Source organism: Urocitellus parryii, chromosome 16 (assembly GCF_045843805.1).
Source record: "Urocitellus parryii isolate mUroPar1 chromosome 16, mUroPar1.hap1, whole genome shotgun sequence".
In the NCBI taxonomy this organism is placed as follows: Eukaryota; Metazoa; Chordata; class Mammalia; order Rodentia; family Sciuridae; genus Urocitellus; species Urocitellus parryii.
Genome location: NC_135546.1, coordinates 23,968,506 through 24,112,684, shown reverse-complemented (window position 1 = coordinate 24,112,684; position 144,179 = coordinate 23,968,506). Strand labels below are relative to the sequence as shown.

The 144,179-nt window shown below is 40.4% G+C and overlaps 1 protein-coding gene and 3 pseudogenes across 1 annotated transcript; 2 read left to right on the top strand and 2 right to left on the bottom strand.

Annotated features, from left to right (window-relative positions):
• Positions 1-15,357: 15,357 nt before the first annotated feature.
• On the top strand, positions 15,358-17,221 carry LOC144250576 (sodium- and chloride-dependent creatine transporter 1 pseudogene; annotated as a pseudogene).
• Positions 17,222-88,531: 71,310 nt separating this feature from the next.
• Positions 88,532-93,755, top strand: LOC144250645 (arylsulfatase D-like; annotated as a pseudogene).
• Positions 93,756-93,828: 73 nt separating this feature from the next.
• Positions 93,829-103,716, bottom strand: LOC144250644 (olfactory receptor 6C76-like; annotated as a pseudogene).
• A 24,390-nt stretch (positions 103,717-128,106) lies between these two features.
• On the bottom strand, positions 128,107-134,914 carry LOC144250642 (uncharacterized). The gene is given in 4 exon segments (XM_077793536.1): positions 128,107-129,208; positions 129,527-129,568; positions 133,388-133,525; positions 134,901-134,914. Coding segments are annotated over 4 exon segments (1,296 nt in total).
• Between the last annotated feature and the right edge of the window lie 9,265 nt (positions 134,915-144,179).

Sequence of the window (144,179 nt, the reverse complement as noted above, 5' to 3'; positions counted from 1 at the left end):
AAGAATTATCTTTATTTCTCTGAGTTCCAGAATCTGGTCTATAGCAGGGTCACAAAACTCTTCACTTCAAAACTCTTAACTTAAGTTGAAGAATAAACATTATTTTGAAACTGCATTTCTTCAGCAGATAACAGTTTGTTAAGGAATGTAACATATCCTGTCCAGTTAAGCCAGAATTCTCTTGGAAAATAAAGCATGGGGTCAACATGTTGGGCCTATTTATTAATATTACTACATGTTGAAAACAAAACTAGTCTACCACTGAGCTACGTCAGTGTCACCCTTGTCAGAAATAAGGTTGCATGAAGATGCAAATCTCTCAATAAGGCAAAGGCAGTATCTAATTGACATCATATTCTGGAGATAAAAATCATAAAAGAGGGTTCCTTTCAAATGTGCTATGCCACCTTTTCATTAGATGTGGTTTAATTACTATTTTCACTAATTCCAGGAAACCACTTTGAAATCACAAATTTTATTTACCTTCCAGTCTTCAGAGAGTCATGTTCTTCTTGTGTAGATCCTCAGCACCACATAAAAATAAAAAAAATTAAAGCTATTGTGTCCAACTAAAAAAAAAAAAAAAAAAAAAAAAAAAAAAAAAAAAAAAAAAAAACACTAACACCAGAAAACTGGGCACACAGGTGCAAGCCTATAATCCCAGCTGCTCCGGAGAGCCTATAATCCCAGCTGCTCCGGAGACAGAGGCAGTAGAATCATAAGGTCAAGGCCAACTTCAGCAACTGAAACCCTGCCCCAAAATAAAAAGGGCTGGGGATGTAGTTCAGTGGCAGAGCATCCCTGAGTTCAATCCCTGCCACTGCAAAGAAAGCAAAAGAAAGTGACAAAAAAGTAACACTTAGGATTTGCTCTCAGAAATTTTTCCACAGATTTCAACAAAGTAAGGTACCTCAGACATTAGTTTCTCCTAGTTCTTCTTTTTTTAATCTTTATTTATTTTTAATCTTTATTTATTTATTTTTATGTGGTGCTAAGGATCAAACCTAGTGCCTCATATGTGTGAGGAAAGCACTCTACCACTGAGCTACAGCACACTTCTCTGTGCCTCAATATCGTTATGTCTCAGGGAGGAAACAATTTAAATCACAATCTTAAAAGAACCATATTTTATGTATAAAAATTTAAAATATGGCAAAAGAAATAATTAAATCACATGTAGAGAGCAAATGAGGAAGAGAAGTAATGAAGAAAGAGCAGAAAGATCAATAAATATACAATAGAAAAAAATAGAGAAAAATAAACTAATTAAATGCTGGTTCTTGGGCTGGGGTATAACTCAATAGTACAGTGTGTGCTTACCATGTGTAAGGCCCTGTCTTGATCCCAAGCCCACCTAAAATAAATAAATAAATAAATAAATAAATAAACAAACAAACAAAAACCAAAAAACAACCACTGGTTCTTTGAGAAGACAGAAAATAAGTGGAAATCTCCAGTTGGGCTAATGAGAAAAAAAAAAAAAAAAGAGAGAGAGAGAGAGAACATACATATTACTAAAATCAGGAAAGAAAAGATGATATCACCATAGTTTGTAGAGATATGAAAAGAATATATGCCAATAAATCCATCAACCTAAATGAAGAGAACAAATTTTCTAGAAAGATACCACCAAACTCACCTACAATGAAAACCTGAATTGAATAGTCACAGGTTTATATTTAAGAAAATTTGTAGCTTGAAAATCTTAAATTTTTTTTTCAGATCCAGATAGCTTCACTGGAAAATTCCAACAAACATGTAGGAAAAAAAAATTATACAAATTCTATAAGAAAACTGAATAGGAGGAAATACTTCCTAACTTATTCTGAGGCCAGCATTAACCTGCTATCAAAGCCAGAAAATGACATTACAAGAGGTTGGGATACCCCTCATGAACACAGGTGCAAAATCCTACACAAAATTGTGAGGGTGGTGGGTGATTGTAAAAAGGCTTAGAACCCGGGGCTTCACACTTGCTAAGCTAATGTTCTAATGTGGCTAGGCTAATGCCACATCCTCAGTCCTTTTTATTTTGATACAGGATCTCACTGAGTTACCCAGCCTAGGCTTGAACTTGTGACCCTCCTGCCCCAGAGTAGCTGGGATTATAAGTGCATGCCACCACATCCAATTCCCAAGCAAAACTTTAATGAATTAATTATAATAATATATAAAATGAATAATACCTCATGACTAAATGAGATTTATGCTAATATTGCAAAGCTGGTTTGCCATTCAAAACACAATGCACATCATTATATTAGCAAACAAATAATAACAATCCAATACCCATTCTTAGTTCAAAAACAAGAACAATAAAAACTTTAGGAATAGAACAGTCTCATTCTGATAAAAGGAATCCAAAAAAAAAAAAACCTACAGTTAACAGCACACATAATAAAAAAAGATAGAATGTTTTACTTTTAATATAAGGAACAAGACAAGGACAACCACTCCCATCATTTCTATCCAACAATATACCAGAGATTCTGCTTAGATTAAAGAGGCAAGACAAAATTGACATTCAAGTGAGAAAGGAAGAATTAAAACTATATTTTTAGATGATGAGATTATCTATATAGAAAAATCCGATGAAATATGCCCCCAAAAAAGCTACTGCTAGAAGGTGAGTTTGGCAAAGCTGCATGATACAAGAGCTAGATACAAAACTGAATTGTTGCTCTATGTTAGTAATGAAAAATTTTATATTGAATTTTTTAAACATACTATAATAACACCAAAAATGTCAAATATTTAAGACAAATTTGAAAGGGATATGCAAGACTTCTACTTTAAAAGATTGCTGAGAGAAATTAAAGAAAATCTAAACAAATGGGAAGAAGTAACATGTTCATTTGGTGGAAGACTCAATGATGTTAAGAAGTCAATTCTCTCCAAGTTGATTCATAGATTCAATATCTCAGAATCCCAGCAGGCTATTTTGTATAAACAGGTAAGCTGATTATAAACTTCCAATGCATATACAAAGGACCCAGAGCAGTCCAAAAAACTTTGCAAAAGAAAAAATCTGGAATAAAAACACTATTACAAAGGTAAAGTAATTCAGACAATGTCGTACTGATATAAAGATAAACAAGTAGATCATGATACAAAATAGAGGCCAAAATAGACCCATGTACACAGAAAACTGATTTTTGGCAATGGTACAAAGGCAATTCAGCAAAGAGACAATGTCCCTTTTTAACAAATGGTGCTGGAACTAAATACCCATATACAAAAACTTATGAATTTTGACCCCTGCCTCGCACCATATTCAGAAATTAACTCAAAATGGGTCATATACCTAAGTATAAAACCTAAAACAATAATCCTCCTCAAGGAAACAGGAGCTAACTTCTGTGACTTGGGGTCAGGCAAAGAGTTCTTAGATATGATACCAAAAGTGCATTAAAGAACAATTCATAAATTGAATTTCATCAAAATTAAGAACATCTGTTCTTTGAAAGACACTGCTAGGGGAATGTAAAACATGTCAGACTGGGACAAAATATCATAAATCTAATAAGGAATTTGTATCTAGAATATATAAAGAACTCTTAAAACTTAATAAGAAAATCAAATACCTCAATAAATAATAACATATAAGATTTGATTCTTTAAAAAGGAATGGCAAATAAGCACATGAAAATATGCTCAACATCATAATAAGCCAATAGGAAAATGCAAATTAAAATCACAATGAGAGGCTGGGGTTGTGACTCAGTGGCATAGCACTTGCCTTGCACATATAATTTACTGGGTTCAATCCTTAGAACTGCATAAAAATAAATAAATAAACTAAAGGCATTGTGTATATTTCCAACTAAATTTTTTTTTTTAAAAAAATCACATTGACGTAATACTATGTATCTTTTAAAGGACTAAAATTTAAAAAGACTACCATAGTAATATTTAAGATAGAGACTTGGAGCAACTGATTCCTCATTCACTGCTGGTAGGAATGTAAAAGGAAACAACACCTTGGAATACAGTTTGGCAGCTTAAAAAACTAAAAATACGCATTAGGTGGAATCCCGCCAGCCAAGCCCACACGGACCCTTGGGCCAAGCACGGGATCTCAGAAGGGGAAGGAAGGGGTACAGTCCCATCCCCCACAGCGGCCACTCCACCGAGGCAGTCAGCGGCCACCATCCGGGAAAGCTGAAGGATACACCACCACTCTCCTTCAGAGTGCAACATCAAAACAGGTCGGTGTCATTCAGCTCACCCCCCAGACAGCGGGAATTCGCATAAAATCTCTCCTAGGCTTGCCGGGAGAGGGAGTATCAAGCTGAGCCTCCATAAAGACTAGGGGGAAACTAGAGACACCTGACCTCCAAGCCCTCCTCCCAGTAGCAGCCAAAACGAAACCTGGCTAGCCAGCGCTGGGGGAGGGGCAAGCAGAAAAAATCAAAGTGATAGAGTGCCAGGGATCCCAACACCCTGCAGCAGGACCCGGGAGATCCAGGCCAACTGATTCGCGCGGCCTGCCCTGCGGCTACAGAAGGCGTGGCGCCTCAGTGAAGCCATTAATTAGCAAGCAGGGAGGTTAGGGACTGCCATTAGGTGGAATCCCGCCAGCCAAGCCCACACGGACCATTGGGCCGAGCACGGGATCTCAGAAGGGGAAGGAAGCGGTACAGTCCCATCCCCCACAGCGGACACTCCACCGAGGCAGTCAGCGGCCACCATCCGGGAAAGCTGAAGGATACACCGCCACTCTCCTTGTGAGTGCAACATCAAAACAGCGGACACTCCATCCAGGCAGTCAGCGGCCACCATCCGGGAAAGCTGAAGGATACACCACCACTCTCCAACAGCTTGCAACATCAAAACAGCCAGCAGCAGGACCCCGGAGATGCAGGCCAACTGATTCGCGCGGCCTGCCCCGCAGCTACAGAAGGCGTGGCGCCTCAGAGAAGCCATTAATTAGCAAGCAGGGAGGTTAGGGACTGCCATTAGGTGGAATCCGCGCCAGCGAAGCCCACCGCCCACTCCCGGAACAGGCCCAGCGACCTGCCAGCATGGTAGTCACGACACCCCAATTGGAATAGGGACAGAGCAGAGCCGCCTTCCACTCCCGGAACAGGCCCAGAGAGCCGCCAGCGTGGTAGACACGTCACCCCAATTGGAGTAGGGGCACAGCCGCCGCCAGCACCTGCAAGGGAGACTTTTCAACTATACAAGAGCAACATAAATAAATAGGGGGTAAATTTCAAAACACAACAGTTGCACCAAGCAGAAAGAAACGCGAGCAGTATGAAAAGACAAGGAAAGAAAGGACCACAAGCAATGCAGGTCAACTCAACTTTAGAAGAGGTAATAGCTGCAACAGATGGAATATCAGATAAAGAGTTCAGGATATATATATGCTTCAGATAATCTGGAGTCTCAAGGAAGACATGAGACAGCAAAATCAGACAATGAAAGATCACATTGACAAACAAATCCAGGAAGTAAAACATCAATTTCACAGGGAGATAGAGGTAATAAAAAACAAACAAATAGAAATTCTAGAAATGCAGGAAACAATAAACCAACTTAAAAACTCAATTGAGAATACTACCAGCAGAGTAGATCACTTAGAAGAGAGAACATCAGACAATGAAGACAAAGTATTTCAACTGGAAAAGAACATAGACAGCTCAGCAAGTCTGCTAAGAAACCGTGAGCAGAACATCCAAGAATTATGGGACAATATCAAAAGACCAAATTTAAGAGTCATTGGGATACAGGAAGGCACAGAGCTCCATTCCAAAGGAATAAACAGTCTATTCAGTGAAATAATACGAGAAAACTTCCCAGAATTGAAGATTGAGACAGAATCCCAAATCCTAGAAGCCTACAGGACGCCGAATGTGCAAAATCATAAGAGATCCACACCTAGACACATTATAATGAAGATGTCCAACATACAGAATAAGGAGAGAATTTTAAAAGCTGCAAGAGAAAGAAAGCAGATTACATTTAGGGGTAAACCAATCAGGATAACAGCTGATCTCTCAACACAGACTCTGAAAGCTAGAAGATCCTGGAATAACATATTTCAAACACTGAAAGACAATGGGCTCCAACCAAGAATCATGTATCCGGCGAAACTAAGCTTCAGGTTAGAAGATGAAATTAAAACCTTCCACAATAAACAAAAGTTAAAAGAATTCGCAGCTAGAAAACCATCTCTTCAAAAGATCCTTGGCAAAACATTACAGGAAGAGGAAATGGAAAATAACATTGAAAACCAACAATGGGAGGTAGGACAGTAAAGGGGGGAAAGTAGTCAAAGAGGATAACAAATCAGGTTTAGTAACATCAATAAACAAACATGGATAGAAGAACAAACCATATCTCAATAATAACCCTAAATGTTAATGGCTTAAACTCACCAATTAAGAGACCCAGGCTAGTAGAATGGATCAAAAAACAAGACCCAACAATATGCTGTCTACAGGAGACGCATTTGATAGGAAAAGATATACATAGACTGAAGGTGAAAGGTTGGGAAAAATCATATCACTCATATGGACCACGGAAACAAGCAGGAGTGTCCATACTCATATCTAATAAAATAGATTTCAAGCCAAAGCTAATCAAAAGGGACAAAGAAGGACACTTCATACTGCTCAAGGGAACCATACACCAACAAGACATAACAATCATAAATATATATGCCCCAAATAATGGTGCAGCTGTGTTCATCAAGCAAACTCTTCTCAAGTTCAAGAGTCTAATAGACCACCATACAATAATCATGGGAGACTTCAACACACCTCTCTCACCACTGGACAGATCTTCCAAACAAAAGTTAAATAAGGAAACTATAGAACTCAATAACACAATTAACAACCTAGACTTAATTGACATATATAGACTATACCACCCAACATCAAGTAGCTACACTTTTTTCTCAGCAGCACATGGAACCTTCTCAAAAATAGACCATATACTATGTCACAGGGCAACTCTTAGACAATACAAAGGGGTAGAGATAATACCATGCATCTTGTCTGATCATAATGGAATGAAACTGAAAATCAATGATAAAAGAAGAAAGGAAAAATCAAGCATCACCTGGAGAATGAACAATAGGTTGCTGAGTGATCAATGGGTTTTAGAAGACATCAAGGAGGAAATTAAAAAATTCCTAGAGTTAAATGAAAACACAGACACAACATATCGGAATCTATGGGACACATTGAAAGCAGTTCTAAGAGGAAAATTCATTGCTTGGAGTTCATTCCTCAAAAAAAGAAAAAACCAACAAATAAATGATCTCATACTTCATCTCAAAATCCTAGAAAAAGAAGAGCAAAACAACAGCAAAAGAAGTAGAAGGCAAGAAATAATTAAAATCAGAGCTGAAATTAATGAAATTGAAACAAAAGAAACAATTGAAAAAATTGACAAAACTAAAAGCTGGTTCTTTGAAAAAATAAATAAAATTGACAGACCCTTAGCCATGCTAACAAAGAGAAGAAGAGAGAGAACCCAAATTACTAGCATACGGGATGAAAAAGGCAATATCACAACAGACACTTCAGAAATACAGAAGATAATCAGAAATTACTTTGAATCCTTATACTCCAATAAAATAGAAGATAGTGAAGGCATAGATAAATTCCTTCAGTCCTATGATCTGCCCAGATTGAACCAGGAGGATATAGACAACCTAAACAGACCAATAACAATAGAGGAAATAGAAGAAACCATCAAAAGACTACCAACTAAGAAAAGCCCAGGACCGGATGGGTATACAGCAGAGTTTTACAAAACCTTTAAAGAGGAACTAACACCAATACTTTTCAAGCTATTTCAGGAAATAGAAAAAGAGGGAGAACTTCCAAATTCATTGTATGAGGCCAACATCACCCTGATTCCGAAACCAGACAGACACTTCAAAGAAGGAAAACTACAGACCAATATCTCTAATGAAACTTGACGCAAAAATCCTCAATAAAATTCTGGCGAATCGGATTCAAATACATATCAAAAAAATTATACATCATGATCAAGTAGGATTCATCCCTGGGATGCAAGGCCGGTTTAATATACGGAAATCAATAAATGTTATTCACCACATCAATAGACTTAAAAATAAGAACCATATGATCATCTCAATAGATGCAGAAAAAGCATTCGACAAAGTACAGCATCCCTTTATGTTCAAAACGCTAGAAAAATTAGGGATAACAGGATCATACCTCAACATTGTAACAGCAATCTATGATAAGCCACCGGCCAGCATTATTCTGAATGGAGAAAAATTGAAGGCATTCCCTCTAAGATCTGGTACAAGACAGGGATGCCCTCTCTCACCACTTCTGTTCAACATAGTCCTCGAAACACTGGCCAGAGCAATTAGACAGACAAAAGAAATTAAAGGCATAAAAATAGGAAAAGAAGAACTTAAATTATCACTATTTGCAGATGATATGATTCTATACCTAGCAGACCCAAAAGGGTCTACAAAGAAGCTATTAGAGCTAATAAATGAATTCAGCAAAGTGGCAGGATATAAGATCAACACGCATAAATCAAAGGCATTCCTGTATATCAGCGACAAATCCTCTGAAACGGAAATGAGGACAACTACTCCATTCACAATATCCCCCCAAAAAATAAAATACTTGGGAATCAACCTAACAAAAGAGGTGAAAGATTTATACAATGAAAATTACAGAACCCTAAAGAAAGACATAGAAGAAGACCTTAGAAAATGGAAAAACATACCCTGCTCATGGATAGGCAGAACTAACATCATCAAAATGGCGATATTACCAAAAGTTCTCTATAAGTTCAATGCAATGCCAATCAAAATCCCAACAGCATATCTTGTAGAAATAGATAAAAGAATCATGAAATTCATATGGAATAATAAAAGACCCAGAATAGCAAAAACAATACTAAGCAGGAAGTGTGAATCAGGCGGTATAGCGATACCAGACTTCAAACTATACTACAGAGCAATAGTAACAAAAACAGCATGGTACTGGTACCAAAAGAGGTGGGTGGACCAATGGTACAGAATAGAGGACACAGTAACCAATCCACAAAACTACAACTATCTTATATTTGATAAAGGGGCTAAAAGCATGCAATGGAGGAAGGATAGCATCTTCAACAAATGGTGCTGGGAAAACTGGAAATCCATTTGCACCAAAATGAATCTGAATCCCTATCTCTCGCCGTGCACAAAAGTTAACTCAAAATGGATCAAGGAGCTTGATATTAAATCAGAGACACGGCATCTGATAGAAGAAAAAGTTGGTTATGATCTACACGCTGTGGGATCGGGTTCCAAATTCCTCAATAGGACACCCATAGCACTAGAGTTAACAAATAGAATCAACAAATGGGACTTACTCAAACTAAAAAGTTTTTTCTCAGCAAAAGAAACGATAAGAGAGATAAACAGGGAGCCTACATCCTGGGAACAAATCTTTACTCCACACACTTCAGATAGAGCCCTAATAACCAGAATATACAAAGAACTCAAAAAATTAGACAATAAGATAACAAATAACCCAATCAATAAATGGGCCAAGGACCTGAACAGACACTTCTCAGAGGAGGACATACAATCAATCAACAAGTACATGAAAAAATGCTCACCATCGCTAGCAGTCAGAGAAATACAAATCAAAACTACCCTAAGATACCATCTCACTCCAGTAAGACTGGCAGCCATTAGGAAGTCAAACAACAATAAGTGCTGGAGAGGATGCGGGGAAAAGGGCACTCTTGTTCATTGCTGGTGGGACTGCAAATTGGTGCAGCCAATTTGGAAAGCAGTATGGAGATTTCTTGGAAAGCTGGGAATGGAACCACCATTTGACCCAGCTATTCCCCTTCTCGGTCTATTCCCTAAAGCCCTAACAAGAGCATGCTACAGGGACACTGCTACATTGATGTTCATAGCAGCTCAATTCACGATAGCAAGACTGTGGAACCAGCCTAGATGCCCTTCAATAGATGAATGGATAAAAAAAAATGTGGCATTTATACACTATGGAGTATTACTTTGCATTAAAAAATGACAAAATCATAGAATTTGGAGGGAAATGAATTGCATTAGAGCAGATTATGCTAAGTGAAGCTAGTCAATCTTTAAAAAACAAATACAAAATGACTCCTTTGATATAAGGGGTTTAAACAAGGACAGGGTAGGGACGAAGAGCTTGAGAAGAAGATTTACAGTAAACAGGGATGAGAGGTGGGAGGGAAAGGGAGTGAGAAGGGAAATTGCATGGAAATGGAAGGCGATCCTCAGGGTTATACAAAATGTCATATAAGAGGAAAGGAGGGGTAAGACAAGAGAATACAAATGGAAGAAATGATTTACAGTAGAAGGGGTAGAGAGAGAAAAGGGGAGGGGAGGGGAGGCGAGGGGAGGGGAGGGGAGGATGGATAGTAGACAATAGGACAGACATCAGAATACATCAGACACTAGAAAGGCAGTATGTCAATCAATGGAAGGGAAACTGATGTGATACAGCAATTTGTATACGGGGTAAAAGCGGGAGTTCATAATCCACTTGAATCAAACCGTGTAATATGATGTATTAAGAACTATGTAATGTTATGAACGACCAATAAAAAAAAAAAAAAAAAAAACTAAAAAAACACCTAGCATATGATCTACTCATTTCACTTCTGGGTATTTACCAAAGAGAAAAGAGAGCCTAAGTCCACACAAAGATCTGTAATACAGTTGTTCAGATGGGTTTTAGTTCTAAGAGCCAAATGCTGGAAACACTCAAATGGCTGGCTGTGGTGAACAGGCACATCCATACAATGGAATACTTTGAGCACTTAAAGGAACAAACTACTGATATAATCAGAAACAGAGACAAATCTCAAAATAATTACACTGAGTGAAAGAGGAGAGAGAGAGAGAGAGAGAGAGAGAGAGAGAGAGAGAGAGAGAACATGTTTTATAATTCCATTTACATAAAACCCTAGAATAAGCTGATTAACCTACAGTGATAGCAGATCAGTAGGTTGGTGGTTGCCTGGAGAAAGGGACAGAGGACCTTGAGGATAGAAGAACAAAGAAATTTGGGGTGGTGATGGATCTGTTCATTCTCCTCATTGTGATGATGGTTTCTTGGGTGTGCACATGTGTCAGAACTGATTAAATCATACACTTTGAACATGAAGTTTTTTGGATGTCAATTAGACTTCAATAAAACTTTCTTTAAAAAGAGCTACATGAATTTTACAATATCAATTTTAAATTGTCCCTTTTCCATCAGCATACCAAAAATATTTCTCTGTAGCAAACTTACTCATGTAACTGCTTCAAATACACCTTTTCTTTTGACATTTACTCCACATAAACACAATTGTAAAAGTAAATTACTGGCTGGGGATGTGGCTCAAGTGGTAACAGGCTTGCCTGGCATTTGCGGGGCACTGGGTTCAATCCTCAGCACCACATAAAAATAAAATAAAGATATTGTGTCCACCAAAAACTAAACAATAAATATTTTAAAAAATTCTTTCTCTCTCTCTCTCTCTCTCTCCTCCCTCCCTCCCTCCCTCTCTCTCTCTCTCTCTCTCTCTCTCTCTCTCTCCCCCTCCCTCCTTTAAAAAAAAAGTAAATTACTATTGGATAGAAATGTTAACAAATTGGTCTCCCTGGAGTGCACAGTTGTCTGTTTACTGGCTTCAAATGAAGACTGAATGTTTAGCTGAACTACCAGTACTGAAGCCTCAGTCACTGAATACTGAAAACACTACTTTTGCAAGCTGCCCTAAAACAATTCATTAATTTAAATAAATGTTTACTGCACATGTGCTCTCTGTATGCCACTGTTGAAAGGGCTTGATTTCATGCATAATGGACAGTACCAAACTACAAAGTTATTCCATGTCTTCTTTTGAATAATATGTAAGATTTAGAAACACTTAAATCACATGATGAAAGAATAGCAATGGAAACAGGCCACAGACAGCCAAGAACAGTGACTCTCCTAATTAAAGGTTAAAATAATAAATTTCAATGATAATATGACTGAAGAATTGTATCCTAACAGCTTAATTCCAACATTACAAGTATTTCTCATATCTTAAGTGAAGTCAGAACAAAGATTACAAATTACTACCTCACACAGTGAGTATGAAGTCTGCCAGCTCTAAGACGTCATTCTGGCTTAGATATATGAAAGGATGTGAAAAGACAGACCCCAAATGATTTTTTTATACCAATAACAAATAGGAAGTTTTAAATGAATTCTCTAACAGCTGGTATCAAAGATAATCCTCTGTAGCAGCATATTCTTCATTACTGAGTTCAGTTAATTGGACCAAGAATGGAAATTACTATATCTTATAGAAGATACAAGCTCTGCCACAATATACAAGACATTTTACAGCTTAGCAAGGGAGTCCATTTGAAAATTTTCCACTATCTTTTTCCCTTGAAATGATACTATCCTTTAAGGTTGTTTCTCTAAAAGAACCCAACATCTGCTCCATTTGTATACAAGGAATTTAAGCATTTTCTACTGTCATGTATAACTGATCATAACTAATGAATAATTAAAAAAAGAATCCAACGAACCCATGCCAGGTACACAAAAATCTATAAAAATCCCTTGTTAGCAATAACTATGGATGGCATGTGCTTCTGATTCACTTAGAAAGTCACTCTTCTTCTAATTTTCTTCAGGTTTTTCAGAACTGTCATGTTTTGTGTTCTCAAAGATGGAGTTTTGCTAAACAATAAGCTTTTAGTAAATTTTGACTGACATGATTCCTCTGCATGTGTTCTAAACACATCCTACCCAAATTCATATCTACATTAAACACTACTAATCCTGAGTGTTCAGTAACCATGGAATGCAGAACACGAGTTCTGAAAGCACAATATCCAAGTATTCTCATCTTCATGGAGAAGCAGTATCCACTAAACAAAAGTTGAAACAAACCATAATATTCAGTTATTGCATCTTCTATTTATTGATTTTTGGAGTTTTAGAAATGCCAATGGTTTGCTTTAGGTAAATTGGTGAAAAAAGCAAAGACATTTAACCACTTTTAATTAAAATTATGAAACTTTACATCTCACCTCTGAAACTGATTTTAATTAAAATTGTGAAATAATACCTGCTACAGCTTGAGTTCCATTGAACCTAAGAGCCAATTTGTGGTTCCTCAAGATACATCCAATGTCAATTACTGCCCTCCTGTTGCATTTTACCTTGAAGAAAAACACTGTTTCATGGAGTAAGATCTACTTGTAATTTGTAATGTGCTTGGCACTGTGCTTACCAGTTTATATGCAGCAGCTGTGCTCATCCTCAAAACAATGCTACAATGGAGAATAATTTAGAAAGGTAGAATGTAACTGACCTTAAATAACTTGTCCAAGGTCACTGAACTACTTCCCATTACTGACAACACAGAGTATATCTTAAACCTTTTAACAAGAGGGCCCCGAATTGGACCAAACCTGCCAGAGAAATTGGATCCATCTCATCATGAGTAATTCCCATTTAATCTCAGTACAGTTATTTTTCTCTAATTCACCTTAATCTGACCATTTGCCTTGGCATGGAGGAGAAACAACATAGTGGCAGAGCTGGGTGTGTGCAACAATTTATCTTCCAAGTTTTGGCTTTCAGCTAGCCTTTATTGTTATATCTAGGAAAGTTAGGCAAGATCAAGATCCTTAGTAAAATGACATTATAGAGTGGCCTTACCAGCAGTATTATTATTAATCCTGACCATGTTTAAAGTGACATTAAATATTCAAGACAATGCTGATCTTAACTGTAGCAGTTTTTATCACATAAGCAAATGATTCGTGCCATGTTATAACAAATACGATACATAAATGAGTAATTTATACTTCATTCCTCCAAAAATGACTTTGTATTTCATTAATGAAAACATAGAACAGTGATTTGTTTGTGCAACTGAGTATTAAACCCAAGGCCTCACACATGTGAGGGAAGCCACATCCCCAGCCAAGAATGCTTGTTTTTGAATGATGCTGTTGGCGTAACAGTGTAGTGCCAGTCCAGCCTGACCACTGTCCTCTGACAAAAATTTTTATTTAACTGCTAAACACACTGATGTTTCATGGATAACATCAAGAAAAGTAGTTTACAGAAACCACATAACTTCCACCCTTTTAGAATTGCTGTACAATATTGTGTTCTCTTTGAGATGCATAAAGAAATTTAAATTCACACTTCACTAGCATAGGAGCAAGAACAGCATCTACTGTTCTTTGTCCATTAAGAAAGATTGTTCAACCAGGTTGGTGGAACACACCTGTAATCCCAATGGCTTGTAAACCTGAAGCAGGAGGACTGCAAGTTCAAACCCAGCCTTAGCAATTTAGTGTGGCTTTAAGCAACTTAACAAAACTCTGTCTGAAGAAAAAGAAAAAAGTTGGGGATGTGGCTCAGTGGTTGAGCACTGTGGGCTCAATTCCTAGTACAAAAATAGGCAGAAAACAAAAAACTCAATAAGCTACACTGTATAAAATGAATTTTAATTACTTTTTCTAGGAGCTGATTAGGGTACCTCTGAAAATCCATGCTGGAAAGTCATAGCAAAGAAAATAACCAGTCTCTAGAGGGGAATAGTCACAAAAACATAACATCTGGACAGTCACATCCCAAACAAAGCTGGTCTAAATGTGAACTCTGTTTACTTTCTGCATTCTAGTCTACTCACTTGTGAACCTTGTTCTTGCACAGAAATGCTGTCATCATGGGCTATTCACGTCACAAACTTCTGAAGTATTCTCAACTTTACTATTCAGATCTCAACAATTACCCAAGCCAGAGAGGGACGGTGGGAGTGCGGTGGCGAGTCGCTGAGCCCGCCGCGGCCCGGAGAACGGCTTGAGCCGCTGCCGGGAAGGAGGGGCCGAGGTGCACCCGGGCCGCTGGAGCCCCCGGAGCCGCCAGAGCCGCCAGAGCCACGGACGAGGAGTGCAGCCGCTGCCGGCCAGGGCCGGGGCAGGGGGCGCGGGCCACAGGTCCCTGCTCCGGCCCCCATTTGCAAACAGTGGGCGCCTGATGCCGCCCGCGCCCCGCTAGGCTGAGCCTCACGCCAGGCGAGCAGCCGCCGCCACCGCCGCAACTGGAGTCGTGGGCAGGAGCCTTGGGAGCCGCAGCCGCCGCCCGCACGTCCCCGGGCCCCCTACACACGACCCCGGCTGGCCGCGCGGCCCTTCTGGGCCAGGGCGAAAAAGAGTGCCGAGAATGGCATCTACAGAGTGTCCAGCGAGGAGAAGAAGGGCCCCCTCATCGTGCCCAGCCCGACGGGGCCCCGGCCAAGGGCGATGGCCCCGCCGGCCTGGGGACGCCTGGCGGCCGCCTGGCTACACCACCACAAGAAACTTGGACCCGCCAGATGGACTTCATCATGTCGTGCGTGGGCTTCCCCTTGGGCCTGGGCAACGTGTGGCGCTTCCCCTACCTGTGCTACAAGAACGGCAGAGGTGTGTTCCTTATTCCCTATGTCCTCATTGCCCTGGTTGGAGGAATCCCCATTTTCTTCCTGGAGATCTCACTGGGCCAGTTCATGAAGGCCAGCAGCATCAACGTCTGGAACATCTGTCCTTTATTCAAAGGCCTGGGCTATGCCTCCATGGTGATCGTCTTCTACTGCAACACCTACTACATCATGGTGCTGGCCTGGGGCTTCTATTACCTGGTAAAGTCCTTCACCACCACTCTGCCCTGGGCCACGTGTGGCCATACCTGGAACACTCCTGACTGTGTGGAGATATTTCGCCACGAAGACTGTGCCAATGCCAGCCTGGCCAATCTCACATGTGACCAGCTTGCTGATAGTCGGTCCCCTGTCATCGAGTTCTGGGAGAACAAAGTCTTGAGGCTCTCTGCAGGGCTGGAGGTGCCAGGGGCCCTCAACTGGGAGGTGACCCTATGTCTGCTGGCCTGCTGGGTCCTGGTCTACTTCTGTGGGTGGAAGGGAGTCAAGTCAACAGGAAAGATCGTGTACTTCACTGCTACATTCCCCTATGTGGTCCTCGTCGTGCTGCTGGTGCGTGGAATGCTACTGCCTGGGGCCTTGGATGGCATCATCTATTATCTCAAGCCTGACTGGTCAAAGCTGGGGTCACCTCAGGTATGGATAGATGCTGGGACCCAGATTTTCTTCTCTTATGCCATCGGCCTGGGGGCCCTCACAGCCCTGGGCAGCTACAACCGCTTCAACAACAACTGTTACAAGGATGCCATCATCCTGGCACTCATCAACAGCGGGACCAGCTTCTTTGCTGGCTTTGTGGTCTTCTCCATCCTGGGCTTTATGGCCACAGAGCAGGGCGTGCATATCTCCAAAGTGGCTGAATCAGGGCCAGGCCTGGCCTTCATCGCCTACCCCCGGGCTGTCACGCTGATGACTGTGGCCCCACTCTGCGCTGCTCTGTTCTTCTTCATGCTGCTGCTGCTAGGCCTGGACAGCCAGTTTGTAGGTGTGGAGGGCTTCATCACCGGCCTCCTCGACCTCCTCCCGGCTTCCTACTACTTCCGTTTCCAAAGGGAGATCTCCGTGGCCCTCTGCTGCACCCTCTGCTTTGTCATCGACCTCTCCATGGTGACAGATGGTGGGATGTATGTCTTCCAGCTGTTTGACTACTACTCAGCCAGTGGCACCACCCTGCTCTGGCAGGCCTTCTGGGAGTGTGTGGTGGTAGCCTGGGTGTATGGAGCTGATCGCTTCATGGATGACATTGCCTGTATGATTGGGTACCGACCTTGCCCCTGGATGAAATGGTGCTGGTCCTTCTTTACCCCGCTGGTCTGCATGGGTATCTTCATCTTCAATGTTGTGCACTATGAGCCGCTGGTCTACAACAATACCTACGTGTACCCGTGATGGGGCGAGGCCATGGGCTGGGCCTTTGCACTCTCCTCCATGCTATGTGTGCCCCTCTACCTGCTGGGCTGCCTCCTCAGGGCCAAGGGAACCATGGCAGAGCGCTGGCAGCACCTGACCCAGCCTATCTGGGGCCTCCACCATTTGGAGTACAGAGCTCAGGATGCAGATGTCAGGGGCCTGACCACCCTGACTCCAGTGTCCGAGAGCAGCAAAGTTGTCGTGGTGGAGAGTGTCATGTGACGGGCAACCCCAGCTCACATCACCAGCTCATCCTCTGGTAGCCATAGCAGCCCCTGCTTTAGCCCCCACCCCACCCCTCCAGGGGGCTTGCCTTTCCCTGACAAGTTTTGGGGTCTGCCTGTGAGGAGGGGAAGAAGCACCTTGAGTGCTAAAATAACTTTTTTCCATTTTTAATAAAACACCAAAAATATCACAACCCACCAAAAATAGATGCCTCTCCCCCCAACCTCTGGGCCCTAGCCAAGCTGGTCCATGCGTTGCTCCCAGGCCCTGCCTCCCAACTCTCCTCTCCAAGACCCATCTCCTACCCCTGCTAGGCCCATCCTGCCCCCATCCCTAGGCTCTGCTCTGTTAAACATCCTTGGGTGGCCCCTCACCCCCAGAAGCAACAGTGGTAGCTTGGGGAACAGGAGGGAAGGGGGAGGCAGGATGGGGGGGGAGGGGTGTGCAGGGGATCCTAGGTGAATGTTTAAGCTGGACTACACCCCTCTCTCCACCCCTATCCCTGTTCTAGAAGCTTAGAGAGCCAGCCAGCAATGGAACCTTCTGGTTCCTGCGCCAATTGCCACCAATATCAATTGTGTGAGCTTGGGTCCAAGTGCACGTGTGAGTGTAGAGGATGTGTAGATCTCTCTTAGCGAAGGCGAATACCAGATGTTAACTGTGCCTCTGGGCAATGGAGGCTTGTACTTTGCACATTTTATAAAAACTTGAGGAGTGAGATTTCTGCTTGTATATTTCTAAAACGAGAGCCCTAACCATCCCCTCTCCTTACCACTCCCTTTCCTCCTAGCCCATCCTTCCTCTTGCCCCTAGCCAAGGAGTGTGAATTTATAGATCTAATTTTCATAGGCAAAAGAAAAGCTTAAAGCTGTTTGAGCGTGTGAGTCTGTTGAGTGGATGTGCGTGTGTGGCCCCCAGGCCCACACTGGGGTGGGAAAGTGCATGGTGGGGGCCTCAAAGGTGTCCCCACACTGCTCCTTTGTCCCCAAGTCTGTGGGAGGGGGAGGCTGCAGCACCCTGTCCCAGGATCTGGGGCTGCTCACCTGGCATGCTCAGGCTTGCCCACACCCTGCTCCCTGGGCTGGGCTCCATTGCAGGGATCATCCATGGGCACAGCCCAGGGAAGGGATCCCGGGCACAGCTCCCACCTCCAAGCTTAAGGCTGATGCACTTTCCACATCTTGAGTCTTCCGTGTAGCAGCTTTAACAAACCTCTGTGTCCCGTCAAGCCCAAAATGGCTTAGAGGCCCCTAGAAAGGCTTACCCCACCCAGAGACCTAGGCTGGAGGAGTGGGGCTGAGTGAGGGCACAGGGCTGCAGGGACGTTCTTACTGTGCTAAAAAGCCACTGCAAACATAGCAATAAAAACACGTCATTTTCAAAAAAAAAAAAAAAAAAAAAAAAACAATTACCCAAGCCAGCTTGAATTACCAAAGAGAAACAGATGGTTCTGCTCCACAATCCTTCCCCTCTTCTTGGAATGCTAGTGATGATGGCAGGAACTCCCAGCAAAGCTTCTGCCTGAGCAGGGGCCACAATACCCAAGGCTAAGAGTGCTCTTGAGTGCTGTTGTTTTGGCTCAGTGTTAGAGAACTTGCCTAGCATGTATAAGGCACTGGGTTTGATTCTCAGCATCACATAAAAGTTAAAAAAAATACAGTTCAACAACAAGTAAAGAAAATTATATATATATATATATATATATATATATATATATATATATATATATTAAAAAAAAAGAGTGCTCTTGGGATTTTAAAAAGCACAGCTGGGAGGAGACTCTCTTTCCTCCCTCTTGTGGGAGAGCCTGAAAATGGCCCCCTGCTCTGTCACTGTTTACCCCCAAGGGCCTAAAATCATGCTGGCTTCTGTGGCATTTCATTCCTTTAGTCCTTCTTCAGAAATCTTCCTTCTTCACTAATCCTCCTTTTAATTTACAATGGTTGATTGCAACCAAGCATCCCAACTTGCACCTTCTAAACATTTCCAAACTGTGTATCCACCTCTATTATCTGTGCCTTAGCTCAGGTCCTCATTGGTTCTCATCTGGAGTAGTCCAACAGCCCCAGAATTCTCCTATCTCTAGTCCTCACAACCATCATCTGTGGTACAGTTAACAGGAGAGACCATGTTCCTCACATACACCCAAACTCATCAATGGCTCTCCATTATTAAAGAGAGATCTAAATTCCTAAAAATGACTCACCCCACTCTCTATATACAATCTTCTCTCCAGCCAAAGCTGTTCCTCCTTGACTCACATTTTAGCTCTGATTACCCAGAACTGCCTGGGTTTGGGCTGGAACTCAGATACACACATACACCACACTGAATTAATTAGTGAGTAGGAAGTTCCCATTCTTGAAAACCTGGAGAAGTCAAAGAAAAGTGGCTTTCTTCAGGCTTTCCTCTAGGTATCAAAGTCATCACATTGATATTTACATTTCATTACATTAATATCCCTAAATATTGTGGTTATAGGTAACTGGCACCAAGGTATACAACACACAACAGCAAGTGTCTGAAAGAAAGAATCATATACTATAACTAAAGGTTCTGATCACCCACACATCTCTGCAGACAGAGTACCAACACTGACTCCCTGTGAGGCTTTCTCACCCAGACAGTGCCCCTCCTCCTCCACTGATGCCACTACACTCCATAGAAATCTGTAGCCTGGTACATGACCTCTTGTTTTTTAAGGACAGGACCATGTTCCCAGTATCCCTGGATCTCCAAGCCCAGTCAGGTTTTCAGAATACATTAGACATTTATAAATGTTTACAGAATAATATGTGTATTCTGAGCTAAGCAGAACACTCAAAGACATTTTCTGATTTTAAAAAAGTACACTGGATATCAGGTTTGAAAACTTGGGCTTCACCCATTAAATTTGAAGAAAATATTTGAAAACAAAATATTTTCTAATATCTCTAACCTATTTTATAGTTAAAGAGATGATCATTGTTTCTGTAGAAAAAAAATTAATAGGAGATGTGGAGAAATAAGGTCTGTTTTTTTTTTTAACTTATAGAAAACTTAAGAGAAAACTGTATAAGCAGTCAAAAGACCTGGTAAATTGGACTCCAACAAAAAATCTATTTACTTCATTAGAAGTGAAAAGACTATAGAATAAAAAAAATTTATACTTCTAATATCTCATAAGAGTACATTTGTGTATATCCAGAATACATAAGAACTATTACAAATGAACAAGAAAAGGACAGCTCAACTTTAAAATGGGCAAAGAATCTGAATAGGCATTTGTCTAACAAAGATAAATAATGGCTAAAAAGTACATGAAGTTATTCAATATCATTAGTTATAAAGGAAATGCAAATCCAAACCACAATGAGATGCCACTTCATACCCCTTAGGATGACTACTATGAAAAAAAAAATACCATGGCGAACTGTTGGCAAGAATATGGAGAAATGAAATCTTCAAACATTGCTGATGGGAATGTAAAATGGTAGAGTCACTTTATAAAACAGTCTGGCAGAGTTACTTATGGTCCATTAATTTCACTCCTAAATATCTACCCAAAAAAAACATAAGTCAAGTAAAAAACACAAATATTCACAGTGGCATGATCATAAGAACCACAAAGTGCAAGTCACCCAAATATCCATCAACTGATAAATGGATAAACAAACTGTAGTGTACCCATATAACACAACACTATTTAGCAATAAAAAAGGAATAAAATTCTGATATGTGCTACCTCAAAAATAGGCTAAGAAGCCAGACACAAAGGGCCATATATTGAATGATAACATTTATATAACATATCCAGAACAAGTAAATCCACAAAGAGAAAAAGGAGATTCATAGATACATGAAGCAAGAGTGAGTGGAGAGTGATGACTAAAGGGTATGGATCTTCTTTGAAGATGACAAAAATGTTTCAGAATTAGACAGCAAGATAGGCACACAACTATGTGAATATACTAAAACTCAGTGAATTGCACTTTTCAGGAGTGATCTTGAGGGTAATGTGAATTATATATCAATAAAACTGTTATTTTTTAAAATAATTGCACAAAGTCATATAGTTACACCTCTGCATAAGGGTCTCGTTGAATCACTCTGCCTGTGACAGAATATTCTGTCATAAAAACACACAATCTGTTCAAATGGGGAAATAATCTATGTCCCTACCAATAAATTCCTATTGTAACCAACCATATAACCAGATCCAAAGTAAAAAGAGCAAAGAACAAAAGAGCATGCAATTCACAGTTAGCTGGCAGGTTACAGAATGAAACTAACCAAACACTACAAAAGAAAAAAAATGTTTATTACGACTGCCCATTTCTTTTCAATTACATGGATTGAAACAAGTCAAAATCCTTTACATTTATAAGAAAATCTTCCAGATTCTTTATTAGCGCATAGCAAGGAAAAATAAGCATTCTCTCCTATAACCAAATTAACAATCCACCGAATGTCTGTTTGTACTGGGCAGCAGGAACCTTTCATTTTGGAGTGCTGCTAAATTAAACAAGCCTATGTTGTATTGAACACAATGAGCCAGACACCCTGGCATGCTCCTTCACTTCATTAGTTGGTGCTGAAGTACATTAAAAATAAAGAGGATAGTATTAATAATGGCAATGGTGATGACAGAATAAAGTTATTGTCAGTCTTTTCAACACTTCCATTATCTAGACTACAACCATGGAAACATTCAAACAACTTTCTACTTTTTTTCTTCTTTTTTTGTGGAACTGAGGATTGAACCACACAGAGATGTACTACCTCTGGGCTACATCCCCAGACCTTTTTATTTTAATACAAGGTCTCACTAAGTTGCTGAAACTGGCTTTTTACTCTTTATCTCCCTGTTGCAACCTCTGAAGTCACATAGAACGTTCTAAGATTCTACCAACACCCTTTTCTGTATGCATAAGAAAGCACTGGACCTTAGAGATAGAGAGAACTGAATTCAAGTGATACTTTTTTGTTTGTTTGTTTTTATTTTTTTTTAACATGCTTGCTACATGCCCAAGGACAAACTTCGCAATTTTACTGAGTCCTTGGTGTATTGAGAACAAAATGAAGTAATGCACACAAAGAGCACAGTGCAATGCTCAATCCACAGCCCACCACAAATATCCTCACTGTTCACAACTCTTCACAGCAAATACTCATTTCAGAACTTATATCAGAGTAGGGATGATTAACATTGGCCATCCTTCTACCTTGTGGACATCTAAAGATCTATGAAGATTTCACATTGAATGAATAATCTTTCTCCTTCATCCACCTCCCACATCGGTATTTGAAAAAGCTGTCAATAAAGTCTCTTTTAAACATATTAAATCAGGGCATGACACAAAGCATTCATTCACCTAAGAGGTATTTTCAGAGAACTGAACTGAGAGAGAGAAAGAGAGAGAGAGAAACACTCTCTATTAGAAAGAAATGACTATTTTGCAGTGCAATAATTGGTAATTTTTCCATAAAAAATGATACAATCTGATTATAATTCCCAAGTGTCTGTTATCTGTCCTTAAAGTAAAAGAAAAAGGAAGTGTGATGGTTTCAAGCACCAAGAGAAGATGTGGGAAGATGTCCTTTCCCATTGACAGCAATTAATGTTTGAGTGATTGCTGCTAGAATGTTCAGACTGAAAAACTTTCTTATATTAGAACAGACTGAAATATATCTAAAACAAAACACATGGGGTTTAACATACACAAGCACAAGCTTTACCTAGGTGTCCTCTCTAAACAAACCAAAGAAGGAAAACCTTGTGTGAAATTTCAATTGCAGTGCTACAGATAAGGTGTGGGGAAGGTGATAGTGGTTTTCAGCCATATTCCCATGCTGGATGTCTATTTAAAGACGTCATCTAGACTCTGTAAGAATAGACTCACTCTGCCTAGCTCCACACAAATTTGCATCATGCCACACACTGGAAAAAAACTTTTAGTGTTAGAAGAGAAAAAATTTCTTAGAAGAATGGGAATTTCTCATAACTTTGGGATATCCCTAAGGAGTTTCACTAACCTCTGAGCTCATTATGGACCTTGTGCCCCAAAGCTACTGCTCTTCCCTCCCTTTTCTAAAACTCCACCCATAAGACATTGAGTTAACAGTGACCCTGGGGGAGACCTGGTCAGTTGCAGAGTTTACAAAAGGAAGCCCTGAGCAGCTCTCATCTACACTGGATATCAACACTTGGCATCTTTCCTCTCACTGCAGCTCCGTACTACCACCCTGATTGCAAAGCTGTTTCACCTCAAAGAGTACAAATTCTCAAATTGTGCACAGGAAGACTCAGCTTCTCTATCTACCCAACTTTTCAATCAAATGATCACTTACTATGCCAGTCTAACGTAAGCTTTTTGCCTAATATAGGAATAAACTGTTTCGAATACACAAAATTGAACCCATTTAATATGTAATAAAGTCTTTTATTGGTAGCTGTAGATGGACATAATAGCTTTCTTTCTTTTCTCTCTCTCTCTCTCTCTCTCTCTCTCTCTCTCTCTTTCTTTCTTTCTTTCGTGCTGAGGATCTAACCCAGTGCCTCACACATGCCAAGCAGTTACTCTACCACTGAGCCATAATCCCAGCCCTGTAATTATGTCTGAATATCTATTTAAATGTAGTATAAAAATTTTAATAAATGAAGATAACAGGAGAAATAAAGAATAAAAGATAAAGGTGGACACAATACCTTTATTTTATTCTTATGTTTTGCTGAGGATCAAACCTTGTGCCTCATACATGCCAGGCTAGCATGCTATGACTTGAGCCACATGCCCAACAATCAAGTTTTCAAATATTATAATAAGTTAAAATCAAGGCAAAAGACCTAAAAACAACTCAATATGTTTAAATATTTTCATTACATTTAATGCCTAAGAATATCTCACACATAAGAATCACAAGTATGTTCTTAAGGAAGAGAATTCTTTATGTTAATTAACAAGAATATTGAAAACTCAATGTTTTCTTCAATAGTTGGGTACAGTAGAACACACCTGTAATCCCAGCAACTCAGGAGACTGAGGCAGGAAGATCAAAAGTTCTAGGACAGCCTCAGCAACTTAGCAAGGCCCTGTCTCAAAATAAAATAAAAGGTTCTGGGGATCTAATTTACTGGTGAAGTGCCACTGGGTTCAATCCCCAGTACCAATAAAAAAACGTTACCTCAAAAATGTTCTTTTTTTCCTATTGGATTAGCAAAGGTTAAAAAAATTAACAAAACTTGGTATGAGCAAGTGTTTTGAAAATAGTATTCTTATGAACATTGAGGGGGGATAGTTTTTACACATAACAGCTTAGCCATATTTATCAATATTTAAAATGTATAATATTTGACCTGGCAGCTATACCTCTAAGAACATAAATGAATAAGTATACTATCATCAACATACCATTATTCACAAGAAAGAAAAAACAAGTAACAATCTAAATGGTTATCAAAGGAGTAGATACATAAAGTATGATGGCTCTAAATGAGGGACAGCCAGAGATAGGCTTGTAGCTCAGTGGTAGGGCACTTTCCTGGCATGTGTGAAGCACAGGGTTTAATTCTCAGCACCACATATGTAAAAGAAGATCCACTGACAACTAAAAATTTTTTTTGAAAAACTAGGCAGCCAGTAAAATGATCACCGATGATTTCGCAAATCAGTTTCAACTCACAAATAGAGATATATAAAACACATTAAAAAGGACCACATAGCTTCAAATATAGAGAAAGACTGATGTTTGTTTAAAGTCTTATACATACTTTTATATCCATCAATAAGTTTCCAAAAGTGTGTTAATGGTGGCCATTTCTTTGTGCAGGAGATGAGGACTTACTTTTTCATTATGTTGTTTTATATGGGTAGAAATTTTTCTAATTATTATAATAAAAATAAACAGGAGGGCCTTGAAGACAAGACTGTTTGTTTCCTTTCTGAGAAGCAAGAAGGAAAATCTAGTTAGTTTTAAAAGTTATTAAAACTTTTATAAAACAAATAATGTGATACTGGTACATGAAGAAAAAGTCTAATAGCATACAAACCCAGAGACACTTCAGGACATCCAAAAGTTAAAAATACAATAAGAGTGTTCAAATAAGGGCTCTAAGGCTGGGGATGTGGCTCAAGCGGTAGCGCGCTCGCCTGGCATGCGTGCGGCCCGGGTTCAATCCTCAGCACCACATACAAACAAAGATGTTGTGTCCGCCGAAAACTAAAAAAAATATTCTCTCTCTCTCTCTCTCTCTCTCTCTCTCTCAAAAAAAAAAAAAAAAGGGGGGGGGCTCTAAAACCAACAGATGAAAATAACAGGCACACAGAAAAACATAAACTTGAATCTACACATCATTCTGAAACCAGAATAAATCCTAGTTTGAACATTTAAATGTAAAATTGATGGCATAAAAGTACTAAAAGAAACCATGGGCAAATTCTAAAAATCTTGGAAGCGTTTCAGTGACTTAAAATCCAGATACCATAATAAGTAATATAAACTGTGAAATTAAAAGAAAAAAATGTAAGACTTCTGTATATTAAAATATGTGAAGGTAAATGAAAAATAAGTGAAAATCTGGGGAAAACTATAATTTATATCACACAAGACTAATCTCTCCAATTTATAAATTTCTAGAAATTGAGAAGGAAAAAAAGGAATTCAAAACAAAAATGTGCAAAACACATGAACAGAGAATTCACAGAAAAAGAAATACAACTAGTTTTTAATGCTCAGCCTCATTAATAATGATAGCAATGCACATTAAATCTACTCTATATTGATAATTCTCATCTATCAAACTGTTAACAAATTCAAGGGTTGTAAACATAGTACATTGGAAAGGTGCCAGAAAAATAGGATCTCTCTCATACACTGCAATCTGCCCTCTTGTATCTGTGGTATCCATACTGGATTCAACAATCAGAGGTAAAAATATTTTTTTGAAAAATTGTCATACTGAACACATACCAACTATTTTCCTTGTCATTAGTCCCTAAACAATAACAACTATTTACATGATATTTACATTGTATTAGGTATTCTATGAAATCAAAAGATAATTTAAAAGTATGTGGAGGATGTGCATAACTTACATGCAATTACTAAGCCTTTTTATAAAAGAGACTCAAGCATCCTTGAATTTCAGTATCCACAAACAATCAATCTCCATGGATAACAGGAGAAACTATACTTGTGGGAGTTCAAAATGGTGCAATACTTAAGAAAGAAAGTATTTAACAAAATTATAAATGCAATGCCCACTGGTGCAGAGATCCCACTTCTAGGAATGTATCCCACAGATGTACCTGCACATGTATAAAATGATACTTATACACCACAGTATGGTTTGTGATAAACATAGAGATGACCAAAATATCCACCAAGGGAGCTGGTTAAATAAACAAGGTACTTAATAGATACTGTTTAAACAAAGCTGTTTTTTAAAAAGTGTTTTCTATAAACAAATATTATATTCTATCTAAATAAATAGTAAAAGAAAAATATCTCAAAAGCATATAATGAAAAAGCGATGGAACAGAATTAATTACATAGAATGCTACATTTTATATAAAAAGAATATAGTATACTAGCATTTCTCCTACTATAAAAGGAAACAATTAACATCTATGAGAAATACATTAAAAGAGGTTATCTAAGAAAGAGGAGTGAAGGGGGGGAGAAGAAGTTGGAATTCAGATTTTCCCAAGCATGCCTGTGTCATTTTAACTTTTGAACCATAAAAATATGTTATCTATATTAAAATAATTTTAAACATTAAAAAGAATACTTAAAGAAAGAAGAAAAAGAGACATCTATAAATAAGACTTAAAACCAAACTTTAAAGAGATTTTTTTGTTCTGAAATTTGATGCTGAAAAGTAACCTTTGTATGGTCATTGCAAAAAAAAAATGCTTTTTCCCTTTTTCAATCAAGTTAAAGGATATGATAATCTGTTTTTAAAAAGCTATTTGAAAGAGTAAGAAATTAGGAAAGAGGAGAGAAATGTACAATGAGGACACTCTAGTATAATGGTTCTTCATGTATGGTTCCTGTACCAGTAGCATCAGCATCATATGATAATTTGTTAAAATTAAAATTCTCATGCTCCCACCCAGACTACTGAATCAGAAACTTTGTACTAGTACAGCAATCCTGGTAATACCCTCAAGCCTGAGAGTCACCTATGTTGTCTGGTTCTTTCCACAGGTTCATAACAGCACCAGTCTGCATTTCAAACAAGCTCCAGGATCTAGGACCACACTTGGATAAGTAAAGCTGAAGTCCTCCTGGGGGAAAAAGGTATGTAACCTTCATATGGTTGAGTTTCCTATGAAATCTGTCCTCAGTATCAAATTTAAAAAGTCCTTTTATAGGCTTCCTAGCCAAGATATATCATGGAGCTACTTCCCCACATAAACTATGTACACAGAGATTAAATGCTTTCAAATATATTCTTATAAAAACAATAACAACTATGAATCATCAAAATTCAACTCAAGGATGTTTTGAAAAAAAGTATAAGTGGACCTAAAAGCTTTAAGAAATAGGAGAAAGAAACAAAAATAATCCATATTTCATAAATTCTGCTTGTGTTGTCTGAACAACTTAACCTCAAATGCATTAACTCCCCACAATGTGCTCTCGATGAAAAAGCACCAAGAAGTTTGTTTCCCTTAAACCCTTTTCAAAAAAAAGGTAATCATGTTTATGAATGCTCGTCCTCCATTTATTTTACATGAAGAGAAAGATCTCTATAGGAATCTTCTGAATAAAGAATTCTAGTTTGGACAGAAGTATTTAGAAGTCAAATGTAGTGGCACATGCCTATAATCCCAACATCTCTGGAGGCTGAAACAAGAGGATCTCAAATTCAAAGCCAGCCTCAGCAACAGTGAGGCAGTAAGCAACTCAGTGAGACCCTATCTCTAAATAAAATATAAAATAGGGCTGGGTATGGCTCTGTGCCCCTGATTTCAATCCCTGGTACTTACCACCCCCCAAAAAAAATGGATAAAGAAATGTATATCTTTATTTTGCAAGTCACCTTTGAATAGCTTTTGGTGCTAAAAATTAACCAATGAACTGACATTTTTATATATTTCCTATTTCCTTGCCTCTGAGATGCCATCACCTTTAAGACACTAGAACATTCTTATTCTATGTACCACTCAGAAGAAAAACTGCCATGTGGTTACAACATGCCAATTTTAAGATTCCATCAATCTCACTTGTGAGAAAAATTAATTATTTTCAACTTGGCTGACTTCTCATGTCAAAGAGATTCAATATATTGCTAGAGAATTGAAGATATATCCTCTTCTAAGACGTCTTTACTTACATGTTTGTTTTCACAGCATGTTTGAAAAGTAATAAGCAACAAACACCATACAAGATTTTATAAAAATCAATATAAATATCCTTTTTAGAGTTAAACAAGTTGAAGTAATTATTGTTACACTGTAGCTGGTTTAAGCTAAACTTTATTTTATTTTTTTCTCTATCATAACTAACAGTGTTTCAAATGAAAAGATAAATTTTAATGAGTCATACCATGAAGACTGACATATGTAGATTTATCTACATTTTCCAAATTTGCTAATATGAACACCAGTAAGTAAAAAGGTTATTTTAAAAGTGATTACAGCTGGGCATGGTGCTGCTTACTTGTAATCCCCAAAATTTGGAAGGCTGAAGCAGGAGGATCCCAAGTTTGAGATTACTTCAACAGCTTCAGAAGATCCCATTTAAAGAAGGGGAAAAAGGGCTGGAACTCAGTGGTAAAGTGCTTATGGGTTCAATCCAATCCCTATAAGTAACCCAGCCCCTAAGTGATAACATGAATGTATATTCTACTCAACCCAGACCAGCTATAGTACACACTGCTGTCATTTCCCAACTCTTTTCTCACATGAAACTGCTAAAATGATTCTAGTGTTTAGTTGTCAACATTTCTAATGTGAATTCCCATTAAACACAGACAAAATTTTGTGACAGGAAATAATCTTGCCTCCCAGGATTCTAGAATAATTGACAAAAGTGTCACTAACCAAGACCATGTCTTTGTTATATGTCAGACATTTTAGAAAAAAAGATAATTTTCCCATAAAAAAGTTGTTTGTCACCCCTTTCTTGTTAAAATTAAGTAGATAATGGATATGTTCTTAATAGTATTCTCAAAGAGGCAGAAATGTCCTTAAAAAATTTTTAGTTATCAAAGAGGTTGGGGGACACCCTGGGGCATTTAGTGTTTAGGGGCCAGGATCTAGGCTTCACACAATGAATGTGGGATGAATCTGTATCATCAAGATTCACCCTGGTCACAAGAATTTTGATCTTAAAATGGTTTAATCTAGCCCACTTTAAATGAGCATTTCTATAAGACACAATATTTAAAAGTTTTTATAGGAAACCCCACAGCTTGCCTCTAATTATGTAAGACAAAGTAATAACGGATGCTTCAGGAGAATAAGGAAACTGAAAATTCATGCTCATTTCTTCACATTACACATTAACTCAACATAAATTTAAAATTATAGCAAGTATACACAGATTACTATATTTCCTAACAGTATGAGATGGCATATACATCTCACCGTAATGAATCCAAAAATTTCAATCTTGTTAATATTTTACTGTTATTACTAGCAACTGAAGGAATTCATTAGTGTTCCTTCAAGTAGCAGTACCTCAAAGCACAAGACACAAAGGATGTGCTGCAACATGGTGTGAAAAGGGATCCATGGAAGGGCCATAGTATGACCTGTCCTGTGGGTAGACTGAGGCAGCCTGTAACTTACCTTGGCATGTCATCCCTGTTATGTCGGTGGTGGTGACTTAGTAGCAACTTAGAACAAAGCAGCCCATGCGGGAAAGGAACATCAATCAGATGCCAGTGGAAATGCCTGTCAATCAGCCAGATCTTCTGACTAATGTCTGTCAATCAGCAGGACTCCCTGGCCAATCCTGGAGTTCAGCCAACTCCCCTGACCAACTCCAAAGGGGTAAGGGCCCTAAAAACACCTTTTCCTGTCCCAAGCCTTTCCCTTCCTGCTGTAATCCCCATAAAAGTCCAGTCCATTTGAGCTTACACACGGTTTCTCCTCAGATCCTTCTCCTGTCCAGTCTGTGGGTCTTACCAAGTTCCGAGTGGGAGTGATATCTCAATAAAGCCTTGTTCAGCGGTCCTTTTAAATCTGCCTCTTTGGTTGCTGCCCACCTCACCTGATCTGATAAGCCCTACTTCAATCTAACCTATCCTTTTTATTAGCTTAAATAAGGTTATCCCAACACTGTTTTCTCCCTAGTTTCCATCTTCCTCTCCCTCTTTGATTTTCTTGTTTAAAGTAGATCCTAATACTTTTTTTTTTAAACCAACTCAAACTCCTTCTTTAGCAGTAGGTGCAAGCACTTGAATGCATGCTGTCTTCCACCACAGCTGAAAGTTCTGGTTATAAGTGAGACAGTACTGCATATCATACATTGTTCTCCCTTTATTTTTCTTTTATATGTAAGTGAAAGTATCATACCCACTTTCACTTATGTGTGTAGGTAGGTTCTGTTATTTACCAACCTCACTGTTCAGTACTAAAGTGGGCTCCACAAACGCTCAACAACAAAGAGAGGGGCCTTGGTTCTGTGGGTGATAACCAACTGTTCCAGGCAAGAATAATGTGCTTCAATGGGAATCAAACTTTCCTTTGCCTGAAGCAAGCCATGGGCTACTAACCCCACCCCTAGTGTACAAAGGTCACTCTAAGCCCACCTCTACTCTCTCACTCAGGGCCAAATGATAGTTCAGGGGTGGAAAGTCCTTCCAGGAATCAGACAAAAGGCATGGAAAAAGCCTGTCCCAAAGAACTCACATACCATGCTGCATCCAATTTCAGAGTGGGTCTCAGACACACCCTCTGAAGTCCCACCAGGACCCCAGGCAACCAGATACAAGCGCTGGGAGAAGACCAGAGGCAAGAAAGGGGCACAGGCCTGGGAGGGCGTTGGAAGCCCCATCCCACCACGTCCCAGCAGTGCAACTTTGGGCAGGGCACTGCACCTCTCTGTGCAGCCAGAGCATGAAGTGCACAAGTTAAGCCCCTGGCAAACAGCAAAGTGGAGCGGCCATGCCCAACAGTGCCAACACCGGGGCCCTGGGAGATTGAGGCGGGACCAGGGTTGCACTGAGGGCGAGGTCTGGCCTACAGCCCAGCCACCCTGAGCAATCCTGGGTGGCTCAGGCTGGTGGCAACGCTTCAGCCATGAGGTATGCTGGACTGCCTCCAAGGACACTGGCCTCCCCTCTCACCACCCCGGCCTCCCTCGCGCAGGCCTTGGTCTCTGCCTTCTCTCACCCTTTTCACCCCCCAGGGGCCAACACCCAGCCCACAGCCTGCCACACACCTCACATGCTGCCTCCTGTGCCTTTACTACTCCGCCCTCACCTCTTCCCAAACCTGGCCTGGAACTAGCTTGGCCCCTCCCCTTTAAACCGCCCACCTCGCCTGACAGTGAGGACTAGTCACTCCTTTGACCTTCTATTCATATCCCCGCCCCTAAATCCACTCCACCCACTCCTTGACACCAAAGGATTAAAACCCAGGTGCTAGGCAACACCACTTGTGTCCTCACAACTGCCCTAAGAGAGTATTACCATCCTCCCTATTTCACAGAGAAAAAAAAATTGGCGTGGCAAGATTAAGCAATGTGCTCCAAGTCACACAGCTAGGAAGTGGCCAGAGCCCACATTGGAATCTGGGCTCCTCTGATGCCCAAACCAGTGCCCTCCATGACAACCCCCAGGCCCTGTCCCTGCTTGCACCAAGGGCACTAGCTCTTAGCCTCAGTCTTCACTCCCCACCCCATCCCTGACCCCAATATTCACCACGGTGAAAAGAGTCATGCCCAGGAGGTCATCTGCTACAATACCGCTGGTCTTGATAAAATTTTTATGAATAAAATGTTTCAACTTCATTGCATGAATTTCCTAAGGCCTCACTGTGACATTTCTTGGGCAGGACCTAGAAAATGATGAGACTGTATTGAATTCTGTAGTCCTCTTGGGTGTCATTTTGCTGAAATAAAGTACAAAGGAATGGCATACAGAACATAGAATATATACATGATATTTGGGAGAAGATACATGGAACTTCTTCCCAGGGGAAATCGTAATAATTGTTTCTAAAGAAGAGGAGCTAACATTTATTGAAGGCATATATTCTTCCAGTCCTGGAGATGAAAAAACTAGCATAAGTGTTCATAGTTAGTCAGAATTTGAACCTGAGTCTGAGTTTGATCCTGTTCCACAAGACAGTATAGTCTACTTCTTCTGGGTCAGGTTCTGTAAAATCATGAGCCTCTAAGGTCAGTTTACCCCTTTGTTGGGGTCATCCTGGGCTACAGCAGCTTACATGATAGTTATGTCTGTTAGAAAATGCAGGTCCAATCACTCTCCAAGATTTTCCACTCTTCAGGAAATACTTCTGCTCTATGATCCAAAGCATATGAATCCCCTTCTACATATCAACCCAGCCCAATCCACCAGCTGAAGGAGTGGGTAAGGAAGCAAAATCACATCAAAGGAGCAGCTACAAGGTGCCTAGCACAGCTCCAAGTGCTGTCCACTGACTAACTCATTTAGTCTGATAATACTGTATCAGTTAGTACAAGCAACACTGGGCTGACAGCAGCAGGATTTGAAGCAAGTGTAGGATCCTGGCACCTTCGCTCCAGGGAAGCAAGGGAGAAGTGGTTGTTAGCTCATCTGGCAAAGCCTACATGTGGTTTGGGGCATTTTTCTTTGAAGCTTAGCCTCAAGTTCATTTCTCCAGCCCCACCGATGATTCTTTGGGATGCCTGACATCCTCTAGTGCTCTACCCTTTCCACTTATAGCAGCTAGTATTTCTACCCAAGAACACTGGCCTCTGATAAGCCAAAGCCCATTAGAGCACAAAATATTTTGGGGAAGCTTGCTAGAGACAGTGTTAAGAGAAAATTTATCTGCTTTAAGAGAGAGCCCTGGGCAGATGAGGTGGCACCTGTCTGTATCCCCAGCTACTTGGAAGGCTTGGCTAGGAGGATGGCAAGTTTAAAGTTAACCTATGCAACTTAGTGAGACCATATCTCAATATAAATGCTTTTCAAAAGGGGTGGGGATATAGCTTAGTGGCAGAGTGCACAGGCAAGTTCCTGGTTCAATCCCCTACTGCAAAATGATGATAGGTAGGCAGGTAGGTAGGTAGGTAGATAGATGGATGGATGGATGGATAGATGATTGATAGATAGATAGATAGATAGATAGATAGATAGATAGATAGAGAAAACCTGCAGGAAGCCAGTACATCCCCTTTCCTTAGCTAATTCATGTGGTTAAACCAACTCTACTTGGCTTCTGTTTCTTACAGCCCAAATATTCACACTGGGTCAGGCAGGAAGGCAGCAATTTATGGGGGATAAACATGCATCCTTCCTGCCACCTGGAGCCACCACAATTCCTGTACAACCTCCTAAAGTAGCCCTCTCCCCATCAGTCCTACTCAGGTAAGTGCTGTCTGGTTCTAAGCACTCGATTTGAGAAAAAACCTCCTTCTTTGGGCTTTCACATCCTTTGATTATCTTTTTGATGGGTATAAATGGTCTTTTACTTGCCCAGCTCATACATGAGGTTAGTGGCAGAGCTGAAGGTCTCGACACCATCCAGATTCCAGGCTTTTAACCACCAAATTTAAAGCCATATGCCATCTAGCCTCATTAAATTAAGAAAAAAAAAAAAGCAAAACAAACAAAAATAGTGCCCTAAGCAAACCAAAAAAAAAAAAAAAATCTCAAATTCCACTCCATATTTTCTATTTGGCCATGAACACACCTCGTAAGTATTGCTGTGAAATAAAGTTGATGGTGCCAATTTTGTAGAGCCTGGTCGTCTTTTGCACTGCTCACCAATAACTTCTGGCTTTCCACCTTCTGGGAAACTGAAGGATTGCACTTCCACGTCACGTGACTAGTCATGACCAAAGAGTGTGCTCAGAAGGAGTTTGTGCCATTTCTGGGTGGAGCATTTAATGCTAGTGAGAGATGAGCCTGAGGTATGTCTCTCTGATAGGTAAAACAATAATGCCCTTGATGGTGTTTTCTCCATTGAACAGAGCCCTCAACCAAAGTATCATGGTTGCATAATGTGAGCAAAACAGAGACCTTTTTGATTTTAAGCCATTGAAATTTCGAGGTTAATAAATATCATGGCATGCTGTAGTCTATCCTGACTGATTCAGCTGGCCTCCTATATCCATAGTTCAGCCAGTTGAGGATCAAAACCTTTCTTTAAAAAAAACTGCTTTGAGGGCTGGGGATGTGGCTCAAGCGGTAGCGCGCTCGCCTGGCATGCGTGCGACCCGGGTTCGATCCTCAGCACCACATGCCAACAAAGATGTTGTGTCCGCCAAGAACCAAAAAATAAATATTAAAAAAAAAAATTCTCTCTCTCTCTCTCTCTCTCTCTCTCTCTCTCTCTCTCTCCTCTCTCACTCTCTCTTAAAAAAAAAAAAAAAAAACTGCTTTGAGGCCTGGGGCTATAGCTCAGTGGCAGAGTGCTTGCCTAGCATGTGTGAGGCACAGGGTTTGATCCCTATACTGCATAAAAATAAACAAATACAATAAAGGCATGCTGTTCATCAACAACTATAAAAATAAAAAAATAATTTAAAAAAACCTGCATCTATGGGATGGGGTGGTGGCAAAGTGGTAGAGCACTTGCTGAGCATATGTGAGGCACTGCGTTTGATCCTCAGTTCCACATTTAAAAAAATTAGATAAAACAAAGAAAATAAAGGTATTGTGTCCATATGTAACTAAAAATATTTTAAAAACTGCATATATACTGAACATGTATAGATATTTCTTCATGTCACTATTTCCTAAACAATACAGTATAATAACTTTTTTCAAAGAATGTACATTGTACTACTCTTATAAGTAATTTAGAGGTGATTCAAAATGTACCAAAATATGTATACGTTATACAAATATTATGCCACTTTGTATCAAGAGTTGAACATCCATGGATTTTGAAGTCCAGGAGAGGTCCTAAAACCAGACTCTCAAGGATACCGAGGGACAACTGTACATAAATTATGATTGTTTACTCATTGATTCAAACATTTTTCTGCCCAGCTGCTCAAGACTAAAAGCTCAAGCCACAGTCCTGAAGGTCCTAGTTTAATAGATTTGGGATGGGGAACACACCTGTGCAGCTGTCTGGTACTCCCAAGTGATTCTAATGGTCTAGCAACACTGAGATTTTTGCATGGCTACATCTTGTGATGATAGATTAAAATATGGTGCCTACCCTTTAGGGTTACCTGGATTGGGAGAACAAGCCCAGAGCCAGAAAAACTACACTACTAACAGGGTAAATGATACGAAATATGTAAAAATAAGTAAGAATATATAAGCAATTGATGAACAATAAAGTTTTACATGTAATAGAAAGTAGATATGCTTCATGGCAAATCCATTCAACACATGTAATAGAAAGTAGATATGCTTCTTGGGAAATCCATTCATAAACTCTGTGACCCCAGACCAAGAACCCAAGCTATCAGTTTAACATGTAGACTATTATCTGTCACTATGCCTCCAGTTATGTAAAACAAAGCTTAGAAAACCTCTAAAGATGTGGCCCAGGGTCAAAATACTTAGCACATGGCTGAATTGAACTCCAGATCCAGGCTTTTATCTATCTAGGGACCAAGGCCTTGGCTGATTCATTTAAGGCCCCTGCTTCTCTTCCAGTTTTCTCTTTTTTCCCCTTTACCTTGAACCATGTATTCTTGCTGCATTAATTGTCTATCACTGCAGGCTCACACCATGCTACTTACTGTACACTACAGTGCTTTGGCTCCTGTTGTTATATCTGTCTGGAGTGCCTTACTTCAATCCTCACAACTTTGTTTCTGAACCCCAACCATGTCATTGAATACTTGGTTGGATGGCCCCATCCTTGGTGCTATGACTGCCCCCAACAGCACATTCCTTTACTGGCTGACTGAACACTTCCATCATTAGATTGTAGTTGGGTCTCAGTTTCCTTTCTCTGAGACATGTAACTACCATTGGGAACACAGTGTTAAAGCACCAGCCATGGCCCCATCAATTCTTACTTCAGCTAAATCAAATCCCTACAACCCACAAGACAGATCCTTCCAACAAGAGCACACAGTGAAATATTTATGAAAGGCCTTTGTTTTCTTGTAGTTTTGTGACTGCTGTACAATTCTCCACCTTTGTGAATCTCAGTTGTCAGGTATAAAATGAACTAAAGGGAGTACCTGCCTCATGGTTGTGAGAATTTATTAAGATGTAAACTTACGTGTCTTGCCTGGTTCATAAGGGAGACATGAACTAAATCCCCCATCTTGGTTGTTATGAGTATCTTCTTATTAAACCACTGCTATTATCCCTACTCAACACACCCCAAAGACATAATCATTAATATTATCACTCATACATCCAACCAAGTCTGTTACTGTGCTAAACTTTCCTTCCTAGAATGTATAGTATTTTCAGAATCCTCAAAATGAATTCTTCACAGTCTTGTAATGGTTCGGTGTCCCAATCATGAATTATCTCCCTGGTACCTCCAGGAAGCTGCCCAGTGCATCCTCAGGAAATCTGTGGCTTTTAAACAGTTCCATTCAGGCTCTTTTGATATGGCTAAGAAAACACAGGTTCTCTTTAGGCTCCCAGTTTCACTGACATTCTCCCCACTATGGGTGTTTCCAATTCATTTATGGTCAGTCCAGGCACTTTGGAGGTGACCCCCACCTCTCCCTGTGGGAGGGTCAGGATGGCAGTCAAACAGGCCTGTGGGCTTCTGGAATAATTTATAACTCTAAAAGGAATAATACCTACACCAAGCTCATTTTCTTTCTTACTAGAAGGAACTCAAAGAATGGGGATTTCAGTTGGGAATTATAATGCCCTCAGAGTGATCTAATCTTGTTTCCCTTCGCTCCTCATCTTTCACATATCTGAAACACAGTGAGGCATTCCAGTTGAGGTTGCCTGTTGAATGAGTCTGGGCTGTTATAAAAGGACAGGAAAACAGATCATTTCCCCACACCCCAAATGTCATCAGAACAGGCAACCTATGAGGGAAACCAAAGCTCAAGCCACAAAATAGAAAATGTAAGTTTGCCTTTTCTGATTAAAAAGATTCTGAGGACCCAAGTTGGTTGAGCAGTGTTTGATGAGACCTCACACTGAGATGAACACTCAGGGGGTCTGTGGAAAAAGAAATAGACTCCCATTTGTAGGAAGAAAAGGAAGCAGCAGGTATGTTGAGATTGTTGGAATGAGAAGAGACTAGAAATAAATGAAGAGATAAAGAGTAGCTCAAGAGGCACATTGCCTCCAGGGAAGTCAATGGCAAATGTAAGAGGACATCAGAGTGGGAAGTTTCCCCAGAGAGCTGGAGCAAGAAATAGCCTTTTTTTCCAGAATCATGTAGACCCACAACTGCTTAAATAAATTTTTATTCGCATCTCATCTGACTCATTTGGCTGGAACAATAAGCTTACATTCTACAGCCTGGGCTGACCCTCCTGCACCCCACTGCCAATAAACCATAAAGAGTGTGATTAGTTCTTTTTGCATAAAGAAGGACCATTAAATCAGTTGGCTTCTCTTTTGTGTAGCTTCTGACAGCAATATCTAGCAACCTATCTTGTGTTCTCATATCAGCCATTTCTAGGGGAGAAAAAAAGTTGGGGCGGCATTATCAAGGAACATTTTTCACAATTTAGCAATATGTAAGCAACAGGCTTTTAATTAAAAAAAAAGAAAGAAAGAAAAAGAAAAGAAGAACAAATTCCACAGTTACAAGTAAAGAAAGAGGACATTAGCTGGATGTGAAAGTGCAGGCCTGTGATTCTAACTACTCAGGAAGCTGAGGCCGCAAGATAGAAAGTCTGAGGCAACTTAGTGAGACCCTGTCCCAAAATAAAATAAAAAGGGCTGGCGATGTAGCCCAGTGGTAGATTTCCTCTGAGTATAATCCCCTCTACAAAAAAAAAAAAGAAAAAGAAAAGAAAAAAGATGGCATTAGGATGAACACTGTGGTGATGAATTGAAATCAGTAGTATCATTATGAACTAAAGATTTTTGATGAAAGAAAAAAGAAAAGAAAGAAAAAGATATGTACGTGTATGCATGCATTTATAGACATAACATAGTTCCAAATTCTGAACACTAAGAGGACTTAGAACTCTTATTCCATAGAAATCAGCGGGACACCTCTCCACCCAGATCTGGCTTCTAAATACCATTCTCCAATAAAAGAGACCAGGGCTCTTGAAGAAATGGTTGCTCCCAGAGCCGGAACAGGAAAAATGTAAAATAATCATAGAACACATTGTGGTGCCAGATGATAGAGAGCTGCTTAATAAGAGATAGGGGCTTTTTTTTTTTAAATAATTGATACATTATAATTATATATCTCAGGAGGATTCATTGAGACATATTTGTAATGCATGCAGCATAACTTGGTCAATATGATAGAGGCTTATTGAAAGGATACAGGATCCAATCTGAAAGAGTTCCCAACAGTCAAAGTTGGAACAGTTTGAACAACTAAATAATGATAGTATTGGATTATAAGTGATAGAATTTAATAGAAAACCATGAACCTATATGAATAGAAAATAATAAGAAAGGAAAGAATAGAGAAAGAGAGATTTGTTTTCTTAAAGAGAATTACAGTTTATAAATAAAGAAATAAATTACAGTTTATAAATAAATAAATAAATTATAAATAAATAAATTACAGTTTATAAATAAATAAAGAATGAGGGAAATGAAAACCAAATCACCTTTAGGAGACCATAATAATAATAATAATAATATTTATGGGTAAGATCTATGAATGGATGTCAATATTTAAGTGAGCAAAAGCAAAGTTTTTTATTTTTTTTTTCCTCTTGTATGGGGGGTCTCACCCATGACAGGCCAGTGTTCTACCACTGAGCCACATCTGCTAAGTGAGTAAAAAATTGAAGAGAAATAAGATATTCTGAAAATATCTCCCCTAAGATATGTATTAATCACAAAGGGAGAGATAGTAAGTTTATTGTAAGAAATCCAAGAAGCATCACATTAATCAAATGATTGGAATTAACATCACTCCTTACCAGCCTTGATGATGTATCCACCTTCCTACCCAATAATCCCATAAGGACCTCTCACCTCTGTGTCATCTCCCTACAAAATCCATAACCTGGCCCAGTCATAAGTAAACACCAAACCCAAGAGGAGAGACCTTAGGTTTGGTGTTTATTTATGGTGAAAATTGGTAAAATTCAAATAAAGTCTATAGGTTAGTTGATAGTTTTGTACCCAGGTTGATGTCTTTTCTTTTTTTTTTTTTTATCATTACACTATAGTTACTTGTTTATGTATTTATATTGGGGATTGAAGCCAGGAGTGCTTGGCCACTGAGAGACATCCCATTTTTTTATTTTTAATTATGAGACAGGGTCTTGCTAAGTTGTTTAGGGCCTTGTTTACTTGCTGAGGTTGGCCTTAAGCTTGCAATTCTCCTGCTTTGGCATCCTGAGTTGCTGGACTTACAGGCATGCACCATTGTGCCCATGCTATTTAATTTTTTAAGAGTCAATATTAGAGGAAACTGGGTAAAAGAAATATGGGAATATTCTGTGGTTTTGCAGAGGGGGAAGGAAACTTCCAACAGCACCAGGACAAAACCCTTCATTAATAAGTGTAGTAACCAAGTGGTGAGCTCCCCACGAGCATTTTATGTTAGGTCTCAGTGAGGGTGTGTGACATACTTCACATCAGTGGACAAATAAATCTCTCTGCTGCCCTTTTACCCTTGCAAAATCTGATGTGAGCACAGGTGACCAAATCAGAGGGTATTTCTCAGCAGAGTTCGATCATCAGAAAAGCAAGGTGCAAAGGGAAGTCCAGAGCAGCCTTTGAAATTAGGGAAGTGAAAATAAAAGAATTGTTCTGATAAGGGACAAAGTGGAGGAGAATATTGGGGAGGGGAAGGGAATATAAAAGTTGGAAAGGGGCAAATGTTAAGGGAGCTTTGAAGGAATATTCCTAAGATTTATATAAGTTGTTTGCATCAAAAATTTCTTCCAGATTCCCAGACCCTTTTAAAGTCTGTGGCACACACAGGCCTGGTTTGAGTGTCCATGGGGCTCTGTGCATTTATCAATTTGTATGTGTATGTATGTCTAAGTATTTCAGTGTCTACAAGTATGTATGTCTATAATTCTATGCTTTTGTGTGTCTGTGAGACAGTCCATTTTTGTGTGTGTGCATTTGTGTGTCTTTATTTTTATGTGTTTGGGTCTACCTATAAGAGTGCATCTGTGAGTGCATATGTTTGTCTGAGCCTGTATGTCTTGTGTGTGTGTTTGTGTCTGTTTGTGTGTGTGTGTGTGTGTGTGTGTGTGTTGGAGATCCAAACAAAGAACAGATGGGCATGACACAGTCCAGTTCTTTAGGAGCTGCCCTGAATTAAGCAGAAAACAGAAGGTGTGCAAGAGGCAGAAAAAATAAACCAGTGGAAGGAGCTGTAAAAAAAAATATACCCTAACCTGAAATTAGGTCTCCTTATATTCACATAAAAAGTCACAGGACTCAGAGGATCAACAAGACGTCAGACAAGACAAATTGAACCCTAGGTGTCATAAGAATGTAAGGTCCTAGGAATTCCATGACATCTTTGCACAGGCATTGGAATTTCCCCAGGCACTTGGAATACCAGTGGAGGTGGAGTTTCAATTAAGTAGTAGCTAAAGACTTCAGAGGGCAGGAAGACCCACCTCCTGTTGTAGGGACAAAGGAGGCAAGGCACAAAAGACAGCAGGAAACAGTTTTATTTGGCTGCAGCCATGTTCAGAGGGCACAGGTTTTGCTGTAATCAATTAATCCCCTGAACCCTGAGTTGAGGGAGTTTCAGAGTTTTATATCCAGCATGTAAAGGCAGTGGCTCAGAATTTCACAGTCTACAGAAGTTCACATAAAAGGAGCTTTATTCATTCACTAGTATGTGCATGTTACCACTTCAAGGACAACACCTGAGAAAAGGAGAACATTTCCTCCCCTTTCTTTCCTCCCCCTGCCTACTATTACAATGAAGTAAAGTTGGTAACCTGGGCTCTTGATATAGTTCAAATGATATAGTGCTTGGCTTGAATGCAAAAGACCCTGGGATGAATCCCCAGGACCAAAAAAAATCATAAAATTTTTCTAGGAATTTAGGAACTGAAGAATTACACCTCTGCTATAGAAGCATATTTTTTAAGCTTCACATCATTTACTAGTTTTTAACTATTCAAATACTTTCAAGAACACTCAAGTTTTTTTTTTTTTTTAATTTTTTACTATTTATTTTTTAGTTTTCGGCGGACACAACATCTTTCTTTGTATGTGGTGCTGAGGATCGAACCCGGGCCACATGCATGCCAGGCGAGAGTGCTACCGCTTGAGCCATATCCCCAGCCCTCAAGTTTTTTTAATAGGGTATAATTTGGGTCAATTTGGACTATGTTTGAAAATAAAGCTAAATGCTTCATTTTTATTTCTCACCATGAGATAATTTTAAGAATGTGCTTAACACACAGTATATCTTCAACTTAGTTTATGTTTTTCTTTGGTGTTTGTAGTCTACTCATGATTTTTAACCTAGACTAAACCTAGATATTCTTTTCATAAAAATACTTTCTTAGTACAAAAGCAAGAGAACAAGATACATATACTGAAAAAGTACTTCCTCCACCAGCAGTTTGACTAAACACCTGAAGATTTAAGAAGATCATTTTAGTTTTTTCATCATGGAAAACCTGTTCTCTATAAACTCACACATGAAAGACTTAAGTGGACAAATCCACACAGCACACAAAAAAACCACATGAGCTAATGTATTTTCAACTGTGATTCAGTGGTTCCCAGTTCTGGCTTAAGTGTATGGTCACCCTAAGTGCTCTTTAATTTAAAAAAAAATTCATTAAAACAATGTAATCCATATTCATGGAATTCATATCCATGGAGAGAAACCCAGGCATCAGTGTTTTTGAAAGATCAGAAAGAAACTATCATGTTTAGTAAAACTAAAAAACAATACTTTAACATCTTTTAATGAATGAGCTTCAAAGAGACATATGTTATGTGCTCATAACTTTGGCCACCAAATTTGGCAGTTTGGGGGTTTTCTTTGTTTGTCTGTCTTGTTTTGTTTTTAGCTATGAAAAATACTTGTGATAATCAACTAACAAATAGAAAAATCCAATTTTTAATCAAAGTTCTGGAGATTCTTGTTGATAAGTGCTTGGTATTACAGCTTTATGTTTGAAGTGAGTGAGCACATTATGGCAGAAGCATACGGTATAAAAAAGCACCCGGTGTCAACAAATTATTTCAAGTCCATACACAACAATGAACTAAACAATTCCCAAAATGCTTTATTCTTGTAAAGTTTCCACTAAATCAAACAACCTTGGGAACAAACCTCTAATACATGGACCATTATGGGGCAGTTATCCAAACCAGAGCACCAGTATTGTATTATTGATATCTTTTGCATACACTGATATTTGATAGTCAGTTTTGCCTTTTCAACTCAGTTAAAAATTACTGAGAATACACCAGGCACAGGACACAGTTCTAAGTGCCTTCATCATGAACCACATCATTTTATAAAATAATTTAATTGGGAAAAAAATTTTTAAAAAATGCGTTAAGACATGGTTTGTGGGCTGAGATTGTGGCTCAGCAGTAGAGTGCTCACCTAGCAAGGGCACGATCTGGGTTCGATTTTCAGCACCACATAAAAATAAAGGCATTGTGTTGTGTCCATCTACAAAAAAATTCTCAAATTCTCATTCTCTCTCTCTCTCTCTGTCTCTCTCTCTCTCTCTCTCTCTCTCCCTCTTTACAAAAAAAAAAAAAGACATGGGTTTAGTTGCATGCAAATAATCCTACAATGAAGCTTTCTGTGGGAGGCCAACCTTACGGGTGACTGAGTTACACTCCCCAGCTGGGTGTTGAGGAGCTCAGTCACAGAAATGGGTGTGTCTTGCTACAGCCCCATGGGTGAAGCTATGCTCATCTGTTCCTTTGTAATCTAACCCCTTGCCCTGTTTAGGATAGAATCTTCCATGGAAGTGCCTTGTGTGTGTCCCCTTCTCTTACTGTGCCCTTGGGTGTGGCCTACCCAGGTGTCAGTCAACCTGCTGACAGTGGACATCATGAAGATAGACTCAGCCCCCTGAAACCTGACCCCTTGCCTCATTTGAATAGCTTCTCCTCAATAAAAGGAGTCAGTGCATGCTCTCGAGCTCTCTCTTTCTGCGGACCCTTAAGGTCAGAGGAGCCATCACAGCGACCCCAAAGAAAAAGGTATTCGTGTCTCTTGTGTGGTTATTTCGTGCAGCCCAGTTAGCCCAGTATAACTAGAGTGACCCCTGAGCCTTTTAGTCGCGAGAACAGAAACCCGGCAGCTTTCTGCTATGGATGGATTGCAACTTCAATGATAGGCTTGGTAACATAATATAGTATCATTTCAAAAAAAAAAAAAAAAAAAAATATATATATATATATATATATATATATATATATATATATATATATATATATATATATCAGTGGTAAAGCAATACTTCCTACTGTCCCCTGTACTGAAAAAATATCTACCAAATTGTTGCTCAAAAATAAATAAAGGAATAAATAAACTTATGTCCAAGTGTTAGAACATGGTTAAATGTCTGACAATAATTAAATATTAAAATAGAAAGTGAACCAATTTGAGATTTGTACTGAATTGCAAAATCTTGCTATTACTCTGAGATACATAATTATTTTACAAACATAACTTTTATAATTTCTATTAAAATATGATGGACATATAAAAACACATAAAGCATTTATGTAGAGACTCAGAAATTATTCAAAACTAAACACATTTTGAACCAGCCTTGCTCAGGACAGACTAAATCAGTTTTTTCATCTACAGTCCCAAAAACCAAAGAGGTTCTTAATAATTACCATGGGCATGTTTTATTGTATAAATGTAAAATGTATAAAAATAAAGTGAATATTTTACGAGTTACCTATATTTAATACCTGGATTAAATACTGACTTTTAATTTTTTCTATGCTTCTACCCATTTCCCAACATAGGCCAGCCCCTTTCCTTGTATATTTACTTTTTGTTGAGGTAATATGTATCTTGAATGTCATAGAAAAACATTATATAGGTTTTTTTTTTTCCATTGTGAACTGTCTTTTAATCCATAATATCTATGTTGCTTTATACACCCAGAGCAGTTAAAAGAACTTATTACTTGAAATGATTATAATGATAACTCAGGGCTGGGGAAGTGGCTCAAGTGGTAGTGCATTCGCCTGGCATGCTTGCAGACCGGTTGGATCCTCAGCACCACTTACCAACAAAGACACTGTGTCCGCTAAAAAAAAAAAAAAAAAAAAGATATTAAAAAAAATTCTCTCTCTCTCTCTTTAAATAAATAAATAAAGTAATAACTCAAATGTAAAATAATATTTTAAGTGTATTTACATACATTTTCTTTTTAAAATTTTTTTTAGTTGTAGATGGACACAATACCTTTATTTTACATATTGTTTATGTGGTGCTGAAGATTGAATCCATGGCCCTACACACGCTAGGCAAAGGCTTTACCACTGAACTATACCCCCAGCTCCATACATGCATTTTCTTTTTTTTTTTTTAAAGTGAGAGAGGAGAGAGAGAGAGAGAGAGAGAGAGAGAGAGAGAGAGAGAGAGAGAGAGAGAATTTTAATATTTATTTTTTTTAGTTCTCGGCGAACATAACATCTTTGTTTTTATGTGGTGCTGAGGATCGAACCCGGGCCGCACGCATGCCAGGTGAGCACGCTACCGCTTGAGCCACATCCCCAGCCCCATACATGCATTTTCAAGTAATTATAGATTATTCCTTTATTGACAGTCTACAAATGGCTGGGCATGGTGGTGCATGTTTGCAATCTCAGCAACTTGGGAGTTTGAGGCAGGAGGATGGCAAGTTTGAGGCCAGCCTGGGCAAATTATAGAGACCCTGTCTTAAAGTAAAAACTTCAAAAGAGCTGTGTATGTAGTTCAGTGGTGCAGTACTTGTGTAGCATGCACAAGGCCTTGTGTTCAGTTCAATCCTTGTTATTGACAGACTAAAAGACACAGGAGAAGATAAAGAGATAGATAGACTAAAGGTAGGTAGACTCAGAATTCACAGAGATGTAAGTCATTGACTCTGTTCTAAAAGAACCCAGCAGTTGATGGAGTGTAGAGACCCACTAAACCCTCCCGTGAGGTCTATTATAAATTATACATATGGAATAGTATCTCTCACAGGGATCAAGTCATGACAATATTAGCTTTAATCCTAAAACTTAGAAAAGTTACAGATAAATTCACAAGTGTGCAAGTAGCCAATAACCTTTTCAACACTGTATGTGTCAGTGTGTTAGATTTCCACCAGTGAGATGAAATACCTGCGATAATCAACTAATAAACATTATATAGTTTTAACAAATAGAATAATAAGAATCTTCACTGTTTTTAAGCACAGAATATTTACATCATCCCCTCAACATAACCATTCTCTTTTACAGGCAACTTTTTGTTCCCAGAAGGATATTACTGTAATGGATTATAAAATGAAAATTTTAATTATCCTCACATCATGCAATATAATTTAAATATAGCTGCTGAACTATACAGTATCTGTGAGATCCAATAAGCATGTGCGCATCAGTAAAGTGTTACTTTATATTGATGACTGCTTTTGTATTTTATGGATGCACTACAAATTATCCATATCAACATTAAAAAACATTTGAGTTATTTCCTTTTTGGGGCCTTTAGGATGAGTGGGAACATCAATAATTTTAAACAAATAATTATTCCACTAAGCTTATTCCTTCCTAGAATTTCAGTGACACTATATTTTATTTTTACTGGTTGCTATAAAAATTTTAATTTCCATCTTATCATTTCAATTTAATTAGAGTCAATATTATATGTGTTTAATAAATATAAAATTAATAATACAAAATTACAACAGACTGTTTATTTTCTTGTACACTTTGTGCAACCACTATAAATGTTTATGTACATATTATACATCTCAAAATACACTCTATGATTTTTGTACAAATAATCATTAATTATTATAAAATGAAGAGAAAGAAGCATAAATCATAAGCTTAATAATATATGCTAGCCATGGTGGCACACACCTATAATTCCAGTGACTTGAGAGGATGAAGAAAGAGGATCACAAATACAAATATTGACTCTGTTTTTTAGCAAGGCTCTAAGTCACTCAGCAAAACACTGTCTCTAATAAAAATATAAAAACTGCATGGGAGCTCAGGATATAGCTCAGTGCTTAAGTGTACCTAGGTCTATTTCTTAATAGAAATAGTAGTTACATTGTATGTTCCACTTGTAATAATTCATTGATCTGTAGTTTTGATGCTGGTAATGTACTTTCATTGTTAAATAAGATCAAATTAATTTCACAATAGGTGGTGGGGAATAGAATAATAGAATAATACTTGAAAATATTTGGGGTAATGGATGAATCAATTAATTATTGAGCTGTTTTTTTGTATGTGATTGTATGTCAAATGCTAAAATTATACACCTTAAATAGGTATAGAAATTAAGGTGTTAGTAATTAGCGCTCAATTGTGGTAGAGTTCTTGCCTCACATGCACAAGACCCTGGGTTCAATTCCAAGAACAACAACAAAAAAGTACAGTAACTATATTAATAAATCTGAAAAAAAATATCTTAGTTATGGTTAAAAAGAAATTACACTATTAAATGATTAATTAAAAATAAAACTAAGAACTCATTAGCTAAATATTCATCTCAATATTTTGAGACACGAAATTTGTATAGGTAGAGAATAGAGGGAAAATACTAACAAAGAAGTAATATTTAAACATATTAATAGTGAATATAGCATAGAAAGTATCAGTAATTGAAATTTTACATTGAGAATACAACTAAAATTCACAGAACACTGGTAAATTTCAGAAGTAACATTTTATATTATTTATATATACTTGTAAAGTGTATGGTATGTATAATAATGCTTCATTTAATGATGTGTATGCATTCTGGAAAATGCATCGTAAGGTGGTTCTGTTATTTTGCTAATGATACAGAGTACTTAAATAATTCTAGATGGTATAGACTACTATATACCTAGGTTATTATTTAGCCATTGGAGTACATAAAGTCCCTCATTAATGAACACATTGTACCACATATGACTATGGGATTTAACATTATAGCAATCAATATAGATCTCATAAATGAGATGAATAATCAGCCCCGTGGAACTAAAGACAGAATACTTAAAAAGACTCTGGCCATTTAGATAATGATAAAACACAGAAACTGAACTACCATAAAGGGAAAAAAAAAATGACAAACTTTCCAAAGAAAGCTGCACAAAAAATGCAGTATCTGAATAACAAAAAATTCCATTGTATCATTTACTGGTATGACTTAATAAAGAATTTAATGGCAAAAAATAATAATTTAATAGAAAAGAAAAATATAAGATATGCAAAGTTTTTACAACAAAGAGATGTATACAGTGTATCTAGTGGTGGGTGACTATAAAACTAGAAACTTGGAAGGAAAAGGAAGAAAAAATTGCAAAATCAAGATGAGCTTAAGCAGGTTAGTGAGATGCTTACTCAAAATATACTTTAGATAGGTCTGTAAATGTTGTGGAGTAGTATGGTACATTTTAGTTTAATCATCTAAAATATAATAATAATAATAATAATAATAATAATAATAAAAAGAGAGAATTATGGCTGTTTGTTTTCAAAGTTAAATGATACCTTTATAACAAAACAGAAAAATATTTAAATGCAATTTATATTTATGATACCATATTATTGAAGGGTACAAACTGAAGTAACCAATTGGGAAAAACTAATTGCCTCATGTAGGACAAAATGTATATCTCACATATGAAAAAGGAGGAAAATTAAAATAAAAAGAGCAGGGTATGTTGCACAGCAGTTAAGCATGCCTGATTTTAAAACTGGGTACCAAAAAAGTAAATAAAAATTAAAAAGAAAGTGTCAAACACAGAGACTCAAAAAAAAAGAGAAGGTAAGTACTATTCATGTTGGTACATTTCTATACTTCCAGCACCTTGGGATACTCAGAAATAAAAATTGTGAGCTCAATCTCAGTCTCAGGAATTTATTGAGGTAAAAAGCAATTAAGTAAAACCATATATCAAAAGATAATCCTAAAAACATCTAGAATGTTATTTAGTGGTAAAGTGCCTCTTGATTTAATCCCTGGTAGTAATAAAAGGAAGGGAATAGATTTCAATACCATCTTTCAATAGGAAACATAAGTGTTCAATAATTATAAAATAGCTCAATTTGAAAATGACAAATAAAATCATATCTGTGAGACAAAATTAAATAGTATCAGCAAACACATGGAGCAAATAAATTCTTACGAAAAAAAGAGAGAGTATAATTTGTTATTTCTTTTAAGAAACTAGCTATTGAAAATACATGTTCATTCCCCAGTAGAAGCATATGCTTATAAAAATTACTGCATATCTGAACCCCGATAACATATAAGGGTATGGCAATATTTGTCCAAACAGATAAAATCCATGACATGCAGAAAAGGCAATGTACATCAAGAAGGATATAAAGAGAATAGGGTGTGAAAGACAGAGATTAGGGAGAGAAAAATAATTTCCAGGACCCATTTTTATCAAAATATATCTAGTTTGATAAATGTTAGTCGTTACATAATTCTATATAAATGTCACAAACGTAATATTTTGCATGCATACATGTTTAAAAATATGGAGTTTGAGAAAATAAAACTATACAAAAGAACATAAAAGACTTGTGTACATGATAAAAATCATCATTTCCAAGATGTAAAATTTCCCCTAAATCTAAAACATCACCTCATTAAAATGTTAGCAAATATTACTTTAATGGATGAAGTTACCAGTGCAAATACTGTAAAATTAATTTGGAATGTTATATGTTATACATGATTTTCAGCCCTCAAATTCTGAATTAAAAGAAGAATTATTTTACAACAATAAATTACAAAGAATCATAATACAAAAGAAAAATATAGATAAATGTATATGTGCATAACACTTTATGTATATTTAATAGAAATTGAATATCCAACATAAACCTAAATGCCTCAAGAACAGCATCACAAGTGAATGGTTGACATGGCCAAATCTAAGGAATGATTGACTAGGGGGCAGAATTCACTTGTATAGTTTGTTTATACAATCTGTAAAGCCAAAAGATAGAAGGCATATTTTAAGTGTGGACAATGCGTGGAATATAAATGAATAAAAGCTACTGACTTTCTCTCTAACCATGGATATGTTAAATGTAAATGTTATGTTTCAAGTTCCTCTTAGGTAAAGTAAAAAAATGACTTGAGAGATTTATATAAACTGGACAACTGGGAAAATATCTGTCACTTGATGATTTTTAAAAGCTAGGGTAGATTTGGGGTTTATTCCAGCCTTAGGCAATATACTATGTAATTGGAACAGAATTACCAACAGCCAGTGTCACCCCGAGAAGAGAAAGATTGGGACCATATATATAACACCCTACCTCTAAATAATTTTCTGTGCTTTAGATCTTAATTTTGTTTGTGCTAAAGAAGGATTTTCACATATGTAAGTGCTAAGAACACAGAAAATGTAATAGTTATTTATATTCATGAAAGGGAATCCATGGTCTTCAAATCCTGGGGTCAGGAGAGAGAAGTTAAATCACAAATAATGTGGTTTATGCATTTATGGGTGTTCATCAAACAAAGAGCTCCAGTCTCCAGCTTCCTCCTCTAACGATTCCATGACAGCCAATTTTTCCCAGCAAGATTTTGGGTTTTTCCACCAAAGGTTGTTAATCTCTTAACATCTTCTAGTCAATGGAAGAAACTAATTATCTCACATATAGCAAAACACTCTGCAAAAGAAATGTAGAAGGCTTAGGCAGGAGGACCTCAAACAGAAAGCCATTCCAAATGCTCAAGTTTTGGGAATAAAGCTGACTGATCATATGCAAGTCTTCCCTAGATCACAAACTATTGGTTTTCCATTGGTTGTTAAGCATCTCAATGGGCTGCTAAAATCCTAAGCAAGGGTTAGAAAGCACATACAGTTGTTAATTCCCAGAAAAGGTTTCTACACACTCTCTCTGTGGCTATTTAACAGACTGGACTCTATAATCTTCCATGACAGATTTGATGCACAAGTCAAAATGTGGACACTTGTATACTGAGCAGAGGTGTTAGAGTAGCTTTTGTCACCAGGAATGGTTGCACATGACTGTGAGCCCAGCAGTTTGGAAAGTGGAGGCAGGAGGACCTTGAATTAAAAGCCCAGCCTCAGAAATAGTGAGGCACTAAGCAACTCAGTGAAACCAAGTTTCTAGATAAAATGCAAAATAGGGCTTGGGGTGTGGCTATGTAGTTGAGTGCCCCTGAGTTCAATCATCAGTGCCTACCCCCCACCAAAAGAGAGAATAAATTTGTCAACAAACTAATAACCAAAAAGGATCAAGAAACTATGGATATGTGAAAACTAGAATGCTTGCATACTGTTGGTGAAAATGTAAGTTTAGGAAAGTCATTTGTGAAAATAATGTAGACTCCTTGAACCATTTTAAACAGAAATAAAATATAATATGGTTAAATTAATTCTAGGTGTAAATTCAAGAAGTTAAAATGAGTAAATCAAAGAAATGACTGCATTCCAAGTCTTACATGGTGCTTCAGAGGTTCCTAAATTTTTAGGATGGTGGTTCTGACATCACCTTACCATGAAGCATCTTAATTGAATTCCACCTTGAACTCATTTACTGAATTACTTGAATTTCATTTACTGAAATTGATTCATTAGTTACGAATATCATTCTTTTTCTGCCCTCAAAACTCTTATAAATATGGGGATTGGTGATAAGTTTAGAATCATAATTTTCAACATATTTACCCTAGACTCATTTGATAACAGAATACACCTATATTCTAAAAACAAGGAAGAAGACCATTCACCAAGTTGTAAAGAGGTAAAAAGTAAACTCTGGGAATCAAGTAGTAGTCATTAATTAAATTTGTTTCAAAAATATTTCAGTTTATAATATCTTACTGCATTAGAAAAGAGTCTTATAAATGCAATTTCAACTTTTAGAGTTGTGACTGATTATTTTAAAGAGAGTATCAAAAGCTGTGTGCAATGATGCATGTCTATATTCCTGGAGTCTTCTGAGGCTGTGGGTGTAAGATCATTATCTCAAAGCCAGCCATCCCCAGCAACTTAGTGAGGCTCTAAGAAACTCAGCAGAACCCTTTTTCTATATAAAATATTTTATAAAAAGCTGAAGATGTGTCTTAGCAGAAAAGCATTTCTTGGTTCAATCTGGAATATGGGAGAGAGGAAGAGAGGGAGAGAGGGAAAGAGAGAAAGAGGGAGGGGGGGGAAGAGTATATTAAAAAAGGTAAGCAGTGACACTTTCAGGGTCAATAATTTAAACAATTTAAAAACAATAGTGGGTTAGTCAATGTAAACTCATCTAGGTTTATTAACTGCTGCTTTGAGAAGTTAGTTTGCTCTCATATAAAAGTGGGAGAGGAATCCTATTTTAAGGTGTTTATAGGAACAAAGAGGAGTTTTGGCACAGCTTTTAGTTGACCCAGAGACCACTTTAGTTGGAAATTGGAGTTATGCCCAGGTGATAGATCCTTAATCTGTTTGAAATAATGTGTTTTTATCAAGTATTCATAAAGCAAGTTTAAGATCTAATATAAATCAGGCTTGGAAAATGAAAAAAAAAAACATTTAAATAACAAGTAACTATATAAATAAACACACACAACAATATTACAGAAGTTTACATTTAGGATATTTATATCATTATATAATCACCAGAAATTTCTAAATAATGACAACTAAAGAAAAAGTGAATGAATAAAGAAACAAATAAACAATGGAATGAATGAATGAATGAATGGATAACTAAAAAGTATAAAGATATAATGTGACTAGAATTGTGAAAGACAGCTTGTAGCCTTGAAAAAGTGTAAAGGTACTTGGATAAGGTGTTTTACTACTTGCTGAGGCATACCTTATGAACTATCAACAAATCAGCACTCCAGGTGCTGGACACCCCCTTATTAGTTTCTCACAAACATATATCCAGTATAGGAGTGATATCTCTGTAACACATCAAGTGATATCTGTATAACATATCAAGTAATATTTGTGTAACACAACACATATATAGAGGCTTTCAAGGACAAAATGTGCAACTTATAAAAAAACAAAAATTTACAGAGGACATAAAATGCTCCATTATAAATACTATGTGTGTAAATAAAACTCATAATTGCAAAAAAATCTATTTATCAGAGTTTAATGTATAATATTCTTCCATTAAAATTTTAGTATGTTTACGTTGCTTTTCTGAAATTTGTCTAGGTATAAAATATGTAAAATAGTCCCAAACCTTCAATTTTAAAGACCAAATAAACTTGCTATTTTTATGTAACATTAATGTTTATTATGAAACTATATGGCAATAATACAGACAAATGAATCATAAATTATTCAAATCTGAATCCATATATATATATATATGTCATTTTTTGGCATTGTTAAGAGCAATAGAAAGGCCTAAATGAAAACATCCATATGAAAATTAATACTAGACATGAATGGTGAAATTATCCAATCTGATGTTGGAATTTGGGACTGGTAGCACAGCTCACTAATAAAGTGTGTGTGCAGAATGTACTTGGTTCCAAAATTAGAAACACAATAAAAGGCAGATGTTAAGGCAAGGGGGGGGAATTATGTTGATAATAAAGCAGAATATTAAAATGCTGGGCTCTCCATCAGTTAATAAAAATGTTACTCATATTCTGAGTGTCACTTTGACCAAGTTATAAATGAGTAGAGAGACTTAAATACATTCAACAATTTAGAAAATATCTACCTTCAATCAGAATGAAAAAATGGGGGTACACTGAATATTAGTCCTTTCTTAAGCAATGCACTGCATTAGGGACCAAATCCCCAATGGCCAGCATCACCCACAGTAAACAGAAATGTAGGAGAAGTGATACACAAGGGTCCAAGCCACAGAAAATATGATGACTTCTAGAGACCATGAAAGGCTCTGCAAGTGTTTTATCATCTGGGTTCAAGGCAGAGAAATAGCCAAATACCAAAGCTTTAAGTTTATTTCAAGAAGACATTTGCCAACATATTTTCCCAGTTGCTATTGCTCTCAAAGGAGATTCTCTCTAGTTTGTATTGTGGGTGTAACAGAAGGGAACACAATAAATCACTGATACCCTGAGAGAGATTTTAGCACCTCATGAGCCCAGGCCAAAACCTGCTCACCCTAGTAATAAGGCGAGAACTATAAATTGCTCCTAAAAGGAGTTTGCTTGTACACTGAGTTTCTCAACTTGAACATATGTTGTTTAACTTACTATGTCCTGAAGTTCTAAGTTCTGGAAGCAAAGGTGACTGAGCATAAGCAAATAAAAAGATTGAAAACCAATGAGTTTACATTGTTTTTCTAGTACCTTTGTGGACTATGATACCCTATAGTGGTTCAGAATAGGCATTAGAAACAAGAAATCCCTGTTTACTCAAACAAATCTTTGCAGAACACTCCTACACTGGCTACTTCACATAAACTTGCCTGGAGCATTTAAGACAAGAGTTCAATAGATTTCCTACACCTCTTCAGGGCTCTTAGAATACCTTTAGAAAAAATCTGAGAGAACTAATCTCAGAGGTTTAGAATTGTGATTTGAAACACAGTCTCTACATCTTAGCAAGACTCTAAGCAACTTAGTAAAACCTTTTCTCAAAATAAAAGATAAAAAGGACTGGGGATGTTGCTCTGTGGAAAGCCTTCCTGGGTTTAGCTGCTAGTACCAAACCAAACCAAAGCAAACAAATGCATGAAAGATTACAGGGATGCCAGAGTACATATATATGAAAAATATTGGGGAAATAAAAAATTAATAAATATATTCTTGAAAAATTGTTAAGGTTTTCCAAAACCTTAAGATAAAAATGACATATAGGGCTGGGGATGTAGCTCAAGCGGTAGCACACTCACCTGGCATGGGAGTGGCCCGGGTTCAATCCTCAGCACCACATACAAAGATGTTGTGTATGCCGAAAACTAAAAAATAAATATTGAAATTCTCCCCCTCCTCCGCCCCCACTATCTCTCTCTTTAAAAAAAAATGAAATATAATCCACTAATAATAATTTTGGAGTAGCAAAGTAAGGCTGCACATGCCTGTGCTCCCAGTGGCTCAGGAGGATAAGTAGAGATGCTCCTAAGTTCAAGACCAGTCTCAGCAATTTGGCAAGGTCCTAAGCAAATGAGTGACACTGTCTCAAAAAAGGGGAACAGGTCGGGCTATAGCACAGTGACAAAATGCCCAAGGGTTAATCTCTAGTATCTAAATCAATTAAAATAATAATCAAACTGGGTTTAAGATGACATAAAATCCATTGTTTCTCAAAGAAATAACAGTAGTTCCATTTCCATTGCAGCTCTATTCACAGTATTTAATAAAAGAACTTTCAGTCAGGCATGGTGGGAATGGTCATAATCCCAAGGACTTGGGATTCTGAGGCAGGAGGATGGAGAGCTCAAATCACCCTCAGCAATAGTGAGGCACTAACAAACTGTTTCTAAATAAAATATAAAATAGGATTGTTGATGTGGCTAAGTGGTTGAATATCTCTGAGTTGAATTCCTGGTTTGTTCCCCCCCCAAATGAACTTCCCTTTAGATGAAAGAAACATCAGCAGATTCCTTCCATCTGCACAATATCCAACTACTCCCCTTAGAGGCTACACACCGACAGTTCAAACTGATCTCTAGAAGGCAAGACTCAGAAACTGATATTTCTATGTAGGCCAAGAGACTTTGGTATCTGTGGGCACCTTTTTCAGATCATTCTAAAACAAAAGACTGAACAAATATTGAAGGTTGGAATGAGAGCACAACACACAGTAAACTCTTCAATGGGGAATCTTAACTCATTCACTGTGATAACTGAAACCACATTCAGATATAACTAGATTCTCTGCTTCACTGATTCCTGGGTTATTGATTCAATCTAAACAGTTATTGAAAAAGTATTAAAGTTACTAGTTAATGTTAATGTAAACTACTGAAGCCAGATCAAAAGATAGGTAGCTAGTGTAGTAAGTTAAATGGGTCTAATATTGAATAAGATAAAGAAAGTGGAGACCATTGTTGAGAATGGGGTCCAGGAAACTAGAACACCACCTGCGGATATGGAAATGTTAATGTTCCCAAGGCCCTGAACCCAACCTAAAGCACTGTTAATGACATAGCTCCCAGCAAACAGGGAAGTTGTGATCAAACCACCCCATGCACTTCCTGCCCATATTACTCCACCAGCCCACCTATCTCCCCTCTTTTGGCCTTCAAAGTAGCATTCTATCACTGCAGGATACAGGGAAAACAAAGGACAGGAATGTGAAAGAACTAAAGGAAGACTTTAACTACAAAAAAGAAAAGACCAATCCCTTCCATGGAATCCACCTTTTGAGTCCCTTCTCTGTGAGGAAATCTTTTAAGCTATTATTTAATAAAGCCTTACACTTTCCACTCTACACTTGCCTAGGCATGCTTCTCTAGTGTTATATTTCAGCATTCAGGGAGGCAAGGACTACTCACTGGTAAACAGAAGTAACAACAGGTTATTAAAGTGTACCAGGATATTTACATGGCTTTTATCCTTCAAAGTCACTGTGTATTGTAGCCTTTTCCTGGTTAATAACAAGTCTAGTATCATTACTCTTTTCTTCCACACCACCACAAAGATATTAGCTGGAATGTTCAGAATGATTCTACAGGTCATTTTTATAAAATGGTCTCAAATATAAGGGAAAAATATTTAATTAGGACACATTAAGTATAGTATTTTATTTTAAAAAGAATCATTATTTTTAATGTCACCTAATTTTTAAATTTTTTCTTCTTTTTATGTGAAAGACTCACATAGATAAAGCAAAATCTTTTAAAACAGCCCTTCAGTTTTTGGAGATAAAAATTACAAATAAGGCATCCCTTCAAAATTAAACATGGGAAAAAAATAATTAATCATGGTAAAACTGGAGTTTTGAGATGAAACTAAAATTTCCCATTGAAGCAATTTTCTCTGGGATCCTGTATCACAAATTTTGAAGAATAAAATCTATGGACACTCAGGGAAGGTAAGAGTAAAAACAATAAAATTTATTTTATCAAGAAAAAATAGAACTCCATGACATGGGAAAGGGCATAATAGAAGAAAAACCCATTTTGGTGTGTTGTTATACTCAAATTCAGGACCCCCAAAAGACCACCAGAGACCCAGATCAATGTAAGCTGCAAAGAGGTGTTCATTGGAAGCTAGCTGGGTCCTCTGCATGCACACAACAACTGGTGAAGCTGAGAGGCCCGAGCCCAGGGTTTACAGCAGTTTTATAAACTCTTTGGGGAAGGCAGGGACTTCACATCCATCATAGCATCTCTTAGCAAATCACAAAACAACTCTAAAACATGATTAGCACATTCACTAGTGGGAACAATTGGGTAGAGGTGATTGGTTAGTACAAGAGGGGGATTTCTTTTAACTGACTGGTTTAAACCAGGAGGGGAGTTCATGCTGAACTTCATGGTTTCCCAACAAGTAATTAGCCACCATAAACTCCTGGGAGGGTCATCTGGCATCCCAGGTATTTCCTTTTCTCATGCTGATTGGTGGCTGCTAGGGTCCTCACCTAGCCTGACTGAGTCAGAGATACCAGGCACAGAAGATGTCTCCTATTATTTGTAGATAAACAACTCAACAGTGTGGGTGTGTGCCTAGGAGTGCTCAGTGGGTCGTTCCAAGTCAAAGGTCATGCCCCTTCCTTGGACAGGCTTTGCTCTGAGATAGAGGCTGGTTTTTCAGTGCCAGCTTTGGAGTATATGTGTGGTTTTGGAAAGAGTATGAGACAAAATCAACTTAAAACAAATATTTAAAAAAGCATCCAGGCTACCACGTAGGTTTACATCTGTTCTTTCTGAATCCCATTCTGCTTCCTGTAACTTTCATCTGGATTCACCCCAGGGACAAATAATTTGGTGGAAAGTATTCCCTCAAGTGAGTCTCAATGTGCTTTACATTTGAAATAGACCTTAATGGTGCTCATTAACATATCTATTCATTAGCCTCCAGGTGTGGGAGAAAGCTCTACATTATACAGCAGCCTGGTCATTTTGGAAACCTGGTTTTGGGAATTTGAAGTGAGAGCTGGAAATTGAGAGATTTATTCTCAGACCTAAGGATAGCTAAACTGGAGTTCTGGATATCAGATAGCTGTTCTGGATTTGAGATACTGCTAACCCTACATTTATAAAGCTCAAGAAGCATGAGAATGGCAAATTCAAAGCCAGCCTTACAACTTACTGGGGCCCTAAGCAACCCAGTGTGACCTTGTCTCTAAATAAAAATATTAAAATAATGACTGTGATTGTGAATCAGTAAATAAATATTTCTGGAATAAATTCCTGGTAACAAACAAACATGAACAACAACAACAACAAACTTCAGGAGGAGCAAAACTAGGGGTTCTTAAAAACCACAGCTTCTCTCATGCAGGAACACAGCCAATGGAGTGGAGATCCTCTCTTGATTATTGTCTTAGTCTTCACTACACAATCTGGGGTCATGCCAGGGTAGTGGCACACAGATTCCCTCATTGGAATTTAGAAAGGCCCTTAAAACACTTACAATGATGGAAAAGAATGCCAGAGGTATCTCAAATGCTGATCTAAGCTCCACTTGACTAGTCAGAGCAAACTGAAGACTGAATTGCCACAGAGAGACCTTCTGGCCACCAGACTCTGGAGAGAACTCTGAGGAGTCCCTGACCACCAATTCCATTTCTTGACATTGCCAGTCCCACTGGCTTCAAATCGACTACCCACCCAGTCTCAAAATGCAAACACACACTTACCATTTCTTAGTTTTCAGTATGCTTACTTTCTTTCCCCTTGATAGTTTTTTCCAGCTTGTGAATAGTGCAGAAACCTGGGGCTGATCTAGGACTGGAAGCATAGAAATGGATTCAAAGAATGCAGGCTCCATAAACAAAAGGAACAGAAGATTGTACAAGCCCACCCCCTCATCACTGGCTGGTGAGGATTGGACAGTTCTCACCTAAGACACAGATTGGAAAGGACTTCAGGCACTTCCCCCAAACAGAGCCTAGTAGGCCAATTGTTTGAGTGACAATAAATTGGACCCAACCCAGAAAAAAATGTCAGGAAGACAGGTTCTTGGCTGCTCTTTTTTGTTGATAAAAGAATGAGGATCAATCATGTGCTGGGATGCATGCCTGTAATCCCAGCAACTGGAGAGGCTGAGGAAGGAGGATTGCAAGTTCAAAGACAGCTTCAGAAATGATTAGGCATTAAGAAATTCAATGAGACACTCTCTCTAAATAAAATACAAATATGGCTGGGATGTGGCTCAGTAGTCATGTGGCTCTGAGTTAAATCCCCAGTAGCAAAACACACACACACACACACACACAAAAAAAAAAAAAAAAAAAAAAACAGGGAATCTGAGCATGGGGACTTACTACAGAGCCCCATGACCACAGATTGATGGATAAATTGATGGACAGATTGAAACATTGATAGATAGATTGATTTCTGGGACAGGGTCTCTAATTCTCCTGAGGTTGATTTTCAACTAACTGATATAACAATAATGCTCCACAGCCCTGGAATCTTTTATTTAATTTGCTGTGAATTGCATTAAGTGTCTCAGGATGGAATCAGATCATGGCAGTATTTTCTCCCAGTACATAGACCCAGCCCAGACCGAAGTGCATGTAAATTTATCACTGTATATTACATTAAATCAATTTGTGAATACATATGTATGTATATATTTTTATAAAAAAGAAATACCGCAATTTTATAATTTTACTTAATACTTCTGTTCTATGGTCTTATGAGAAAATAGCCTGATATTTCGACTCATAAGTAATTCCTTGAGGCAGCAATGTTTCTACATCCCTAAAAAAATGAGGCAAAAATAAAATTTAAAGTTTCTAGTGTTAACGATATAAAGGAAAAAAAGATGGAGGGTGCTAGATCTCTAGATCTGTCAGTATCCCAGACTCTGGAGTATAAGCAATTAAAAACACACTTATTTGCAATTTTGCCTTGAGCATAGTGGTAGGATTATGATGTCTACCCCCCCCCATTGGTATGGGGTACTATGAGAATATGAGCACAAATCACAGATTTTATTTATATAATTCAATACAGCCCATAAACAAACTCAACATTAAATTTAAAAAAAAAATAAATCTCTATTGTTTAGCTCAAGCCCTAGCTACCAGAGATCCAGGGATCAACAAGTGGTCCAAGGACCTTAACAAACACTTCTCAGAGGAGGACATACAATCAATCAACAAGTACATGAAAAAATGCTCACCATCTCTAGCAGTCAGAGAAATACAAATCAAAAACACCCTAAGATACCATCTCACTCCAGTAAGATTGGCATCCATTATGAAGTCAAACAACAACAAGTGCTGGCGAGAATGTGGGGAAAAGGGTACACTTGTACATTGCTGGTGCAACTGTAAATTGGTGCGGCCAATTTGGAAAGCTGTATGGAGATTCATGGGAAAGCTGGGAATGGAACCAACATTTGACCCAGCTATTGCCCTTCTTGGACTATTCCCTGAAGACCTTAAAAGAGCATACTACAGGGATACTGCCACATCGATGTTCATAGCAGCACAATTCACAATAGCTAGACTGTGGAACCAACCCAGATTCCCTTCAATAGATGAATGGATAAAAAAAAAAAAAAAAGTGGCATTTATACACAATGGAATATTACGCAGCACTAAAAAATGACAAAATCATGGAATTTGCAGGGAAATGGATGGCATTAGAGCAGATTATGCTAAGTGAAGCTAGCCAATCCCTAAAAAACAAATGCCAAATGTCTTCTTTGATATAAAGAGATATAAAGAGAGCAACTAAGAACAGAGCAGGGAGGAAGAGCAGGAGGAAAAGACTAACATTAAACAGAGACATGAGGTGGGAGGGAAAGGGAGAGAAAAGGAAAATTGCATGGAAATGGAAGGAGACCCTCATTGTTATACAAAATTGCACATAAGAGGTTGTAAGGGGAATGGAAAAAAAAAAAACAAGGAGAGAAATGAATTGTAGTAGATGGGGTAGAGAGAGAAGATGGGAGGGAATGGGAGGGGGGATAGTAGAGGATAGGAAAGGTAGCAGAATACAGCAGTCACTAATATGGCATCATGTAAAAACGTGGATGTGTAACCGATGTGATTCTGCAATCTGTAAATGGGATAAAAATGGGAGTTCATAATCCACTTGAATCTAATGTATGAAATACGATATGTCAAGAGCTTTGTAATGTTTTGAACAACCAATAAAAAAAGTGAAAAAAGAAAGAAAGAAAGAAAGAAAGAACTCAATGACCTAAAAATGTCACCATGGGCTGGAGATGTGGCTCAAGCGGTAGCGCGCTCGCCTGGCACGCGTGCGGCCCGGGTTCAATCCTCAGCACCACATACAAAGAAATATGTTGTGTCCACCAAATACTAAAAAATAAATATTTAAAAAAATTCTCTTCTCTCTGTCTAAAAAAAAAAAAAAAAAACACAAAAATGTCACCTTGTCCAAACAACAGCCTTACAAAGTTTTATAACTCTCAAAACAATCTTCTTAATAAACAGCAGGCACTGCTTTTCTAAGTCTCACTGCAACAATGAATGTCCAATGATTGTCAAACTCTTCTTAACAGCAGCCGGTTCACTACCATAATATACAGTCATGAGACACATACCAATGTTCTGCTCAAGGACATTTTGATCAAAGTTGGGCCACATATGCAATGGTTGTCTGTTGGGAAAGAGATTCATGGTGCCTGTAGCAATGGTGGTGCAAACAAACCTAAGGCAGAAGCTCTTCCAGAGTGTAGTAAAGCAACAAGTTTGTAGCCCAGAATTCTGAACTATCCCACACAGTCTGCATGTGAAAGAGGCCACCATTCACATCTGTAAGCATGCTATGATGTCTGCACAGTGAAGGAACAGACAAAAAGAAAATGTCCCTGCCACTTACACAGAAGCAAACTCAAGGACTGAAACCATACAGAACCACCCCAAACAATGAAGAACCCACAATTACCCTCAGAGACATCAGCCCAACTCTGTCAGGATAATGATGCAGACAGGAGGGCTTCATGGACCTTCAACCAAACGGGAAGCACACTGAGGTCTCAGGGTCACAGCAACACTCCACAGGACATAAACCACACCCCTACAAGTGCACCACCAGTGAAATCCCATGTATGCTCAAAGAACATGAGAGCTAAAGCAGAAATCAGATCAGAAGGAGCTGAAAGGCCTCCAGGGAAGGGGACATGAAACACAGGGCTCTGAATAGACACAGTACAAAGAGGTGACTCAAGAGAAAAGGTGACCATTTTGAAAGAAAAAAATGTAAAAGTCCATCATAGGAAATTCATAGAGAACACCAGAGGTGGCGCTGTATTGGTATCTAAGTCATCCAACACACATTCCAGAAAAGAAGAGCTAAAAGCAACCAATGAATCTGCCACTTCAGAAAAACAGAGAAAGAAGAGCAAGGTAAACCTAAATTGACCACAGGGAGGTAACAGAAAAAGTGTGGAAGAAACCACAATCAGGAAATCCACAGTCTGCAAAATTAAGTTCTTCATGAACATCAGCATCACTGATTAACTGAAAAAAGGCTAAGAATACAGAGGACAGGGACTGGGGTTGTGGCTTGCCTAGTGCTTGGGAGAAACTGGGTTCAATCCTCACTGCCACATAAAAAGAAAAAAATAAAAAGTGTAAAATATACAATAATATTAAAGAAAAAAAAACAACGAGGACTGGAAACCTACTAACAGATTTAAAAGTGTCATCGTCAACAATGCATTGGGGGCTGGGGATGTGGCTCAAGCGGTAGCGTGCTCGCCTGGCATGCGTGCGGCCCGGGTTCGATCCTCAGCACCACATACCAACAAAGATGTTGTGTCTGCTGAGAACTAAGAAATAAATAAAAAAATAAAAAAAAAAACAATGCATTGGGACTTCAAGATTATTATAAGTGTGCTTGACACAAATCAGACAACTTGCAGAAACTGGACCATTTCTTTGAGAGAGACAATCTCCTACAACTTACACACAAGGGGAAATACACAAAATAGATGAGCCCATGGCTGCTGAAAAAAAAACAGACTCAGTAACTAATTACTTCCCCAAAACGCAAGGCAAGGCTCTTTCACCAATTTTCTACTTTTTTTCCAGAACATAGAAGCTGAGTTAACACCTCCTAGGTCTTTCTGAGGCATAAGTTACCATATTATCCAAATTAAATAAATAAAGAAAAGTATTAAAAAGAAGACTATGAATGATGCTCATAATCATAAATGCAAAATTTAATCATAAATGCAAAAAAATGTACAATTAAGTCATCACACTCCAGGTGTCTATGCAAATGATGTGAAAATTATGGGCACAGGAACCCTAATTGCAGTGACTACAGCAGCCATATCCAGAACTGCCCAAAGCTAGATGCAAGGAAGATGCACCTTTCAATACTGAATGGACAAGCTACTGTTTAACCACACCAAAGAGCATCACCCAGAAAATGAGCTCTGAAGCCTGGAAAGATACAGCACCCTTAAAGGCAGACTGGTAAGTGAGAGAAGTCAGTTTGAAATGGCCAAGTGCAGTAAGATTCCAAGTCAAGAACATTCTGGAAAAGACAATATTCTAGATGCACTAGCAGAACTGGTGGGTGCCAGGGACTTAGGGAACAGAGAGGGAGGAAGGAATGAGAAGGAGTAATGAACAGGTGGAACACAGGATTCCCAGAGCAGTGAAACTCTTCTGTATGACATTATCTTGTATACAACATGACACACACAATCACATCACACAGACGAAGAGCCCTAAGGTAAAGGATGAACTTTGGCTTATCCTAACTTGTTGCTTCATCCATTCTCTTTATCAAATGTTCAACACTGGTTTAATAACTAACAAACACCCTACACCAATGCAATATGTTGAAAACAGTGGAGACTATCAGATGGAGAGAAGGGGTATTTGATACTATGTGTAATGGCACATTTAATTGTCATCTTGATTGGATTAAAACATGCCAAAGATTAATGAGCTTGAGGGTGTGTCTACAAATGATTGGCATATGGGATAGTGAGCCAAACTGGAGAACCTCCTTAAGCTAGGCAGCACCATCCAATAGGACGGTGTCTTGGGTGGAACAAAATTCTTCACTCTCCCAAAGTGGACTCTGCCAGTGATTCTCTAGTGAGTTTCCAGAAGCTTTGGTCTGGACTAAGGCAGCACCATTGATCCCCCTTGTTCTGAGGCTTCAGCCTCTGGGACTCTGCAGCTACTACTTCTCAAGCTCTCCAGCCTGCAGATGGCCACTGTGGACATCCACCTTCGGGTCAAATAGGCCAATCTAATGAATCCCCTTTGATAATCATACTTCCTCTTGATACTTTTCCTCTAGAGAACACTGACTAAATAAACTATGTAAGCCTAAAATTGCTCATAAAAACAAAGTTTATCTAATAAAGAAGTAAATAAACTACCAAGCCATGAAGTTTTAAAAATGTATAATAAGAAACAATATTATATGCTAAATACCTTTTTCATAATAATGCAAAAAATAAAGCAAAGAGGAAGAGTCATAGTTACAAATTTCAAAAGTATGAACAAAAGCAAGAAAACCGATTTTCAATACTATTTTCATCTGGAAAGAAATCGGATGATAAGTCTTCAAAACTCATTCCAACTGCTGGTGTAGTGGTGTGCACCTGTAATTTCAGCCACTAGGGAGGTCAAGGCAGGGAAATGGCAAAAGTTTGAGGCCTGTCTCAGCAACATAGCAAGACACTCAGAAATTCAGTGAGACTGGTCTTCATCAAAAATAAAAAGGGGGTCTGGGACTGTAGCTGAGTGGCAGACCACTTGCTAACATGTGTGAGGCACTGGGTATGATCCTCAGCACCACACAAAAATAAATAAAATAAAAGTATTCTATCCATCTACAACTATACAAAATATAGAAAAAAAGAAAAAGAAAAAATAAATTAGAAGGGCTGAGGATGTGCTCAGTGGTCAAGTGCCTGTAGGTTTATTCCACAGTAAAACACTTGCCCACCTCCAGAATGTTGCTCACAAATTGAAATTTTTTTCTGGAAGATAACTAAGCATGAGCAAGCCCATGGTATAAATTCCCAGCACTCAATAAGTAAGCAAATAAATAAACAACAGTCTACAATACTAATTCTCTTGGGCTAGAGAGTAGCTTGGTAAAATACATGTAATGAGAGACAAAAATGATTATGATACAAAAGGTACACAATTAGAGGCATAAAAACACAACAAATCAGTGGAAAGACACTACACTTTCTCACAAAGAAGACTGAATGTTCCCATGATCTAAACTCTGAAAAAAAACACTGAGCTTTTCAGTAAATTCTGTGAAATTTAGGGCATGGTTTACTGTATTTTGGAGGTAAACTTAAGAAAAACTACATCTAAAAATGGAAATAGTAGGGTTGGGATTCTGGCTCAGCAGTAGAGTGCTTGCCTAGCACATGAGAGGCCCTAGGTTTGATCCTCAGCACCACATAAAAATAAATAAATAGGTATTGTGTCCAACTACAGCAACAACAAAAAATACTTTTCAAAAAACTGGAAATAGTAAACTGTATCTAAGACCAGCCAAAATGTTGTACAGGACAGAGAGAATAGAAAGAGCATTTATGTTACTCCCAAGTTTCATAAGCTAAAAGGCTAGCTCCCAAAGGGGTGGCCCTATGAGGAGGCAGTTCAGTTGGGAGGGAACAGGAATTAGGTGACATGATGAGGGGATCAACACCCTTATTTAGACACATGGATCTCTCCTTTGCAGAAAACAGATGTCATGGGCTGGAGATGTGGCTCAGCGGTAGCGCGCTCGTCTGGCATGCGTGCGGCCCGGGTTCGATCCTCAGCACCACATACCAACAAAGATGTTGTGTCCGCCGAGAACTAAAAAATAAATATTAAAAATTCTCTCTCTCTCTCTCTCTCTCTCTCTCTCTCTCTCTCTCTCTCTCCTGTCTCACTCTCTCTTAAAAAAAAAAAGAAAACAGATGTCATTTACTCTTTCACTGATATTCAGTGATTAAATGATTACAGTTGGGTATTCAAGGTACTGCCAAAATTGTCCTTAAAATTTACAATGAAGACAGGTGTGATGGTGCACACCTGTAACCCCAGCAGTTCAGGAGTCTGGGGCCCTAGGCGATATAGCAAGACTCTGTCTCAAAACAAAGAATCTAAAAGGGGCTGTTGGTTAAGCACCTCTGGGTTCCATTCCTGATTACAAAAAAAAACCCCACACAGTTAACATGAACATGCCAAGTCCAGACAACAACACTGAAAAACTGTCATCCTTTGTCAAATTCATCACCTTGTGAAGGACAGATACTAGTTTTCATGAAATCACATTCATAAATTTATCCACCAATATTTTTTGTAGAATTGGACTCAAATTCTGCAGCAATAATGCAAGACAGAGTTTCTCTGTATCTTACATGGTATTTTGGAATCTAGGGTTGGATTTCAATTTGAAACCACTGAAAAGACAAATCTGAACCTTACAAACTTTCTATACATACTCAGGGGTAGCAAAAGGTAATTAGGTAATTAAATGTTTTCTTTTTCTTTTTTTCTTTTTTCTTTGATGTCCCCAAGATTAAACCCAGAGATATTTTACTACTGAGCCACAAGCCCAGTCATTTTTATATTTTATTTTGAGACGCAGTCTCACCAGGTTGCATAAGGCCTCTCTAAGTTGCTAAGGCTGTCCTCAAATTTGCAACACTCCTGTCTCAGCCTCTGGAACAGGATCACAGGTGTGCACCACTGTATCTGGCTGTAAGTTGGGATTTTTAACAACAACAACAAAAAAGGTGGATTTTAATCCACCTCTCTCTTGCCTCTTTAATAATAGTCCATCCCATTTGGCTCTGAATAAATAAACCTGGGCCTCAGATAAGTGAGCACATCATTTCAAAGTGATACACAGAAAGCTTTGGTGTTGCCAGAGCACAGATGTGTCAGGCTCTAGGGGCAGGGAAGGTACCTGACTGCAGGACATGCTTCCTCCTGGTCTTGCTCATGAAAAGCATCCAGAATCACCCTCTTAGGGACCCGGACCATGACTCCAGTCTATAAGGCTTTTCAGGTTTGCACAGCTCTCCACTAGGGTGGGTGGTCCTTATGTTCTGGGAGAGGTTTTGCTCCTTCACATTGTGAGAGACTAAAAGGGCAGGAGTCACTGCTGACCTGGCCCCTCAGCACCAGCATCCACAGGCTGACTGTCCACCTGTCTCCAAGGAATGGGAACAGAGCTTGGGGAAAACAAGGTCTCAAAGAAGTAGCTGTTTAGATGAGGCCTTTTCCAGGAGATTCCTCAGCCCAGGGCCCCCAGCAGCTTCCCTGAGAGGCTGCACCCCACACCTCAGGCTGCCCTCTAGGAGGAGCTGTCCCAGGGCCTGAAATTCTGTTCACCCTGCAAGGCTCAGGGCAGCTGTGGGCACTCTGTGGCAGCTCCAGGAGAGGATAGTGGCTGAGGACATGGGACTTTGTGAGGTGTCCAAAGGGAACCTCTGCCCAAGAAATCTGACATGGTGTCTACACCTAAGGAAGATAAAAGGAGAAGCACAAGATTTTTACAGCTGTGAACTCAAGTTCTCTATACAGTTGCATCTACATCAAAGAACCTTCAGAGTACTTGACTTTGGCTAACTAGACCACCATGAGGGTGGAAAGGCAGTGTTCTGTATGAAGAGCAAACATTATCTTGGGCTATTTTAAGCCTTTTAATAGCCAATCATCTTAATTTCTATATCAGACCACAATTTCAAAACTTCTCAGAATATATCACTGACCTTACCAGACGTCTCCAAAATCTACCAAAGTTCAGAATGCAGTAACAGACATACAGAAGAAATTTTCTTTAATTTTTTTTTTCTGTAGCCCACCAATCTGATGTTCCTACCAATGCAATTGGTTAATGCAGTGATACACAGTTTCTTTTATAAAAGTTCATGGAGGCCAGGCACAGTGGCACACAACTGTAATCCCAGCAGCTTGAGAGGCTAAGATAGGAGGATTGCTAAATTCAAAGCCAGACTCAGCAGCTTAGTGAGACCATCAGGAACTTAGTGACATCATGTCTGAAAATACAATATAAAAAGGGCTGGGAATGTGCCTCAGTGTTTAAGTTCCCTTGGGTTCAATCCCTGGTATATTAAAAAGGAAAAAAAAAAGAAAAAAGAATGAAAGAAAGAAAGAAAATAAAGAAGAAGAAAGAAAGAAAGGATGGATGGATGGATGGATGTAATCTCTTCCAAGTAGGGTCACACACATCATTCATGGTAACTTGAATCCATGTTCCTTAGTATGATAATTAATATCTGGGTTAAAATGAACTATTTTCTGTAGCTAGGGTTGTCGATGCCTTTAATCCCAACAGATTGGGAAGCTGAGGCAGGAGGATCACAACTTTCAGGCCAGGCTGGGCACCATAGCCAGATCCCTTCTGAAAATCATACTGAAAAGAGCTAGGGATGAAGGACAGTAAAGGAATCAGACATTGTTATAGTGGCATCCCCTTTTTTCACAGAAAATTTTAACTGGGTTTCTCCAGGAATCTTCACCATGGTTAATTTTAGGACTGTCAAAAAAAGAGTGTCCACAAAAAAAGTGTAGATAAACTTCCTATTTTTGTGTTGCCTGTTTTACTGGGCTACTAGTCTGGAAGAAAACAGCACTCCAGGAGCTGGACTCCCCCTTACTAGTTTTTTACACACTTGTATCCAGTATAGTAGTTTGTAGAAATGTGCAAACAAGGCCTCTGGCCTTGAGCTGGGTTTCACAGACAAGTCACCAACTGGGCTCCATGGTAACAGCTGGTGGGGGAAGAAAGAAAAGGGAGAAGAAGCTCTCCCCTCCTCAGGTGCTGTCCTTGAAGGGTTAACTTGGCCAGAACAGAGAAAGAAAAACCTGCTTTTATGTGTGTGATGTGACAACTTGACTATGGTGACTCCGTTTTGTGAACTCAGCCATGACACTCAAAAAGCTCATGACTGGGGCCGTTTGTATTCTTTTGTTCATGAAAATTCCCCCAAGAACACAGAATGATCTATGGGGCCAACTGGAGACTAACTGACCACAACTTTCAGGATTGCTTACATTGCCTGAACCCCCAAACTTCCCTTTTGTGGTTTTTGTGCTTAAATATGGAGCCAACTGAAGGCAGGGGCACCACTCTGACCATCTCATTCTTTCGAGAGCAGAGTGTCTGCCACTGGCCAGCAATAAAGGCTTAACTGGAATGAGACTGTGTGGTCTGAGAGTTCTTTGGGGGGGGTCCTGGTATTACAATGTGAACTTCTGAGCCACTCCCCTTACATGCTGGTTATAAAATTCTGAAACCACCTGAACTCGGGGTTCAGGAGATGGATGGATTGAATACAGCAAAAGCATTGCCCTCTGATGCTGGCTGCAGCTCTCTTCAGTGCCATGTCTCCTTTGTCCCTACATCATTATTACCCTGTGTGCTTACCAAACTACAGGACTGGTGTGACTCTACATCATGGACTATCAGAAAAGGGAGCAGTTATACTCTAGTGATGTAGCCCAGAATTCTATATCCCTGGGATCTATAAACAACATCCTTATTCCCTTTAAAGCAGTTATTTTGACCAAACACAAGGAAGTGTTAAGTGATCATTCTTTCCCCTCAAGGATAATATTCACAAATAGAAAACAAATGCTTTCAAAAGTGTTCTTCTTGCCAGGGACATTGGCATAGGGCTGTAATCCCAGATACGCGGGAGGCTGAAGCAGGAGGATCACAAGTTGGAGGCCAGCCTAGATTCCGAAACACGGGGAAGGGAGGAAGGGAGGGAGGAATGGAGGAAGGAAGGGAGGGAGGAAGGGAGGAGGGAAGGGAAGAGGGAAGGGAAGGGGAAGGGAGGAGGGAAGGGAAGGGGAAGGGAGGGGGGAAGGAAGATGGATTCTTTCCAATATTTCACTAAGCGATAATGACAATTAGCAGAAGGTGTCCATTTGAAACGAGTGGGAAGAAGAATGTCTGACCGAGCTGTGAGGTGGAGGGAAGGTGGCATTTTAGAAGGCAGGAGGCACCTGCAATTTGGAGGACCTCCACTGGGTGGAGCTCCACTGGGAGAAGGAAGGTGCATTTGTGGCACTGCTTCCTACACTTTGGGAAAAGTGAGTGTGGGCCACCGGTAGGGAGCAAAGGGGACACCTGGGACCTGAGCCACCCTTCCAAACACAGGAAACCAGGGGACGGAGCCAAGGGCCACCCGACAGCTGGGACTCCGGGGCACTCGGCAGCTCACCCGCGCGCCGCCCCGAGGCAGGTGCTGACAGCCTACCTTCAGCGAACTCACCATTTTTGGCTTCTCTGGTGACCTGGCGTCCTCTGGAGGAACCTCTGGGCACCCCAAGATCTCCTGGGACGCAGAGTCATCTGGGTCCCAGGAGCAAAGAACACGGGGCCTGGAGCAGGAGTAGCCCAGTCCGTGAGGAAGAAAAGCCACGAGGTTGCGGAAGCCCGTCCTTCCCCTGCCTCTGCGCACTGATTCCACAGTTCCCCCCCCCCCAACAACCCGGATGTATGGCCTCCAATCCCGCCTCTGGATCGTGACTGACAGCTAACATCATCCAATCACTGGCTGAAATTGGGTAGACTGACAGATTCTTGGCCCCAGCCCCTTTCAGGAGGAGCTTCCGGGCTGTGCTGGGAACGAATCCAGGTGGGAAGCTTTGGCTTAGCCTCTGGGACAGAGGTGACACCTGCCGCTGAGCTAGGCTTCAGCCATAGAGTGCTTTCCGAGCATGGCAAGGACCTGGGTTTAACCTCAACACAAAAACAAAGCACAGCTTCTCCAGGAGGCTGAGGCTGGAGGAGCCTAAGGTCAGGTCAGCATCTGCAAACAGTGAGACCCTCTCTTAAAATATGAAAAGGTGGTGATGGAGCTCAGAGGTAAGGGTCAAGCCCCTTTGGGTTTATTCCCCAGTACCTTAAAAAAGAAAGAGCGATATTTTATTATATATTATATATATATATATATACATTTTGTATATATAAAATATATATTATATATTTTTTTATAAAATATATAGTATATGTTATATATTTTATATATAAAATATGTATTTTATATAATATTCTATATATAAAATAGATATTTTGTATTATATATTTATATTTTATATATAAAATATATATTTTATATATAATATATATTATATATAATATATCTATAAAATATATATATATTTTTTTTTCCCCCAGCTGATGCGCAACCTCAAGCGACTTAGAAAGACACGGGTCTCCAAAATTTGAAACCCTATTTAAAGATATCATATATTTGACCCATATATAATATCTAAAAATGAAAACTATTTAGTAATTCTCCTCACCTCCTGGCCTCTGTTGCTTTGAGGAGGCTCCTGATCTATGAAAGGAAGTAATTGGGGTTTGCTCTGATACTCAAGGTTCCATCCCCAGCAGAAAGGGTGGGGGAGGAAGGAGGGCGATCCTCTAGGGCAGAAATGTGCCATGGAAATAAAATGGGTGCTTTGGACTTAGTGTAGATGTTCTACTTCGACTGTTAGGAAGCCTTCTGCAGAGATGTGACTCTGGTGACCCCACTGGTCTGGTCAGATGTTCACCCAAAACCAAACAGAAAAGGTTATAATGCAAAGCAGGAAAGAAACTTTGACCAGTGCAGCTACACCAGGAAGACAAGGAAACCCTGTCTTTACCCTGTCTTCAGATGCTGACAAGGACTTTGAGATTTTATAGAAAGGGTAATCATAGGCATGCATGGATAGAGGAACTTGTATCTAGGATTCAGTATTATCTGTAGGATTTAAGCTTCAGGCATCTGTGGTCTTATAACTTGTCTGTGAGCTCACACTCACTTGCCCCCTTGACACATGTCACTCTATTGCAAAGACTGACCTCACTTTGTCAGGAGGAAGTCCCCCTCCAGTGTATTCTTTCCATGTCAAGGTCTTCAAGAAAAGCCACAAGCCCTAGGAAGCAACATACCCCCAGTAGCTGACCCAGCACTCTCAGCATCCTGGGTTTAAACTGATAGTCCAATCAGAAAGAAACCAAAACCCTTCTCAGCTGGGCCCATTAACCCTGCATATAAACCATAAAAAATTGCCACTTGGGGCCAATACTGTCTGTCATGTCTATCCCCCTCTTGGAAATTAAGTACAACTTTATTCTCTACTCTTAAGTTGGGCATTGTGAATTCTATCACATCCTGCTTACTGGCCCAAGTTCATTCTACCTAACAATATTGCCCAAGGCCAGGGGGGGCTATTGTGTAAAAAGTCATATTCCCACAGGTGTGGAAAAGTGGACACATAGCTGCCCAGGGCTGAGAATTGAATTTTGGTGCCTTCATTGTTCCCCATGGTAGAGATTGAATCTAGGGCAGGGGGACTTTGCCACTGAGCATCCCTTTTATTTTGGTTCAAAGAAGGTGGGTGTGAGCATAACTGTAATGGGCCTGAGAGAATAACTCCAGATGGTGACTCCAACCTACTCTCAATCCAATGAAGAAGTTGACAAATCAGAGGGTGAGGCCAAGCATGGTTGTTCATGTCTGTAATTCCAGAGGCTCAGGAGTCCGAGAGAGAAGGATTGCTAGTTTGAATCTAGCCATCAGCATAAAAGAGGTACTAAGCAACTCAATGAGAGCCTGACTCTAAATCAAATACTAAACATGGCTGGGTATGAGAATATAGTATTTTGCCTTAAATGTACAATTGAGACATAAGAAAGGCAGCCTGAGGGCAAGTAGAGCAAAATGGAGAGTCATGTGTACAGCCCCAGACTGTCCATGTGGCAGATCCCGAGTACATGCACCTGAACAACCCTGGACCCACACAGAATGTAGGGGAGGGGTCACCCTGACCAAGAGAGAAAGAAACAGTGTTGATTTAGGTAAAGGCCAAAGTATCTAGGTCTAAGATGCACTCAATCCAAGAAGACTTTCCTGGCACAAAAGGACAAACGGAGTTGGGGACAACTAAGGGTGTATTGCTTTATATACAAATATGTGTGTGGGGGGGTTGATACCAGGGATTTGACTGAGTGCTGCCTAACCACTGAGCCAAACTTCCAGACCACTTTTACAAAGGGTCTGGCTAAGTGGCTTAGGGCCTCCCTAAGCTGCAGAGGCTGGCTTCCAACTTGCAGTTTTCCTGCATTAACCTCCCAAACCACTGGGATTTAAGGCATGTGCAACTCTGCCCTGCAGCATGCTTCTTTAAACAGCCCAATGGGACATAGAGAAACCCAGGTGAAGATCTGGAAGTTGGTGCACCCCATAGTACTTTGCCAAAGAGGAACTGGGGTGGGAAGCGGGAACCCTTGTGAACCAGAGGATAAAATGCTGACTGCAACTTGCCTGCTTGCCCAGATGTTCCATCCTGTCACACTGTCAGCAAAAGCTGTGCTTTTTCTGTACCTGTGTCTCTTAGTCTTTTAGGGGACACACGCAAGAATGGTGGGAACTGATGGTTAAGAGAATAATCCTGTAAAATGGGCCCACCGTGATGACCTGAACATGCATTCTTTTCCAAAAAGCAATTTACCTGCAACTCTGCCTGGACTAAGTGCACAGGACATGTCCCATTCCTCAGCAGACTACCTGTGATCTGCATGAGAAATGCAGGCAGGAAACCCCCTAAGAGGAACCCAAGTGACTATGCAGGGACAGACTTTGTGACTCTTTCCACAGACCAGATTTTGGAAGAAAGGATAATTCTTTGGATAAGAATCCAATTAGAATGGCTCAGCGTGGGCCAAGGTGACACAGAGTTGCCATGACATGTTAGAGACTTGAAAGTATGATGTCACCCTGCTGTCAAAAGTCCAAAAGTACACCTGGGCAGGACTCTCTGGAAATTTCCCAGGGACTCCCATAAAAATAGAGTGCAGAAGAGGCACAGGGTCCCTCTGCTTTCTGAGAGGACCTACTCTCGCCCTTGAGAATGTCTCCTTCCCCTTCAAAAAGTTCATGCCTGTTACACGGCGACATGTCTGAAAACATTCTGATGTGGTTGCAAAATCAAGGGTTCAAGGGGGTCTTTTCACTGCCTCAGTTTCTCAGGAGGTCCCAGCTCTATAATGAGTTCATTCTCTAAAAAAAAAAAAATCAGAAACCTTCATTAACAAACAGCAAAACAAAACAAACAACAACAACAAAAATAGATTAGTAACCTGCTAGAGCAGCCTCCACAATTTAGCTTCACTCTATCTCAAAATAAAGCTTGCAATAGAGATGTAGTTCAGGGCATGTAGTTCAGAGGCCCGGCATGGTGGCACACACTTCAAGTCACAGCAGCTTGTGAGGCTGAGGCAGGAGGACAGTGAGTTCAAAGCCTGCCTCAGCCATGGTGAGGTCCTAAGCAATTTGGCAAGACCCTTTCTCTAAATAAAATACAAAATGTGGCTGTGGATGGGGCTCAGTGGTTGAGTGCCCCTGCGTTCAATCCCCAGTCCCCACCCCCCCTAAAAAAAGACATAAGAAAATACGATGTAAAAGGGAAGATATAAATCTAAGGACATCAACAGTGACATTATATGGGAATTGACTGAGCAATCCTATCCAAAGCTAGAGGTCATCAGAAAAAATAAAATAAAAACAATGTCCAATTCTATGCACCTGAGACCCAGATCAGGAAATGTAATGAGCAAACTAGTCCCATCTTTGCCCCAGATCTCCCTCCTGGCTGCCTGAGTGAATGCAGGTTGGGGATCTGGCTTCCAAAAAGATTCTGATCAGGAAGGGGAGACACAAAGAGGTATGGGGAAGCCCTGCGAGAGACCAGGTTCCCCTTGGTCAGGATAGCCACAAAGGGCTTGCAGTTTGAGGTGGGCTCTTCTTCCAGCAGAAGGGCCAAGCCAAGAGCCTACTACTAATGATCTACTATTGAAACAAAAAAGGCATTAGTAGAAAACATACTATCTCTGGGACATAACCAACTTGGAAGATCCAGGTGGTTGTTGTTGTTGTTGTTGTTGTTATTGTTATTATTATTATTATTATTATTCTGCCAAACACTCATCAGAAGATTCTTCATCTTTTCTCGATTTTATTGGGAGGCCTTGCACTTGGCAATGGTAACATGGACATTTTCATTTGGCATGATGCTTCAGCCTCTCCACAAACCACGGAGCAGAGGGCTCAGTCACAATATTTATCACAGTGGCCTTTTAGAGCATTTTAACTCAGTTCTGATTTTTCCATCAGCATTTATCTGACTATGAAAGCTCTTGAAATAATTTAAGTCCAACATTAAGAGAATCCCTATGTCGTAAGTTTGAATCAGAGCCATAAAGACTGGATCATAGAAGCAAGGAATAATATTTAAAGTAGTCACTTAAAAGATCATGAGACCAGGAGCTGGCCTAGATCTGGTTAACTGGCATGCACCTGTTTCAGACCTGAACCTTAACTTCAGCAGAGTGTAGCTCTGAAACGTCAGCTGATAATAACTATTATGAGCTGTATTCATACAGGCTACAGGATAGTCATCATCCTTTCTCTTAATTCTCACATTTAAGGAGTCTCTTAGGTCTGTCAGTGATGTAGATATTCCGAAGGTAGAAGACAAACATCCTAATATCCTTTTGGGTGCTATCTCACTGAGTGTTAGGGTATTACCAATAAAACCTCCAGGTGACAGGCATCCTCCTGTAATTGTTCTTGTCCATTCTCGGAGACCAGCCTAAATGCATCCACTATTGCTAGGAGACCAGCCTAAAATGCATGCACTATTTCTAGAACTCTTGTGTGGTACTGACTAGACATTTGCATAATACTCAAGAATACTCAGGAATAATACTTAGGAAAGGTGCCCATTTCTATTGTAGAATGATCAGGGCAACCATACATTGATGGATACCTTATGTAAATACCTGGCCTGTAGAGAAAAATTCTATTTCAACAATGTTTCTATTTGGACAATGGTCCAGATAAGGAGTCTTAATTTCTAAGGGCAGCATGATTGTCTGGTTTAGGTTTCTCGTTAGGTATATATTCCTCAAATAGAATCCCAGACAACCTGCTTGCCATAGAATCAACAAATAACTGACCATTACAGTCTGTAAGATTAATCTAGTTTCATGGGTGGACTTTCCAGTCCACACTACAATGCACATTAAAAATGGATCTGAGGGCTGGGGTGGTGGCTTGGTTGTGGAGCGCTCGCCTAGCACGTACGAGGCCCTGGGTTTGATCCTCAGCACAACATGAGAAAATAAACAAAATAAAGGGATTGTTTCCATCTACAAGTAAAAAAACAAACTTAAAAAAATAGATCTGGGAATGGGTCCATAGAAGTCTTTTCATAATTTTTACTTACCTGACAAGCTCATGTAGCTGCGTGGTTGTAAACTCTGCAGTTAGAAGATTTACCTTCTGTGTCAGATTTTTCATTCATTTCCATGATGACAGGCTTAAATTCTATCTTTTCAAGTCTGATTTAATTTACTGAATCATATTCAGCAAGCATGAACATGATTCAGTAAATTCAGCAGCAGTCTCAGTTTTTATTTATTTATTTATTTATTTATTTTTTGGTGGTGCTGGGGATTGAACCCAGGGCCTTGTGCATGTGAGCAAAGCACCCTAACAACTGAACTATATTCCCTGAGATTCTCAATATTACAATTAAGAAAAAATTAGGGCTGGGGATGTGGCTCAAGCGGTAGCGCGCTCACCTGGCATGCGTGCGGCCCGGGTTCGATCCTCAGCACCACATACAAACAAAGATGTTGTGTCCGCCAATAACTTAAAAATAAATAAATAAATAAATAAAAGAAAAAAATTAAATATTTTGTAAGATCTAGTGTGTGCCTCTGGGGTCCTGTGTTCCCCCTTTTCTTTAATAAAATTGAGTAAAGACTTGGCATAAGCCATAGTATCATCAGTTTAAGTTATAGATAGTTGTACAAGTATTTAAATGATCAGATTTACATTGTATTTATTATTGTAATTTCCCAATATATATGCTAGTTTATCTATCCTAACACTTTAAAAGGAATCCTCGAACTCTTTCTGAGAGAAGGTCTCAAAATATCTTTATGTGTCAGAATATTATCCTTTAAATAGGTGTCTCTCAATTGTCTTTAAAAAAATATCATTAAGCATTATATAAATCCTACCATATTTTTATGGATAATAGTCCAGTCAGAGAACTTCTATCATATCCATGAATTTTCAACAAGGTTTGCAACTTTTATTGCTCAAAACTAACTACAACTTTAATTTGGAGAACCTCAGTCCTAATAAAATTCTCAGAACTCAAAATGATTCAATAAAAAAAAAATGTAAGAATGGACAGTCTGAAACAATCAAATTTAGTCTCCAAGGAGAATTGTAAAAAAAAAAAAAAAATACAATCTAAGTCACCAGTTTAATGTATTTAGTGTTTAATCAAGGATGTGAATTTATTCACCCAAATTAATCCTTGCCTTAAACAATAAGAATCATTAGGCAATAAAGACCTTGCTTAAAGGAATTAAACTTAATATTTTAATAGCTCTTTATCATGTCAAAATATGAACAGAAATATTAGCTCAGTATCAGCATAGAGAGTAAAATCAGGGAAATAGCCTGAAATATCCTTTAATTAATCAGTTAAAACTTTTAGTCAGTCAAGTACATATAAGTCTTTTTTTTTTACATTTCTATATTATCTGTCTAATTAATATTATAAAAATATTTCTGATTAGGAAAATATTTTATCATAAAAATCTAGAATATAAAGATCTTGATTTACCCAAAGATGATTTCTTTCTTCTTAGGACCTCCAATGTGTGTGCTTCTCCTCTGTTGAAATTCCTTTTAGAATTTTTCCTGGTTACACTTTGAAATAATTTCTGAAAATAATATCTGAAAAATAATTATCTTTGTACCTTGATAAACTGAAATATCAATGAGGGCTGGGGTTGGGGTTCAGTGGTAGCCCACTTGCCTGGCATGAATGAGGCACTGGGTTCGATTCTTGGCACCACATACAAATAAATAAAAAAAAAATAAAGGCCCATCAATAACTTAAAAAATATATTTAAAAAAAAGAAAAGAAATATCAATGAAAATATAGTTAATGTCCTTGAATATTTCTGTAGATAAGGGCATAACCTATAATTAACACAGTATAATTGATTAACTTTGTGTAACCACGTGGTTCTTAAGATATTTTGGATCCATTTCAATTTGTTTTTAACTAGGAGTGCACGCCTTCATGTGACGTCACGTGATGTAGCTGATGATCCTTGTGTATACATTTATTTCTTTCTTATAATTATATAATCAGGAACAAGAAGAAGGATGTTGGGGGTCATCCCAGGAACATGGATGGCTTTGTTTCTGCGATAAGCAAATGCATCCCTGAGTCACAGCCATCTGATCTAGTAGGAGATTCAGAAAACACACACACACACACACACACACACACACACACACACACACACTCTCACAGGCTGAACCCTTTTATTGAGGAGAAGCCATTCAAATGAGGCCAGGGGTCAGGTTTCAGGGGGCGGAGTCTAGCTTACTGATGTCTGTTGTCAGCAGGTTGACTGATATCTAGGAAGGCCACACCCAAAGGTAGTTTCCATGGAAAATTCTATCCCAAATGGGGCAAAGGAGTAGGACTCTTGCAGGAACACACAGATGCAGAGTTCTTAGGGTCCCTGTTAGCCTCAGATTGTGTCACCTGAGCAGCAAGTGGAGACATACTATAAGATCCCCCAGATTTCAGAGATGGGGGTATTTGCACAGAGCATATCAATAACCTTTGGTGAGTTAAAATAACACTGCAGAAACTCTGTTCTCATCCAGGACAGGGGCAGCCTTACTGTAGGATCATCCCCATGCTCATGACCGAAGGTTGCCAATTATCATTTTGAATTTCATCCTCAGGGAACACCATCAAACCAACAGCCATATTCAGCGTTTCATGATTCTGAACTCATTTTTTTAATTGATGAACGGCCATTTAATTATGAACTCACTAGAGTTCGCTATAATCTAGACACTAGAAAGAAAGTAATCAAATATGTAATGGGAAATAGTGTCTCCCTGTTCATCAGCTTTTTTTTTTAAGTATTTTCACATTAGAATTATTTGTATAAATATAACTTAAAACATTAGTTAGTAAAATAATGTTATATTGATGTATTCCTAGATTTTGGAATGCTTCAATCTAGAGACTGTTTTCACATTATTCCCAACCAACATTGGCAACTTAGTGAGGCCTGAAACAACTCAGTGAGATCCTGTCTCTAAATAAAATATAAAGAAGAGCTGGGCATGTGGATCAGTGGTTAAGTGCCCATAGTTTCAATCCTCCCTACCAAGAAAATAAAATAAAAAATAAAAAATATTTAAAAGTGCTTCCTGATTGTACCTTCAGTATAATTCTAAGACACTTTCCTCTCTCAAGATCACCAAAATTCCCTCTTGTTTTTCGCCCTGATAATTCGAGTAATTTCAGTATTTGCATTTCTTTGTGTTCCATGACACTAGAGTATATTTTGACACATTATACATACATACAGTGTAACTTATTCTGATTAGGATCCCAGTCTTTTAGTTGTACATGATGTGGAGTTACCCTGGTCTGTAGTTATATGTGAACATAAAAATGTGTCCCATTCAGTTTACTCTCTTTCCTAATTCATCCCCCTCCCTTTCCATAATTTCCCTTTATCTAATCCAATAGACTTTTATTTTTTTCCCTCCTCAACCTCCCTGTGTGTGTGTGTGTGTGTGTGTGTGTGTGTATCACATTTTCTTTATCCATTAGTCTGTTGAAGGGCAACTAGGCTGATTGCATAGTTGAGCTATTGTGAATTGGGTTGCTGTAAACATTTTTGTGGCTGAGTCACTGTAGTGTGCTGATTTTTAAGGCCTTTGGATATAAATTGAGAAGTGGCACAGCTGGGTCAAATGGTGATTCCATTTCAAGTTTTCTAAGGAATCTCCATACTGCTTTCCAGAGTGGTTGCACCAATCTGCAGTCCCACCAACAATGGGTGAGTAAACTTTTCCCCACCTACTCGCCAATATTTAATGATACTTGAATTCCTGAGAATGGCTCTCCTGACTGGAGTGAGAGGGAATAGTTTTAACTTGAATTTCTCTAATTGCTAGAGATATTGAACTTTTTTTCATATATTTGTTAACCATGGGTGACTGTATGTTTAGTGTGTGACTGGTGCTGGGGCTGCAGCTTCATCATTCTGCAGGACAATTTTGAATTTTCTAGAATCATTTTAGAAACACTTCTATCCTCATTGAAGTTCTCAGTCCATTTACTATAACGAATTGTTCACCATTGTGTGCATCATTCCATCTTCAAATACTCCCATAGGTTTATAAGAATCCAATCTCAGGCTACAACTTTGTGGTTTGTTCACTGTAGTTTTTCAGTTAGAATTGATTTCACTGTGCTGAACCACAGAGTTTTGTCATGTATTTGAAAGAATGGGTCATAGTTTTGGTTTTCTTTACAAATTGATGTGGGTTTTACGGAACTTGTCAATTTCTCTCCAAGTGTGGAGAATACACTGAATCCTTATGTCAATTTGTGGTGCACTGTTTTCTTTTAGTTTTTTGGAAATTTAAAAATATATTTATAAAAATTTATCTGACTTCTACAAAACAATAATACAATTCACAAAGATTTAACAAAATTCAAGCCCAATTGAAGTTTATTACAATAATCTTTCCTAGACATGTTAGGCTCGAATTCGGGACCCCCAAAAGACCACCAGAGACCAAGATCCATGTAAGCAGCAAAGAAGTGTTTATTGGGAGCTAGCTCGGTCCTCCATGTGCACCCAGCAACTGGTGATGCTGAGAGGCCCCTAGCCCAGGGTTTGCAGCAGTTTTATACACTCTTTGGGGAAGGCAAGGATCCCCACATACATCATAGCATCTCTTGGCAAATCATCACACACCGCGGGAAATTCATAAAACAACTCTAAAACATGATTAGCACATTCACTGGTGGGAACAAGTTGGGTAGGGGTGATTGATTAGTACAGAGGGGGATTCATTTGAACTGGTTGGTTTAGGCCATGAGGGTTGTACGTGCTGAACTACATGGTTTCCCAACATTTTATCAAACTCCATAAACTACAGGGAGGGTCATGTGGCATCCCAGGTATTTTCCCTGTCTCATGCTGATTGGTGGCTGCTAGGGGGTTGCTATGAGTCCCCACCTAGACTGAGTCAGGGACACCTGGCACAGCAGATCTCTCCTCTTATTTGAAGACAAACAACTCAGCAGGGTGCATTTATGCCTAAGAGTGCTCTGTGGGTCTTTTCAAGGACAAGGGTCATGCCCCCTTCCTTGGACAGGCTTTGCTCTGAGGTACAGGCTGGTTTTTCAGACTCAATGGCATATTTGTAACAAAGGTTGGAGGATCTCTGATCTCTGTGCCCTACAACAGATGAATGGATAAAGAAATTTTAGTATACATACAGAATAGAATACAAGAAGCCTAAATGAAGAATGAAATGATGGCACTTGCCACCAAATACAAGGAAATGGAGAATAGTATGTTAAGGGAAATAAGCCAGTCCCAAGAAATCAGAGGCCAGATGTCTTCTTAGATATGCAGATCTAATTCACAATAAGGGTGAGGTTCTTGGGAAGAATAGAACAACTTTGGATTAGACAGAGGAAAGTGAAAAAAAGGGGAGGGGTTATGGAGGTAGATTGAAAGTAAAATAAATCAGATGTCATTACCCTCTGTACATATATGACTTCATGACCAGTGTAACTCTATATCATGTGCAACCAGAAGAATGAGGAGGTATAATCCACCTATGTAGAATGTGATGACCAAATGATTCTGCTGTCCTGTGTAACTAATTAGAATCAATAAAAAACTTTTCAAAATTTCATTGTACATTTTTGTATAAAAACAGTATCGAGTACTTGGGAAATAATTCCCAAGTATTTAAATGAAATCATGAAGATTCATAGAAGGTCATTTAGCAAGCAGAAAGCAGTTAAGATTATAAGGGGAGTCTTGAATCAATCATCACTCAGAGCAAATTTAATGAAGAAAACAATAATAACAGAAAGAAAATAATTCAGAATCCAAGTAGGAAATAGGTGTCACATTCTGAATGTGAACTTGGACTCTGGGAGTTCAGCTATCTGTCAAAGCACTGCGTCTTTCTGCCCAGCCACAGGGTGCATTTCTGAATTGGCTGCAAACTCTTCCTATTTTCTGAGTTTCCTGCCCCAGGATTTCTGCTGAATGCTGTGACTAACATTTAACCACTTGTCCTCAAATTCCACTTCAGATCTATTTCTGAAGAAAACAATTCTCCTTCCACATGAAGAATGATATAAACATGGAAATGGCTTAAATATGTTTAATTACCCCCACACTCAAATCTCACTGCCTTGCTAACCCGTGTCCAATGAACAAGTCACTTTCTGGGGTTTTTTTTTAACTTCTTGACTCTTTTTCAAGCACATGTACCTCTTCCTTGCTCCTCTTCATCCTCACATTTTAGGAAACTCCGTGGAGACTTGGGAAACTCTCCTTTCACCTGTGGGCTGAGGCCAATGATTTGCTTTTATTCATGAAGGGTGTCTCTGCGACCTGGACCAAGGAGGCCTCATCTGTGACACAAAACAGCCCTGGGCCCAGGTTGAGGAGTGAGGTTCAGCAAGATATTGAAAAGTTTTCAGGACATGTCAAGGGGCAACATGGTGCACAGAGAAACAAACATATTCACTGAGATTGTCTCAGTCTATTACTTTGTCCCTATTTTTTAATTTTTTTAGGTGTAGTTGGACACAATACCTTTATTTAATTTTTATTTATTTTTATGTGGTGCTGAAAGACAGCAGGATGCAAGTTCTGAGCTGTCTTCAAAAGGAATCTGTTGCCCTTAGGACGGCCTTTATTTTTATATCATTTTTGCAGATATCTTTCCAGGTAGTTAATAAATAGTCTCAAAGCCCAAAACTTATTTGATGTCCATTCTTTTCAAGGGTCAGAATGTTTTCTGACATATTGATTACCTAAGATATATTGAGGACATGGTTTAGAATATTTTCCTGTAACCTTTGCCAATCATGATCAAACTTTTACATTTTCACCTTAATCACTAGGTGCACACTGTTGTGGGGCAGGTCACTCAGAAAACACACCAAGTCCCTGTTGTGTCCAAATGGACAGAATTTAGCTGGCCAGCCAGGGACAGCTCCCTGCAGGACCCATAACTGTCTCTACAAGGAATAGCCCCAAGCCTGAGCAGGAGAGAAGCATTTCTTACATGATATGAAGTCTCAGGGTAAAATGGAGTCTGTTTGGTCATTGCCCATATAACCTGGCCCATAACACTATACTACACAACTCAACTACATGTCTCCTGTTCTATTATTAACTTTTAACTTTAAATCATATGTAAATTATTTCATTAACCTTTAACTTTAAAGCACACCTATAATTATTAGTAAGCTTTCTTACTTTTAATCTAAAGTCCCAGTAAAACACACTTAAAATAGTGAAACACACTTAAAATAGTGAAAGCCTATTATTCCGAAGTGACTCTAAAATATATCTATATTAATTTTACATTATTCTATTTTGAATTTCCCAAGTAATTTCCTTTTGTTTTCATATGACCTATTTAACTCTTTTCTTAAAGTTTCCTTGATCCCTGGTCAAAGCCCACCAAATCTCGTGTCTTTTTAATCTTTTAACTAAAGGGCAGGTTCTGCACCTCAACCCATTTGCCATTGATATTAACTCTGTGTTTTCCACTTTCATCATGAATTCCTGTGTGAGGCAGAGGAGGGGGTGTTAATGGGAGGAATGCATTTTTATGAGCTTCTTGTCCTCGAGGGGAATACTATAATCTTCCTTTAATTTGCAAGCTACATAGGGTGGTCCTTGTTGGCACAATGATTGTTTTTCTGTAACTACTCTATGGTACAGGTTGTGGCTTTGGAAGGGAGGGGGACATTAGTGTACATTGTTAACCCTGGAATAAATATTTCTTGTGGATTAGGCTTTTCTCAGGAACTGTGGTCATCTTTTCCCTGTGAATTTCTTAAGGAATAACACTATTGTTTGCATCCTGAGAGATATTGAAACATACCTTGGGGTCTGGCTCAATTCTGTCCTTGGTCTCATTCTGGGAATTATCCTGCATTCTCAGGGAACACATACTTTTATTATTGATTGACGGATGCCCTGTTCTCCATATCAGGAGGATCATGAACCAAACACTTAACATCCCCCATGGTTTCGGTTTCCAGATGGTGTGGCCCTGCCACAGCATCCCCCACACTGTGACCCTGTCAGAGAGCAGATGACAGGAACCCCTTCACCAACGCCTGATTGTGAAAGAACCCCAGGAAAAAATATATATATAAATTAAAAAAAAAAAACTGGGAAGTCGCTTCAGCAGAACCCAATATGCCTGCTCTGTACTGAACAGGTGATTGAGAGCTGCCTAGGCCAGGAAGCCCTTCACCCCAGTCTTGAAGAGTGGCAGCTGCACTAACTGCACTTAAGAGCTTGGTAGGTCCAGGGATGCTCCTGAGCTGCTCAAGAGGTGGGAAGGAGAAGAGCTGAAGGGGGAAGGACAGTATGGAGCAGCCCAGGACACAGTAATCAAAAACCTTGTAGCTCCCTGTAGGGAGGGGAAATTCCTGGGACAAGCTATCTTAATAGCAGATTGGCTCAAGGGCAGGTTCCCCATAAGGGTGGAGGAAAGGCACTGAAGGAATTGACATTTCAATCCCTCAGGGAACAGTCTCCAACTTGCCAGGCTCATCAAAATTGGCCTCACCCCTTTTCCCTGTCTAGACTGACTGGTTTAATTCTGGCTTCACCCCAGGCCCTGCATGCACAAAGGAGCAAGAGTCCAGCCCCCTAGAGATTCCAAATGGGGAACCTGGTGGAGCTGAATTCCCACCAATTCTATGAGGGGGGTGGGGCTGACCCAAGACCCTTGGAAGGAATAAATAAAAAGGGGGGGGTGTGTTCCCTAAGCTTCCCTGGCTGCCGGGGAGTCACCCTGCTTGTGCCCCATCCAGAATAAGCAGCTCCAGAAGCCCCAGCTTCACCAGGAGGTGGGGACCAGGGAGAATTTGTTTCCAGGCGCCACTCCCCAGGCCCAGAGTTGGGAGGTTAATCACAGGAAGTGAGCCACCAGGGTCCAGGAGCACGCCCAGCAGCCCGGTGGGCGGAGACACCAGCCCAGGCAGGATTGTGCCCAGATCTGGGGTCAATGTCCTTCCCCGGTGCCAGCGCACAGCCATGGGGTCTACTGAGAGGTGCGCTCACAGGCCCAGGGGACGTGCCTAGGCCACCGCCAGGTGCGCGGGATCCTGGGACAGAGCCACTCAGGCCTGGGGAGGGGAAGAGCGCGAGACCCTGGGAAGGAAGCCTAGGTGCTTGGAAATGGTGAGTCACCAAAACCCAGCCCCCGGCGCATTCTCTGCGCGGCCCCGAGAGCAGCGCTGGGGTGGAGCGCAGAAGGAGGTGGGGGGGCCGAGCAGGAGGAGGGGGCGCAGGCCGAGCAGGAGGCGGGGCCCGGGTTGAGCCGCGGAATCTGCGCCGGCGACTTAAGCGGGGCTGCTCCCGGGTCGTAGGGGGTGACACATCTCCCCACGCTGAGACCCTTGGGCCTCGGAACCCCTCCAAGACCTGCTCCTTGCCCCCTCATGGCCTGTGTCCCCCACACCAGGTCGGCACAGATGCGCTGCAGTGTCCCCCCACTAAGACCCGCTCTGCCCCCTCCCATTCGGAGCCGGGACCCCTCCCCAGGGCCAAGTCCCACAATCTCTATAAGGCAAGTCCCCTGCCCCACCCTGACACGGCTGTGACACCCTCCACATACACATTTTTAAAGACACGCAGCCTGATGCCCGTGTCTCCCCAATAAATTCGTAGTCTTCCGTGTCCCGTCCTGGTCCCCACCCCCAGCCATGCCCAGTCACACAATCTAAGACAAAATTCTGTCCCTCCCCCAACAGGGTCTTGACCCTGGCTGAGACTCCTGTCTGGTCTCCTCCCCATATGGCCATCTGGCGCTATCACTCCCCGAATACCACCTGGTCCTGACTTGGGGCTCGGCTTGAGTCCCCCCCACCCCACCCGCACACCCCGCGCCCTCTCCCTGATGCTGCTGGGGAGTCCCCAGGAACAGTCTAAGCCACTGCTGTCCCGCTCCAGGGCCTCTCTCCCCTCCCCCCAGCACTGACGGTGCCTCCAACACTAGGGCGCCACTGGACCCCTGCGCCGCCCCTTCCCCTCCTAAGTCACTCCCCACTTCGCTCCTGGGACGAAGTGTCCACCCTGAGGCAGCTCCGCGGTGCCCAACACTAAGGCCCACCCGAGCATGTCCAGTCCCCCCATCCTAGGGCACACCCCTTGCGACACCCCACTTTAAGGCCTAGTCTCCCCCTAGACAGGCCCTGGTGGGCACCTGGGCACGTCCCCTCCCATCCTCAGCTATGTGTTGCCCACTCAAACTGAGGCACGCCCCTTGCTCCACCCCCCGCACATCCCCCTCTAGGACACACCCCTTGCTCCGCCCCCTGCAGTCATTTGGGCACTTTAGAACACGCCCTTGCACCGCCCTCCACCCTGTGTCCCCCTAGGAAGGCTTGGTTGCTATGGGAACCTTACACTGAGGTAGAGTGCGGTTTTGGTGTTGGGGTGCTGCCTTGTGTGCAGTTTCATGGAATAATTCACATAAAATCGACCAGTGCAAATGAAATTTGTTAGTGCTGCAGAACTCAACACCAAAAATGATTACTTTCCAACAGTAAAAATAGGGTCTTAGCCCTCTCAAACTACTTGAGGCCCTGTTGGGTATGTAAGGGTTTTTCTGGGGCTGCTGTAATAAATAACCAAAAACACAGAGACTTAAATGTAATCCAGGCACCACCACCCCTCCCCCAGCCCTGGAGGGCAGAGGCTGAGACCAGAGTCCCAGGCTGAGCTCCTTCCATGGGCTCCAGGGAGGCTCCTCCTGCCTCTCCAGCTCCTGGGGCTCCAGGTGGCCCCTGGCAGAACAATATAGTGGCCCCTCAAAAGCTTAAGATTGAATCACAATATGACCCAGCAATGCCACCGCTGGGTTCAGACCCAAAGGATTTGAAAGCAGTGAGTCTAAAAGATACTCGCATATCCTGTGTTCACAGAAACCCTGATCCCCAGTATGACTGGAGACTAGGGCAAAACGCATGTCTTAGTGGGGTGTGAGGGAGCCAGAGCCAAAATGGTGGCTAGGAGAAGGTCTGAATGGGGGTCTTTGGAGGCCAGAGGATCTTAGAGAGTGTGGGGTATTTTCTTATTTTGGCTAAACTGGGTAGAGGGTTACACACAGGCTTGTAAAATTATACTCAGTTCTGAGTCCTTTATTCTCAGTGTTAGCAAATCACTAGAATTTTACCCCAAATCCATCAGCCTGAATCTTAGGTATCCATTTATGAACGAGCCATTCCTCCACCCACCCATCTGTCCATGTTTTCATCCAGGCATCATCCATTTGTCTATCTGCCCATCCACCTATGGTGGATGGATAGATGGATGGGTGGGTGGATAAATGGATGGATAGATGGGTGGATGGTGGGTGGGTGGGTGGATGGATAGATGGGTAGATGGATAGATGATTGCCTGGATGGAGGGATGGATGGATAGATGGGTGGATGGATAGATGGATGGATGGATGGATGGATAGATGGTTGCCTGGGTGGATGGATGGATGGATGGGTGGATGAGTGGATGGATAGATGATGGATGGATGGATAGATGGTTGCCTGGATGGATGGATGGATAGATGGGTGGATGGTGGGTTGGTGGGTGGATGGATAGATGGATAGATGGGTGGATGGGTGGATGGGTGGATGGTGGGTGGGTGGGTGGATGGATAGATGGATATATGGGTGGATGGGTGGATAGGTGGATGGATGGATGGATGGGTGGCTTTGTGGGTGGATGGATGGATGAGTGGGTGGATGGGTGGGCATATGGGTGGTTGGATGGGCAAATTGGTAGATGGGTGGATGTGTGAATTGGTGAATGGGTGGGTGGATGGATGGGTGGGTGGGTGGATGGGCAGGGAGATTGGTATGTGGATGGGCAAATGGATGAATGGATGAATGGATGAATGGATGAATGGATGTATAGATGGATGGATGGTTGAATGGTTGATGAATGGGTGGGTGGGTGAGTGGATGGATGGATGGAAGGACTGACAAGGTTCTTTAGCCTTGGTCCTACTGGTACACTGGCCCAGATAACTCTGTGTGATGGGCCCATCCTGTGCATTGTAGGATGTTGACCAACATTTCTGGTCTCCATCTGCTGCTCACCAATAGCACCACATCCTAAAATGGGACACCTCCAGTGTCTCTGTACTTTTCCAGTTGTCCTCAGGGGAGCAAAACTTTTCTTATGGGAGGTCACTGAGTGGTCAGCTTTAGGCGCATGAAGAACAAGGTCTGAGCTTTTATAGCTTAGCTCCCACCAGATGCATCCTCCTCCAAGGGAGAAGGGAAGAGAGTAGCACCTGTCATCTGACAGTCCGTGGGGAATTCCTTGAGCTCTAGGGGCTGGGTCACTGCCTTTGGGATTCGTATCTACAGTGAGATTCTCAATCTAGTTTTGCAGTCTGACTGCAAAAGCTCTTAGGTGAAGTGTTTCATCTTCACTTTGAATTTTGCATCTGAGAAACCTGGTAGGAAACTCAGGGTGCACCCTTCGTGGATGCTGATGGGATATTTAAAGCACACAGGCCCCCTGGGTTGCATACTCCCCCCCCAAAAAATAAGAAAAAGCCAAAAACTTTGCCTTTGTGTGTGACATCGGTCATCTCTTCCTTTTAATGTAATTTTGTTGGGGTCCATCTTCCTCTAAGAAGCCCTGCGATGTAACCACAGAGTTATTGTGACAAGGGGTCCCCCATAACCCACCCTAAGAGGAGAATGTCACCACGCAGATGTGCATTTCGTACCCCGAACCCACCTGAGGTCCTGGCTGAGCCCAGACTGCCTGGGCTCAGAATCCATGTCATTCCCCAGCTGGACAAAAGCGTCTCTCACAGCCCGTTTTTATAATCACTGTGAAACATCTGTCATTCATGACTCCCAGAAAGTGAAACGGGCAAGGTGTGTCTCTGTGCCAGCCCCCCAGGCCAAAGCCAAAATTCAAAATCTGGGGTGCCCTTTGTTTCTTTGGCATCAGTTGAGGTGGGGGGAGGGCTGTAGGAGGATCCGCCCAGGGTGAGCCTCATTTGTCCTTTGCAAACTCAGAAGTGGGCGCACTAAGACAGGTGCCACGCAGCCCCGGGAAGTTCCATGCAGGCCTCGTTTGAGGCCCAGAGCATTCCCAGCCCTTTCCTAAGGGACATTCATCTGATTTTCTCAGGACCCTCAATATCGACCGGCTGGTGGAGGAGGGCATGAAACTCACCCAGCACCTGGCGGCTCCCTGCTCTGCACCCCGAGCAGAGCCACTTCGATCAGGTGGGTGTCGCGGGGACCCTGGACAGCAGCTCCCGGCTGCAGCCTGGACCCCATCGCCACTCTAGCTGGGTAGTGATCCCGCAGATACTGGGAAATTGAAAGGTAATGTGCCCTCCTGTTACCTTCCTGCAGTGTGTGCTCCGAAAAGGACCTCGTATGCCCTCACCCCTCAGGACCCTCAGCCCCCGTGGGTGTTAAAACCCTCGCACAATACTGGGCATGGTGGCGCACGCCTGTCATCCCAGTGGTTGGGAGGCTGAGGCAGGAGGATCACGAGTTCAAAGCCAGCCTAAGCCAAAAGGAGGCCCTAAGCAACTCAGTGAGACCCTGTCTCTAAGTAAAATGCAAAATAGGGCTACAGAGGGGGCTCAGGTGTTAGATACCCCTGGGTTAATCAAATGGGAGTCACAGATAACCACACACCTCTTCCTGAGGTCTAGATCGTCCCTAGCTGATTTGGGACACACAGCACGCTGCAGGTTCTGCGGGAATCGTGCTGATACTCAGAGAAAAAAATTGCTCAGGGAAAAAACACCCAACACAAATGTCTGTGCACGTCTGGTACAGGAGAAATGTTCTTTTCCTTCTGATATTTTCCACGTACCAGCTCTTGTCTCATCAAATTGCCAGGTAGGTGCCCTTGGTAGGCTGTGCAGAGGGAGCCTTCTGGGACGGGATGACCACCATCATTGGTGGATGAGAAGCAGAAATACGGTGATTGACAGGTGAGATACAATGCTCCATAGATGATGATGGTGATACCATCAATGAAGGAAGTTGGATTAATGATGCTCAATTGATAGCAATCCTGTCAATAGATAATAGAGGAACAGGTGATAGCTAATGATGGGTGATAGAGGTATATAGAGGTGACAGATGCATAATGCACATACAGGTGACAGATAAATGATGTGTGCATAGAAAGGGGATAGATGCAACATAATGGTACCTGGATGATAGGTAATGATAGATAGATAGATAGATAGATAGATAGATAGATAGATAGATATACTGGGTTGGTTCTCATGATAGGCAAGGTGTGTCCAACTTATGCAGCTGACATTGGGGCAGATGATGCTCAGTGGTGGGCTCATGCTGTGCACAATAGCACATTCAACAACCTCTCTGATCTGCACCCACTCCCTACCCAGAGCACCACCTCCTCACCTTCCCCAAGTGCTGACAGCCAGATTCTTGCCCACTGTCCCCTGGTGCCCCGAATCCCTTTGCTAAGACCTGTTCCTGGCGAAGGGAACATGAACCTTGCTCTGCTGTGGGATCCGCAGGAATGGACAACGATGAGTACCTGGTCCTCTACTAGAATGCAGGCTCAGGCGGGCTTCCTGCCAACGAAACCACTTTTGCAAAAATCCCAAAGGAGCAAGGCTATGCCATCAGCCTCATAAGTATTCGAACACCTGATTCCCCTCCCATCCAATTGTCAAGGGACCAATTTCGTCTGGAGGAAAAAAAAAAAAACTTTCATCCTTCTCGGCTTCCTGAGTTGGTATCTGGCTCCACTCCAGCCCTCTCGGATGGTTTTCAGTTCAGAAGTTCTCCTCATTGCAGAGGTTTGGGGTTCTTTGATTTATATTTTGCCTTCTTTCCTTCTATGAACCTGTCTATCTTCTTCAGCCCCAAGGAATCAGAAAGCTCTTCAGAGGCTGGCTCCACCACCTGTAATTCCAGTAGCTTGGGAGGCTGAGGCAGGAGGACCGCAAGTTAGAGGCCAACCTCAGCAGTTTAGCGAGGCCCCAAGTAACTCAGCAAGACTCTGTCTCTAAATAAAACACAAAAAGTGTCGGGGATGGGGCTCGGGGATCGAGTGGCCCTGAGTTCAATCCCTGGTACCCAAAACCAAAAGCAAGTCTGGTTGAGGTCACTCATAGCCTCTGCGGATTCAGGATCTGCTCTTTGGAGGTTTTCTTTCCCCTGACTGCATCCAAATGGCCCCGGGGTTCTTTGTCCCAGGCAACAGCGTGTGCCCTTTGTGTGGCTGACCACCCACCACCACTTGCAGGAAAGTGGCACCAGGGTGTGAGCTGCGCGTCCCGCGGTGACTACTGCCACCACCCGCTGAACCACAGCTTCCACTATTTCTATGGACTGCCCTTCACCCTGATCAACAACTGTGACCCTGACAGACCCCCAGAGCTGGGGGTCACAGTGGCTGCCCTGTTCAGCCGCTATACCAGAATCCTTGCTCTGGACGTCCTGACGCTCACGGCTGCCAAACTCAGTGGCCTCCTCTCGGATCCCTACACCGCAGTCGGGCTCATGGCCAGCCTCGTCTTCACCACGTGGTTCTCTGGAAAACTGTGTGCTCATGCGGAACCACCAGGTCACCGAGAAGCCCATGGATGTGGGGAGCACCACCAGACGGATGCTGCAGGAAGCCACGGCCTACATTCAAAGGTGGGGACCCTCACGATCTGGGGTGGGGGGGCAGTTTCTGAGCTGTGAGCTACCCTGGGGTCCCATAGCACCAGGTGCATTGAAAAGGTCCAAACTCACACTTCATTCACAAAGGAAAGGAAGCTATCCTTCTTCATGGCTACATAGTATTCCACAGTGTATATGCTGAAGGATTTCTTTATGGAGTCACTTTGCCCACGTCTGTCATCCTAGCAGCTGGGGAGGCTGAGGCAGGAGGATGGCAAGTGGGAGGCCAGCCTCAACAACTGAGAGAGGCCATAAGAGACTCAGTGAGACTCTGTCTGTAAATAAAATATCAAAAGGACTGGGGAAGGGACTCAGTGGTGAAGAACCCCTGGGTTACATCTCTGGTGCTAAAAAGAAAAAAAAGAAAAAAAGAAGAAGAAAAAGGAAAGGTCCAACCTCTTTGTATGAATTGGTTTCCACACTCGGATCTCTGTGTTGAGTTACCGGGTTGCACTGGAAAGTATCCAAGTAGTGGTCGTGCATCAGGGACTCCTTCAAAGGCCCAGGGAATGCCTGAAACCCCAGAGAGAGTACCCAAGCATTCATATGTAAGTAATAAATAAATATTCATACATATACAACAATATATAGCTATTTCCCTATGCGTACATACCTATGAAGATATTTAATTTATAAATTAGGGAAAGTCAGAAATTAGCAGCACCTAATAATAAAATAATAATGATGGCAATGTTCTGTAACACAGGGTGGGTGGGTGGGGTGTCCCGTCCCTCCCTCTCAAAATATCTTCCTGTAGTATACTGACCGTGGATATTGTTTTACTCAGACAAAATTGCCACTGTGAGCAAAGATCCCAAGAAGAACACTTGGAGGAGGAAGAGTTTATTTGGGGCTCATGGTTTCCAAGGTTCAGACCATGGTTGGCTGACTGACTCCATGGCTCTGGCCCAAGGGGAGCAGAACAAAATGGCGGAAGGGCCCGGAGGAGGAGAGCAGCTCAGGACAGGGCACCAGGAAGCAGAGAGAGCTCTGCTCACCAGGGACAGGATAGAGACCCCAAAGGCACAGCCCAGGGATCCCCTCCTCCAGCCACACCCCACGTGCTACAGTCATCACCCAGTGAGTTCATCCAAGTGGATTAATACACTTCTAGGTCACACCTCTCATAATCTAATCATTTTACCTGTGAACTTTCTTGCATGGTCTCACTCATGAGTTTTTGAGGGGACCCCTCACAGTGAAATCCCAGCAGGTGAATCCAGGTCACAGACGCAGCACATTCAAGGTCCACTGTGGACACCATCATCTCCCATCCATAATTCCAGTGGTTTTCTAATTTCACAAACAAGGACAGGCCCTTTCTCCTCTTTGTGTCCCAGCTGCACTTCCACACTCCTCTGGTGACCTTGAAAGCCTTCCTCAGGAGAAGCCGCCATGGTTTATACAGAGACAATGTGGAGGGGATGGAGTGGTTTGTAGGTAAGTCAAGATCAAGAACGGGGGAGAGTACACCCCACTCGTGTCACTTGTTTGTTCATTTCTTCCCAGTGATAGTCTAATTTTGCACAAAACCAATCATTTTGTTAGCACTCAGTTTTGTGAGAAGCTGTCATTCAGCGTCACCCTTAGTGGTTACAGGAAGCAGAGAGACAACGTTAGCTTTCAGCATCGTGGAGGAAAAGGGCTCTGCTTTTGGGGCTTGGGGACACGCTAGAGAGAAGCAAGAACTTGCAGACTCTTCCATCTGCGAGGGTTTCATGGAGACGTGGAAGCCCTCACAGGTCAGGTGACATGTCCTTGCACGAATATCCTGACATCTGAACTACGTGAGAGGCAGATGTCCCCAAGGAGGACAGTAGCTCACATCTCTCGTGAATTGGCCTCTGTGCCTTCAGGGGTAGGAAGGACTGTTGGTCTCCACGGTGCAGGGAGATACTGCTGGGTTTGCAGGTGTCCCCTGCTCTGCTGATCATGGCCATCATAAATTTTATTGCTATTGGTTGTGCTTCCTTACATGTGGGCTGGAATCTGTCATGGCTTTTCCCCGCCCCGACCACCCTCTCACCCTTTTATTAGGGCACTTGACCCCACCGGCACTGCACATCAAAACCATGCCTGCTGACGACGTCCTGGATATTTCTTTGCAAGTCTCTCCTGGTTTTCGAGGTGATGCGGTGCTAAGCAGATCTGGGCACGACAGTCTCAGCACTGTGATCACACATGTCCCTGTGGTCTCTGGGCAGGGTGCTCTTTCTGTGACGGTCCAGTACAAGGTGGCTTGTGTAGAGAATGGGAAGCGCATGCCCCCAGCTGAGACCCGCGTGGGCGCTCCCTCTGACACCTTCCACCTTCTCCACAGTTAAAGCCCTCCAAGCCGTTGATTAGAACCATCTGACGAACTCCACGATCACCTATTAGGACTCCGATCATGGAGGGTTACTGGAGGCCACAGATGAACACCAGTAGCTGGGGAGGTGCAACGGGATCTACAGAGGTGAGGGGCTAGCCAAGGGGAGGGACGGAGACAGGGAGCCAAAGGAGTCCGCATCGGAGGTCCCAGAGCATGGAGACTATGGAGGAGGAGGGGGGGGATGATGATGAAGAGGAGGAGAAAGAGACAGAGGTGGAGGAGGAGATGGAGGAGGAGAAGGAGGAAAAGAAAATGGAGGAAGGAGAGGAGAAAATAGAGGAGGAAAGGAGATGAAGAAGGAGGAGTAAGAAATGAAGAAGGAGGGGAGGAAAGAGATGAACAGTAGAAGAAGAAGGAACAGGAGGAGGAGGAGATGTAGGAGGAGAAGAAGGAGCAGGAGGAGGAGGAGAAGGGGGAGGAGGATGACGAGGAGGAGGAGATGGAGGAAAGATGATGATGAGGAGGAGGAGGGATGAGGAGAAAGTGGAGGAGATGGAGATGGAAGAGGAGAAGGGAGATGTTGAGGAAGAGGAGAAGAAAGAGGAGAGATGAGGAGGAGGAAGAGGAGAGAGAAGGAGGAGGAGGAAATGGAGAGGGAGAAGGAGATGGAGGAGGAGGAGATGCACAAGAAAAGAAGGAAGGGTGGAGGAGGAAGAGAAGGAGAGGGAGGAGATGGAAGAGGAGATTGAGGACGAGAAAGAGGAGATGGATGAGGGGAGAAGAAGAGAAAGGAGGAGGAGGAAAAGGAGAAGCAGGAGTAGAAAAAGACGGAGGATATGGAGAAGGAGGAAAAGGAGGAGGATGAGATGGAGGAGGAGGAGGAAGAGGAGAATAGGGAGTAGAAGAAGGAGGAGATGGAGGAGGAGGAGATGGAGAAGGAGGAGGAGGATAAGAGAAAGGAGGAATTGGAGGAGGAAGAGAAGGTAGAGGAGGAGGAGAAATAGAAGAAAAAAAGGAGGAGAAATGATGATGAGGAGGATGAAAAGGAGAAATGAGGAGGCGGAAAAAGAGAGGGAGGAGGAGATGGAGGATAAGGACAAGGTGGTGGAGGAGGAGGAGGAGAAGGAGTGTGAATGAGAGGAGGAGGAGAAGGAAAGGGAGGAGTAGGAGGGCGAGAAGGAGGGGGAGGAGTAAGAGTAGGAAGAGGAGGAGAGATGAGGTGGAGGAGGAGAGATGATGAGAAGGAGAATATAAAGGAGGAGGAGGAGATAGATGGAGGAGGAGGAGGAGGAGGTAATTAGGAGGAGATGGAGGAGGAGTAGGAGAAGGAGATGGAGGAGGAGGAGGAGATGGAAGAGGAGGAGGAGATGGAAGATGAGGAGAGGAGATGAAGGAGGAGGAGGAAGAGGAGAGAGATGAGCAGAAGAAAGACAAGGAGGAGGAGATGGAGGAGAAGGAGGAGGAGATTTAGGAAAGATGATGATGTTGATGAGGAGGAGGAGAAAGAGAAATGAGGAGGAGGAGGAGAGAGAGAAGAAGGAGGAAGAGATGGAGGAGGAGGTGATGGAGAAGGAGCAGGAGAAAAGGGGGAGGAGGAGAAGGAGAAAAGATGAAGAGGTGGAGGAGGAGAAGGAGGGGAGGAGAAGGAGAAATGATGATAATAAGAAGGAGGAGAGATGAGGAGGAGAGAAGAGGAGGAGGAGGATAGGAAGGAGAAGGAGGAGGAGATTATGAGGAGGAGGAGATGAAAGGGGAGGAGATTGAAGAAGAGGAGAGGAGATGAAGGAGGAGGAGAAAGAGGAGAGAGATGAGCAGGAGGAGGACAAGGAGTAGGAGGAGAAGGTGGAGAGATGGAGGAGGAGGAGATTTAGGAAAGATGATGATGTTGATGATGAGGAGAAGAATGAGTAATGAAGAGGAGGAGAGAGAAGAATAAGGACGAGATGGAGGAGGAGGAGAAAAGGGGGGAGGAGGAGAAGGAGATTAGAGGAGAAAGAAGAGGAGAGAAAAAGAAGAGGAGGAGATGGATGAGAAGTAGGGGATGAAGGAGAAGGAAAAGGAGTGTTAGGGGGAGGAAAAGGAGAAGGAAGAGAAGGAGAAGGAGGAGGAGGAGAACAAAGAGGGGGAGGAGGAGGTGGACGAAGAGAGGGAGGAAAGGAGGAGATGAAGGAGGAGGAAGAGGAGAGGGAGCAGGAGGAGAAGTGGGAGAAAGAGGGGAAAGAGGGGGAGAAGAAGAAGGAGGAGATGAAGGAGATGGAGGGCAGGAGGAGGAGGAGGATGAGGAAGAGAAGGAGGAGATGGAGGAGAGAAGATGATGTTTATTATGAGGAGGAGGAGGAGAGATGAGAAGGAGGAGAAGGAGAAGAGGGAGGAGATGAAGGAGGAGGAGGAAAAGATGGAGGAGGAGGAAAACCAAGAGGAAAAGAGACATAAGGAGGAAGAGCAGAAGAAGGAGAAGGAGGAGGAGGAAAAGAAGGAGATAGAGTAGGAGGAGAGATGAGGAGGAAGAAGAGAAGAGGGAGGATAAGAAGGAGGAGGCAGAGGAAGAACAGAGAAAGACGGAGGAAAAAAGGGACAAGGAGGATGAGGAGAATGAGTGGGAGGAAGAGGAGGAGGAGGAGGAGAAGGAGAAGGGGGGAGGAGGAGGAGGAGAAGGATAGGGAGGAGAAGAGGAGGAGACAGAGGAGGAAGAAGAAAAAATGGAGGAGGAGGAGAGATGAGGAGGAGAAAAAGGAGAGGGAGGGAAAGGAGGAGACGGAGGAGGAGGAAGAGATGGAGGAGGAGGAGAGATGATAATATTGATGAAGAGGAAGAGGAGGAGACATGAGGAGGAGAAGAAGAAGGAGGATAGGGAGGAATAAAAGGAGGATATGGAGGAGGAAGACATGCAGAAAGAGGAGGAGAAGTAGGAGAAATAGGAGAAGGAGGTGAAGGAGGAGAAATGATGATGAGGAGGAAAAGAGATGAGGAGGAGGAAAAGGAAAGGGAGGAAAAGGAGGAGGGATGAAGGATAAGGAGGAGATGGGGAGGAGGAAGAGGAGGACGAGAAGGAGGAAAAGATGGAAGAGGTGGAGGAGACAGGAGAGAAGGAGAGGAGATGAAGGAGAAGGAGAAAGAGGAGATATATGAGCCTGAGGAGAGGAAAGAAGAGGAGGATGAAGAGAAGGAAGAGGAGGAGGAGCAGCATTAGGAGATGAAAGTGAAGGAGAAGATGGAGAAGGAGAAGGAGGAGAAGGAAAGATGATGATGATAATGATGATGATTATGAGGAGGAGGACATATGAAGGGAAGGAGGAGAGGAGAAACAGGAAAAGATAGAGGAGAAAGAGAAGAATGGGGAGAAGGAGGAGCAGAAGAAGAGACACGAGGAAGAGGAGAAGAGACGTTGTTTAGGAGGAGGAGGAGAGGGCGGAGAAGGAGAAGGAGATGGAGGAGGCAGAAATATAGGAACAGAAGAAGAAAGACTGAGAGGAGGTGGAGGAGGAGGAGGAGGAGGAGGAGAAGGAGAGATGATGAGGAGGAAGAAGAGGAGAGATGAGGAGGAGGAAAAGGAGAGGGAGGGGAAGGAGGAGGAGATGGAGGAGGATGAAGAGAAGGAGGAGAAGGAGAAGGGGAGATGATGATGTTGATGAGGAGGAAGAGGAGGAGGGATGATGATGAGGAGGAGGAGTGGTAAGAGAAGGAGGAGAAGGAGGAGGAGATGGAGGATGAGGAAATGCAGTAAGAGGAGGAGAAAGAGGGGAAGGAGGAATAGGTGGTGTAGGAAAAGGAGGTGGAGGAGGAGAGATGATGGTGATGATGAGGAGGAGAAAGATGAGAAGGAGGAGAAGAAGAGGGAGGAGAAGGAGGATGACATGGAGGAGGAGGAGGAGATGGAGGAGCAGGAGGAGGAAGAGGAGATGGAGGAGGAGGAAGAGATGTAAGAGGAGGAAGAGATGGGAGAGGCGGAGAGGTGATGACGGAGAAGGAGGAAGACGAGAGAGATGAGCCGGAGGAGAAGAGGAAAGAGCAGGAGTAAGTGATGGAGGAGATGGAGGAGAAGGAAAAAGAGGAAGAGGAGGAGGATGAGGTGGAGGAGGAGGAGAGATGATGATGTTGATGATGAGGAGGAATAGGAGGAGAGATAAGGAGGAGAAGAGGGCGAAGCAGTAGAAGGAGAGTGAGAAGGATGGGGGAGGAGGAAGATTAGGAGAAAAAAAGAGGCAGAGGAAGAGTAGAGGAGGAGGAGCTAGGCAGAATGAGAAGGAGGGGAGAATGAGGAGAAGAGGAGAAAGGACAGGAGAGGGAGGAGAAAGAAGGGGAGGAGGAGATGGAGGAGGAGGAGAGGAGCAGGAGGAGATGGAGGAGGAGGAGAGATGAAGATGAGAAAGAGGAGGAAGAGGAGGAAAAGAAGAGAGCGAGAAGTAGGAGATGGAAGAGGAGAAGGGGGGAGGATGAGGATGAGGAGGAGGAGGAGGAGAAGGAGGTGGAATAAGGAGGATTAAAAGGGGGAAAAGATGAAGGCGTAGGGGGAGGAGAAGGAGGGGGACAAGGAATGATGGAGGATGAGGAGAAAAAGGAGGAGATGGAGGAGAGATGATGATGATGCGTAGGAGGAGGAGAGATGAGGTGGAGTAGGAAGAGGAGAGGGAGAAGAAGCAGGAGGAAGAGGAGGTGCAAGAAGAGAAGGAGTAGGAGGTGGAGGAGGAGGCAGAGACAGAGGAGAGATGATGAGGAGGAGGAGAAAGGAGAGTTGAGGAGAAACAGGAGGAGAAGAAAAAGACGATAGAGGAGGAGGAGAAGGAGGGAGAGGAGAAGAAGGAGGAAAGGAGAGAAACGAGGAAGTGGAAGAGGAGGAGAGTGAGGAGAAGGAGGAGAAGAAGGCAGAGAAGGAGAATACAGAGGAGGAGGAAGAGATGGATAAGGAGAAGGAGATGGAAGAGGAGGAGGAGAAAGAGCAGGAGGAGGAGGAGATGGATTAGGAGGATGAAGATGAAGAAGAGGAGATGGAGAAATGATGATAATGAGAGACGATGTGATGATGATGAGGAGGAGTTGGAGGTATGAGGAGTAGGAGCAAAGATTAGGAGGAGCAGGAGGATTAGGAAGAGGAGGAGGAAAGAAGAGAAGGAGGAAGAGATTGAGGAGGATGACAAGGAGATAGAGGAGGAGGGGGAGGAGGAGGAGGAGGAGATGAAGGAGGAGCAGGATATTGAGGAGAAGGAGGTGGAGTAGGAGGAGAAGTAAGAGGAGGAGTACAGAAGATGAAGATGATGATGAAGTGCAGGAGGAGAATTGAGAAGAAAGAGGAGAGATGATGCTGATGAGGAGGAGGAAGAGAAGAGATGAGCAAAAGGAGTGATGAGGAGGACCAGGAGGAGGAGGAGAGGGAGGAGAAGAAGGAGGAGATGGAGGAGAACGACGAAGAGATAGAGGAGGTGGAGGAGATTGAGGAGGAGAAGGTGGAGGAGGAGGAGTTGGAAGACGAGGAGAGGAGATAATGGAGGAGGAGAAGGAGGAGAAGGAGGAGGAGGAGAAGCAACAGGAGGAGATGGAGGAGGAGGAGAAAAAGGAGAAGTAGAGGAGATGGAGAAAAAGAGGGAGGAGGAGAGAGATGAGCAGGAGGAGTAGAAGATGGAGCAGGAGGTGGAGAAGGAAGAGATGGAGGAGTAGAAGGAGTAGAGGGAAGAGACGGAGGAGGAAATGGAAGAGAAGGAGGTGGAGGAGGAAGAGATGGAGGAGGAGGAGAGATGATAATGATGATGATGATGATGATAAGGAGGAGGAGGAGGAGAGATGAGGAACAGTAGGAGAGATGATGAGGACGAGAAGGAGAAGAAAAAAGAGGAGAGATGAGGAGGAGGAGGAGAGAGGAGGAGGAGGAGGAGGAGGAGATGGAGCAGAAGGAAGAGGAGATGGAAGAGGAAGAGGAGATGGAGGAGGAGGAGGAGAAGAGAGATGAGTAGGAGGAGAAGAGAAATGAGGAGGAGTAGAAGAAGCATCATAAGGAGGAAGAGGAGACGGAGTAGGAGGGTGAGATGGAAGAAAAGAGGAGAAGAGAAAGGAGGAAAAATTGGAGGAGGAGGAGATGGAGGTGGAGAAGAAGGAGGAGGAGGAGATGAAGGAGGAAGAGGAGGAGGAGAAGGAGCAGGAGGAGGCAAGGAGGAGGAGAAGAAGGAGGAAGAGGAGGAGGTGGAGGAGGAGATGAAAAAGAGATGATGATGTTGATGATAATGAGGAGAGATAAGAAGGAGGAGGAGGAGATGGAGGAGGAGGAGGAGAGAAAGGAAGAGGAGGAGGAGAGATAATGATGATAAGATGGAGTAGAAGAAGAGATAAGGAGGAGGAAGAGAAGATGGAGGATAAGAAGGAGGAGATGGAGGAGGAGCAGGAGGAGATGGAGAAGAAAAGGACAAGGAGGACAAGGAGAAGGAGTGGGAGGAGGAGGAGAAGGAGAAGGAGGGGAGGAGGAGGGGGAAGAGAAGAGGAAGTAGGAGGAGGATAGGGAGAAGAAGAGGAGGAGATGGAGGAGGAGGAAGAAAAGATGGAGGAGGAGGAGGAGAGATGAGGAGAAGGAAAATTAAAGAAAGGAAAAAGAGGAGGAGATGGAGGAGGAGGAGGAGAGATGAAGACGTTGATGAGGAGGAAGAGGGGGATGCATGAGGAGGAGATGGAGGAGGGGATGGAGGATGAGGAAGAGTTGGAAGAGGAGAAGAGGAGATGAAAGAGAAGAGGAGGGAGGGGTAGGAGGAGGAGGAGAGGGAGCAGAAACAGGAGATGGAGGAGGAGTAGAAGGAAGAGGAGGAGGAGCAGGAGGAGGAGGAGATGCAGAAGAAGGAGAAATATGAGATGGAGGAGGAGGAGAAGAGGGAGGAGGAGGAGGAGGTTAGGAGGAGAATGAGTAGAAGATTGAGGAGAAGGAGGTGAAGAAGGAGGAGGATATGGAGGAGGAGGAGAGAGAGATTAGGAAAAGAAGGAGAAGAAGCTGGAGGAGAAGGAGGAGGAGATGGAGGAGAGATGATGATGTTGAAGAGGAGAAGGAGGAGGACAAGGAGAAAGAGGAGGAAGAGATGGATAAAAATGAGGTGGAAGAGGAGAAGTAGGAGGGGGAGGGAGAGGAGGAGGAGAGTGAGGAGAAGGAGAAGGAGAGGTAGGAAGAGAAGGAAGGGGAGGAGGGGGAGGAGAAGGGGAGGAGGAGGGATGATGAGGAGGAGGAGGAGGAGAGATGAGGAGGAGGAAGAAGAGAATGAGGAGAAGAGGGGATGGAGGAGAAAGGAGAAGGTGGAGGAGGAAGAGATGGAGGAGGAGGAGAGAGAGGAGAAGGAGGAGAAGATAGAGGACAAAGAAGAGGAGATGGAGGAGAAAGAGGAGAAGTAGTGGGAGGAGGAGAGAAGAAAGAGGTGGTGGAGGAGGAGGAGGAGGAGGAGGAGGAGGAGATGGAGTAGAGATGATGTTGAATATGATGAGGAGAAGAAGAGAAGAAGGAATAGGAGGAGATAGGGAGGAGAAGGAGGAGGGGATGGACAAGGAGGAGGAGGAGGAGGAGAAGAAGGAGAAGGAGGATCAGGAGATAGAGGAGGTGGAGGAAGAGGAGAGAGATGAGGAGGAGGAGATGGAGGAGGAGAAGGTTGAGGAGGAGGATAACAAGGATAAGGAAGAGGAGAAGTAGAAGCAGGAGGAGTAGGAGGAGAAGGAGCAGGAGGAGATGGAGGAGGAGGAAGAGGTGAGATATTTGGAGGAGGAGGTGAAGGAGCAGCAGGAGGAGGAGATGATGTAGGATGAGAAGGAGGAGGAGGAGGAAGAGGAGAAGGAGGAGATGGAGGAGGAGGAGGAGGAGGAGAAAGGAGGAGGAGGAGAGATGAAGATGATGATGATGAGGAGAATGAGGAGAAGGCAGACGGGGAGAAGAAGGAGGAGGAGGAGGAGGTAGAGAAGGAAGAAAAGAAGATGGAGGAGGAGGAGGAGAACGAGGCATATTAGCATGGCATGTTTGTTACAATCAATGAAGCATTACTAAATTTTGTCCATGGGTCACTCAGATTTCCTGAGTTCCACTGGTGTAGGATTCTGCTTCAGGAACACCCACCTCCATGAAGGTAGCATGTCCCCTTGGCTCTTCTTCATCATGACAGTACCTAGATTTCCTCATCTTTGATGACCTTGATAGCTTTTAGGAGCACTGGTCAGTTATGCTATAGGATCTCCCTCTACTGGAATTTGTTTAAAGTTTTTCTAATTATCATCCTGGGGTCACTGGTTTCTGGTAGTAGATGACAAGAGTTAAAGGGAAATTTGTATCACACCATGGCAAGGGCACATGTCAACATGACCTGTCACTATTAACCTTGACCTTGATCAGCTGGACAAGAAAGGGTTTGTAAATTTTCTCCCACTCTAAAGTTACCAGCATCGATTTTTTTTTTGGGGGGGGGGGTACTGAAGATTAAACTCGGTGCATTCAACCACTGAGCCCCATTCCCAGGCCTATTTTGTATTTTAAGACAGGACCTCACTGAGTTGCTTAGCACTTCACTTTTGCTGAGGCTGGCTTCAAACTTGTGATATCCAAGCCTCATCCTCCCAAGTCAGTGGGATTACAGCAGAGCACCAGCAGGTTTTTGTTTGTTTGTTTCTTTTCCTTTTTTATTTTTATAATTTTATTTATCTATTTGTTTCTTTTTTGTGCTTAGTGATTTGAACCTGCATGCCAGGAGAGCTCTAAATCACATTCCCAGTCCCCCAGCAGATATTTGAACTAATATTTTTTTCTTCACTCTATACTAAAATGGTCTTCATGTTCATTGAAAAATAAAATAAAATGAAACCAAAAGAAATAGAGCTGCTTCTTCTCCTCCTTCTCCTCCTCCTCCTTCCCCTCCTCCTCCTCCTCCTTCTCTTCCTCCTTCTTTTTGAGACAATGTCTTGCTAAATTGCTTATGGCCTCACTAAGTTACTGAGGCTGGCCTCAAGTTTGCTATCCTCCAGCCTCCACAGCCACTGGGATCACAGGTGTGTGCCACTGTGCTGTGCTTAGCAGCAGAGCATTGGAAAGCTTTCCCTCTGAATATCTGAGAAGAAAGCACTCTCCCCCTGATCAGCACATCCCTGCTGGCTTTCTGGACCAGATCATTCCTGAAGCAGTAGATGAAGGGATTCAGTAGGGGTGACACTATGGTGTTGAAGAAAGCCACTCCTTTGTTGAGGGTCATGTGCCCAGTTTGCATGGGCTTCAGGTACATAATTATGCAGTAGCTGAGCGACACCACCAGTATGTGGGAGGAGCAGGTAGAGAGGACCTTGCTGCGGCCCCCAGATATGGGCAGGTGCAGAACAGTGCGGCAGTATGACAAAACCGTCACCAGCAGAGTGCTGACCAGGGTGCACATGGCCACCAGGAAGCTGACCAGCTGCAGAATCCTGGTGTCATCACACACCAGCTCCAGCAAGGGGGTGCTGTCACAAAAGAAGTGGTTGGGGATGCGGGGACTGCAGAAGTGCAGGAACAACATCCAGGCACACAGAACCCCAAGGACCAAGACGCTGGTGACCCAGCAGGCCAGCACCAGCCAGCTGCACACCCGGGGCTTCATGAAAGTGGGATAGTGCAGCAGGTGGCAGATGGTAGCGGTCACCAGCCATAACAGCCAGCAGCAAGGACTCCACTGTGCCCAAGATGAAGAGGAGCCTTCTTTGCATAAAGCACCTGGCACGGGCAATGGTCCTGTGACCGGAGAGGAGGTGTGACAGAATCTGTAGGGTGACCGTGGACATGAACCCCACTTCCAGCAGGGAGAAATGGCGCAGGGAGTAGTACATAGGAGTGTGCAGGTGGCGGATGGCCAAGGTCAGGGTGATAATGAGTAGGTTTCCCAGGATGGTCAGCATGTAATGAGCAGGAGCACAGTGAAGAGAAGAAGCTGTAGCCCTTGTACGTCTGTGAACCCTAAAATCTCCAAATCCAGCGCAGCAGTGAGGATGGGTTCATGAGTTGTCATTGCCAAGGCACCAGGCTGGAGGTGGCTGCTCTCCTAGCCTGGTCCCTGTCTCTGCTCCTGGCCTGTCTTTAGTCTCTTGGTCTGTGTGGCTTTTTGGAAATACAAAGACAGTTAGTGCCTATTCTGCTGCTCTGAGAAGATGAGACAAGTGACATTTATTACAGTGCTGGTCATGGTGTGAATGCCACAGGAATGCTGGCTTATGTAGCCCACAATGACATCACTTCAGGAAGTAATACTTACTTTCATCATGAGAGTTGGCTCCTGCTTCCTCCAAGAGGACTGCTCTCTGATGAGTAAAAACATGGTGTGGGGCACACCTGTCATTCCAGGGACTCAGGAGGCTGAGGCAGGAGGATCACCAGTTCAAAGTCAGCCTCAGAAAAAGCAAGGAAGTAAGCAACTCAGTGAGACCCTGTTTTTGTTAATTAATTAATTAATCTATGTATTATTTATTTATTTTTTTAGTTATCTGCAGACACAACATCTTTGTTGGTATGTGGTGCTGAGGATCGAACCCGGGCCGCAAGCATGCCACACAACCGCGCTACCACTTGAGCCACAATCCCCAGCCCGAGACCCTGTTTCTAAAAAAAAATACATAATATGGCTGGGGATGTGGTCCAGTTGTTAAGTGCTCCTGAATTCAATCCATAGCAACCCCCTGCAAAAAGAAAAACAACAATAACAACCACAAAAAAGAGAGATATAATGTGGGACACAAACAGGAGACACATACATACTTGAGCACTGTGTAGTAGTCACATTAAAAGAAACAGGAAAGCCAGGGGCTAGAGCAAACCTCTGTCATCCCAGGAACTTGGGAGGCTGAGGCAGGAGGATCACAAGTTTAAGGCCAGCTTCAGCAACTTAGTGAGAACCTGTCTCAAAATAAAAATAAATTCATAAATAAATAAATAAAAATATTCAGAGGTGTAGCTCTGTAGGGCATGGCTGCCCACTTCCTGGTCTTGGCAGTGCACATGTGGCTGGAATGGCTCCTGGTGATCAGCCAGAAGGAGGTGCTGTGGGTGGTGATGGAAAAGGCCAACCACCTCCAGGATAGGTCTGGGACTCTTCAGCCCTTGTGGACAGCTCGTGCTTCCCTTACAGACTATGGGATGGCTGTACATGTGAACTCGCTCCACCCTCTGACCTTTATCCTGATTGGCTCCTGTGCAGTATATAAGCTGTGTGTACTTCCTCAATAAACGAGATCCTGCTTCAACTTGTCTCCCTGGTGCGTCTGATTGTCCTCCATCGAGGGAGGGCTGGGTGTGGGCCACCAGTCGACCTTTACCTTTCTTGGCTCGTCTTGGTCAGGGTGTGCTTTCCCACTTCTCCTGCCAGTCAGGAGGAGATGGGGGACTAAAACCCCCACATCTGGCACCCGAACAGGGATGCCGAACCTCGACACCAAACCCGGATGCCAAGGAAGTATCGGCGAGCCAAGCCAAGGGAGTTCAAGGTAAGGGTATCCCTGGAAAGATGGGGCAATCTTATACTAAGTAAAATGACCCTGACTGGGAAGCCATTGTTAAGGAGCCTCTTAGGTCACAGAGAGTCAGTCCTCCAGCTGCCCAGGAGGAGAAAGATTGAAGACCTCCCTCTGACAATGGCCTCCTAGATCCTTTTGATCCCTGGCCTGGTCCTCTGGGTTCCACACCAAGTGCCCCTGTCCCGGAACACGTGATAGAGAGTTAGGATGGGGAGTGGCCTCTGCCATATTATCACCCCTCCCGCCACGGAAATTCTATGCCAGAAAAGCCAGGTAAGCCCCCATCTTGTATGGCTTTCCTGGTAAATGCTTACCCTGGGGGCCATAGACCAGCCTTATGGTATCCCTGGGAGGCCCAAGATTTTAAAGAACTCAAAAAGGCCATCTTTGAAGATGGACCTAATTCACCCTGGGCTGAAACCCTCCTCTTCCAGAGTTTGGCCCACCAACAGTGTACCACCCAAGACTGGAAAGACTTAACGAAGGCTGTGCTTCCTGGTCCCCTGTACCTGAAGTGGTGTGATTTCTTTAATGAGGAGTGCCACATTCAGGCCGAAATGAATCAGGCTTTAATATCCCGGTTCCTGTAACTTATGGCATGCTGTCAAGGTCCAGTGATCAATTTTCCACAGGCCTTCAGCAGGCTGCTATCCCTGCCCCCTACCAGGAGCAGGTATCGGCTTTAGGACTGACAGCATGGAAGAAGTTGGAGGGAGGCCCCTCAGAGCCCTCTATAGGAGGAGTAATTCGGAGGGCTACCAGGGATCTTGCCACCTTTAACAAGAGTATGGAAAAGACCATCCAAAGAAAATTCCCCCCAGGGCCCCTTCGGGACCAGTTTGTCAAGATGCTGGTCTGGGAGGGGATGACCACAGACCACAAACTAGCCTGTGCAGGGATGAAGAACAGATCTATGGGGAAGTGGATAGTGGCCACTAAGGATTTTGGTACTCAAACCCACCAATCACAGTCATTGGTCGCAGCCTTGCAGGCCCCAATGGCTTCGCTTGCTGAGGCCCTTACTAGTGCTCTCACCTCTTCAAGTGGTGCCGGGAAAGGGATTTGTTATGGATGTGGTAAACAGGGCCATTTCAAGAGAGAGTGCCCTACAGGTCGAATAAGACCCGGTGCCCAACAGGGACGTCCGTCAGATTGGACCAAGGGTCAAACTCCGCCTTAGATACCTTGCCCCCATGTAGAAAGGGATTCCATTGGCAAAGGAATTATAAGTCCAAATTTGATATTGAGAGGAAGCCTTTAAATTAATAAGGGGTGCCCTCCAGCCCCAATACCCAAAGGAGGCACCCCGCCTAGTGGCCTGCCTAGGGTCCACTGGACAGACCCCATAATCCCTGGAATTAGACCCAAAATGGATATCTTCACAGCAGGGAAAAAGTTGCACTGCTTGATTGACACTGGAGTGGATCAGACAATATTAAGGAAAGAGGAGGTTCCCCCACTATGGAAGCGGATTCCCAAACCTCAGTTATTGGGGGTGGGGGTGATACAAGGTCTGGAGAAACCAAGGATTGGCTTACTTGGAAGGATATAGATGGGAGTCAGGGAGAGTATGCCTTCTGGTGGCATCTGGCCTGACAGCTGATCTGAAGGGACAGGATATTTGGGGGGAAGCTGAGGTGATCATCACCACAGATCACAAAGGGTTATTGACGATATCCTAGAGAAAGAGGGGTGCCAACAAGAGTTTGGCCCATCGGGACCCCTTAGCGATTACCGGGGGGATCCACTTTTTGAGACATTGAGGCGGAACACTCCTGCACCCCGTGTGAGGCCTCAGCCCTAATCCTAAAGGCCACTGTTCTTACCATCCCCACCATTCAATGGCTTCCGGGCCCTCCAGTGTGGGTGGAACAGTGGCTACTTCCCCTAGATAAACTACAAAAGCTAAAGGAGATAATATCAGAACAACTGACCCCAGGGCATATTAGGTCCTCCCTGAGCCCTTGGGATAGTCCTGAATTTGTCATACAAAGGACCTCAGGGAAATGAAGACTGTTACGGGACCTAAGAAAGGTTAGTGAGCGGATGATTGCCGTGGGTACTCCCTCGCGAGGGCTACCCTGGATCCCCTCCATCCCTTGGGATTTGGCTCTCATTGTGATTGACATCAAGGATTGCTTCTTTTTTATTCCCCTTGATCCCCAGGACTGTGAGAAGTTTGCCTTCTCCGTTCCCTCTGTTAACTTCCAGGGGCCAGACCAAAGATATGAGTGGGTGGTGTTACCCCAGGGCATGGCTAACAGTCCAGCTTTTGTCAGCATTATGTTTCACAAGTCCTGCAACCTCTTGGGACGTGATCGGACGTAATTCTATATGTTTGCATGGTTATGACATCATTATTGGGACAGCGGACGCCAAAGCGTTAAGCTCCACCTATAAGGAACTCTCTTACAGAAGGGAGGATTACATATATCTAATGACAAGGTCCAGACCTTACCCCCTTTTAGAATTCTAGGGGCTGAACTTAAGTTGGACTATGTCTGTCCCCTTAAGCCTCAATGACTTTTCCAGTCATCCTACACCTTGGTGGAATGACAGAAACTGTTGGGCGAACTCCACTGGTTAAGGCCCTGGCTTCACCTGCCTACAGAAGACCTGCTTCCACTTTTCGACACTTTTCGAGATAAAGTCTGATTCGAGACCCAATATGGCGGAGGGTGGGGAGGCAGCGCTTTCAGTACCTCCTCAATAATGGGATCAGAGAGACACATTAATATGCTTAGATTCTACCTGCTGAGAAACTTCTAACAAAATTCCGCTGAAGTGAGACCTGCCGGGAATTAGTAGGATTATTGGAGATGACAGTTTGCCCCAGATGAGTGAATCTCCGCCACGTGGCGTGGAGGTCCAGGCCCGCCACCCACTGCCTCTGCATGGCGACCAGCCTCCAAGGCGGCTCAGAAGGCGCGGTGCAGGGACCCTATGAAGAGGTCTCTAACCAAGCCTTCATGAAATAGCGAACTGGGAATGGAAACCAACCGAGTTTGGGTCAGACCAGACAGGCCAGTCCCACCCCTCTCTTTCGACACTCTGGTAAGGAGCCTGGGGCCCGCCATAGCAGAGAGGTGATGTCACCGAAGTTCAGCCAATGAGATTCCTTCCCAGTGGAATCCGCTTTAGCAGGTGTGTGACTCCCACCCCCACCAGATACAAACAGCAGGGAAACCTCAAAAATCTCTCTGTGGGCGTGACTGTAGGGGCCGAGGGACTCCCGACCCCCAAATGGCCCTACCGCCAGCGGTGTGGGAGTGTCTGTAGGGGCGGAGGGAAGCAGAGGGGACTCCCGACCTCGAACTCCTACTACTGCCAGTGGCATGGACGTGACTGTAGGGCCCGAGGGAAGTAGAGGGGATTCCTGATCCCCAACTCCCCTTACCACCAGCGGCGACACCCAAGGTCTTAGCTGCCAGTTTCCGAGGGTGTGCCCACCAAAGGGGTCCAGAAAAATTAAAATGTCGAATCCCAGATCACCGCTCCACAGCACTGGGGCTTAGATGAATGACAGAGTGAGTGCTCACTCATTCAGAAAATAGGGCACGCAGTGGGGCTGCAAGTGTAACCAGATCCTTGGGGAACTGCCTACGGTGAGCAGGACCTGGATGGCTGGCAGGAGGAAGGGGGGAGGGGCCGGAGAGTGAAATGGCGCTGGACTAACAAGTTTGAGAGACTCCCAGGAACCGCCTTACAGGGATTTCTGTTGGCACATAGAGGGCAGAAGTTCGGCTCGGAGGGCACAGCTCCGCCTACTGGAAGAGAAGAAAATGGATCTCTAAGACTTTACTTTTTTTAGTTTCTATTTTATTAGTTTTTTTTTCTCCCCTTTTCCTTCTTTCTTTCTTTCCCTTTTAAAGTTTTATTGTTCTTTCCATTCTCCTCTATTCTATCTATCTCTCTCTCCTTCTTTCTTTTTAAGAGCACCTTTCTTCCCCTAACCCCCAACTTTCATCCCAAGCATTACATCTTCCATTATGTGTAATTGTCTAAATGCAAATAGGTGAATGTTCCGAGGCTGTCTATAGGGCTCCTAAATACGTAGCTATTACCAAGCACCCTGATCCAATCGCCTGTTAATATCCCCCTTCAGTAGAGCAATCTTCCAAATTAGCCAAGACAAACTAACCCTCATACCATCATAGCACCTAACCTAAACATAAAGTCCTAAGACCAAACAACAAATCACTATATGCATACAGAATCCAGAAGCCGTTTATGAATTGAATGAATCAGCTTTAAAGTACAGTAAAGTGCAACATTTCTAGGCAGAGTCTCCCACCACAAAGGAGAGACCACAGAGATATACAAAACCAAAAAAAATTATAGGAGAAAACAGAAACACAGTAGTTAAACAGAGTTGGAAAGTAACGTGAACATGAAAAAACAACGTAAAAAAGGAGTACAAACAATTCAGGACAACTTAAATCTACAGGAGAACCTAGAGACATCAGAAAAATTGACAGAGAAAAAACTCAAGGCATACCTGACTCAGATGGAATGGAATCTTAGAGAAGTCATTAGACAGCAAGTTGAAACAATGAAAGAATACTTTGAAAACGAATTGCATAAGCAAATTCAAATTTCAAAGAAGGAACTCTACCAGGAGATAGAGATTAAAAAAAAAATCAAACAATAATGCTAGAAATGCAGGAAACCATAAACCAAAGTAAAATCTCAAACAAGAATATTACAAATAGACTAGATCAAAGAGAAGTCAGAACATCAGATAATGAAGACAAAGTTTATCAACTCGAAAAAAAAATATAGTAAACACAGAAAGGATGTTAAAAAAAAAATCACAAGCAATCCAGGCAAGAGATATGGGATGTCATAAAAAAAACAAACTTGAGAGTTATTGGGATAGAAGATGGCATAGAGGTTCAAACCAAAGGAATGAACAATCTACTGAATAAAATAATCCTAGAAAACTTCCCAGATATGAAAGATGGAATGGATTGCCAAATCCTGGAAGCCTACAGGACCCAAAACATCCAAAACCGTAATAGACCAACTCCAAGCCACATAATTATGAAGATATCCAACATACAGAACAAGGAGAGAATATTAAAAGCTACAAGAGAAAGAAGGCAGATTACATTCAGGGGTAAACCAATTAGGTAAACGGCTAATTTTTCATCACAGACTTTGAAAGCAAGAAGATGCTGGAACAGTGTATTTCAAATGCTGAAAAATAATGGATTCCATCCAAGGATACAGTATCCAGCAAAATTAATCTTCAGATTTGACAATGAAATTAAAATATTTCATGATAAACAAAAGTTAAAAGAATTCGCAGCCAGAAAACCAGCACTGCAAAGCATCTTGAGCAAAACACTACGAGAAGAGGAATTGAAAAACAGCACCCAAAACTAACAGTGGGAGGTAACTCAGTAAAGGGAAGGAAAAAAATAACCAAAAAGGATAAACTAGCAATATTAAAATAAATAAATAAATAAACAAGCATGACGGGAAATACTAACCATATATCAATAGTAACCTTAAACATTAATGTCTTAAATTCACCAATCAAGAAACATAGTCTAGTAACCTGGATTAAAAAAATTCCAACAATATGCTGACTTCAGGAGACTCATATGATAGGAAAAGATACACAGGCTTAAGGTGAAAGGTTGGGAAAAATCATACCACTCATATGGTCCTTGGAAGAAAGCAAGATTGGCCATACTCATATCAAATAAAATTAACTTCAAACCTAAGTTAATAAAAAGGGATAAAGAAGGACACTATATACTGTTAAAAGGAACCATCCACCAACAAGACATAACAATCATCAATATGTATGCACCAAACAAGGGTGCAACGTTCATAAAAATAACATTCATAAAACAAACTCTCCTCAAGTTCAAGAGTCAAAAAGATCACAACACAATAATTATGGGTGACTTCAACACACCACTCTCTCCATTGGACAGATCCTCCAGACAAAAGCTGAATAAATAAACTATAGAACTCAATAACACAATCAATAACCTAGACTTAACTGACACAAATAGAATATATCAACCATCATCAAGTGGATATATGTTCTTCTCAGCAGCACATGGATCCTTCTCAAAGATAGACCATATATTATGCCATAGGGCAACTCTTAGTAAATATAAAGGTATGGAGATAATACCATGCATCTTATCTGATCATAATGGAATGAAACTGGAAATCAATGATAAAAGAAGGAAGGAAAAATCCTGCATCACCTGGAAAATGAACAATATGTTACTGAATAATCAATGGGTTACAGAAGACATAAAGGAGGAAATCAAAAAACTCTTGGAGATCAATGAAAATACAGACACAACATATCAGAATCTATGGGACACAATGAAAGCAGTTTTAAGAGGGAAATTTATTTCCTGGAGTTTATTCCTCAAAAAAAGATAAAAAAAAAACAACAACAAATAAATGAACTCACATGTCATCTCAAAACCCTAGAAAAGGAAGAGCAAAACAACAGCAAATGTAGTAGAAGGTAAGAAATAATTAAAATCAGAGCAGAAATCAATGAAATTGAAACAAACAAAAAAAAAACATTGAAAAAATTTTTAAAACTAAAAGTTGGTTCTTTGAAAAAATAAATAAGATCGACAGACCCTTAGCTATTCTAACAAAGAGAAGAAGAGAGAGAGCTCAAATTACTAACATACAGGATGAAAAAGGCAATATCACAAGGGACACTACAGAAATACAGAAGATAATTAGGAATTATTTTGAAAACCTATATTCCAATAAAATGGAAGACAGCAAAGATATCGATAAATTTCTTAAGTCATATGATTTGCCCAGATTGAGTCTGGAAGAATCACACAATTTAAACAGACCAGTAACAAAGGAGGAAATAGAAGAAGCCATCAAAAGATTACCAACAAAGAAAAGCCCTGGACCGGATGGATATACAGCAGAGTTTTACAAAACCTTCAAAGAAGAATTAATACCATTACTTTTCAAGTTATTTCAAGAAAAATAAAAAGACGGAGCTCATCCAAATTCATTCTATGAGGCCAACATCACCCTGATCCCAAAACCAGAAAAAGACACTTCAAAGAAAGAAAACTACAGACCAATATGTCTAATGAACTTAGATGCAAAAATCCTCAATAAAATCCTGGCGAATCGAACATAAAAGCATATCAAAAAAATTGTGCACCATGATCAAGTAGGATTCATCCCTTGGATGCAAGGCTGGTTCAATATATGGAAATCAATAAATGTTATTCACCACATCAATAGACTTAACGATAAGAACCACATGATCATCTTGATAGATGCAGAAAAAGAATTTGACAAAGTTCAGCATCCCTTTATGTTCAAAACACTAGAAAAACTAGGGATAACAGGAACTTACCTCAACATTGTAAAAGCTATATATGCTAAGCCTCAGGCTAGCATCATTCTGAATGGAGAAAAACTGAAGGCATTCCCTCTAAAATCTGGAACAAGACAAGGATGCCCTCTCTCACCACTTCTATTCAATATAGTTCTCAAAACACTGGCCAGAGCAATTAGACAGATGAAAGAAATTAAAGACATAAAAATAGGAAAAGAAGAACTTAAATTATCACTATTTGCAGGTGACATGATTCTATACCTAGAAGACCCAAAAAGGGTCTACAAAGAAACTACTAGAACTAATAAATGAATTCAGCAAAGTGGCAGGATATAAAATCAACACACATAAATCAAAGGCATTTCTGTATATCAGCCACAAAACTTCTTAAATGGAAATGAGGACAACCACCCCATTCACAATATCCTCAAAAAAAAAAAAAAGAAAATACTTGGGAATCAACCTAACAAAAGAGGTGAAAGATTTATACAATGAAAACTACAGAACTCTAAAGAGAGAAATAGAAGAAGACCTTAGAAGATGGAAAAATATACCCTGTTCATGGATAAGAACAACTAACATCATCAAAATGGCAATATTACCCAAAGTTCTGTATAGGCTTAATGCAATGCCAATCAAAATCCCAATGGCATTTCTTGTAGAAATAGATAAAGCAATCATGAAATTCATATGGAAAAACAAAATAGCAAAAGCAGAATAGCACAAGCAATTCTAAGCAGGAAGTGTGAATCAGGAGGTATAGGGATACCAGATTTCAAACTGTACTACAGAGCAATAGTAACAAAAACAGCATGGTACTGGTACCAAAACAGGCGGGTGGACAAATGGTACAGAATAGATGACACAGAGACCAATCCAAAAAATTACAACTTTCTTATATTTGATAAAGGGGCTAAAAGCATGCAATGGAGGAAGGATAGCATCTTCAACAAATGGTGCTGGGAAAACTGGAAATCCATATGCAACAAAAAGAAACTGAATCCCTTTCTCTCACCATGCACAGAAGTTAATTCAAAATGGATCAAAGAGCTTGATATCAAATCAGAGACTCTGCACCTGTAAGAAGAAAAAGTTGGCTCTGATCTACATATTGTGGGGTCGGGCTCCAAATTCCTTAATAGGACACCCATGGCACTAGAGTTAATAACTAGAATCAACAAATGGGACTTACTCAAACTAAACATTTTTTTCTCAGCAAGAGAAACAATAAGAGAGGTAAATAGGGAGCCTACATCCTGGGAACAAATTTTTACTCCTCACACTTCAGATAGAGCCCTAATATCCAGAGTATACAAAGAACTCAAAAAATTAAACAATAAGATAACAAATAACCTAATCAACAAATTGGTCAAAGACCTTAACAGACACTTCTCAGAGGACTACATACAATCAATCAACAAGTAAATGAAAAAATGCTCACCATCTCTAGCAGTCAGAGAAATGCAAATCAAAACCACCCTAAGGTACCATCTCACTCCAGTAAGATTAGCAGCCATTATGAAGGCAAACAACAACAAGTGCTGGCGAGGATGTGGGGAAAAGGGTACTCTTGTACATTGCTGGTGGGACTGCAAATTGGTGTGGCCAATTTGGAAAGCAGTATGGAGATTCCTGGGAAAGCTGGGAATGGAACCACCATTTGACCCAGCTATTGTCTTTCTCGGACTATTCCCTGAAGACCTTAAAAGAGCGTACTACAGGGATACTGCCATATCGATGTTCTCAGCAGCACAATTCACAATGACTAGACTGTGGAACCAACCCAGATGCCCTTCAATAAATGAATGGATAAAAAAATGTGGCATTTATAAACAATGTAGTACTACGTAGCACTAAAAAATGACAAAATCATGGAATTTGCAGGGTAATGGATGGCATTAGTGCAAATTTTGCTAAGTGAAGCTAGCCAATCCCTAAAAAATGCCAAATGTCTTCTTTGATATAATGAGAGCAACTAGGAACGGAGCAGGGAGGAAGAGCATGAAGAAAAGATCTACTTTAAACAGAGACATGAGGTGGGAGGGAAAGGGAGAGAAAAGGGAAATTGCATGGAAATGGAAGGATACCCTCATTGTTATACAATATTACATATAAGAGGTTGTGAGGGGGAAGGGGAAAAAACAAGAGAAAGAATTAAATTACAACAGATAGGGTAAAGAGAGAAGATGGGAGGAGAGGGAAGGGGGGATAGGAGAGGATAAGAAACGTAGCAGAATACAACAATGGCATTATGTAAAAATCTGGATGTGTAATCGAAGTGATTCTGCAATCTGTATTTGGGGTAAAAATGGGAGTTCAATACCCACTTGAATCAAATGTATGAAATATGATATGTCAAGAGTTTTGTAATGTTTCGAATAACCAATAAAAAAAGAACATAAACTGGATATATAACATTTGAAGACGCCTTTTAAAAATCATAGAAAATGAAATAACTAGGATTCCCTTCTATCATGTTTTGAAATATAAATTTTCTTTAATTAGGTTTAAGAAAATAAAATGTACAGCATCAGAAAACCAGGAGGAGTCCTCTGTGGATGGAGGGCTCATGACTGGGTTTCAGCATGGCTCAGAGGAAGCATCCCTGCCTGCACCTTCGTGGGAGGGAGGGAGGGATTGAGGAGGGAAGGGAACTGTGTTTTCAGAGGAGCTATATCTGAAAGCCAGTGGAAGACATTTTTCTATGGAGAAACTTCCTGGTTAGACGTGGAAACCTTATTTCCTGTCCCCTCAATGCTGTTGAAAGGAAGTGGCAGAGTCAGATGCTGTCACCAGTCCCCCACAGGCATTAGCTCCCTGCAGCCTTAGGACACAGCTGGTAGAGAAGCAGCTGACCATCTGCACACTGTGCAGGTCACACACGTGTGTATCAGTGAGACCCACAGGGACCTCCATGGTTCACAGGTAGATATTTTATAAAGAATGCAATATTGCTACTTCTGTGCTAATTTATCAGTTTTATTAGAAAATATTCAAAAAATGTGGACATTTCATAAAAGCAAGTTAAAAGGGATCCTCTGAGCCTGTCCCCTCCTGGCTGTGCCTTACCTCACTCACAGCTGCAAGGATCACTCAGTCTAGGAAATCGGGGTGCAGACACAGGGCCTGTCCCTCATCAGGATGGCCCAGGATGTCCTCCTCAAACAGAGCTCTGGGGAGAGAGGGGCTGCAGCAGCTCTTGGCTGCCCTAATGTGCCAAGCCCCACGTCATGACTGGAACCCTGGAGGAAACAAGCCATCCTCAGACTGCAGGATCTGAACAAATGACATACATAAGAGAAAGATAATGTGGAAAAGAAGTTGAGAAACAGGTCTCATCTGAAGAGCTCACCATGGGGAGAAATAAGAAAAACTTATTAAGTGGGCATATTAGAGGACGAAACATAAGTGGAGAAAAAAGTGTGAATGGGGGTTTGTTTCTTTAAGAAATCATCCTTAGGATCCCTTAGAGCTGATGGAGTGAGGTCCCTTTTAGAGACAGGTAGCACAGCAGTGACTTCTCTCCTGCCCTGACCAGGGAAGCCTTCACTTAAACATTTTGCATCCTGTCACTGTCCAAATCATGGACAAACCTGATATCTGTCTGTCTATCTGTCTATCTATCTATCTATCTATCTATCTATCTATCTATCTATCATCTATTGATCCATCTTAATAATTGGGCCAGACACTAGTGATCAATAACAAAGTCAGAGCAGCCTGGTCATTGTCAAGGACAGCAGTGGATGAGGAGGAGGCTCTCAGCAGAGCCCAACACCAGCTTGGGCTGCCACAGCTGTGTGTGGAGAGACACAGGCTGCAGGGAGGAGGGACATATCTGTTTTCTTGGGTGCAAGGTGAACACAGTCACATGTGTCCTGTAACCACTGGGATGCATGTTTTCATTTAGTGATGCTCATTAGCTATAAAAAGGGCATATTTGTTTTTTGTTTCACTCATATCAAGTTCACCATGATTTCTCCACTAACATCTCTGTTCTCCCTGATGTCCTGTAGAGGAGACACCATGGGACCTTTGGAAGCCAGGAAAGGGCAATCACTACTCTTACAACTTGGTTTTAATATTAAGCAACTGCAGCCCCTGGTCCCTGCTCCAGCTTTAGCCCCCTAGCACTGGATTTAGCCCTTTACTTTGATTATTCATGAATATTGTTAGTTTTTTAATAAGAAATTATTATCTCAAGTAAATCACTTTAGGTTCTCATCTATTTCTCAGATGGCAGAGAGTTTAACGTATGGCTCTATCAGATCTCAAAGTTAATATTACTAAGTTGTCTTGGTATTTTCTGCTTAAACCTTACTAGTTCATAGTAATATTCACCAAGGAGGAGAATTTTATTTTACAGGCTTGATTTTCATAAATCAGTTCAAAATATTTTTTGATGTTTTCTAGAACATGATGGGTTTACTTTTGTGAGGTCAAAACTGAGACAAAATACATCAGCATAAGACAATGCTATTTGATGTTTTGTAGGAATGTGAGGCTCAACACTCTGCGTAAGTGCATGATCCAAACAGAGAACATAATTTCATTCTGATTAATTGAAAAGAACTTCAGTTTGTATAATTTTCTTTCTTATTAACTCAGGTAGTAAAAGTATATGCTGAAAAAAATATTTGAACTGATTTATGGAGACAAGAGAATGAAAATCAAGCCTATAAAATAAAGTTCTCTTCCATGGTGAATATCACTATGAACTAATAAGTCTGAAGCAGAAAATAAATAGACTACTTAGTAATATGATCTTTGAGATCTGATGGAGCCGAATGATAAACTCACTGATATCTGAGAAATAGATTGAAATTTGAAATGGTTTACTTGAGATAATTACTTCTTATTAAAAAAATTAACAATATTCATGAATAATCAAAGTAAAGGGCTAACTGTAGTAAGAAGAGAATTTCCCTTTTCAGTCTAGAGAAAACAGTCTATTTGTTTTAATTAGTTACCCATGACAGTAGAAAGCATTTATACACTTTGATATATCATACATAGATGGGATATAATTTATCATTTTTTCTGAGTATACATATTGCAGAATCACATAGTCACATACATACATAAAGTAATAATGTCTGTTTCATTCTCTTTCTTATTCCCACATCCCCTGCCTTCCCCTCCTTTCACTTTACTCTACCTAATGTAAGTTAATGCGATTCTTTTTTTCGTTTGCATTACAATTCTTAATACACATATATACCACAATTTTTGTATCTTTTTTATGTAATGTATGTTGACACTCAATTCAAGTCTTCATACATGTATTTTGGATGTATGATGCAATTCCACCATCCTTGCTAATCCCCGTCCCCCTCCCTTTTCCTCCCACCCCTCTGCCCTATCTAGAATTCATCTATTCCTCCTATTCTCTCCCTTCTTACTCCATTATGAGTCAGCCCCCTTATGTCAAGGAAATATTCGGCATTTTTTTTATTTTAGAGGGGAGGCATTGGCTAACTTTACTTATCATTATCTTCTCCAACTCCATCCATTTACATGGAAATGCCACGATTTTATTCTTGTATTTCTGAGTAAAATTCCATTGTGTATATATGCCACATTTTTTAATCTATCCATCCACTGAAGGGCATCTATGTTGGCTCCATAGTTTAGCTATTGTGTATTGTGGTGCCATAAACTTTTATGTGGCTGTGTCCTTGTAGTATGATGTTTTTAAACTTTGTGCTTAGAATGAGGAGAGGGATAGGTGGGTCAAATGGAGCTTCCATTCCGATATTTACAAGGAATCTCCATACTACATTCCATGTTGGCTGCACCAATTTGCAGTCCCACCAGAAGTGTATGAGTGTACCTATTCCCCACATCCTCACCAACACTTATTGTTGTTTGTCTTCATAGGAGCTGCTATTCTGACTTTAGTGAGATGACATCTTAGAGTAGTTTTGATTTGCATTTCTCTGATACCTAGAGATGATGAGCATTTTTTCATATCTTTATTGATTGTATATCCTCTCCTGAGTAGTGTCTGTTCAGGTCCTTAGCCTACTTGTTGATCAGGTTATTTGTTTTTTCATGTACCAGGATCATTTAAGTCCTCTGTTTTGGACCACAGCTGCTTCATTTGTGTCCTCATATTGTGAAGCTCCCAGCTTCTTGGACTGAGTTGTTACCAATTTGCCAGTGTTGCCATCCTGCAGGCAAACATTTGGTAACTATTACTCTAATGATTATGTGAGTAAATAAAATAAGTTCCCTTCTGTATACACATGCACATTTTTTTGTGTATTCTTTTTTTCTGAAGAATCCTAAAAATACAGGCATATTCTCAATGTCTGGGTCATATTGCATCTCTAGTTATAATTTTTTGAAAACCCCCTTATAGTTTTTTAATGTATATTCAAATGTATATTCCTGGAAAGGATGTCCAAGAGTTTCCTTTTCTGCATATCCTCTGCAGTATGTGTTACCTACCAACATTTTTAGGATTGAGCCCACAAGCATGTGGTTATATCACATGGTGATATAACCTGAAAGCATAAAAATTCCAGAAGAAAATGAGATTTTTTTTTTTTGCCGTTGTTGTTGGCAATGGTTTTAGATAGAATATGCAGAGACTGTGCAAGGAAAAACGGCTGAGACTATATGAAGCAAAAAATGCTTCTATACAGCAAAGAAATCAATCAATGAAATGTAAAGTAGACTGGGTTAAAGAAAACTGATTCTAGCCCCATGTCAGAAAAAGCTCAACATCCAAAATATAAGAAACTTACACAACTCACCAAAATTTAATATAAACCCCTCATAACCTAATTTAAATATGGTAAAATACTTAGATTCTTCCCTAAAAATTAAACAAGTGTGTAAAGACATATGAAAGTTACTCAAGATCATGTATTAGGCTACATTGTCTCACAGGATTATGGGTGCACACTCTCTGTCCTTCACGGGGCATCTTGAGATCAATTAGCAAAATGCCAGGTTCTCATTTTCCCACATTATGCTTCCTCATTATTCCATGTTAACTGCCAAGAAAATCCCGAGCCTGGAAAACAACAAAATATAGATAAATTGCTAGATAATCATCAACTTTGAAAATTATTTCAGAAATCAATAGAATACATTAGTAGACCCAGATGTGAAGAAATGTAAAATAGACCTACAAATCAAGATTTAACTTTACAGCTGCTCAAAAAATACTTGCAGTTATGCTGATATGGGAGCACATGCCACTAGTCTTGACTACCTTGAGGCCACAGCAAGAAGAGGATTTAGGCTAAGGAATTTGAGGCCAAAATGGCAAAAAACTATCTCTAAAAATTGACCCACCAAAAAACCAAACAGTAATCACATTTTTAAAAAGGAGTCTTCACGGGTGATTTCTGTGAAACATGTAATTAGTATCAGTAACCATAATTCATGATCACGTCTAAATGTAGAAGAAGAAAATTGACTAATTCTTTCTGTAAGGCCAGAAATACCAGCTAACACTGCATAAGAATGGAAATTGCAGACCATCTTTTTATAGATGTTGACCCAGATATTCAAAACCCCTAGCAAACTGAGAACAACAAAAAGAATGATTGGACTTCATGACCAAGAGGGACATTGTCATATGGAAAGTTTCCAAAAATCATTTTGATAGAGCAAACCTTTTGGCGAATCACTTATCAAATTACTATAAAACTTATGGCCAATTATGACCAGAGAAAAATTCTTTTTCAATCCATTTAAGGGCAGCTATGAACTGTTTTCATATTTAAAGGTGTTAACTGAAGTGTTTCACAATTTAGTTTTAGAAAAAGATAAAAATGTTTGCTTTTCTGACTTCTAAATATTGTTTGAGAATATTAAACAGGATTTCCATCAAAAATCACATAGCATATGGAGATTATACTATTATTTTTATAATGTTTCTAAGCAATTTCCATAAACTAATAAAATATAAGAATTAGTTCAATAATGTCATGGTCAACATTAAATCATTTAAATTATATACAGTAGCAATGAGAAGTGTTAAAATCACAAATATAGGAAAATAATCTAAATGAAAGTATTAACAAAAGAATTGTTCACTGCAAAGTAAAAAGTAAAGGTGAAAATAAAATGCAAAAAAGATCATGGAAACAAAATGGGAAAACTGTTAGTATTAAATGATTAAAAGTTTGATTTGGGGTTTTAAGGGTTGATGGGCTTCCTCCAGACTAGCGCTTGGGTGGGGCCAGCCTTCCTCCTCCCTCTGGCCTGGCATGGTGCCGAGCTTCCTCCTCTGGTCTGATATATGTTCTATATATGTCAATTAATTTATTAATTGTGTTATTGAGCTCTATAGATTCTTTATTCAACTTTTGTTTGGAAGATCTATCCAGTGGTGAGAAAGGTGTGTTAAAGTCACCCCAGATCATGTTGTGGTCAATTTGACTCTTGAACTTGAGAAGAGTTTGTTTGAACATAGGTGCCCCATTGTTTGGGGCATATATATTTATGATTGTTATGTCTTGTTGGTGTATGGTTCCCTTGAGCAGTATGAGATGTTCTCCTTTATCTATTTTGATTAACTTTGGCTTGAAGTCTAGTTTATTTAATGTAAGTATGGAGAATCCTGCTTGCTTTCAAGGTTCATGTGAGTGGTATGTGTTTTCCCAGTCTTTCACCTTCAGTCTGTCTTTTCCTGAGTCTCCTGGGGGCAGAATATGGTTGGATTTTTTTTTTAATCCAGGCTATTAGCCTATGTCTTTTGATTCGTGTGTTTAAGCCACTAACATTTAAGACTATTATTGAGTCATGATTTGTATTTCCAGCCATCTTTGTTTATTTTTGCTACTTGAAATGTTAATTATTGTTTAATTTTTAATTTGTATCTTCATATAGGATCCAGAATTTTAATTGAACATGTGTAGTGATCAAATCTGTGCAAGTTCTACCTTCTAAAATATCATTTTGATGTTTGAAATGTGTGAACTCTTTATAGAATGTCCATAGTCTAATAATTACTTATACAGTTCAAATTATGAGCTATAAAACCTAAGAGTTACTTTTCCCTCTTAACTGCTTTTTGGCACTCCTTGCCAACTCTGTCTTATAACAGATATAAAAAGATTTTCTCTTTTGTGGTTCTTTGTGATCAACTTTCTCAGCTTCAACATATTATTGCAAATACAGGATTTGTGAAATATGAAAAATCACTAGAAAAAGACAGTCTCCCATGGTAAATCCAGAAAAAAGAATATAAATTTAAAAACTGTAAACTATAATCCTAGTGCTTTGTAACGCTAAGACAGGAGGATGCTGAGTTCAAATCCAGTAACAGTAGGGCCCTGAGCAACTTGGTGAGATGCTGTCTCTAAATAAAATACAAAATAGGAGTGAGGATGTAGCTCATTGTTTGAGTGCCCATGAGTTTAATCCCTGTTACCCCCCAAATATATTAGGGTTCACTTTTAATCACTAGGGCTTAGTTATTTTTGGTGAGATCTCTATATAAATGTCATATGCCAATTTTCATGAATTTATTTTATGTAAGTCAAATATTATATAAATATTTTTACAGTATAGGCTTAAATTGATCTATATTATTATGTAAAAAATAACTTAAAAATTTCTTTAGATGTAGCTGAATCCTTGAAATCCCATTGGCTCAGGAGTCAGAGGATTGCAAGGCCAAAGTTCAGTAACTTAGCAATATTTTTACCCAATATAAAAAATGGCTGGTGAGATAGTTTAATGACTAAGTGCCCTGGGTTCAATCTGGGGTACAAAGGAAAGGAGGAGGGTTTTAAAATTTCCTTGTTTCAACAACAAAAACAAAAGTGAAATTTAAAACCAAAAACTGTATTCTATAACTTTTCTGTGACACACAGAATCTGCTTTATTTCATTTTAAACATATGAATCTTACACAATCCAAATTTTCAATAAATGACATGTTTTAATCACGCGGGTCTCCAGGACATTGGATGAATTTAAGGTCAGTGTCACTGAGGAATCTGCACTTATACAAACTGGAGTGTGCAGGTGCCATGAATTTGCAGTAATAGTCAAGAAATCATGAATGGATTGTTCATTGCCGTGAAACTGTTGGAAAATTGTTTTCTGATGGTAAATTTCCTGATAGTATGCTTCAAAGAAAGGGACACAATTTCATGCAATAATGAGAAGAACTATTCTTCATACAGGAAGTGGCTAGGAGAAGCACAGTCTGGTCATTCTGCTAGCTCCAGTTTTGAACCACAATCATCACTAAATGATGTGCTTCAAGTATGATTAAAATTGTGTAAATGTACCATGGTAGTGTTGTGAAGAAATATCTATAGTAATGTCCATGCTAAGGTACCATTGTTGTTAGGAAGCATCCTGGAGAATGGAAATGATTCATAGATAACTGAAATCCTGAGCTATGTACCTTCCCAGCTGTGCACATTATGCCTGGCACAACATAGTCCAGGAGATCATGAGACATGACACAAGCTCTCTGACATCAAGGAGGTAATCTGAGAAACATCCCTCAAACAAGGGTCTACAGAGTGATACTTCCAGCTTGGTCCATGGATGCCCTATTGTACTGGGCACTCATGTCCTTTATGCACTGGAGAAATCAAGCTGCCCCCTAGAGTGGGCATTCTGTGTGGAAGAATATGTAAATCACAGGGAATCTAACACAGATTTCTGAAATAGGTTATATTTGAGGAATTCACATATGGTAAGAAGAAGGAAAGGCCAAGTGAGGAGATGAGAAAAAACAGATCACACATGAAAAAGAAATTTTCAAAAAAAAAATCAGAAGTTTTGTTTGTTAGAGCTGATAGTAAAGACTCCCTTTAGTATCTGGATCCAGGAAGGTGTCGTGTTACATATGGTGCTGTCACTAAAGTCAGGGGTAGCTGTATGACACATGCACCATCATCTGTGTTGCAACCATCTAGTGAGGACTGCTCAGGCAGTGGACATGAGCTGGTGGTCAGGACAGAAGTAGAGAGAATTATAGGAGAAGGACACCCCACTGTAAGTTAGGTTTATTTGGATTCTCTGGGTGGGCACATTCCATGGTGAAAGTGAGAGGAAGAAACATCTCTTCTCCCATATTCAGTGTGAGCCTCATGCTGTTCATAAGGGGTAAGAAAATAGGATCTGTCACCCCTAACAACACATGTGCAGACTTACAGCTTGGGGTTGTCCTCATCACCCAGCTCAGCTTCACCACTACCTCCAACCCTCCCCATGTACTCTTGGTGTTTACTAACAGATAAAATAAAGATGGAGAATTGAGACTGGTCTTGCTTCAAGCAAGTGGGCTTGGGACTGATGTAAGCCTAGGCAGAAACCTCTTACATGTGGCTCTTTGTGTGCTGGGAATCTATGAAGAGCACTAGGGAGAAATGACTGACACTGCAGGGAGGGCAACACCATCACCCAGCACCTCTGCTGCAAAACACACCCTCCAGGAACACAACAAGCAAACCCTGGGCAAGAATTGACTGAATGAATGGCAGCTCTTTGTGAGAAGTAGGTATGAGAACCATGGCTTGCTTTTATAAATAGTCAGGGGTTTAAAATACAGCTCAGGATTCACACTTACATCTATAATATTTATATTACTATCATTTTAAATTTCTCCTGAGAAAAGCAACTAGAAGATAAATTGTCCTTTAAAGTCAAGAAAGAAGAAGCCCCAGAGGTGCTGCTCTGTGGGCACAAGTGCATGTAGTACTTCATACAGGGCATAGGTTAATGGCGTCTGCGTGGCAGGCCACTCCCCATGCTAGGCGTGTGAGTGGCAAACTGCTTACCCCATCAGCACAGCTCTGGGCAGGAGGCCATGTGTTGCACACCCCCTCTTTGATTGTTCACCGCAAGGACAGTTAGCAGACATTGCATGGTGGCTGTCTATATTTTGCTTAGGCACTGCCTGAGTACATATACATAGTAACTGCACAATAAAATAAGGCCAGCTTCCTGATTGGTCTCTGGAGGTCTTGATTAGAGACTCCACAACCATACTCTCCTCTACTCTGTTCTGTGGAGCTCCTCAGGGATGAGAGAGCCCATGCATTTCTCTGCAGAACCCAATCTCTCATTACTGGGAAACCCACAGGCTCCTGCAGGAGGGTCTGTTTTCCCTGACTGATGTTGTGATGGAAGAGTCAAGTTCTCCTTTCACCTTTTCTGCTTTATCTTGTTCTGTGTGTCTTAGGGTCATGTTTATCTGTGCATACTAATGACATGAGAAATTGAATTTTGGAAAAAAAAATGGAAAGTGACCGGGACAGGATTGATTTCAAGTGTCCTGATTGTTCCTCTAAGCAAAATTGAATTTACAGATTTCCATTATTAGATATTACAAAAGGTTTTTAGTGATTAAAACAGAATGGACTAATACATAAAAATATTCTTCCAAATTCTTGTGAATTATATTCATAAGCCTATAATTTGGCACCATGAATTGGAACTTATCAGCACATTTATTTGATTTTCTAAAATATTTAATGTACTTCCTTCTGATCATGGTCCCTTGTTGACTTTTACCAACTGAAAGTTCTTAACCACATGAGATTCCATTCTATAAAATGAGGTTTTGAACATAGAACCTCATTTCCCTCTAAAGATTTCAAACTGTACAATTACTCAAACAATAATTTTTCTATGAGTTATGAAGATGACAAAAGCAAGATTATCAATCAAAATATTAAAACTTATTAATTTCCTGGTAATAAGTATACAAATTGTAGTGTTTAAAATCTCTACATGACATACCATATGTAAGTTATGTCCCATGAAGTTATTAAATTGAAAAATGAAGAAGTAAAACTGACATTCCCTATAAGAAAAATTGACTCATATTAGCAGATCTCAAAGAAGCAAACATCTTTAGAAGACAATATCCTCATTACACCATACAGAACATGGTCCTCTGGGCTCCAACAGTTCTAATAAGCCCAGAGGACCATGTTTTATATGGTGCTATGAGGTCTTCTAAAGATGTTTGCTTCTTTGAGAAGCAAAGAAGCTACTGGGAAAGCTCACTAGTAGACTGAGTTTCCTCCTCCAGTGCCCTTTTTAGAATCCACACTAACTCTGCATCTGAGGACACAGAGGTACTTTGTCATCTGAATAAGCTGAGCAGAGCACAAACACTTGTAAGTTTTATGGAAAGGATGTGTTTAAGTTCGGTCTCTGCAGATTTGTAATTTTAATGTCTGTAGAAAGGCAAGAAGTTCCCACTGGAGAACACAGAACTGTGGCTGCCCGAGTGGGACATGTCATCTCTCTCAATTTTATTGTCTTCTCTGATGGATAACAGCAATCCAAGAGATCTGGGCTTCAAATTCTTAAAGTTTCCTGGACACATCTGGAAAAGGATCTTGATTGAGATCATTTTCTTATGCTGATAAGAAAACTTAAATTACTCTAATTCTGGTCCTAAAATTCAAATTAGTCCAAACCTCTTCCACAATTTATAATGCCTCTACTTTGATGTGCGGGACTCCTGGTACCCCCATAATTTGCCTGAAGACCTGAAGTGTGTGATGGGCCCCTCTTTCCTAGTTTGCACATGGATCACACATTCTTGGGGATAGTAATGGTTTGGTATGTCATCCTTTCCAAAGTGACAGTCCTGTGGCTCAAGTTCTAAGTGAAATATTAAAATTAAGAAAAGAAGAGGAAGAGCTATAGGTCACATGTTGTAGAAATCACAGGCAGAACCCTCTGCGAGACCATGACACATGCTATCTATAGGACAATCCAATAAATATAACAAACATTATATTGTATGTTATTAAGTAGAAACAAAAGGTCTACAAAATGAAAATATATAATGAAATAAAAATGTGGGGGCATAAATGCTCCTATCGTATGGCTTTTTCTTCTTATAGTCATCATTTTACATGTTTCTAGTTACACTTTTCTACTGGGTATGCAAAACTAAAGAATTGGTCCCAAATTGTGATGTTTTTCCTACACTAGAGGAGAGTATAGTCACCTCAGTGATGAACATCATAGAATTCATGAGGAACTGCATTATGTCTTCAGTGCAAGAGTCAGGATGGGCCTATGGATCATGTGGATTCCCCAGGAAACATTAATATTATTTCCCCCTTCAGCAACCCTCCTTTATTGCCTGAATAGGCACGTTGGCTCCTAGTCTCTTGCGTCTTTCTCCTCTCCCTCATTGGGAGCTTGTATACCTCTCCAGAGTTGTAGATCCCTTAGGGTGTACTGCTACTCTCTAAGGTGAAATGTTAAACTCATAATTCAAACTAGGGATATCTGGGCATTATTTTAGTATCCCTAGGTCCTTCCTATAACTGTCTTAATTTTCCCATAATTACAAACGAGAGAGTATATAATTTACATAAATAACATTCTCCAAATAACACTTGATTAAACATATGAAATAATTAATGGAGACTTTATAGCATTATTTACCCAAAGGAATGTTTTACTATTGCATCGATTCATAAGCAAAGTGAATAGTGGGAGATGTGTGAACTAATAACATCATTAAATGCACAACAAGGTTAACATTAAGAAATTCACCCTTTATTTAGTAACAAATTGCATCTGTAATGAAATATAAGTAAAAATGCTCTGTAAAACGGGCATGGTGGACCATGCCGTAACCCTAGGGATGTGAGAAGCTTTGCAAGTTCAAAGTCAGGCTCCATAACTTAGTGAGGCCCTATACAACTTAGCAAAACCTATCTCTAAATAAAAAAGAAAAAAAAATCTGAGGATGTGGTTTACTGATTAAAAGTCTCTTAAACTTAGAGGCACTTAAAAATTTAAATTTTAAATTTCATATAAATCTTAAGAGACTTCTGAAATAATCAACTCTGAGTATTATTATTTCTCCAGTTGTGAAAAATGAGACTCTTTAGTAATTGTCGATTTATACTAAAATGATATCCTTTTAGGGATTCACAATTCTATACTTGTATTTCCTTATTTCTACAATATCAGCTAAAGATGTTAAGAAAATTTTCATGAAATGTCAAAAGCAATTACCCATTTTCTACATTTAATTGATTTTTTTTCACCTAGGTCCCAAATACTTCAAGGGATGGGCCATAGATAAGAAACTTACTACAATCTTTATATTTGTCAAGGTGTTTTTGTAAATATTTTGCTGTTATCTAAGGTACACACTTTGGACAAATGCTACTCCAAATTTGCTACAGATATGAGGGCAGAAATTAAAAAATGTCGGAAATTTGAATACAGTCTTGGACACATTCTTTGGATTTCTATATGCTATAAATCCTCCAGTGTTTTAAAAATGTTTGATCAATGGCCAAAAGCTTTGCAAAAATTTTTCCGCACGTTCTATCACTCGTATAAATTCTGAGGTGCTGAGTAGGGTGTGAACAACTATTGGAGACTCTGTCACCTATTTTACATTTATATGATTTCTGTGCTATCATATCTCTGGTGTGAAATAGTGTTGAACTACTGGGAAATAAGGGTTGATTCATCCTTAAACACACTGATGCAATGTTTTCATTGTAAAACTTCTCTCCAGTATAAAATCTATAAAGTTTAGTAAGATGTGATCTTCAATATTAAAAGCTTTGCCATTCTTCACATTTATAGGACTTCTCTCTAGTATGGGTTCTCTGGTGTCGAGTAAGTGATGATCGTTGATTAAAAGCTTTGCCACATTCTTTACATTTGTAGGGCTTCTCTCCAGTGTGAATTCGCTGGTGCTGAGTAAGTGATGATATGTGATTAAAACTCTTGCCACACTCTTTACACTTGTAGGGCTTCTCTCCAGTGTGGATTCGCTGGTGATGAGTAAGTGATGATTTTTGACTGAAAGTTTTGCCACACACCGTACATTTGTAGGGCTTCTCTCCAGTGTGGATTCTCAGGTGCTGAGTAAGTACTATTTTTTGATTAAAACTTTTGCCACATTCTTTACATTTGTAGGGCTTCTCTCCAGTGTGGATTCGCTGGTGCTGAGTAAGTGATGTTTTGTGATGAAAACTTTTGTCACATTCTTTACACCTGTAGGGCTTCTCTCCAGTGTGGATTCTCAGGTGCCGAGTAAGTACTATTTTTTCATTAAAACTTTTGCCACATTCTTTACATTTGTAGGGCTTCTCTCCAGTGTGTATTCACTGGTGCTGAGTAAGTGATGATTTTTGACTTAAACTCTTGCCACACACTTTACATTTGTAGGGCTTCTCTCCAGTATGAATCCTGTTGTGCCAATTACGCTGTGAGATGCTATTAAAAGCTTTGCCACATTCTTTACATTTGTAGGCCTTCTCTCCAGTGTGGATTCGCTGGTGCTGAATAAGTGATGAATTTTTACTAAAACTCTTGCCACACACTTTACATTTGTAGGGCTTCTCTCCAGTATGAATTCTGTTGTGGCAATCAAGATGTGAGTTTCTATTAAAACTTTTGCCACACACTTTACATTTGTAGGGCTTCTCTCCAGTGTGGATTTGCTGGTGCCGAGTAAGTAATGATTTTTGATTAAAACTCTTGCCACACACGTTACATTTGTAGGGCTTCTCTCCAGTATGAATTCTGTTGTGGCGGTCAAGATTCGAATTTGTATTAAAACTTTTGCCACACACTTTACATTTGTAGGGCTTCTCTCCAGTGTTATTTCTCTGGTGATTTTTAAGGCCTTGTTTTTGACTAAAAGTTTTGCAAAGTTGTTTACATATGTAGGGCATCTCTTCAGTGTGTGTCCACTGGTGACAAATAAGATTGGAGCTTTTATTAGAAGTTTTGTCACATTCTTTGCATTTGCATGGCATATCTCCTGTATGAACACTGTGATGTTGAGTAAAGTTTTTGAGTGTGTTGCATTCTTCATATTTGTAGTTCTTCTCTGCAGAATAAATTTTTGGTGTTGAGTAAGAGTTGAAAAATTTTTAAAGCTTTGCCACACTTTTTACATTTACACGTCTTCAGTATAAATCCTCTGATGCTTAACAAGTTGTAACGTTTCATTAAAAGTTTTTTTCACATTCTTTAAATTTATAGGGTTTATCACTGTCATAGTATCTACTGTGTTTAGAAGATGTTGAGCAAGCCGATGCTTTGATATTTTCTTTAAATGTATAGGGCTCTCATTCTCTATAAATTCTCTTGTATTGAGCAAGCTCTGCACTGTGATTAAGAGCCCTTTCACATACCTTACACTTGTAAGTTTTGTCTTGACTACGAATGCTTGGATGAGTAATAGTTTTTGAGCACTGAATCAAGACTTTCCCACATTTTTCTTCTTGGTAAATTGTTTTTACAATATTACAAGGAGTTTCTCTATATTCATAATTTTTATCACCAATGTAAATATCCTGGTAATTACTCAGGGTAGAGACATGGCTAATGGTGTTACTTATAGCATTATCTATATAGTGCACTTTGCAGAAATCTATATCAGAATTGTCATTGAGCAATAGTGGGGAAGTAGAAACCTTTCTACAATTCTTAATATTGTCCAATTGTTTTGTTGCAGAAAAATGGACATTTTGTAAAGAAACTCTCAAAAGTATCACTTTTAGAAATTTGTCTTAAATATTGTCTCTGTGCAAATGTTTGATGGGAAGTTTGACTCAGTGCTACATTTATGATTGGCTAAGTTATAAACTTATGCATGGACCAGATATTTTTTCAAATTTTCCACATTTCCTTTCAGAGGAAATATAGTCATCAAAAATGGCTGTGGATATATTCTCAACAATATATATATATATATATATATATATATATATATATATATTGTTAAGAATATATATATATCAATACTAACAGGAATACATTAAATAATTTTTCAGATATTAATTGTTTATGGTGTATTTTGGCTATAAAATTTTTATTGCAAATACAGACTACTGATTGGCTTTGTCCATTATAATATGATTTTTAAACTTTACTCTCACCTATATTTTCCCATTGTTTCCTTAGTTGTAAATAGTCAAGGTCACACTTTCCATATCTTGTCTCTCTCTCTTTTATTCCCTGCTCTGTTAAAATTTCTCGAGGATGATGAGAATTCATGGCTGAAATAAATAAAAAATAAATAAAAAACCATCATGTTTACTTACTGTACTGGGCTGAGTATATTTTGCACACATAGAAAACTACAGCAATTAAGGAACATCAGCAGGGCAGTGGATTATTAAATCTAAGTCCATTGTTACGGTCAAAATATACATGAATCAAAGAAAAATCTACACATAAAAATACATTGAGAAATTTTCATATCATCTTACTGTTCAGAGTATCCAAGATGCGTACATTACTGTGAAGAGTAATACAGTATAGGAAAATACATTGTGTTACACAATGCCTTTCCTCCTTCACAATATATTTTAAAAATTTACCAACTTTCTTCTGCTTCATTAAAAAAATATAAAACATGCAAATATTTGGGGACTGTTCAAAAAAGGGGTTCCTGCTTACCACCAGGAAAAAACACAGCTAAGTCAACTGTAAGAAAAGTTATGAATTCATCCAAGGGAATAGTAAATTATCATTTAAATGAAGTTTACTGAACTAAACCAACACAAAAAAACAGAATAAAAATTAGTCAAGAATTGTTAATAGTAATAAGCAGAAGATGTGTGTTGAAAGAATTTCTTTAGAAAATGTCTGAAAGTGTCAAGGAGGACACAGCAACATAGGAGGTTGAGCCAGAAGGATCAAAATTTCAAGGCCAGCCAAAGTAAAATGAAAAAAAAAATGAAAAGTGGCAAAGAATCCTTAAGTTTTCTTTCTAGTACTAATAAACACATCTCAGAAAATAGGAAAAATAAAATATCCAAGCAACTCAATTATCACCAAGTTGTAAAGACTCAAAGAAGGTATTCAACTAAGTTTTTAAACTCAGGATATTGAGAGCATCCAAGAGAAAAAGATGGGTCACCTAGAAATGTGTAACTATATAATTGTGAAATCCTTAGTTGAACCTTCACAACACAGAAAGGAATTCAGGGCTATTTTCAAAAAATGAAAGAATAAAATTATCAACCAAGACATTATATTCACAGTTACTATATTTCAAAAGAGAAGGAAAATAATGACTTTAAAGATATAAAAATGCACACACTACTCATCAACACTAGGTGCTCTCCACAAGTACGAAAGGTAATCCTTCATACTACAATGTAAATGTGCCCAGCAACACAAGTCATATGAAATTTTAAACATGTCTTGGCACAAACAATTGTATTGTATTGTAATGATGGTTCACAAAATATGTAATTTTGCAATAGAATTTGAAAGAAAAAGCATAAAAACAAAAGTGTAAATAGGCATATATATCTGTAACAATATAATTTTGAAAAGACACATAAATATATTCAATTTTTTAATAAAGTGAAGTCAAGTTGAAACTCATACAAAGTATGCTAAGGAGATAATTCAGTTTTAAGATTTTTTTGTTGCCAAATGCAAGATTACAAAATTCTGATCAAAACAAACCTTGGCTATCTGAATTAACTCTAAAAATTATAACTGTTGGTAGTCCGCAGAATACTCTAAATCTAAAAGCACACACATACACGGAAAGCAAGAGGATATAAGAAGGACACATACAAAAGTGACCGAACACAATCTGGGCTGTCTAAATTATTGTACACAAAACATTGTTTAAGACAGTAATAGGACATAGAAGACGTTTTAAATTTAAAAATAACCTTTGAAAAGAGGCAAATAGAGAAAAGGAACCTTTCCCTAGGTTCTGAATTAAGAGTAAATACATTCACAACAAACATCCTACTTTCTAAACACACAAAGAAAACATTGAGAGAGTTGAATGTAAACCATGAATCACTGTCATACTAAAAGACATCAATCCCTACTTACTGAAAAGGGAAATAGAGTGAAGCAAAATGGTAATTGCAAAGCATAAGACTTTGAAAATATTTTGAAAATATTGTAGATTTATAGAATCCCTGTTCTTAATCACAAATGGGATATTATGCTGGGTAGACCATTTTTATGTATTAAAAAAAGTTTAATAAATATTTAAGTGATAGTTATTTTTTAACCAACATGGAATAAATATTTGAAGTCAAAAGTGGTAGGGATTTTCAAAAATCACTCAATATGTGTCAGTTGATTGAACACTCTTGGGCATGCTGTTGTTCAAGAATTGAGAAAGATAAAAATTAAAAGATGTTTATACTACTTAAAGTTAACTAGAGACTCTCCGACAGATTGCAACATCAAAACAGGTGTGTGTCACTCAGCTCACCCCCCAGACATCGGGGAATTCGCATAAAATCTCTCCTAGGCTTTCCGTGGGAGGGAGTATCAGAGTGAGCCTGCATAAAGACTATGGGAAAACTAGAGACACCTGACCTTCAACCCCTCCTCCCATCAGCAGCCAAAATGAAACCTGGCTAGCCAGCACTGGGGGAGGGGCAAGCAGAAAAAATCAAAGTGATAGAGTGCCCAGGATCCCAATAGCCAACAGCAGGACCCTGGAGATCCAAGCCGACTGATTCGCGCGGCCTGCCCCGTGGCTACAGAAGGCGTGGCACCGCAGAGAAGCAATTAATTAGCAAGCAGGGAGAAAAGTGGCTGCGAGTTGGTGCAATCCCGCCAGCCAAGCCAGCACTGACCCTCGGGCTGAGTAAGGGATTTCAGAGGGGGAAGGTAGCAGTACAGTCCCATCCCCCACAACAGAAACAAAACAATAGAGTGCCGGGTTCCCAATAGTCACCCTCCACACCCAACAAACGGCAGGCCCAGAGTAGAGTTTGAACTGCCGAGAGCCATCACTCAGGGGAAATCTGGTCTAGCAGGAGAAACCAAGACTAGCAGGAGAAACCAGGAGACTAGAGGCAAGGCCCTCGCGACTGGGCGGCTGGAAACCGAAGGCCCACCGGCGACAGTTCACCCACTGCCTGCGTAACTGGGCAGTAGGAGAACGCCGCCCACAGGCGACCGATCACCCGCCAGCGGCCTGTGATACTGGGCGGCTGGAGACCGCCCGCCTGCCGAGACCGGGAACTGAAATCAAACAGAGATAGTCCAGTCACACCCCCCCATTAGGACACCCCGGCAAGGAGCCTGGGGCCCGCCATAGCAGAGTAGTGTCGTCACTAGAGCTCGGACATCAGAATTCCTTCCCAGCGGAATCCATGTTAGCAGGCATAGTTTAACAACTCAAAGGAGAGACATCAGAGTAATACAGAACCAAAACAAAGCTATAGAAGAGAGCAGAAACACGACAATCAAAAAGAGCTGGAAAGTAACGTGGACAACATGAGAAAACAAGGGAAAAAAGGAGTACAAACAATGCAAGACAACTTAATTCTACAGGAGGACATAGAAACATCAGAAGCAGGGATAGGGAAAGAACTCAAGGCATACCTAACTCAAATGGAAAGGAATATTAGAGAAGACGTGAGACAGCAAGTCCAAGAAATAAATGTATATTTTGAAAATGAATTAAACAAACAAATTCAAATGGCAAAGAACGAGCTCTACCAGAAGATAGAGATCTTAAAAAAAAATCAAACAATAATAATAGAATTGCAGGAAACTATAAACCAAATTAAAAATTCAAACGAGAATATTACAAATAGACTTGATCAAGTAGAAGTCAGAACATCAGATAATGAAGACAAGGTTTATCAATTTGAAAAGAGTATAGTCAACACAGAAAAGATGCTTAAATCCCACGAGCAATCTATTCAAGAGATATGGGATGTCATAAAAAAACCAAATTTGAGAGTCATCGGGATAGATGAAGGCACAGAGATTCAAACCAAAGGAATGGACAGCATATTAAATGAAATAATTGTAGAAAACTTCCCAGAGATGAAAGATAGAATGGATTGCCAAATCCTGGAAGCCTACAGGACCCCAAACATTCAAAACCATAATAGACCAACTCCAAGACACATAATAATGAAGATAGCTAACATACAAAACAAGGAGAGAATATTAAAAGCTAAGAGAGAAAAGAGGCAGATTACATTCAGAGGTAAACCAATTTGGTTAACGACTGATTTCTCATCACAGACTTTGAAAGCGAGAAGATCCTGGAACAATATATTTCAAACGCTGAAAAATAACGGATTCCAACCAAGAATACTGTATCCAACAAAATTGAGCTTCAGATTTGACAACGAAATTAAAATCTTTCATGATAAACAAAAGCAAGAAAACCAGCACTGCAAAATATTTTGAGCAAAATACTACAAGAAGACGAATTGAAAAATAGTGCCCAAAACCAATAGCAGGAGGTATCTCAGTAAAGGGGGAGGAAAATAACCAAAAAGTAAAACTAGCCAAACTAAAATAAATAAATAAAGAAGCATGACTGAAAGTACAAATCATATCTCAATTGTAACCTTAAATGTTACTGGCCTAAACTCACCTATCAAGAGACATAGGCTAGTAACCTGGATCAAAAAAATAAATCCAAGAATATGCTGCCTTCAGGAGACTCATATGATAGGAAAAGACATACACAGGCTGAAGGTGAAAGGTTGGGAACAATCATACCACTCACATGGCCCTCAGAAGCAAGCAGGAGTGGCCATACTCATATCAAATAAAATCAACTTCAAACCTAAGTTAATCAAGAAGGATAAAGAAGGGCACTATATACTGTTAAAAGGAACCATCCACCAACAAGACATAACAATTATCAATTTGTATGCACCAAACAATGGAGCTGCAACATTCATAAAACAAACCCTCCTCAAGTTCAAGAGTCAAATAGACACAATAATTATGGGTGACTTCAACACACCGCTCTCGCCATTAGACAGATCCTCTAGACAAAAACTGAATAAAGAAACTATAGAACTCAACAGCACAATCAACAACCTAGACTTAACCGACATATATAGAATATATCAACCATCATCAAGTGGATACACGTTCTTCTCAGCAGCACATGGATCCTACTCAAAGATAGACCATATATTATGCCATAAGGCAACTCTTAGTAAATATAAAGGCGTGGAGATAATACCATGCACCATATCTGACCATAATGGAATGAAATTGGAAATCAATGATAAAAGAAGGAAGGAAAACCCTACACCACATGGAAAATAAACAATATGTTATTGAATGATCAATGGGTTACAGAAGACATAAAGGAGGAGATGAAAAAATTCTTAGAGTCAAATGATAATACAGACACAACATACCAGAATCTATGGGACACAATGAAAGCAGTTTTAAGAGGGAAATTCATTTCTTGGAGTTCTTTCCTCAAAAAAAGAAAAAAACCAACAAATAAATAAACTCACACTACGCCTCAAAAATCTAGAAAAGGAAGAGCAAAACAACAGCAAATGTAGCAGAAGACAAGAAATAATTAAAATTAGAGCAGAAATCAACGAAATTGAAACAAAAAAAATAAACATTGAAAAAATAGATAAAACTAAAAGTTGGTTCTTTGAAAGAATAAATAAGATAGACAAGCCCTTAGCCATGCTAACGAAAAGAAGAAGAGAGAGAACTCAAATTACTAACATACGGGATGAAAAAGGCAATATCACAACAGACACTACAGAAATAAAGAAGATAATTAGAAAATATTTTGAAACCCTATATTCCAATAAAATAGAAGATAGTGAAGATATAGATAAATTTCTTAAAGCATATGATTTACCCAGATTGTGACAGGAAGACACACACAATTTAAACAGACCAATAACAAAGGAAGAAATAGAAGAAGCCATCAAAAGACTACCAACCAAGAAAAGCCCTGGACCGGATGGGTATACAGCAGAGTTCTACAAAACATTCAAAGAAGAATTAATACCAATACTTTTCAAGCTATTTCAAGAAATAGAAAAAGAAGGAGCTCTTCCAAATTCATTCTATGAGGCCAACATCACTTTGATCCCAAAACTAGACAAAGATACTTCAAAGAAAGAAAACTACAGACCAATATCTCTAATGAACTTGGATGCAAAAATTCTCAATAAAATTCTGGCGAATCGAATACAAAAACATATCAGAAAACTTGTGCACCATAATCAAGTAGGATTCATCCCTGGGATGCAAGGCTGGATCAATATACTGAAATCAATAAATGCTATTCACCACATCAATAGACTTAAAGACAAGAACCATATGATCATCTTGATAGATGCAGAAAAAGCAGTTGACAAAGTACAGCATCCCTTTATGTTCAAAACACTAGAAAAACTAGGGATAACAGGAACTTACCTCAACATTGTAAAAGCTATATATGCTAAACCTCAGGCTAGCATCATCCTAAATGGAGAAAAATTGAAGGCATTCCCTCTAAAATCTGGAACAAGACAGGGGTGTCCTCTATCACCACTTCTATTCAATTTAGTTCTCGAAGTACTAGCCAGAGCAATTAGACAGACAAAAGAAATTAAAGGCATAAAAATAGGAAAAGAAGAAATTAAACTATCACTATTTGTGGATGACATGATAATATACTTAACAGACCCAAAAGGGTCTACAAATAAGCTGCTAGAGTTAATAAATAAATTCAGCAAAGTGGCCGGTTATAAAATCAACACGCATAAATCAAAGGCATTCCTGTATATCAGCCACAAAACTTCTGAAATGGAAATAAGGAAAACCACCCCATTCACAATATCCTCAAAGAAAATAAGATACTTGGGAATCAACCTAACAAAAGAGGTGAAAGATTTATACAATGAAAACTACAGAACCTTAAAGAGAGTTATAGAAGAAGATCTCAGAAGATGGAAAAATGTACCTTGTTCATGGATAGGCAGAACTAACATCATCAAAATGGTGATATTACCCAAAGTTCTCTACAGGTTTAATGGGATGCCAATCAAAATCCCAATGGCATTTCTTGTAGAAATGGTTTAAGTTTTTCCCAATATTAGTATAGAAGTTGATCATCAGAAAACAATTTTCCAACAGTTTCAAGGCAATAAACAATCCATCCATGAGTTCATGACTATTACTGCAAATTCATGGCACCTGCACACTCCAGTTTTTATGACTGCATTTTCCTCAGCTACACAGATCTTAAATTCATCTAATGGCCTGGAGACACACGTGATTAAAACATGTCATTTATTGAGAGAAAATTAGGATGGTGTAGGATTCAAATGTTTAAAATGAATTAAAGCAGATTCTGTTTATCACAGAAAAGTGATAGAATGCAGTTTTTGGTTTTAAATTTCACATGTCTTTTTGTTGTTGAGACAAGGCAATTTTAAAACCCTCCTCCTTTCCTTTGTACCACAGATTTAACCCAGGGCACTTAGTCATTAAACTATATCACCAGCCATTTTGTATATTGGGGAAAAATATTGCTAAGTGACTGAACTTTGGCCTTGCAATCCTCTGACTCCTGAGCCAATGTGATTGCAGGCATTCAGCTACATCTAATACAATTTTTAAGTTATTTTTCATGAGAATATAGATCAATTTAAGCCTATACTGTAAAAATATTTATATTATATTTGACTTACATAAAATAAATTCATAAGAATTGGCATATGACATTTATATATAGATCTCACCAAAAATTACTAAGGCCTAGTGATTAAATGTGAACCCCAAAATATTTGGGGAGTACCAGGGATTAAACTCATGGGAACTCAACCATTGAGCCACATCCTCACTCCTATTTTGTATTTAATTTAGAGACAGCATCTCACCAAGTTGCTCAGGGCCTTGCTGTTGGTGGATTTGAACTTGGCACTCTCCTGTTTTAGCCTTACAAAGCACTGGGATTATAGTTTACAATTTTTAAATTTATATTCTTTTTTCTGGATATACCATGGGAGACTGTCTATTTCTAGTGATTTTCATATTTCACAAATCCTGTATGTTTGCACTCATATGTTGAAGCTGAGAATGTTGATCACAAAGAACCACAAAAGAGAAAAGTTTTTTTTTTTTATATCTGTTACAGGAGACAGTTGGCAAGGAGTGTCAAAAAGCAGTTAAGAGGGAAAAGTAAGTCTTAGGTTTTATAGCACATAGTTTGAAATGTATAAGTAATTATTAGACTGTGGACATTCTAAAAAGAGTTCACACATTTCAAACATCAAAATGATATTTTAGAAGGTATAAATTGCACTAATTTGAACACTACACATATTCAATTAAAATGTTGGATTTTATATGTAGATAGCAATTAAAAATTAAAGAATAATTAACACTTCAATTCAAGTAGCAAAAATAAACAAGGATGGCTGGAAATACAAACCATGTCTCAATAGTAAACTTAAATGTTAGTGTCTTAACACACCAATCAAAAGACATAGGCTAGGAGCCTGGATTTAAAAAATTTCAACAATATTCTGCCTCCAGGAGACTCAGAAAATGACAGACAGAAGGTGAAAGATTGGGAAAAAACAAGCCACTTAAATGAACCTTGAAAGCAAGCAGGAGTATCCATACTTATATTAAATAAAGTAGACTTCAAGCCAAAGTTAATCAAAATAGATAAAGAAGAACATCTCATGCTGCCCAAGGGACCCATACACCAACAAGACATAACATTCATAAATGTATATGCCCCAAACAATGGCACACCTATGTTCAAACAAACTCTTCTCAAGTTCAAGAGTGAAATTGACCACAACATGATCTGGGATGACTTTAACATACCTCTCTCACCACTGGATAGATCCTCCAAACAAAATTTGAATAAAGAAACTATAGAGCTCAATAACACAATTAATAACTTAACTGACATATATAGAATATATATCAGAGTGGAGGAGGAAGCTCTGAACCATGCCAGGCCAAAGGGAGGAGGAAGTCCGGCTCCACCCTCTGCACTAGTCTGGAGGAAGCGTATCATCCCTTAAAACCCCAATCAAACTTTTAATCATTGAATATTAACAGTTTTCCCATTTCATTTCCATGATCTTTTTTGCATTTTACTTTCATCTTTACTTTTTACTTTGAAGTGAAAAATTCTTTTGTTAATACATTCATTCAGATTACTTTTCCTATATTTGTCATTTTAACACTGCTCATTGCTACTGTATATAATTTAAATGATTTAATGTTGACCATTTAACACATGACATTATTGAACTTATTCTTATGTTTCATTAGTTCATGGAAATTGATCAGAAACGTTATAGAAATAATAGTATTATCTGCATATGGTATTTGGTTTTTGATGAAAATCCCAATTAATATTCTCAAACAATATTTAGAAGTCAGGAAAGCAAACATTTTTTTTCTTTTTCTAAAACTAGATTGTGAAACACTTCAGTTCACACCTTTAAATATGAAAACAGTTCATAGCTGCCGTTAAGTGGATTGAAAAAGAATTTTCCTCTGGTCATAATTGGCCATAGGTTTTACAGTTATTTGATAAGTGATGTGCCAGAGCTTTGCTCTATCAAAATGATTTTTGGAAACTTCCCAAATGACAATGTCCCTCTTGGTCATGAAGTCCAATCATTCTTTTTGTTGTTGTTCTCAGTTTCCTAGGGGTTTTGAATATCTGCATCAACATCTATAAAAAGATGGTCTGCAATTTCCATTCTTATGCTGTGTTAGCTGATATTTCTGGTCTTACAGAAAGAATTAGTCAAATTTCTTCTTCTACATTTAGACGTGATAGTGAATTATTGTTACTGATCCTTATTACATGTTTCATAGAAATCATCCATGAAGGCTCCTTTTTAAAAATGTAATTACTGTTTGGTTTTTTGGTGGGTCAGTTTTTAGAGCTGGGTTTTTGCCAGGTTGGCCTCAAGTTCCTTAGCCTAAATCCTCCTCCTGCTGTGGCCTCGAGGTAGTGAAGACTAGTGGAATGTGCTCCCATATCAGCATAACTGCAAGTATTTTTTGAGCAGTTGTAAAGTTAAATGTTGATTTGTAGGTCTATTTTATATTTCTTCACATCTGGGTCTACTAATGTATTTATTGATTTCTGAAGTAATTTTCAAAGTTGATGATTATCTAGCAATTTATCTATATTTTGTTGTTTTCCAGGCTCGACACTTTCTTGGCAATTAAGATGGAATAATGAGGAAGCATAATGTGGGAAAATGAGAACCTGGCATTTTGCTAATTGATCTCAAGATACCCTGTGAAGAATGGAGAGAGGGCACACATAATCCTGTGAGACAAATAAAGCAGAAAAGCTAAATTATCAGTTTATGTAGCCTAATATGTGATCTCGAGTAACTTTCATATGTCTTTACACACTTTTTTAATTTTTAGGGCAAAATCTCAGAATTTTACCATATTTAAATTAGGTTATGAGAGGTTTATATTAAATTTTGGTGAGTTGTGTAAGTTTCTTATATTTTGGATATTGAACCTTTTCAGACATGGGGCTAGAATCTATTTTCTTTAACCCAGTCTACTTTTACATTTCATTGATTGATTCCTTTGCTGTATAGAAGCATTTTTAGCTTTATATAGTCTCAGCTGTCTTTCCTTGCACAGTCTCTACATTTCTATCTAAACCTATTGCCAATACCAATGGCAAAAAAAAAATTCTCATTTTCTTCTGGAATTTTTATGCTTTCAGGTTATATCACAATGAGATATAACCACACGCTTGTGGACTCAATCCTCAAAATGTTGGTAGGTAACACATACTGCAGAGGATATGCAGAAAAGGAAACATTTGGACATCCTTGCCAGGAATATAAATTTGAGTAGACATTAAAAAAATATAAGGGTTTTTTCAAAAAATTAGAACCAGAGATGCCATAAGACCTAGACATTGAGAATATGCCTGTATTTTTAGGATTATTCAGAAAAAAGAATACACAAAACATGTACATGTGTAGAAAGAAGGGAGGTTATTATATTTACTCACATAATCATGGGAGGAATAGTCACCAAATGTTTGCCTACAGAATGGCAACACTGGGAAACTGGTAACAGCTCAGTCCAAGAAGCTGGAAGCTTCACAATATGAGGAAGCAAATGAAGCAGCTGTGGTCCAGGACAGAGGACTTAAATGATCCTTGTAGATGAAAAAACAAATAACCTGATCCACAAGTGGGCTAAGGACCTGAACAGATGCTTCTCAGGAGAGGATACACAATCAATAATAATATGAAAAAATGCTCATCATCTGTAGGAATCAGAGAAATGCAAATCAAAACTACTTTAAGATATCACTTCACATCAGTGAGAATTGGAGCTATTATGAAGACAAACAATAATAAATGTTGACAAGGACGTGGGGAAAAGGTACACCCATACACTGCTGGTGCGACTGCAAATTCATGTATCCAATTTGGAAAGTAGTATGGAGATTCCTTGGAAATATGGGAATGGAATCTCCATTTGACCCACCTATCCCTCTCCTCAGTCTAAGCACAAAGCTTTAAAAACATCATACTACAAGGACACAGCAACATAAAAGTTTATGGCACCACAATTCACAATAGCTAAACTATGGAGCCAACATAGGTGCCCTTCAGTGGATGAATAGATAAAAAAAATGTGGCATATGTACACAATGGAATTTTACCCAGCAATAAAAGAATAAAATCGTGGCATTTGCATGTAAATGGATGGAGTTGGAGAAGATAATGATTAGTGAAGTTACCAATGCCCCCCCCCCATAAAAACAAATGTCGAATATTTCCCTGACTTAAGGGGGCTGACTCATAGTGGAGTATGCAGGGGGAGCATAGGATGGGGATTAGCAAGGATGGTAGAATGTAATGGACAACATCATCCAAAGTACATGTATGAAGACTTGAATTGGGTGTCAACATAACGTTACATAAAAAACATGCAAAAACAGTGGTATATATGTGTATTAAGTATCATAATGCAAAAGAAAAAAAGAATAGCATTAACTTACATTTGGTAGAGAAAAATGAAATGAGGGGAAGACAGGGGATGTGGGGATAAAAAAGAGAATGAAACAGACATTATTGCTTTATGCATGTATGTGACTGTATGACCCATGTGATTCTACAATATGTATACTCAGAAAAATGAGAAATTATATCCCATCTATGTTTGATATATCAAAGTATATAAATGATTTCTACTGTCATGGATGACTAATTAAAACAAATAAAAAAAAATTAAAAAGAACCAGGTAGAGCCAATGGTGCAAGTCCCCAAAGGAGACTTCAAGAAGCTTGGAGCATAAGCAAGTGACTACTTCTCTTGATTTTTTTCAAATCAAACCTATTGAACACCAATATATATGTTCATTACTGGCATTCCCGGTGCTTTCTGACTAAGCCTTCTGGAAGCACACTTACAGACACCTGCAGAGATCTTCCTTACCAATTCTCTGGGTATCTCAATCCACTCAAATGGACAGCTGCCATTAACCACTTCAACAATTGAAGGAAATAAAATCCATCTTTAGAAATATCTACCCTCCCAAGTTAACCACCATACTATCCACAACCTAAATTTACAAAGAGTAACTCAGGAAGAAGAACCTTTGGTTTATTACAGATAATAGTGAAAGAGAGATTTATCATTGTGTTTACACACAAATGTATCAACATACATATATAACCTTTTCAATTTTTCTATCATTATTTTGAGACAAGGACTTTTAAGGTTCAGTGGGTGTCACCAAGATTCGAGGCTGTCTTCAAGATAGTGATTCTCCTCCCTCAGCCTATCAAGTCCCTAGCATGACAAAAAAATGTGCCTCCACACCTCAATATTACTCAACTTTAAAATAAGGATGATGTATATGGCAGTGTTGCCAAAATGTGAAGGCCAGCCTTAGTAGTTTGATAACATTCTGTCTTAAACTGAAAAAGAAAATGATGGTGGATCTCTGTCACTGGGAAGGCAACCCTGGGCTGAAACCCCAGAAACAAAAGAATATTCTCCAATAACACAGACAAGCTGGAGGAATTTAGGCTAAGTGAGATGATTCAGATGCAGAAATACATTGTATACTCTATGTTCAGAGCCTGGAAAGAAATAGAATGGATGTGTAGGGAGAGCCAGGCTGTTATCAGGAGCATCATCAATAAAATCACAACATATACTGGAAATTCCAAAATACAGAAGGTTTCTGTTCTTAGTGCAGAATTTGATAATTATGCGAGATGATGGTTTTTATCATCACATAGCAATTGCACATACTTATGGGATTCAGTGTGATGTTTATATATATGCAGATACATGTATTCATGATATCCAAACACCCTCTTCTGCCCTTGATGCCCCCACAAACTCCTCAGCCATACTAATCACTATTGTACTTGTACATGATATTATACTAGTTAACATATGAGATGTGACACTATTGTGTATTTCTTCATGTATTTTGCTGACCATTAGAGGAGTTTGTATTGATGGCTAAGTAATACACCATGGTGAATATATAATATACTTTCTGGTGGATATGTTCAATTGCTTACCTACACCACTGGCTTTTCTCTATATCTGTATTGTTAAACATACCGTTATTCAACTTGAATTTATGTAACAACAGAAAGCAACAACTACAAAAGAATGAAGAAACTAGGAGTGGGGGCACATCCCTGCAATCCCAATGACTTGGGAGGCTGAGGCAGGAAATTCACAGGTTCAAAGACAGACTCAGTAAATTAATAGGGACCTATAAAACTCAGTGAGACCCTGTTTCTAAAAAAAAAAATTAAACATGACTGGGGAAGTGGCTTTGTGGTTGTGTGATACTGGGACCAATCCCTATTATAACCCTCCCCCCCCAAAAAAAAGAATGAAGAAA